The 142881-nt window shown below is 39.1% G+C and overlaps 10 protein-coding genes and 1 long non-coding RNA gene across 16 annotated transcripts in view; 7 read left to right on the plus strand and 4 right to left on the minus strand.

The window, feature by feature from the left end:
• Positions 1-2145, plus strand: part of LOC104449164 (cyclin-D4-1) — a 2817-nt gene extending 672 nt beyond the window's left edge. The window contains 6 exon segments of the mRNA XM_010063207.3: positions 1-48; positions 371-457; positions 585-683; positions 777-978; positions 1104-1228; positions 1402-2145. The exon segment at positions 1-48 is cut by the window's left edge and continues 170 nt beyond it. Coding sequence (XP_010061509.2) covers positions 1-48; positions 371-457; positions 585-683; positions 777-978; positions 1104-1228; positions 1402-1611 — 771 coding nt within the window. The 3' untranslated portion in view covers positions 1612-2145.
• A 21368-nt stretch (positions 2146-23513) lies between these two features.
• LOC104449163 (transcription factor bHLH143) lies at positions 23514-27268 on the plus strand. The gene is made up of 4 exons (XM_010063206.3): positions 23514-23705; positions 24112-24794; positions 24952-25102; positions 25206-27268. The coding sequence occupies exon 4, from the start codon at positions 25223-25225 to the stop codon at positions 26312-26314; it is 1092 nt and encodes a 363-aa protein (XP_010061508.1). The 5' UTR covers positions 23514-23705; positions 24112-24794; positions 24952-25102; positions 25206-25222; the 3' UTR covers positions 26315-27268.
• Positions 27269-32408: 5140 nt separating this feature from the next.
• LOC104449162 (WD and tetratricopeptide repeats protein 1) lies at positions 32409-49771 on the plus strand. 5 transcript variants are annotated; one of them, XM_010063203.3, is made up of 20 exons: positions 32409-32780; positions 33990-34058; positions 34692-34769; positions 38295-38429; positions 38516-38623; positions 38721-38849; positions 39682-39797; positions 39873-39990; positions 41701-41806; positions 42336-42454; positions 42543-42722; positions 42808-42918; positions 44204-44315; positions 44642-44994; positions 45908-45998; positions 47001-47096; positions 47179-47249; positions 47326-47453; positions 48644-48715; positions 49393-49771. In XM_010063203.3, exons 1-19 carry the CDS (start codon positions 32706-32708, stop codon positions 48702-48704), a joined length of 2256 nt encoding a protein of 751 aa, XP_010061505.1. In that variant the 5' UTR covers positions 32409-32705; the 3' UTR covers positions 48705-48715; positions 49393-49771. The 5 variants fall into 5 exon arrangements, with proteins under 5 accessions (XP_010061505.1, XP_039171426.1, XP_010061504.1 ...); XM_039315492.1 differs by having other exon boundaries at positions 42366-42454; XM_010063202.3 differs by having other exon boundaries at positions 32410-32780; positions 42333-42454.
• Positions 49772-52000: 2229 nt separating this feature from the next.
• Positions 52001-52896, plus strand: LOC104449160. The gene is made up of 2 exons (XM_010063201.3): positions 52001-52141; positions 52298-52896. The coding sequence occupies exons 1-2, from the start codon at positions 52020-52022 to the stop codon at positions 52770-52772; spliced, it is 597 nt and encodes a 198-aa protein (XP_010061503.3). The 5' UTR covers positions 52001-52019; the 3' UTR covers positions 52773-52896.
• Positions 52897-65315: 12419 nt separating this feature from the next.
• On the minus strand, positions 65316-68950 carry LOC104449159 (GEM-like protein 1). The gene is made up of 4 exons (XM_010063200.3): positions 68514-68950; positions 68287-68388; positions 67724-67995; positions 65316-65827 (listed from the first exon to the last, which is right to left on the minus strand). The coding sequence occupies exons 1-4, from the start codon at positions 68794-68796 to the stop codon at positions 65642-65644; spliced, it is 843 nt and encodes a 280-aa protein (XP_010061502.2). The 5' UTR covers positions 68797-68950; the 3' UTR covers positions 65316-65641.
• Positions 68951-69991: 1041 nt separating this feature from the next.
• On the minus strand, positions 69992-75804 carry LOC104449158 (pyridoxine/pyridoxamine 5'-phosphate oxidase 1, chloroplastic). Its single transcript, XM_010063199.3, has 14 exons — positions 75495-75804; positions 75187-75384; positions 75000-75038; positions 74318-74485; positions 74125-74230; positions 73085-73251; positions 72725-72967; positions 72475-72563; positions 72071-72121; positions 71877-71967; positions 71429-71533; positions 71278-71348; positions 70903-70998; positions 69992-70231 (listed from the first exon to the last, which is right to left on the minus strand). The coding sequence occupies exons 1-14, from the start codon at positions 75678-75680 to the stop codon at positions 70165-70167; spliced, it is 1677 nt and encodes a 558-aa protein (XP_010061501.2). The 5' UTR covers positions 75681-75804; the 3' UTR covers positions 69992-70164.
• Positions 75805-78490: 2686 nt separating this feature from the next.
• LOC108960499 (bet1-like protein At1g29060) lies at positions 78491-81113 on the plus strand. Its single transcript, XM_039315104.1, has 4 exons — positions 78491-78709; positions 78831-78963; positions 79426-79482; positions 80865-81113. Exons 1-4 carry the CDS (start codon positions 78648-78650, stop codon positions 81021-81023), a joined length of 411 nt encoding a protein of 136 aa, XP_039171038.1. The 5' UTR covers positions 78491-78647; the 3' UTR covers positions 81024-81113.
• A 15236-nt stretch (positions 81114-96349) lies between these two features.
• LOC104451806 (MDIS1-interacting receptor like kinase 2) lies at positions 96350-99956 on the minus strand. The gene is made up of 2 exons (XM_010066392.3): positions 96966-99956; positions 96350-96851 (listed from the first exon to the last, which is right to left on the minus strand). Exons 1-2 carry the CDS (start codon positions 99922-99924, stop codon positions 96463-96465), a joined length of 3348 nt encoding a protein of 1115 aa, XP_010064694.2. The 5' UTR covers positions 99925-99956; the 3' UTR covers positions 96350-96462.
• Positions 99957-107649: 7693 nt separating this feature from the next.
• LOC104449157 (chaperone protein dnaJ 1, mitochondrial-like) lies at positions 107650-110284 on the plus strand. Of its 2 annotated transcripts, XR_005551893.1 has the most exons (5): positions 107650-108235; positions 108392-108483; positions 109734-109817; positions 109940-109978; positions 110103-110284. XR_005551893.1 is itself a non-coding variant. In XM_018876585.2 (3 exons), exons 1-3 carry the CDS (start codon positions 109728-109730, stop codon positions 110262-110264), a joined length of 291 nt encoding a protein of 96 aa, XP_018732130.1. In that variant the 5' UTR covers positions 109607-109727; the 3' UTR covers positions 110265-110284. The 2 variants fall into 2 exon arrangements, 1 of the variants encoding a protein (XP_018732130.1); XM_018876585.2 differs by lacking the exons at positions 107650-108235; positions 108392-108483 and having other exon boundaries at positions 109607-109817.
• A 46-nt stretch (positions 110285-110330) lies between these two features.
• LOC120294668 lies at positions 110331-112383 on the plus strand. Its single transcript, XR_005551894.1, has 3 exons — positions 110331-110533; positions 111729-111793; positions 111946-112383. It is a non-coding gene; the product is annotated as an uncharacterized LOC120294668 (long non-coding RNA).
• An 11110-nt stretch (positions 112384-123493) lies between these two features.
• Positions 123494-126238, minus strand: LOC104451805 (MDIS1-interacting receptor like kinase 2). The gene is made up of 2 exons (XM_010066391.3): positions 124101-126238; positions 123494-123986 (listed from the first exon to the last, which is right to left on the minus strand). Exons 1-2 carry the CDS (start codon positions 126157-126159, stop codon positions 123598-123600), a joined length of 2448 nt encoding a protein of 815 aa, XP_010064693.3. The 5' UTR covers positions 126160-126238; the 3' UTR covers positions 123494-123597.
• Positions 126239-142881: the final 16643 nt, after the last annotated feature.

Consider the following 142881-nt stretch of genomic DNA (forward strand, 5'->3'; position numbering starts at 1 on the left):
GATTTGGACGTGGCGGTTAGAGCCGAGGCTATGGATTGGATGGGCAAGGTGGGCTTTTTTTTTTTTTTTTTGTTCTTTTTGTTTCTTCCATTTCCTCTTCGTGGTCGCGTGGATGGGATTGGACTTGGGTTTTCAGTGTTCATGTGGGTCGGTTGATTGTCCCAGCTATTGTCATTTTAGATGTCATTTTGATGGTAGAATTTGTGGTGTTGCTGTTGGTGGTAGAGCATTGAGAACCCGCTTTGGTTCATGACAATTTCAGTGTTTTTCTTACATATCATGGAAATGGTCTCGCATTTTGCCAGTTTGGTTGGTTCATAGATTGCTTGTTCAGTTGAAGATGATTGTGCTCACTCCATCAATTCAACAGGTTCATGCCCATTTCAGCTTTGGACCGCTCTCTGCATATCTATCAATCAACTACTTGGATAGGTTCCTCTCGACCTATGATTTGCCTGTAAGTTTTATAGATTGGAAGTCGAATTGTGTATGGGGTTGTTTAGCATTGATGTTTATTCGTTTATTGCATTGCATCGAATTGGATTTTCACTGTGTCTGAACAATTTATACTGTCCTAATCACAGAAAGGCAAACCTTGGATGACACAGTTATTGGCTGTGGCATGCTTATCTCTAGCAGCCAAAATGGAGGAAACTGAAGTGCCTCTTTCTCTAGATTTACAGGTTTGAATCTTTTCATTCATTGTGTCATTGATTCTCTGTATGTCGAATTTGATTTCGATCCCATTCATCTGATAAATATGATGCACGTCGCAGGCTGGTGAATCTAAGTTTGTGTTTGAAGCCAGAACAATTCAGAGAATGGAACTCCTAGTTTTGAGTACATTGAGCTGGAGAATGCAAGCCGTGACCCCTTTCTCCTATTTGGATCATTTCCTTCGCAAAATCAATGGTGGAAACTTGCCTCTCCGAACATTGATTTCACGATCGGTCCAACTTGTTTTGAGCATCGCCAAAGGTTATCCCTCTTTTTAAGTGTTGAAATTGCCCCAAGATTAAGAAAACTCCTCTTTCAGTTCAATGTGCCATAATGTTCGGCTGAGAGATGTTCCAATGGTCTGATGGAATGCTATATACGTGCAGGGATTGATTTCGTAGAGTTCAGGCCTTCCGAAGTTGCAGCAGCTGTTGCGATATCCATTGCGAGAGAGAACCAATTTATGGACATTGAGGAGGCAACTTCTTTTCTCCCTCAACCTGTGAGAAAGGTAAACACTGGTTGTCCAAAATGTGACATTGCGTGATTGAACATGTTCGTCCAAGAACATATGTAGCACGTTCAATTATACTCTGCTCTTATCATTTCATATCCAAATTCATGTAAGATTCTTCAGCAAAGATCACAGTGAACTTCTTTCTGATATGGCGTTGCATTTTCCAGGAGAGGGTCCTGAGGTGCATCGAGCTAATTTCAGACATGGCATTGAGTGTTGCATTCCCCAAAAGTGGTACTTCAGTTTCCTCTGTGCCTCAGAGTCCAATCGGGGTACTGGATGCTGCTTGCCTGAGCTATAAAACCGATGAAACCGCAATTGGGTCGTGTGCAAATTCCTCACATAGCAGCCCGGACCCTAAAAGGAGGAGGACATAGCAATCCCAAAAAAATTGCTGTTGACTGTTTGTTGGGTCGTGAAAGCAAGTTCTATTTCTCATTTACAAGGGCTGAACTTGATTTTTGTATGTAAAGGTGTGTATACTGAAATGCACCAACAAGACAATGTTAGAACACAACAGAAAAGAAAAAGGAAGAGGTGAGAGAAATTGGTTGAAAAGAACTGGGGAAGACAAATCTTTGGATTATGTGTAATGGCGGAGTTTTGAATAAGTTGGGTCATCAGTTGGAGGATGCAGGAATGGCATAACAGTGTGTGTTCATACTCTTGGTATGAGATGGGAGTTTTGACACCAGCTGTTAAATATTAGACTTCTTAGCAGCTTGGTAAGGACTCAAGGAGGAGATGAGCGAAAAAGATGAGAAAAGATTTGTGTTGGTTGTGAAATACAGTTTTATTAATTTTTTAGTCTTTTTTTCTTTTTCTCTTTTTGATTGGAGTTTGCAAATTTGCATTAGCTAAAGGGGAGGAGAAATATATAATAAATCCCCAAAAACATGGTTTTTATGAGAGTTTTGTTGAAACTGTTGAATCCATTTTCTCCTGCCTGGTTGTTCATTCTGAAGTTTATCCCATGTTGTCTAAGTAGTCATGAAGTGGTCAGGGCTCTGCGGAGACCAAACATGGCACGCTTGGAAAAAGATTCTTGAGGAGGTGCGTTCACTTCATGTTTTGGGAGTAAATTGCTCTTTGCTGAGCCACTGGATTTGCTTTCTCATGGGTCACTGTCAAACAATCCTTTGTTTGACTGAGCAGTCAAGACTATCGAGGGCACTGCCCTGATTAAAAAATTAGGAGGAGACAGAAGAGCCATATGAATGAAGTAGCAACATAAAGATTCGTGCGCATATTTATTGGTAGAGTAATGTAGCAAAGTATTAGAATTTGGGGATTCTACATGAATGAACTACACATTTCGATTCAAGTTTGGCATGGAAATTTGGGATTTTGTTCACGAGATCTCGAGTTTGATTTTAGAGTAATGCCTATTACGACCAGAGATTGATCGCATGCATAACAAAATCCTTGAACCAGAGATTGTTTGGTATCTTCACTTGCTCGCATTGAGTAATGGGGACTCTAATATGAAATTAAGCACCGCATCATTTTTTAGGAGATTAGATCAACCTAGAATTGTAAAGAGTCTAGGAACTTACATTCCGTTTGTTCCTAAAAAAATGTGAATTTTTAAAAAAAAAATCTATTAAATTATTTTCTAGGAAAATAATAATGTCGTCCATTGCTTGACTAAAATCTAAAAATGAACTGCAAAATATTTTCTATCATTTGATAAAAAAATCTTGATTTTCCTAAATAAATATATATTTTTAAGGCACTAGTGACTTGCATATAGGTAATTAGGGAATAGGGTATAGCCACTAGGGTGCTGAGTTTGACCTCAATGGGCTCAGGCGTTGAGGACGAGGCATGGGCTTTGGGGTCCCAATCTTGGTTTCGATGGACTTGGGCGAGCGTCTCAACGACTCAAGTTTGGGCATTGAAGCATGGACACAAGCCTAGCCTTGATGGACCTAGGTGAGAGTGCCGAGGTCTCAAGCCTAGCCTTGAAACATGGGTGGGCACTGATGTCCCAAACCCAACCTCAGTGAACCCAAGACCTAAGCCCAGGAGTTGAGGACTTAGGCATGGGCGCCAAGGACCCGAGTCCAAGCGTCAAAGTCCAAAGCATAATCTAAATAGACACAGGCCTAACCATTGCGGACTTAAGCACTAGCATCAAGGTCACACCTAAGTAGTACATACCTAAGCACAAGCATTAGGGTCTTGGGTCAGGCCTTTATGGACTCGAGCCAAGGTGCCAGAGCATTAGAGAGTCAGCGACAGTACTAGAGTTAAGTCTGACCATAGGCATTGGTGTTCCCAACCCAATCTCTATAGAACTAGGCTCGAGCATCGGGGTTCCAGGCTTGGCCTCAATGGACCCCAGCCTAGGGCTACTATCAAGGGCTCAAGAACAAGCATTGGGGTTCCTGTGTCCAAATGTAGGGTTTCCATTTCAAGCACTAATATATAGTTATATTTTAGAAATAATTTCCGATTTTTAGGTTCTATTTGTTTTACGGACAATATTTTCCAGAAGTCATTTTCAAGGAAAATGGTAATATTTTTTGGTGTTTGGTTAGAACCTAAAAAGAACTGAAAAATGTTTTCCATCGTTTCGAATGAAAAATGCGCTTAATCATTCCCGGAAAATACTATTCGAGCGCTAGTAATTTGTCCTCGAGCAACAGAAAACCAAGTATGGGCATCAAGATCCTTGGTCTAGTCCTAATGGTCCTCGACCTAGGCGTTGCAAACTTGGGCTCGAAACACTCAGGTCCAGAGTAAGAGCATAAGCATCAGTCCCAGGTTCATAGAGGTTGGCCGGAGACCCTGGTGTCCGTGCCCAAATCCCTAGCACTCGGCCTAATCCACAAAAGCTAAACATGGGACCTCAATGCCTGAGTTCAGGGAGGAGGCCAAGCTCGTGACCTAGTGTAGGGGCTTGGGATGGTAATGCCTATGCCCGAGTTCTTGACGATCGGGTCCATCAAGGCTAGGCCCGAAACTTTAGTGCTATGCTTAGGTTATAGGTGAATGGACTTAATTTTTTGCAACACAAATGGAGCCTTAAAGAGGAAATCATTTTCCTAAATTGAAGTGTAGATTTTTAGGCGATTCATTATCCTAAACGATCCAAATGTTGTAAAATGAAGAAAGTTTTTTTCCAAAAAAGGTTTTCCACGAAACAAATAGAGTCTAAGGATGTGTTTGTTTTGAGGAAAGCCTTATGATGAAAGAAAATATTTTTTGAGAAATCATTTTCTAAAAAATAGTTTACGCTTTGTAAGTTAGGGAATTCATTTTCCTAATTTTAAATATGCATATTTTTTTTTACCATAAATGATTTTTTATTATCAAACACATTGAAGTCTAAAAAACTAATTCTCGGCAATTTGTTCCCTTAAACAAACACACCCATTGAAAGAATCAACTAGCAACTTGGGTATGCCAAATTCAACAAGCCACACAATTAATTTGAGCTCCATAGTTCTTCCTTTTTCTTCCATAACAAAATTTTCACGAAAACCACACCCATTATATAAATCATGACCTTCGGAATGCCATGCTAATTTCATGGACTAAACCTTCTTTTTCAAATTTTTCTTATGGATTTTCATTAATATCAATAGACCCCTTTCTAGCCTACAAGTATGTTCAGTTTGGCTTTGGAAATGGACTTTAAGGCTCTAATGACCTTTGGGCAGTATTTGATAATTGTTTTTGAGTCCATCTGGGAATTGCTAGCATTTTCAAAGTCTCTTAACTCAATGCAAATCCTATCTAATTTTGGGTTATGAGTATTTTCAACATGCTACTTTAGGGATTCACGAATTTTTCTCTTCCAACTTTGTCCTCATCAAAGTTTTGAAATCCCACTTTTACCCTCAACCCATGTTTTGGGCACCAAAGTCTTGAGTTCGGACTCTATGGAGACGGGTCTGACCTTGATGGACTTGGGCACGAGTGTTGGGGACTCGAGCTTGACACGGGTAGGCGTCATGTCCTGAACCTTGCTTCGATGGAATCGGGACTAGGACCAGACCCAACCAAGGACCGGGGTATGGGTGTTAGGGTCTCGGGCAAGTGCATCTAGGTGTTGGGCTCGGCCTTGATGGACTTGGGCGCCAAGGACCCGGGCTTAGGTGTTGAGGTCCCAAGCCCAATTTCAATGGACATAGATGCAGCCTTGATTGATGCTATTGCAACCCTCTTTTTTCGTTGTGTGAAAAAGAAACAAGTTTAAAGATATTTCCTAATGGTAGGCCAACTATCCTCAATTAGACGTAAGTTTTTCAAAGCCCATACCTTGTGTAACATTGGATTTTGTCGTTACTTTGTGCCAATTGGATTTTAGAAGTTGCCATTAGCCATTTGGGGTTGACTAAAAACCAATTGAGACACGAGAATGTCATCTCAATTTCTACGTAACTAGAGATTTTCGTTTCAGGGACTTGATTATGCTAATGTTTCCATTAACATCTTTTCAGTACTACTGACTTGGAAGGTTGATAATCTAAGTGATCATGCAATCTTAATTACCAATTATGAACCTAAAGGTATCAAAACCACTAAGTTATCATGCAATGTTCTTGCAAGATTTATTATAACGCCAAACTTACCCTAACCATTTAAATAAATTAACAAGCAATTTATTTAAATGCAATGCAATAAAGAAGAAAAAAAAACTTAAATGGGAAGGGGGATGTGGGGAGTTTGATTCCCCCACCTTCTCAGGGAAAATTAGAGGTGGAGACATTTAGTTTCAAATGTAAGGTCCAATTCCTACACTTTGCAAAGAGGCAGAACAAAGCTAAGGGTATGGATGTTTAGTTTCAAGTATGGGATTTGACTCTCACATTTTGCAAGGAGATAAAGTAAAAGTCTAAGAGTTAGATGATAGTTGGAGTGGGACAGACAAAAAGAAAAGAAAAGAAAATGCGAAAAAGAAAACCCGATACAAATTGAGCAAAAAATACATACGCTTATCTTATAAGCCGCAAGATGAGACGCCTTATTAGGGGTGTGCAACCGAACCGGCCCACCCGGAAAGAGAGTCGTGAACCAGTTCCCAAAATTCTAAACTGGTTTAAATCGGTTCTGAGTAAGTACCTACTCGGGAATCAAATCGACCAAACTAGTTTGGGAACCTGTTTGGGAACCGGTTTTGTAAGCCCACCCAAAAGTCCAAACCCTAATTTTTTCCACTGATTTCCTATCTCATGTAGACTTCATACGACAATTTCTCCTTCATCGTTTGTGAGTTCCTCTCCTCTTCTCCACTTGCTTCCATCCATCGTCGGCTGGCTCACGGTTGCTCCATCACCGGCTCCCTATCGCTCTATTTCATCCATTGCCAGCTTCCTCATTTGTAGCTCACAAATTTCCTTGATTTTTCTAGAATTTCCTTTCGGATTAAAGCTGGGTTCTTCTCTTTTTCTTTAGGGTGCTTTCCCGAGCTAAATTTCTTGATAGATTGGTGGAAAATTTTGCATTTTTTTGTTCATATGGGAACTCATTGTGAATGGGTGGGGGTAAGGTGGGAGAGAGAGGGAAGAAGTCATGGAACTCGGAGAGCTTCGGCGTCAAGTGAATCACCGTCATGTCAAGACTTTGCAAGATAATGCAGACGAGCAGATCCGCTCGGCTCTCGCCCCCTCTAGCCTTCCCATCAGAGGGCGATGGTAGCGGCTCATGCGGTTGGTGGGCTCGGGCCTTCTTGGCACACCTATCAAGGGAAGACAAGGGCATCAATCTACTACACGTGTGAGACGGCCTAGGCTTCCTCCATGTAATCCTTTGTGTGAACCTTCGCTAGAGGATTATCACAGTCAAACTCTACAAAAGTCTAAGAGCTAACTTCACGAGCTCTTATGTCTTTGGAGATGGGAGCTTAGGATAGTCATCAAACTTAGGAATCTGTTATATTCAAAGCTTATTGCAATGTCACATTCACACAAAAGCTTAGCAGAACTATTAATAAGAATGAAAATCTATCGACAAAAGTGAATTAGTTTCAATCCATGTTATGTTATGATGCCTAGTTTCCTACAACTTATGGACTAATGATTCTCTTCATAGTTTAGCTCCATATCTAGCGGGACGAGACTATGAGCAAATCAAATGCCAGCAGCTGATGAATTTGGTCAATGCTATGTATGGTTTCTAGAAAACATGCTAGGGTATACCAAGTGCTAGTTGGTGTATAAATTCTAACTGAAATGTCCACACTCTAATTGGTCCTACGGTGGCTAGAGATTGTATGAAATTATATATGAGTAAAAGAATTTATTTGAAAACTTATTTTGGTAAGCTTAAATCTAGGATTGCACTCACAATGAATATGTGGAATTCCATTTAAAACTTCAACTATTCGTGTCTCACTACACATTTTATTGATAAAAACTAATAGTTCCAGAAAAGAATAATCAATTTTTTTGTGATGCATGGTCACAAGGATAGGGAGATTTGGAAAATGGCGGAAAAATGCATATGTGACTGGGGAATAGAAACAAAAATGTGTCCACAATAGCCGTGAAGATGCTAATTCAAAGAATAATTTTTTTATTTTGAATGACAATACTTTACATATGAGATGCACTGCTCATATACTTAACTTGATAGTAAGAGACAGATTGAATAAAGTTCTTGATTTTATTGTATATATCTGAAACGTAGTTAGGTATGTAGGGAGTTCTTTAACGAAAGTTAAGACATTCTAATCTTGTATTAAGAGTGAGAGGATTGCATATAAGGGTATAGTCTGTCTTGATATTGCCACTAGATGGAACTTTACTTGATATTAGACATTGCCATAAAATTCAAGAAAGCTTTTCGAAAAATGGAAGAAGATGATTTATCTTTTTGAAGGGAAATTGACAATGATTCTCCTCAATATGAAAATTAAGAAAATGCCATAATTCTTTCTAAATTTCTGAAACGGTTTTATGATGCAACTAGAAGAATCCCAAGAAGTTTATATGTTACTTCAAATGATTATTTTGAGGGGATGGTTATGTTGTATAAATATTTGAATAATACGGCGAATTCTGTAGACCCAAAGCTTCAAGTAATGGGAATAAAAATGAAAGAGAAGTTTGACATGTATTATGGGAGTCTGAATAAAGTAAATATAATAATATTGATTGCAATTGCATTGAATTCTACAAAAAAGTTGAATTATGTAAAGTTTTGTTTTGAACAAATTTATGATGATGAAGTGAAAATTGATAAGATGCATGATAAAGTGAAGGATGCCTTGGAGAATTTGTATAAATTTTATGATTAATCTTTTGTTGGCTCTTTTAATGAAGAAAAATTTGGTGGTTCAAGTGTGAGTAATAGTAGTAGTGCTTCTAATGCTGATATCGATGACAATGAGTGTGAAATCCATGCTTAGCATAAAAGCTTTCTCCACACGAAGAAAAAAGTATTGAATGAAAACAAATATAAGCTTGATCAGTATCTTGAAGTTGAAGGTGAAGATATCATTAATCTTGATCTTTTGATGTGATGGAAGAGTATTAGGTCAAAATATAAAATATTATCTTTGATAACTCGGGATGTTTCATCTGTTCCCGTGACTATCATTGTTTCAGAGTCGGCTTTTAGTACATCAAGATATGTACTTGATGGCTTTCGAAGTTCTTTAACTCCTAGAATGGTGGAAGGTTTGATTTATACTCAAGATTGGTAGAGAGTTGTTCACATGTCAATTAATGTCGAAGAGTGCATCGAAAATGCAAAAATGTTTAAGACGGATAAGTCGTATAAATTTCTTTCTATCTTATAATTCATTCGCATAACTATCTACTAAGTGAATGCTTTATTTAATCTCTTTTTTTTTTTTTTTCGTATTTAGATTTGGATTGTCTTACCGAAGACATTATCATTGGAAAATGAACTTCATTTTGTGAAAACTCTGATTTTGTGGTAAGTAAATAGACTTTATTAAATCATAACTTTTGCATGTCTCTAAAGCATGGTTTCTTGTTGATTTTTCTTTATGTATAAATTTTAGGTTTTTGTAAAAAAATTTGTACCACATGGATTGGCTCGTCTAATTTCACTTTTGGAGGAGTTACGCTTACATCAAATATTTGTTAACCATTTTAGATAAATGAACAACTTCATGTACTTTACCAAAAAAAAATGAACAACTTCATGTAATATTTTTGGAATGAGACTAAGAGTAGATCTATGTTTGTTGCTAATGTTTATGCAATGTTAGGATTTTTGTTTTGCCTTATAATTTTGTTTATAATAATTAGCCTTGTGGATCCTTAGTTTTTTTTTTAAATCAAAAAGTTTATTTATTTATTGATTACAAGTGCTTAATATTTTAATACAAATTAAGAGTATTACGTTATTTTCTTGCGTATCGATATAAAATTTGAAGTCATATAGGATGGGCGGTTGCAAAATAGGTTCCAATATAACCAGGGTTAACCTTGGAATCGGACCAAAAAAACAAGGTGATTTGGGTACAGGGTCTAGTGCAAACAGGGTTAGGTACAAGGTCCAAAAAAGAGAAATCGATTATAACAAGGTCAGGTATAGGGTCTAGGTTTGGAACCTACCCACCCTGAACCCGATCACTCCTATCCCTTATAAGCTAAATGCAAACCAATTTCCTACTTGAAAGATTGATCTACTAAGACAACTTATCTAAGGTAACCCTTAAAAAAAAAAGACTGAACTAAAGGTTGTGCTAACTAAATAAGACAATGCTAAATTTATTACTAAAGCCACACAACTTGGTCTAGACATTTAGTTTCAACTGTGGAATTTGATTCCTATATTTTGCAAAGAGGTAGAACAAAACTGAAAGTGGAGACGTTTAGTTTTAGGTATGAGATTTGATTCTCACGTTCTACAAGGAGACAAAATAAAAGTCTGAAAGTTAGAATAGAGCCAAAGTAGGACAGACAAAAAAAAAAAAGTAAATGCAAAAAAGAAAACCTGATACTTGAGCAAAAAATACATACGCTTATCTTATAAGTATGGGATAAGATCCCCTCTGGTTTAATTTCCTACTTAAAAGATTGATCTACTAAGACAACTTATCTAACTAAATAAAACGATGCTAAATTTATTGCTAAAGCCACGCAACTTGGTCTAGACCTATCTCTAAGCTATCTTCTAAATATTTGAAATTTCGATTTTTTAATTATTATTTTAATATTTTTAAAAAATTGTAATTCCGAAAATGGGGACTCCGACTAGGCCCTCGGGCCAGGTCCGAACATGGGCTGGAGCAGGCCTTTGGGTTTTGGGCAAGGGACGCGAATTGGGTCATTACTGGGCCCCATCTTCTAAAAAGGCCAATCCAGTGAGGAACAAATTAGACCTAACACCTAAGTAGTCAATTGGGCCCAAACTCCCTATGACCAAAACAAGTCCAAAATCAAATAGACCTAAGTCAAGCCTATTTTAGTGCCATAGCTGCACCAAGCCCATTTCCATTATCCTCCTTTAGGCCGATTCACTCGAACCATCCCCTCCTTACTGCAGGCAAAGCAAAAATATTTTTATCGTCCACAATAATGTATAGATATAAATTATTATTGATAATGCAATCATTTTTTATTGGCTAATTATTTCAAGTGATGACAATTGATTATTTTTAGAAAAATATTTTCCAAATTATTTATTTTTCACGAAACGAATGAAGCCTTAATTGTTTCTAAAAGCACGAGCAATATCGTTGAGCACATGTGTTATTCACTTAATTAATGTGCTAGTGGAAAGATATTGTAAAATCCAGGTAATGGTATAACTATGAAAACTTTTAATTTTATTATTGAGAGCCGATGAACTAGATTGGATCAATTGAAAATTTTAGAGACTGGACCAAACATTTAGGAACAGTTCAAGGACCATATTGGACGAATTAAAAGTTCAGTGATGGAATTGCATATTGGGCCTAGGTTTAAAGATCAGTGTGTTCTTCTCTCGATAATTAACCATGTAATTTGCCAACAGGCTCAAGGGTTGTCCCGCAGGACAGATTGGTCCGTTTTGGACATGGAGCTTTTCGGATTCAGCTCGTCCCATTGGACCGACTTGCCAACCCGAATTCTTAATTATGCCAGGCGTCGTCTCTCCACTCGAGTGGCTTGGGTTTAGCTGCATCCAATTTATTTTTTTCTCTCTTTTTCCTTTCCCTGAAATTTCTGTGTACTGATTACTGAATATGTTGAATCATATGTATATGGAGTAATGTTTCTAGAACTCTATGCTTATTTGTTGAAGCAAAGAGTCGACCTCGCTGGGTAAAGATCGGGCTTAGACTAGAGGGAGCGAATGTCCGCCGTTCAAAGCTACCGTGCCCATGACTTTGGCCCAAACCCGAGTAACCCTTGCTCAAATACGACCTACTCCATCCGTTTGTCTGGATTGTATATATCCAAGTAGTTTCGTTATGTTGTGATTAGGTAATGACTAAGTTTTTATACATTAGATCGTGTTTGATTTAGAGTTGCTTTATCTTTCTTTAAGGAAAATGATATTAGAAGTGTTAGACTTTTGCATGACATTCACTTTGATATTAAAACTTTTTGTTGGATTTCTTAAGTGTCAAATAGGGGGAAAGATCACGTAACTGTCTCCAACAATAATTTCCGACTAGAAGTCCTTTGTGACTATCTTAATAAAAATTTATTTTAACGTGTGGCTTTTCCTTTTAAAAAAAAAAAAATCAATGTGGCAATGACTTGGCCCTTCTTTAAAAAAAAAAAAAAACAGCGCCGTTTGTAAACGAAAAATTCCCACTCTCGCTCAGTCCTTCTCAAAAAAGGGAAGCAAGTTCACGTTTTAGACATTCAACGAAGAAATGATCACAATAAATTTAGGAGAGCGCATTCTTAAAGCCTGGAAAAAGCTAGCTGTTTCTTTAAACAGATAAAACCAAAACCAAAGCGCTCCTTTATTTTGTCAAGCAAAACCATCATGCGCATTGAAGACGGAATCGGTTTCAAACTCATATCAAATTGGGTTCCGATGCCGACACAAGCAAGACCCATTTCGCAATCGACGCCAACGTCATCCTCCTGAGCTTTTCTTTCCTTTTGCTCCTCCTCATCGTGGTCCTTGCCCAACCCAATTTGACGAAAAGACACCCACAAAATTAAAATAAATAAATAAAGGAAAAAAAAACTTTTTAAAAGAAATCATCGACCGGTAACGAGAAAATTGAATGTCGCGAGGAAAAAGGGGAAAAATCTGGATGTGGGTATGAAAGGTTGAGCTGGGAAGTGGGTATCCACAATTGAAGTTGTTGTCTATAATTGGGCTTCTGAGCCACATTCGCAGTGATATTGACCTTCATGTTCGCTTGGTTGACACGATCTTACGATCTTGAGCCACTTCTCCAGCTCCTGCTCTCCGTCGCAAGTTTCAAATGGTAATTTCGCCCCCACAATCATCGAATGCGACTTCGGGGTTTAATGAAGAGATTCGATTTTTCCCCAATTCATTAATATGGGGGCGACATTGTTTCGGTTAGATAATATTGGGTTAACTTTGTCAACGAACCACATCGTACTATTCATATTATAAAAAATCGATACATTAGATTTTTTGACGATTAAAATTGACGATGGTAGTAAAGTAACCGTTTTTATTTTTAAAAGTGGCATTCAAGTGTTTGAATGAAAAGTTTTGGTATGAAAAATAGTGCCATACCGAAGTTATAATACTTTTAATGTCATTTACCGCTTTTATTATAGTAGTTCACAGGTCACAATGTGATATAGTGGTGCATGGACCTAGACAATATTTTCTTGTACTTCCAGTGTATCTATTGATTGTCTTCTTTAACAATTGCATGGGAGAAAACGAAGGAAGTTTTCAATGAAATCGTACGTGAGAAGGTTAGATTAATGCTTATCATACCGAATTCCGTGGAATCACGACCAATTATTCCTTTCGCCTTGTCCCTTTCCAAGGTCCTACCTACCCTATTGGGCTTATGTTCTCCATGTCCCATTTACACGGCCACAATTGAGTCATCTTGTTGACCGATCGGTCTGTGTTTGGGACGAATCGAAAGGGATTTTTCCCCCACTTTGACTCTAATGTCTTCACCTCGACTTTTAATGCGATTGGCTTTCCAAGTCTTTGATGAGTAATGCCGCATGCCTTTATCGATTTTTATGGTAGGGAAATTATCATTCCTCTGCTTCAACATAAATCCGACACGGCCATGGGATTATGTGCGTGGGAAATCACGACTCCATCCGGCAAAAAAATCACTCCTCTATCCATCACCAAAGGCGGTGAATCAAGGCGACAATGAATGCCGACACTCGTTTCGAGAATCACACTTAATTTTTCCACAGAGGTCGAAACGAACGGTACATTAAGGTGCACCACTTGTTTGATGATACTGCTCTGTTTATTCTCATATTTTTATCGGTAAATTATGAGTGAAGAACAAACAAAGAAATTTTACTGTACTTGCAACAGTAAGCTGACATTGTCAAACCAACCACCGAGTTGCAAATAGAGGTAATGTCCATTACCGATCACTGTCGAATCGCATCCAATGCACCCAGCAATATCATATGGATGAAGCGACTTTGTACGCAATAATAGGCCATTGGACAGAGCAGTTGGGAGGAACGGATACTAAAATCTGCACGATTCCGAAAGAGTTGGATTCCTAATATCAAGTATCAACTAGTGTAACTTCATGAAAAAAATCATAAAACCTGTTCATCCTCACCCTGGCCCTGATGCCACTACAGGCAGATGCAATGGGCCAACAGGAGAACGATATCGTCCGCTCTGATTGGACTCATTCGAGTGGCTTTTCAGAAGGCATTCCATCAGGGCTAAGTTGCACGAGCGCAACGGACCGTATTTAGGCGAGGTGAAATGAGGAACATATCCAGAGCACGACGATCAAAACCTCGACGAATGAATGAAAAGTGCTTATGGAAAGCATTTCGAAAGCACCCATCATTTGCTAGTTTCTGTGGACGGGTAATGCTTCATAAAGCCCACCCAGGTCGATGGGCATGATTCCATGAACCCGCTCCCTCTGATTTGCTCGTCCTTTATTTTTCCCCAAAGCTGCAGTAAATAATTATGTCATGACGTTTTGAAAGTAGCAACGCCTTCTTTTCATTTTGGGAAAACAGAAGAGTTGGAGCACAGGGCGGTGGGCACGGCGGCCGGCCGGCTGGCGGGCTACACAAGTTCACAAAAGCCGCGGCTGATATGACAGTCCCCCATGGCCACGGGCTGCAGTACTCGGCGAGTTGGTGTTATTATGTGGGGCACCGGCATGCGGATCCACCAATCATCGAGGGGTGCTAATTATACCAATCAATTATCAGTTATGGAGTGATTAAATAGTTCTCTGTTACCATTTTCACAGGGAAAGACGAGCATGCTTTCCTGTAGACTAGTCAAATCTCGATTAATTTTACCGTCATCTAAATATTGGAAAATTGAAAAATCAATCTTGCAGAAATAATTTTTCTTTTCTAAACAAACAGGCCATTATTCAAAGCATATTTTTATAAAATAGATTTAAGACAATCCGGAAATATGGCCTTTGCCTTTCAATGTATTTTAGTGAAAAGGAAAAAAAAAAAAGAAAAAAATTGGGAAAATTGGGAAAATTAGTTGGTGTGTGCGAGCGAGCATTGACTTGCAGCGCGAGGAGAGAATGGTAAATACGCGCGTCTGACGAGCGTGGAAAGCAGTCTGCGGTGGTCAATCTCAGTGACAGAACGGAAACGGCGTGCCAAATTGGAAAAAAAAAAAAAAGGGGAAAAGGGAAAAAAAGAGAAAAGAAAAATTGAGTCCGCGTGGGGCGACTTTTATTTTTAATACCGAAGACCTGCTGCTTCTTACTGTACGGCAAGATTTGGTGGTCGGAATCTCTGGATTTTCTCTTCCCCCTATTTCTGCTCTTTTTTTTTTCTTCTTTTTATTTTCCCAATTATTTATCCTGGCGCGTGAAGTTATCCCTTTTTTAAATTCTCCTTTCGCTTTTTTTCTTTTTTTAATTCGATTTTGACTTCGCCGTTTTGCCCTCCGCCCTTTTAGCAACCTTTCTTTCAATTGAAAATATTTTGACTTGTTTTATTTTTATCTTTGATCTTTGGAATCGTATTTTCATCTTATGTTTAGGAATGGCCCCTTTTTTTTATATTTTCGCGTGTCTTGTCCTGTGTCGGGAGAATTTTAAATATAGAATTTCAGTGAGAGTCAAAATTCAAGAATTTGAGATGGAAAGAATAGGCAGGGCATTGAAAAATCAAAGGGACTCGGAGTATTTATAATTCCTAGATCTTCAAACAGACTAAGTCAATTGATGTAATATGGCCAGAAAAAATTGATAATGAAAATAGCCACACCAAACGAGGCTTTGGTGCTTGCTCCGTGCTCACCAGTCACCACCAAACTATGGAACAGGTTTACTTCTTGATTTTAATATGGTCACTAACATAATTTTGACGAAATTAGATGGGTTTTGTATTTATTTACTTGGAAATTAAATTTGACATTCCATAAATTAGCAAATATGCACCAAATTTGTGTGTGAACATATGTAAGGCCAAAAAATAATAATAATAAGATGAGTAAAGAAATAGATGATGATTATGTAGATTGCACAATTAAAATTATGCGCACGTTCCATGCTTATCATCTTAGACATGGGTAGTTGTATTTGTAGGAGGCAATTGACTATTTATATCGAGGACAGCAAATGTGAGATAGGTCACGTAAAATTGCATGGTCTATAGCTAACATTAATCCTTTTGATGCTTGTTTAGCACGACTCTTTCTTATGGAGCAAATTTTATACTCTTTAATTTCTTCTCGGTTCCTCGGTTAATTGCATTGACCTATTTCAAATCCACACAAGAATTTTTTGGCATTTTCTGTCATAAAGACTCGATTACGGATTTTTGTAAAAAGGAATTTGATTATACCTACAAAAAAAATTGAGAACTTCCAATTCACTTTTCCCTGTATCTTACACCAATACTGCTCTAAAAATCAGGATTCAGCTACTTGCACATAGATAGAAGTACAAAAAGCCATTCAAACCCTTGTTTACTAAAAGACCCGGCTCTTCAAAGTTGACTAAGGACTTTAAAATTCGGAGGAACAAAGCGCATCACGGTCCAACTTGCGCACCTAACTAGGGTTTGACACTATTAGCAAAGTTAACATCAAACCTTCCCCTTCGCTTTCCCTTTTCGTTTCGCGTCAAGCACGGCATGATTCTGCTGCCAAAGGGGAGTCATCCCACCCACTTCCCAAGCTCACTCATTTGAAGGGGAGAAAAAGAGAGGAAGACCGAAAATTATTATAAATTAAATGGGGAGGTTACATACACCCTCTCAACATCACATCTAACAAGATTTATGATGTGATAATTATTAAAAGATAAATAAAGGGTTTTCGTGTTTTCTTGCCACCAAAGGGACATGAACGTGCAACCACCAATTTCTAGGTGATGTTACCATCGCCATCAATGCCGCGGAAAAAGAAAGGAAAAAAGGGGGAAATGTGGCGAGAAAACCATGCGGAATTAGAAGTCAAAAACTACGTGATTAAAAAGGTCCTCACACGCGTACCCAGAAAACCCTAATTATACCCACCACCAACAGGAGGAGAAGACACGGCCCGCTTTTCACGTTTCGCTGCATCGGCCGACCCTCGATGCTCGCTCCCTCGCCCGCCCGCCCGCCCGCCCGCTCGATCTTTCGAAAAGCTTTCGATGGATACGGCGATGAGAAGGAATCATGAGCATCCCCTCTGCACGTGCTGATGATGGAAACTTCAGACCCAATGTACACCCGCATATATATGGCGTAGGGTATACGAAGTGCTGCGCGTGTAGACGATGCGTGATTCGGTGGCTCGTGGGCAAATCATGGCTATGGGATAGGAGAGAGCATTTGTGGGAATTCCTTGACGTATCATTCTAGCTTGACAGCGCTTCGTGTCGCCCCCACGCTTCAGTTGTCGCGCGATCGTTTAGTTTGAAGCCTTTGAAGGGTGGTCTAGGTTAAGGTTGTGATCATTTTGCTTGGAATTTGAATTCTGTTTCGACTGTTTTTCCTTAGCTGGAACTCTTCTTAGGATGATGTTGCTTTGTAGGTGTGGACTTGATGTTTCCGTGCTCGTGCTTTTAGCTTTAGAACGATAGGCGTCGACATAAAGGAAGGACGTTTGGTATAATATGATACTAAAGTTGATCTTTATTTGTTTCAAAAGAGTTGGGAGAAGGGTTTCATTTCAATCTATATCTACTCATCTTTTTAACTTCTGACGTAAGCGTTGAATCTGCTTACGATAACATAAAAGTAAAGTGAACGAGTGGAAGCTAAAAGCAAAAATGTAAGATTTATCAATCTCTCCATCTCAAAGAATTCTTCAGGACCGGAGGTTCAAACATGCGACACAGACACGTCAACATCGATTAATATGGTTTAATTTATATATATGAAATAGCCAATTCCATTTTGTTCGTTTGACCTCGAGCAATCTCCTTCAGAAATCATTCTTTTCTCCCTGACCAAACATCCATCCCCAAACCTCTTCAATCTCGAGCCACTAAAGTTGAATATACCTGCGAAAATACACTACTCGAATTGGCACTTTCCAAATGGTCCTCCTCCTTTTCGGCGATAGGACATACACAAGAAACATACGCACGAAGAGGAACGGGGGGAAAGGAGCCTAAAGAGTAAAGAGGGGAGAGAGAGAGAGAGAGAGAGGAGTGGGCGGTGGTGGTTTTCTAAGTACGCTTCGTGTGGAGGAGAGGGGGACATGGGTTCCTTTCCTTTTGCATCATCTCCCCCTTTGTATCGGTTTGCGAGTTCTCCTTTATCTTTTGGCAAATTATTTATATTTCCAAACCCTAAAGTCGCGAGCCCCCCCTCTCTCTCTCCTTTCTTTTCTCCCCCTTTATTGTATTTTCTTTTTAAGTGCGGCATGAGATGGGGGAGTGGGCATAGCTTAGCTTTCCAAGCGTGGGATGTTATTGTTGGAGAATCCACAATCAAATGGCTCCATGGTCTCTCATGTCCCACCCCCTCCCCCACCAAACTCTCTCTCTCTCTCTAACACGCTCATTATTATACTTGACTCGATTAACCTTAATCATGAATCGTGAATAAGCACGGGCAATGTCGGCGCGGCACGTGTCGCGTCTTGGTGCGTCCGATGGACTTCGATCGAGGCGTTCTTTGGCATACTTTGAAATGAGGACGACTATTACAATATTGTACCCGGCGGAAAACATGGAAATCAAAGTCTAGGTATGCCAAGACAATGGAGAAAAACATAATTAAAAAAGGAGGAAAGAGAGAGACCTTTGTCTTTGAATATTCTCTCGAGCACGTATGACTTTGTTTCCCCACCTTTTAGTATTTTACTGTCACACGTAATTAAAGTGCTCTTGGTTGTTATATATACAATTCTCTGTTAAAGCCTTGAGATTGTCCACACTCATTGATGGTGCAATTGACGTATTATAGCTCATGGGGCCGGGTGAAGTGCTTATTAATCACTCTCGCGATAAGCGTGTTAAAAGGTCAAGTTTGCCTTTCCAAGACAATTTGTTAGGAAATTATTTTTCCCAAAAAATTTAAGCTATCGGTCATCCAACATGTCATCGTTAATAATATCGATACATTGTTAATTTAGGAGTAAATTGGTATAATTGAGGTGCCATGTGAGTTGTGTCATATAACTTCCTTGTCAAAAAATTGGTGTGGTGCAAAACAATTAATATATTGTAATAAGCCTATTATTCATAGGTTCAAATTTTGGAATGAAGGTGAATCCAACTAAATCTGTTGATAGGCTTGAATTTGAGTTTTTTTTTTTTTTTTTTTTATTTGTTGACCTCACATACCAAAAGTATAGACTTTCATTGTGAATTTCAAAAAATAATATTAGAGCGATAGTGAATGATAGACCACCAATTTGTTCTCATAGTTGTTGAATATCTCTTCTCATTGACGAAAGCTCATGATCAACAAAGATTTCGAGTTGAAATTGTCATCACTATTGGTTTGCGTGAGAAGAGATATTGGGTAGTTAATTTGGCAATATGATATACAGACCACAGATGAAGGTAGGTGTGGGGCTATAGCAGCACGATCTCAAATTAGTAGTTGATGGTGATTGGAGTGCATAATTGTACATGCTTAGCCAAATTGAGATATGCTAATGGAAAAGAATACTTGGATTGAGAGGGAGCATGCCCATGATGGTGAGATTTTTGAGATGCAAGCCTGAGTTGTACTAGAGTAGTCTGAGTGGTTCAAGTATGAGATTATTTGGTGTGACACAAAACTATTGATATATTTTACCTAGGTGATTAATAACTCATCAGCTTGACCTTTTGAGTGAAGATTATTCTAATTAGATTTATTGACAGTTCCCTAATCTGGCGACAATAAAGCTAGTACCAAGGAAGTTTATGCACACGAATCATTCATCGGCTTCACAAAGACTTCCAAATACATCATCATCTAAGAAAATGACATTATTAGGTGTGCGAATCACACACACACACACATATATATTTTTGGTAAATACGAATCACATATTTTTCCTTTCTCTTTCAAACAAAATCACTCACCACATTGACACATAACACACTCACGTTCAGCTCCTCCTAATTTGTCAAAAAGGGTATCTACATATGTTGGACGACCATCAAAATAAAACCATGATCGATAGCGAATGTGGAGGCTCCACTATTATTGGAAGCGAGCATGGCTCTCCCTCTCCTCTCCCATAGTGATCCATATGGCCGGTCGAGAACGTACGTGCGCTTACACAGAATCATCCAATTCCTTCCTCCTAATTGCGAGAAGCTACCAAAGCAAAAGAGCTCGTGCAAGAAGATGAAGATCTTAGCCTTGTGCCCATTAGATTTGAAAAAAGATAAGGGTATTTTATCTTCTTCTTCTTCTTCTTCTTCTTCTCCTCTTCTCTCTCTCACTTCTCTCTCTCTCTCTCATAATTTTTTAATTAAAAAGCATGTGACTTTTAGTTAAGTGCTCAATCCACATCCATGATTCCCATGCCCACCCCCTCGAAGGCACATTGCCAAAATCCCAATTAAAGGGCACTAATTATTGCTCAAAAGAACGCTCGGATCATAGCATATGGTACCATATTGATTACTTTATTGATAGCTTTAGTGTAATTGGCGTTAATGATTAAATTACGAGGTTAGACGTGCGAGGGAATCCCAGCTTTACATCTCACTCGTATATGGGGGGAATGTGTTATTGCCACCAAAAGCGTAGACCCAATGGGATTAGGATAGGGAAAAATAGAAGGGAAAAAGGAAGAAAAAAAGCTCGACTTGGGTGTGTGCAGATTGTTCCCTCCTCTCCAAACAAAAGCTTGTGGACGTGCTCATGTAGTTGTTATCGGTTTATTTAATTCCAGGGTGCATACATGGGAGCAAATGCACCTCATCTTTGCACAGGAGATCTGTTTCAGGTGATAGGATCATGGTCTCCCTCTTAAGTTAATTGTGTTTTTGGCTAGGGTTTCTCTTTATTGATTTCGTCTGAGAACCATCTAATTTAGGGTTTTTAATACTTGATGGGAACAGAATGTTGATTGATGAGAACTAACTAAATGCAGCATGAGACATGAGTAGTCGTACCCCAATCAAGAAGCGCAAATTACTTGCGAATTGGAAAGTGCAAAAATATACATGAAAAACTGATCACATGGCATGAAAGAAATTAGTGAATACATTGCATGCAAAAGAAATAGAGTGGACGCACTCCATGTTAGTCCATCGTATTAGCTTTTCACAATTCCAATGCATAATTTTGGAAAGCCAACCATCTATTGTGGTTTATGCGATATGCCGCACCTATGTGAAAATGAGATGACTTACTCTAAACTTAGTCACATCTTCTATATTGAGTCTTGACATTATTCTTTCCAATTTGAAACTGTGAACTTTCTGAGTTTGTCTCTTAGACCCATTGCATGGATCTCATCCAAGGGAACAAATTACTTGAGAGGAGTGGTGCTAAATAACAATAAATTGCCATGCAATATTAATATATATTTAGTAATCTGGTACAGTCAATTTAATTCTTCAACATGATCGGTTGAGTTTGCTATACTCTTTAATAACAGATTTTATATATAATACAAAACCAATAATTAGTGTCTATCTTATCACCGAATATATAAATATTATTATTTCATTTTTGTATATTTAGCACTATTCTTTAATGTTGAAAAAGGTAAAATAAAAACACAAAAGCTGTGCAAAACGCATCGATCTAATAATAAATTTATGCATGTATTATACATCGAGAGCGAATTTGATAAAAATTGGCAAAAGAAAGGAAAAGAAAAGATGGGAAGAAAATGCCTCGGATGTAAAACTCTCCTTTCATTTTTCTCTCCACAAAAGTTTGAAAAGATATCGTATTTTCCCGGACCCATTTTCACTATTTTCAAAGCAATAAGAGCGACTGCTGTTCTCCACAAAAATTCTTGAAGAAAAGGGGGTCTAAATCAAATATACATTTCCAGACAAAAAGGCGAGTTCTTTTAATTCACACACATAAAACCACATAAAATTTCGAATACCCCAAATGGAGAGGTATTTCCAAGAACATCCCCATCTTCCATGATGACTCCTTTGATGGCCGTGACACATCCACACATCAAATCAAACCGAAAAGTACTTTTCTTGTAGGGGCAAAGTGCCTCAATGCCTACTAACCACGGCAGCCCCCTATTTTACCCCCGTCCCGCCCCGCCCCGCCCCGCCCCGATCTTGAAGATGATGATGCACAGTGAACGGAAAATTACAGAGAGAGAGAGACAGGGGCGAGATCGATTTTTGGCAGGAGTGCCGAATTCTTTGGCATGATGCACCCCCACAGTGACAGTGATCAAGAGCGGGCCCCCCTCCAACGCATCCTTTCCCATGATTCAACATGGTTTGAACGGTCAATCTCCGAATTATTGGTGTCCATGGCTAAACATCGGATGCTATTCTCGACCTTTCTGTAAAACATCTTTGATCCTAGGCCTTGCTTACGCCCATTGTCGTTGCTATTGTTGTTGAGTGGGCTTGGACGATTTTTCGTTAAAGTACATGGATCATTCGTACTCAGCAGTCCATTTTCATACCCGACAAGGAAGATATTTTATTCCCATCTCTACAATTCCCCGTCTTCCTCGCGGGGTTGCTTTGTTTCGAGATTTATTATGAGCAATGCCCTTTTGAATTTCTTGAATTGGGATGGAGGAGCTTAGTTTATAACAAAGTTGGTAAAGAATACGGTTTTCTAAGGCGATGTTAACTCTAAAGGTAGAACTCTGCAGTTGTGCACCTAAGGAGGCAAAAACGAATGACCAGAGGTAATGAATAGGAGGATGCGTGTCAATATCTAAAACTCGATGCGAAACGAATCAAAGTTAATGATATTTCGAGCGGATCAAGTAAAGGGTATTGTCTGACCCTCAACAAAAAGTAAGGGTTTTGCACTATGATATCATTTCAGAATAAATATCGCAATTTTTTTTTTTTTTTTTTTTGGGTCTGTGAGGACATATTACGATTCAATCACTAAATTCTCACACAAGCCAATATCCAAAGCTAGATGGAATTTGAGCCTCGATTTCAAAAGTGGAAATGCCCCGCAAAAATCCAAACACCTCTATAATGGCCGGCAAGACACGAAATGCTTCTTAAGGCCAAGTCAAGACAATCATGTAGTTGAGATGGAAGCACGTATCTAGATGCGGCACCGCGTAAAAATCATTCTACATGGTTCATGTTAAGTTGTTAATTTTAAGGAAAAGTAAATTCAATTTAGTGGGTCCAATAGAATTCACCGATAAAAGAAAAACGTGTCGAATGTAAGATGACGTTGCGTAAGCAATTTGGACGTATACAGAGAATATTCTCGAGTATATAGGTATAAATTAGATGCGGCGTGCGTATAATACGAATTAAAAATATGCGATACGAGAGCTCCCCTTCCCCTACCAAGGCGAAAAACTGGGGCAGGTTTTGGCCGTTCATCATGGTACACTCATACCTCGCGTGCGCTCCTCATGCCCCCCGCGCACGTATGCACTCGCCTCCCTCCTTTATTTTTTATTTTTTATTTATTTTTCCGCCTTTTTAAAAAAGAAAACACGAAAAAGAAATGAAAAAATGGGAAATCCCATTTTTATCCCCACCTCCGGGGTCCGGGGGCAATTGCGTCAATTCAGCCCTCTATATAACCTCCTCCTCCTTGCGTCCATCCAGTCCCTCTCTTTTTCTCCGTTCGCTCTGCATTTTGACTCTCTCTCTCTCTCTTTCGCTTTCTCTCTCTCTCTCTCTCTCTCTCTCTGCAAAGACGCCTTTTTGAGTGGTGCGAGCTCTCTCTCTCTCTCTCTCTCTCTCTCCATCTGGGTCGCACTCTCTCTCTCTTCTTTCTCTCTCTCCGGTGTGGATTCGGTTCGCGGCGCGGAACTTCTCCAGGTACTTACTGATCTCGTCTTCTGGGTCGTCGTCGTCGTCGTCGTTTGCTTTTTTCCCCTCGCCGGCGGCGAGCTGCGTAGCCGTCCGATTTCTCGTCTCCTCTTCCGGCGGGGGTTCCGGCGAGCGAGCCTCTGTTTTTGTTTCTGCGGTCGAGATTCGTCGTCTCCGGCGCTCGGATTGCGGCGAGAAGCCTCCCGGCTCCTTTCGCCGCCGCCCGGTAGATCGAGCTTCCGCTTCCTTCGGGACCGACTTTGCCTTTTCCCGATTCTGATTTTCCGATGTGTTCCCTCGTGGAGGGAGGATTCGAGCTTCGATTTTTCGCGGCGAAGATGGTCTTTTGTTGTTGCGTGACTGCGCGTGTGGGTGGGTGTGAATCGGTTCTGAAACGCGGAATTGGCTGTTGCAGGTTCATCAGCGGGAGCTATCGTGGCGATCTGTGTAGGAAGAACGGGAAGAAGCAGAGCAGCATGCGGTGGTGGAGCCTGTCGCTTGATGTATTCCGAAAAGCCATCTCTCTGAACCTGTTCTGTAGGGTTATTCTGTAACTTTCGCTTTGTGTAACACTCCCGAGATTGTGATTTTCTCTCGCCTGCCCCGTTTGTCAGTAAACATCGCTTTCCCCATGGGATCCACTTTCTTCGTCGTCGTCCCCTGCTACGTCCGTCAGATTAGCTGAAATTTACTCGTAGTCCCGTCTGTGAAATTACCCGCGTCTTCCCTTCGCCGCCAGTAATCGGACAAGTCTCTGTTTCTTGTTGTTAGTTCCCTGGTTCCTTGATCTTGCGCAAGTGCTCTGTGGGTATTCTTCAAGCTTTTTTCTGATCATCATCTACCGGCGTCCTCGTTGGTTCCTGGAGATCTTTGGTTTTGTTTCCTGTGTTTCTTGGGTGTTGATCTGTTGCTCTGCTGGAAGATAAAAGAAAGTGTTGAAAACTTCTTGAGTTGAGGGGGTTGGGAAGTGTAGTTATGGTGTGCCAAGCAGCAAGCCAAACGAGATTCCGGGCATTGAAACATGAAAACGGGATCGCTGGGAATGCAACCATCATTGTCAGAGTAATAGCGTGCTTTCAACCTCTTCAAGATTGCCAGGTTAGTAAGAAGATCATGGTGTGCTCTGTTTTCTCCACTAGCAGGATATTTGAAACTTTTCTACTGGTGATTTGTCGTATGCACTTGGGTTAAAGATTAGGTTTTGGCTATGCTGCTTACTAACATAGTTTTTGTTTCTGTGGGTTTCTTTTTTCAGGCTGAATACTTTCGTCATTTGCTTAAACCTGTCACGTAGATTGATTTTGCTCCTTCGTGTTCCTCTTAAGCTGGTGTTCTTAGTTTTTTCCTCTTGTTTCTCAATCAAATAGCAAGCAATCAGCCACTTCTAATATTTCAACGTCCATCAGGTATCGTTTCTATTGTTCATGCTGGAAACTTACCTACCTTAAATTTGGAATGTATAACATTTTGGGTTTATTAAGGTTGGGTGTCTTGCTTAATTTTTTGCAGGTGATTGTTTTTGTTGGATGGGAGAAGCCAGTGGGTTCCCGCAGCAGCCCGCACCTTGGCAATTGCCTAATTCGGAGTTGCCAAATCTCCAAATGAACTTGGGGTATCCAGGTCTCATCTCAGGCCAGAAAAGTGGTGGCCAGCAAATGTTTCCTCCTGGTCGAGTCTCACCACCGGATATGTTTTCTGGAGTACCTAATCCTCGGATAAGCCAATCTTATGAGCCTCAAGGGTGGTTTTATTGCTTACCGCGCTTCCGGCAAGCTTTGGCCCCTACTTCAGACAATTTGGTTTTAGAAGACAAGCTCCCTACTACCACTTTTGAGAAATGGAGGGATTTCAGCATGCCTAATACTGGCACTGTTGGCGCACAGAAGAAATTTGTTGTTTTTGATCGCTCGGGTGATCAGACTACTTTGATATACAGTTCTGGGAATGGAGTTCCTACCGAGCGCCTACCTCCATGGACTACAAAACAACTTTGTCCTAGAAGTGCTGTCAATGATATTGTAGGGAGCAACACTGATCATAATAATCATTTTGGGCCTCTATCGGTGGAGAGAATACATGAAAACCCAGAAACTGATGTGCAAAGCGAGATGCAGGAAGATACAGAAGAGCTCAATGCCTTGCTCTATTCGGATGATGATACTGACTATTCTGATGGCGATGACGATGATGACGAAGTTACTAGTACTGGCCATTCACCCAGTACGATGACAGATCACGAGCGACGTGGTTTGTCTGAAGAAAGTAACGAGGAGATAGCTAGTTCAATTTGGCCGGTTAAGAGGCGAAAGACTTCTGGCGGAGATAATAATCAGCTGCCATCTCTTATGGACACTGCAACGTCTTATCTGAACCAGTCTATTGGGTCTGAGGATGATGCTAAATCCAGTAGTGCTGATGGAAAAAAGTACGCTTATGGCTTGGCTTCTATATCTGGTGACAAGAAAATCAAAAGGGAGAGAATCCGTGAGACTGTCAACATTCTGCAAAGCATAGTTCCCGGCGGGAAGGAAAAGAACGCCATTGTGATTCTTGATGAAGCCATCAACTACTTGAAATCCTTGAAGCGCAAAGCCGAGGCACTTGGGCTAGCCCCATAAATCCGTATGTTTCTCTGCCAGTGGTCTGGCGCTATTACAAGTAGTCCTATGTTCCTGCTTCTGTTTAATTAATAGTGAATGTAATGTCTAGCGTGTGCAAAATAAGTTCGAAGACGGTGGTGTTCGAACGCACGGGCCCTTGTGCATATGGCAAAACCGGAAGGGGTCTCTCTATAGCGATCGGTGTGGAACACAAAAGTTGTCCTCAACTCTCTAAGGCTGGAGCATTTTGTCTGAGCAGAGCAGCACCCTTTGCAGTCCCAGCAAAAGGGTTGAATCATCATCATCAGTCTATATTTTAGGGTTTAGTGAAAGTAGGACTCAAAGTTTGGACTGAGCAAAGGAGTTGGATGTGTGAATGAGCAGACCAAGTGAAGAGGGGATTTGCACGCCTCTTATTGTCCTGGGTCCCGACCCTCACTTTCTCCCATCCCTTTTCCTGAACTTAGTGCTGTTTTATCCTTTTGTGGGTCACCCCCCTTTTCGTGTAAAAAAAGAGAGAGAGAGAGAGAGAGATCTCCCCTCCCCACTCGAACCTCCTTTTATCATGCTTGAAATCCCCCCCTTTGGGAGATGGGTTATTTCCATGCACAAGTCATAATCCCCCCCACCCAAGAGAAGAGGAGGAAGGCTCCCGTGTTCTTTCCGGTGGTGCTTTTGCTTTTTACTGTTGGTGGTTGCTGCGATTTGTGTGAAAAGTGGGATTGTAATTATAAAAAAAAGCTCCTGGTGGGTAGAGAAGGCATGTCTTTGCTATTATGTATGTTGGCGGTGCGCTTTGGTGTAAACTTTTGAATTTCTTTTTTCTGCTTTCGTGAAACTACTTTCTGTTGGTGTGAAATGTCAAATGGGCGTGCTCCGTGTGATTTTATGTTCTTCGTGGGTTTGGTTGTATTTTCCCTTTTTTGGCTCCCTTCTTTCTCGGCAGATGCCCATTGAATTCGGTTGGTGCTATCCTTGTCTTTATTCCCGTGTACTTACGTTGCATGCACGCATTTATGGCCCTTCGCGAAAGCGACGTGTTTGGGGTTTGTGATTCCCCCCTTCCTTCTTCTCTCCTTGCTTTAAAGTAAGAAAGAAAGAATTGATTTTCGTGGTCTTTTTCTTCGTGGAGATGATGGCGCTTCGGAGGAGGGAGGAGGGAGGGAGGGAAGGGGGACCACGTTGGACGGGGGGAAGGTTGAAATTATTTTTAGGACAGGATATAGCCCATCAGCCCACATGTGGATGAGCGTGCCCTAATGCATGATTCTCTCTTTTTGTTTCTTTAACTTAATTTAATCGGGAGCGAATGGATCTATCCGTGGCGGGCAAGATCTTCTCGAAAACAGGAGAAGGGAGATAAAGATGGCACTGTCGTCGTCCTCCGTTTTTATATCTTTTCCACCTGCTCGTGATCATAGCAAACCATGAGTCCCGTGTCAGACCCCATTTCCGCTCTTCCCCCTTGTAAATAGAAAGTGGCTTGGCGTGGGTCCAGATTGCATCTCTCCCTGTATCTAGCGGACGAGCACGGGCGTGTAGGTTTTGCAGTTTCCCCTGTCCCTTTTTTCTGGTTACGTACGGTTTCCCCATTTAGCTCGGGGGATCGACGGTGGTGGGTGAAGGTTTTGCAATCAACGGAGATGTCTGACCGCGAGGTGGAACGATCCTTGCTGTTGGAGGACGAGGATTGGGCAATCCTGGCGTGCAACGATCTAGGATAGCAATGACCCTCGTTTTGAAGGTTAGCCCCTCATCTTTTCACTCAAGCGACGAACACGAAACACCCTTGGTCTGAGGGCAAGAGATCAATGCTACACCCTTAAATTAAGGGCAAGAGATCAATGCTGTGTTCTACGCACGTCGAGCTGTGGAGTGCCGACTCGGATCAAGGAGGAGGGCAGTGCTTGAGGTTTGAGGATGGGAGCAGTGCACATGCTCGGTGCAATTGAGCGCCAAGTCGGGCAAAACCGGAAGGACCTGCTGACAATGATTTGATATATGCGATGGCACGGAGTGTTGAAACCTGAAGAGTATCCAAACTGAGCGAGAAACTCAAGCACCATTCTGGGCTCAAGTGTATGAAAGAGAAGGTATGGAGTGTAATTTCAGTAGCGCAAAGGGATTTCGATTGACACGATGATAAGAATTAGAGATCGCACAGAAAGGACGTTTGCGATATGATGTATCCATTTTTCAGAAGAATGGCAAAATGGAGAAATGACGACACATCATGCTGTTAGAAGTGTTCGCAGCATCGTAACATGGGTTCGCCAGCCCGTGGAATCAGTCTCGGATCACAGCGTCCGACATTGTACTGGAGAAGGGTCCGGTTCATCAGCCGGTTGTATTGAATTCGGGATGGTGACACCACAGAAGTTTTGCCATCTCTTTTGAATCACAAATCAATCACGGCTACCTCGCACACAACTCAATTAAATTTTCTCCGAGTTTCAAACTCTAACTCCAGTACAAAAGGGCACTCAGCTTCTTTTCCACGCGAATGTTATCTCTTTCTCTCTCTCTCTCTCTCTCTCTCTCGATTGAAAGGAGTGAGTCGAGTTGTCAAAACAATTGATACTGACATCATACCGACCCGGTAGCTCCCTTGCTCATAAAATCGCTTCTTTTCCTCGAGAGAGGCTAGGGGCTTAGTGGTTGCGGCTGTTGTTCGATGGATGGAGTCTTGTCCGAAAACCACGTTGCTCACCTATTGATAAATTCGAATGCGTCCGTGGCATGATCAAGTCGATAATTTGTTCTTACACTTACTACGTCAAGAAAACGAAAAAAGGAAAGCAAGAAAAAGGTGGGTGCGCGTGTGCGTTTGTGCAGAATATATTCCGCATCTCATCAGGTTGGGCAGGAAGATCCGAATTTCTTAGCACGCGTCCCCTCCTCCTTCGCTGGCTTGACGACAAAGAACTTTCATCTTCGCCGAGGGTTGTTGCCACAGAACCAGTAAAGTGAGCAATTGCTTGACATCGCATGATTTATAGCTGCGCGACATCGAAATCGAGTCATTAATTAGGCCATATGCTCATGTCCCTTCTTGGTGGTCCCCCTTAAAAAATCTCCAAAAAATAAAGCTGAAAAAATTGTCTAAAAAATCTTAGACCCAATTATACGGTGTCAATCCAGTGCTAAATTTATTCAATTTGCTAGTTTAGTCTTACACTTATTAATGATTTGCTAATGTAGCTATTTCGACCAAGTTTGACGACCAATAGCTGACGCAAATGTTGGCGATAGGTAGAGGAAGAAGTACAAAAAAGAGTTAAGAAAGAAGAGAAAATAGGAAGAAATTGTCTACATTAAAGCCGGTTATGTAATGTAAAATGGCAAGTACTAACTAGATTGTAACGTCAGCAATTTTGAGCCAAAATTGACAAAGGATCACATCGACTAGTCTTCAAAATGCTTATAACTAAATTGGCTTAATTGAAAAGTTTATAACTAAATCGGTCGTTGAATAGTGTGTTGAGGACTTATTTAGACAATTATCCCCATTGAATTACTCTAGATCGGGTATTATTACATCACATACGATTTTGTCTCTCTATCCATAACTACAACATAATGCTTGTCATAATTTGCGTGATCTCATGCCAATGTGACATAAATTTCATGTAATTGGATCGAAGTTGATTCTATTTGTGAAAGAGTTTGTTAATCTCCTTGGAGTGATATTCACTAGTATGATTTGGTGGTTTTAGTCATTTTTAACTCTTTATTTGACCGGGGAAACTATCCTGTTTGATTACATCAACCCAGTCAAGGGATAATTAATGAGATTGACTTGTTTAGTTGATTAACTTAGGAGCATATGGTTGGTAGGTAACGACAAAGTTAGGAAATGCGAGTGTCTAAGTAGAGAGCAGTCTCCCCCGGGGAAAAGGGAAATTTTCTGCCTCATAGTTTTTTGTCACTGCTAGTTTCACTTTTCACTTATATTCATGTTCATTGTACTCTTCAAAATTTTCATGTAAAATGTATATGAGTTTTATGGATTTTCATTTTGCCAAATTCCTCAGCTGGTGCCCATTTCTCGAAATTTTCCCAAACTCGGATTTTACTCCGAAAGAATTTGATCGCTTTGATCCAATAATTCCTTGAGCTCATTTGACGATGAAAATAATTATGGTTGATATTATGAAAAATCTCGAATTAGTACACTTATGACGAATTTACCCAAACTAATTTTTTGACCATCATACCTCCAAACTAGTATAGTCGTGATAAATTTACTTTAAATTGATTTTTTGACTATTAAAAATAAAAAACTAGCATACATGTAATAAATGCACCTTCGGTTAAATTTAAATGTTAAATTTGTTGACCTAGATGATACGTGGTGATGTAGTACAATGACTTAGCAAGTCAACGTGAAAGTCTATAGGGTAAATATCACGAAATATTCCAAACTAATATACCTTTGATAAATTTAATGGTACTCTTGTGGTAAATTTAATAATATACCTATGACAATTTTGGAATATTCCATGGCATTAATCCCATGGACTTTCACACGGACTTACGTTATCATAACATGTCATTATGTATTGTTCACATGAGCAAATTTTTCGGTACAATTCGACAGAAGTTAATAGATAGTAAATTTGTCATATGTATATCAATTTGGGGTTTCTGATGATAAAAAAATTAATTTAAGGTAAATTTGTCACAATTATATCAGTTTGAGATAAATTTGTCATAAATGTACTAGTTTAGGGTTCTTGATAGTCAAAAAATTAGTTTGAAGTAAATTTATCATAAGTGTACCGAGTTAGAGTTTTTCAGGGTATTAACCCAAATAATTACCTATAAGATGAGCACATGCTTGCTATGTAAGCATTTCGTGCCTTTCAAAGGGCATTTCGTCCTGAAAAAAAATCACCTCACATTAGAAGCCTCAAACAAGCACCAATTTTGTCCCAACACTAAGGATAAGAAAGAGAGGGCTCTTGAGCGCGAATTGAAAAATTGAAGATGGAGAATCATTGTAGAGATGTGAGGGGGAAAATATATTGGAATGAAACGAATCAAGTTAGGTGACTTCTTGCACGTGAGAAGTTATGAGTTTTTTAAATTTACTTTAGGATTTTTGGGGAACTAATAATATTTCACTCAATTCTAATGTTTTTCTGTTAAGTGCGAAGGAGCGAAACCTGTACATATTCATCAGCCGACGATTATCTTTATCAGCGATAAGTTCAGGGCCCGTTTGATCCGAGTGATCAAATTTCATGGTGCTTTTAGAACAAACCCGATTCACGTGAGAACTTTGGAGGAACGGGCCGAAGGGGTTATTGGAATTTTACCCCACCGTGCGCGGAAGGGCGGGTGAAGAGGTTTTATACTTCTGCAGCCGCATCCATTTCGAGAACACCCGACATACTTACCTATCAGATGTAACCATGTCGTGCCTTTCCAAGGGCATCTTTTCCCCAAAGAAAGCATATTTGCTCAGCTTGCACTCGCCTCACATCAGAAGCCTCAAAACAAGCACCAACTTTGTCCCAATATTAAGGATAAGAAAGAGAGGGCTCTTGAGCGTGAATTGAAAGATTGAAGATGGAGAATCATTGTAGAGATGTGAGAGAATATGTATATGAAGCGAATCAAGTTAGATGTCTTCTTACGTGCCAGAAGTTCTGAGAGTCTTTTATATTTACTTTAGGATTTTTGGGGAGCTAATAATATTTCACTCATTTCTAATATTTCCTTGTCAAGTGCGGTTCACTTAGTCAAGCTGGCTGCTGATTCTCCCATTGATTGTGACCAGTTTGGCCAGATCATTTTTTGGATTGAACCGCCCTTGGCGAAGGAGCGAAACGTGTACACATTCATCTGCCGACGATAATCTTTATCAGCGATTAGTTCAGGGCCCATCCGGAATCCGAGTGATCAAATTTCATGGTGATTTTAGAACAAACCCGATCCACGTGAGAACTTTGGAAAAACGGGCCGAAGGGGTTATTGGAATTTTACCCCACCGTGCACGGCAAGGGCGGGTGAAGAGGCTTTATCCTCTGCGGCCGCATCCATTTCGAGAACCACCGACCCGACCCGACCCGAGCGCACTCTCCATCCAGGCGGGCCTCGGATCACCGTCGTCGCGCGCGGGACCCCGAGAAACGGGCGGCGATCCGCACGTCGATCGCCCGTCGCTAAGCTGATCGCGCCCGCACCCGATTACGGGAAGGTGCACAAGGACAGACGATGAGGGGAGGCGCTGCCGAGGTTACGTTATAAAAAAACGCCTCTGAAATTTCGCGAACGTATTTTACTGCGATCGTCGCTGCGCCTCGGAGACGACGAAGAAGACGAAGCTGGTCGGCGACCGGACGCCGGAGAGAGGGAGGGAGGACATCGCGATCGAGGCCTAGGGTTTTCGCGCGGGGTTCCCATGGCCCGCTGCGGTGCCTTCCACGACGGCAACGTTCACGAGTTGCTCGAGCGCAGATACATCGACACTCGCCATGTAAAATATTATTTTTTTTATTCGCTGCTGCTGTTGCTGCTGCTGCTCGCTTTCGCGAGTTTTATTCTGTTTGCGATGGTCGAGGACCTGAGGTTGGGCTCTGTGATGGGGCGGGGAATGCGTGGCCGGCGTTCCGGTCGGCCGATTTCTTGTGAAGTGCGGGCTAGAGCTAGAGCGCTTCGGCGGCTGCTGGCCGTGGTGATCGGGGGGCGATCATTTGCCCGGGGTAGAATTTTGGCGATTTTTTCGTTTGCGTTCATTCGTGGGGATTCCGGTGAGAATTCCGGAGGCGTCGGACGGTGTGATGTGTCGACTCACGATTCTTCCCGATGGAAATGTGGCTCGGAGGGAGATTCTTGGACTTTTGCTAGGATGATCATTCTTTTTGGCCATGAAAGGCAAAGTTAGGGTGGGAATAGTGCTGATTAGCCAACGGTGTAATCTGTTGCGGGAAAATGATCATCGTTCATCAATGCATGACTTGTGGTATGATGATTTTAGGGCGCGGTTTTTTGATTGGATATGTAAAGAATTTTGGAAATGGAGAGTCTTGTGAGCCGGAGGGAAAGTTAAACGTGTAGATGGCGGAGAATGTTTGAAAGGTGTTGAGAATGGCTCCGACGTTATATTAGCTTCACACTGTATGTATTGTTCTCTATTTAGGCTGGAGTGGGGGTGGATTTTAGGGCGTTTGACGTATATTTAACAGATTTAATGTACCGCTACATTGTTGCCTGCGGTAAACAGGTGATTGACCTGATAAGGTGGACCTCTCTGGTGTTGCGATGGGTGACATTTCTTTTAGTGTATGGTACTTGGTTACCAAAAGTGGAGTTTGAGCAAGTGAAGTTCATTACATGTTTGATATATATATTATTTTTTCACTCTAAGCATCAACATGCCTATGTTTCTGCAACAGTCTTTTTTTGATGAACCTTTGTGTTATATGAAAAATGGAAGTTGGGATAATATTGGGAAAGTTGTTTCATGTTGGAGGAGGAACAAGAGTAATTGTTTTGTTTCTCACATAGAAGTGAAGGCATGACTTTCTTTTTCATGTTTGCTCTCTATCTTGTTTCTCACATTGAAGTGAAGGCACAGCTTTCTTTTTCATGTTTGCTCTCTATCTCGTTTCTCACATAGAAGTGAAGGCACAACTTTCTTTTTCATGTTTGCTCTCTATCTGAGTTCTCCCTGATACTTTGGTAGGATGCAAATCGTGGTCTGCAAATGCACTCGTCATTAGTTCAGAAGCTCTCCCATGAGAAAGAATTGGAGGTAGTTATAATCCATACTTTGGTAACTCTATTTAATGGTTCAATGTACTTGGACCTACATCTTTACAATTTTTGCTGAAGTGCTTTTGGTTCAGGATAAAATGTACTTTCTTTCTTGTTATGGGCATAAATTGAGGATCAGCAGCGAACACCATTTATTTTCACTTCTATTGGCATAAACATTCTTATGTAACTTTCTCTTACGTGAGTTTCATATGGATGCATCAATTGGATGGCTTTTTTTCCTGTGAACCTCTACTAGGCAGAAGTTGGTTATTATCTTATGACTGGCAAAGCTGTTTTAGTTGTATCCCTTTCATTTGGTTCCCTTTCTAGTAGAATTTTTTCATTGCCAGGACTGTCGGGTCATTTACCTTAAGTTTCATATCTCTGTGGAACAAGTAGATGAATTTGTTCATGAGCAAGGACCTCAACAATGATTTTGAATGAACTGAATTTGAGCAGCTTTCTAGTTTTCATTATTTCACTGGGACCATCTCTGAGGCCAGAATATGGATTAAATTTTGAGTTATGTTTGCATCTAATATGTAGAACTCATCTGCTTCATATTTTTTGTCTATATATTTTACAGACATAAGGTTTCGACTGTCACTAAGTTCATATTCTTTTTCAGGGACATCAAGGTTGTGTTAATGCTATTGCTTGGAATTCTAGTGGCTCACTTTTAATATCAGGATCAGATGACACTCGGGTACGACTTAATTCAATTTTTGAATTTGTTTGAACATGGGATATAGCTTAGAACTTGTCAATTTTAGAGGTGTATGGAGGCAATGGCACTAGAGATCTAATTAATGTTAGCAGCTTAATATTTGGGAGTGAATATGGATTTTCATGTGTGAATCGAAAGATGCAGTTGGTATGGGTTGTGTATTGAATGGTGGCATACTGCATTTAATGTGTAAGGTATGACTTACATGAATGCGGGAGTCTTAAAACTGCATTAGAGGTACATTCTGAATCGGTTTCCTAACATTTTTAAGCTTTTAGGATTGGTGACATCCCAAACATACCATGTCAAGTTGTTAAATTATCTTCTTTATTTGTCTAAGCAGCATGGTGAACCCAGTCCTAGTCCTGCATAGTGGATAGCTATGTATAGTAGTTGTAGCCCTTGGTATAGATCAGTCAAGACATGATGCAGACTACAAAATCTCACAGGATGATATTCATTCAAATATTGATGTTTCTATTGAGTCTTGAGGAAGATGGACTTTACAAATCAAATAAGAGTCTTGAGGGATTAGGATTCTTCTCATAGATAAATTAGCAGTCCTATGTCATTTGGGATTTGAATATTATTTTGAGTGTCCTTTTTAGCTTAAGTAGGATATTATGTTTTCCTATTCTATATTATTTTTCTTGTTTAGAGGTTTCCCGTTTCAACTAGGAGTTGAAATTTAGAGAGTCTGTAATTTTGTTCTAATTCTTCCTTGTAGATTTGATGATCATTTGGAATTGGCAATTCTTTGCTTTGGGATTGTGTGATGCAGTTCTTTTCTTGGGGACGATGCTTAAGAAACCCTAGGTATGATGCTTAGGAAGCTTTTGGTGTGAAGCCTAAAGATTTATTCTTTGTTTTGGGACTCATCGTCCTACAATCAATTTGGTATTAGAGCAAAGGGTCCTACACTTTCTCCTGCAATGGTGGACCGATGTTTAATTGGAATCCAAGGTTCGCGAGTTGGACACTGTAAAGATTCTGAACACTTGTTCAAGCAACAAAACAACAAGATGGATGAACTCTTTAAGTGAATTTAAAGAACTTGTTTATTGCCCTAGGAGCACAACCAATGTAAATAAGGATTGATCAAGTATCAGAAAAATCCAAAATAAGGAAGATCTTGAATCACATGGTGCTCTTGATTGCATGAAGGAGATAAAAAATAAAAACATATAGGATGGCTTGAAAGTTGCGTGCTTCAGGTGTGGAGATTTCTGTCATGTTACTTATCAACGTCTATGAATGAAAGTTGCGCAAATCAAGCAAGATTTAGGTCAAGATGGCTGTGAAGATCACACAAGCATAATTGAGAATATGGACTTCGTGATACTATCTAACTTTCATTATTGCAAACGGTTTGATCATGAATTTTTCTCAAAACATGCCCTAATTGAACTTCTTTCGGCTTGAGGGATAAAAATTATCATGTGCGGATGAAGCTGAAAAATTGTTTGACACTTCAAAATTCAAGGATGAGTTTTCTTCGTCAGAGGAGAATGGTGCAGCCAACAAAGTCTTGCAAGATGATGTTTGTTTAAATATTGATGTTTGTACCAAGTTTTGATGAAGATGGATTTCACAAATCAAGTAAGAGCCCTAAGAGATAAGGATTCTTCTCATAGATAACATTCTAATATCTTTTAGGATTTGATTCTTATTAGGATTTTATTTTAAGGAAGATATTGTGTTTTTCTATTATATATATCTTTCTTGTTTCGAGGTTTCCTATTTCAAGTAGGAGAGTCTACAGATGTCATTGTAATTCTTTCTTTTCAATAGAACTCTTGATTATTTGAATGTGGCAATTCTTTGTTTTGGGATTGTGTAATGCAATTCATCTCTCGTGTGATGTTTAAGAAACCCTAGGTGCGATGCTTAGGAAGCTTTGTTGTGAAGCCTAAAGAGTTATTCTTTGTTGTTGGACTAGTCATCCTAAGTTGACAAATACCAAAAGTAATGTTATTATGCTTGCTCTATACACGAAAGTAACGTTATTCAACTTGCTCAGAACATAAGATCGCATGACCTTATGGTCCAAATTTCTTTTGCTGGGTTAGAATTGTATAGTAGGTAAGATCATGCTCAAATTTGAGAGTTGGGCGAGTCAAAAAATATTTTTAGCGATTTTAATTTTTGGGCTATACCATTAGTTTTCTTGGGCCTGAGATTGTTTAGGTAAAGAGAGGAATGATTCTTTTGATGAAATGGTGCACATCATATTGAGACGGATTTAGATAGACGAAGGCCATTTGATCTCTCTCTTTCTCTCTCTCTAAATGGAGAAAACTTAAAGCTTTGGCTAAAGTCAGGGAAATTAGAAACTTAACAATCAATCTTATAATATCTAAATTAGTCCACATTGGACCAATCTTTCTGGCTGTCTTTTATGTTGTTTTAAAAATCCTTTAGAGAGAACTTGGTTTTGTCTTCTGTTTATGTCTAATGTATAAGAATAGTCTACACTCTATTTTAATGGTGCTTCCAGCGGTGGGCAGATTATCTTGACTCTTGATTGTGAGATTTGTGAGGGAAGTCTCACATTGCCCTGGGGGCGAGGCTGACTCCTAGCTGCCATCTGAGTTTTTCTGGACTTACATAGAAAATCATGCGTTCAACATGGCATAGTCTTGGTTGCGTTCAGAGAGGCAATAAAGGCTAGTTAATAGGTGCTCTCTTTGCAAAAAGATACTGTTGGGCATCTTCTAGTTCATTCTCCCTCGTTGAGTATACTTTGGGCAGCTTCTTAAGCATATAGTTGGGTTCTTCAGGAGGTTCTATTGAGCAAAAATTACGGGCAGGGGTCGTTTGCTATTGGGCAAGAAAAGAAGCATTACTTCAATTTCTCTTTATTTGTGTTTGCTGACTTGGAAAGAGTGAAGCAGAAAAGCTCTTGAAAAAGAGGTCTTTTGGTTTTGTGAGTTATCAAGACTGGCTCAAAATCTTGCATTTTCTTATAGTGAAAAATTGCTTGTAGATGTAAATGCATTGATTGTGGATGCTCTATCCGATATCTAAGCTCTTTCTGGTGCTTGAGCTCTTTTATGAATTAGGTTTGCACATCCTTGGTGCCCTAAAGTGAATAACTCTTTACCTATCAAATGAGCAAATGTCTCAGCAATGAACCATTGTACTTTTTGTGTGCTTTATGTTTCTAGAAATTTTTATATTGACTAGGCCTTCTTGAGATTCCCATTCCTCTCAGCTCCTTTCTGTAAACTTATTTTGGTGTAACGAATGAGAAATTAGCTACAGTGAGTTTACACTTGTGAAGGACACTTGGATTTTTATGCTAAATTTGAGAGTATGTGTTTCTTGTGCCCGTTTTCTAAAGGGGCTTTAAGCATTGGTGAGTACACTTAGCTTAATGTTGCAGACCAGATTAGCAGCAGAAAAGTTATCATACCTATGTCATGGCAGTGATTTCATTTTGCTGCAAACATATATAATGTAAGTTTCTCTGTGGGGAGCATCACAAAGTATTTCCTTGCACAGATCAATATGTGGAGCTATTCTGGTCGGAAGCTTTTGCATTCAATTGATAGTGGGCACTCTGCAAACATCTTTTGTACAAAATTTGTCCCTGAAACATCGGACGAGCTTGTAGTCTCAGGAGCTGGAGATGCAGAAGTACTGTTTCTACTTCTGATATTTACCATGATCATATCTGCTTCCAATAATTAATGCTTATAAACTTTGCATTGGTACTGCTACAGGTCAGGTTATTCAACTTGTCTCGATTAGATGGGAGAGGAACCGAAGAAAATGCTATTCTTCCATCAGCACTTTTCCAGTGCCACACAAGAAGAGTTAAAAAATTAGCTGTGGGTATATTATGGCAATTTTTAATTATTAATTGGTGAATATCCAGATTTTATGCAGCTTCTCCTGTGAATAAATGTCCTTTCCTGTTTCATGTAGGTTGAAGTTGGTAACCCTAATGTTGTCTGGAGTGCTAGTGAAGATGGAACTTTGAGGCAGCATGACTTTCGGGAAGGTAATTCTTGCCCTCCTGCTGGGTCTCCGCAACAGGAATGTCGAAGCGTTCTGGTGAGTCATAACTCTTGCGAATGCTTGTGTGCTATTACGATTTATCATTCTTGTGATGGTTGTACTTCAAAGTTTTTGAAAATCCAATGAAAATGTGGTCTAAAATGGAGGACTTATTCTTGTTATTTTCTGGCTGTAGCGTCCTGACAGTTGTTGGAGAATCTTGATATGAATATTTGCGCTTGATGCATTTCCTTCATGCGCTTATTACTGAGCTTATGTGCTTTTGCTTGCATATGTTGTCACCTCGCTTTCTCCATTTGCTTTTTGTTTTGTTTTCCTTGTATTATGTTGGAGCTGTCTTAGCCTGTATGAAGGGCATTGTGAATTAGGCGAAAGATGTATCTCAGTTTGCTCTTGGACACAGATGGTCCTGCATGTGCTGCATTTCTGCCATTCATTCGGCCAGTTAGGCTCTAGAATAGGAAAGTAGATCCATTTATTCAAATCTTGGAAAAGAGACATGAATACTGACATGAGTTGAGGAAGACATAGTGTTTTCATCTTAGGGTCATGGATGAAGTCCCTTGTTTCCCTCTAATTATTTCTGTTCCTTCAATCAGCGTGGCAATGCCCAGTTAATAATTTTTTGTCATATTTTGTTATATGCTAAGGAGGGATCAATTCGTTGAACAGGGGGAATGAAGATATGTTCAGACACATTTTTGTGCTTGTGAACAAATAATCTTTTGTTGGTTGTAGAGGCCAAGTAGATCATGCACTAGGAGTGACAGCATCTCAAAGATATCAACTGTGATGCCATCATCTTGAAATTATGGTTGTCTTTGTTATGACTTTTCAAAGTCATTCTTCTCTCTTTGAATTTTGGCAGCTTGACTTGCGTTCTGGGTACAAGAAATCACTAACTGATCCTCCAAAAGGAGTTCTTGCACTAAAATCTTGTGATATCAGTTCCACCAGGCCTCACTTGATCCTAGTTGGTGGGAGGTATTTTCTTGCAGCTGAAGCTTGTTCCTTAATCTAAATCGTAGCTTCAACTAATACTCCATTTTTATATGTCAGTGATGCATTTGCACGGTTATATGATAGAAGGATGCTGCCACCATTGACCTCCTGCAGAAAAAGGATGGCACCACCTCCTTGTGTCAACTATTTCTGCCCAATGCATCTCTCGGACCGTGTTAGTTCAGATTTTTGAATTATTGCATTTCTGTGCTGTTATGTTCAGATTTAGTGCCTATATTTACTGAACTTGTAGTTCTGTACCAGAAATATGGTCCGCACTGAACTTTCTCGTAAAGGCAGTGCTTTTATTGTACTTTCTAGTTGTGATTTTATCTATTATAAGAAGATGCAATATTTATTCTTAATGGCAACAGTTAGATATAAACGAGTCTATCATTGTCAAGTTCACTGCATTCTTAAGTTTGGAGTAGACTTTGTCGGCATATTCTTGTCATATGTACTAGAATGAATTTTGTTTGACACTTCCTTGCAAGTGTGGCTGATTATCTGGATCTTCTGACTCTAAAGTCTCTTCAGTAAAATTCAAGTACTTAAATTTTCCTTGAAGTCTCCATCTGCATATATATATTTCTTTTTTATGCCTTCTGCTGCTCCATTTAGCCTCTTTCTTTGCATCTCTTATGACACAGCATCTTCTCACTGAACTTTCTAAATGCTGTCATCAAGTTTTTAAACCATATTAGACAAAATTTTCCCATCTCATCCTTTATCAGAGGCCACTTCTTTCAATGTGGTCATTTTAAAGCCTTTGGTATTTTGAGTGCTCCAAGAAAGCATTCTTGTTGTTAATACACTTACTTTTAGAACATGTCAGTTATTCTTTGGATAGTGCTGCTACTAGACCACGCAACACTTGATTCAGTAAAGCACTACCAGCCCTATCATTGTCTTATAGGATTTATTTATGTCGCTTCTCTGGATTTTGCACTAGATACCAGACTCTCCTCTCTATTTCATCTATTCTGCTTATATCCTTTGATGTAAACTCAAATAATGTGTCCAGCTTCACCATTATGGATACGTGAGTAGAATCGCTTCCCTCTTTTCCATTTCTTGGTCTTCAATTTCACTCCTGGTCTGCGTAAACTGCCTGCTTTTTTTGAACTTGCAGTTAGTATGTTACTTTGATTGACTTGAAAATCTTAATATTTCCTTCCCATATTCAACTTTCAGGTCGTTTCTTCTTAATTTTTGTCTAAGAGCACTATATAGCCTATATCATTACTGGAAAGCATATGTTAATGAATATCATGCCAATACTCCCAGTGAACTTGTCTATGCACAAAGAGATAGTTTCCTGTTGTCATATAATTTGTTGGTCAAAACATCATCATTTTTCACACACTATATCTAAGTATTTCCCCTAGACAAAACTAAAAGGAGCATGAAAGCTTTGAGTTTATAATTCGATTTAATTCATTTTATAAATGATATGAATCGGTTGGATGAATCTGTAAAATGTGGGAACACAAGCTTATCTATTGGCCATCACTATGGCCGAGACTGTTTGTGTTAGTGTGATATTTGTCTGCAAAGAACCAGTTTCAGAAGTATATCGTAGATGTTCATTGATATTGTTTTCGGTACTACTGAATATTGCTTAGACATCTTATTTTGATACATCTACTTATCTTATCTGTATCTGAGTCTTTAGAAACTAAACTCAGATGTCTTGCTGAATCCATGATTTGGTTTCATTTGATATGTGAACCACAGAGAGTTCAATTGAATATCTCTATCTCAATTTAATGATTGTGCTCTTGGTTGATAAATGTACATGTTAAGGGTATTACTCAGTTTGCGAAAATAGCTTTTTCTACTACTATGGAAGAAGACTGAGTTTGTTACTTTCCACTTTTTGCAGGGACGCTCAAGCTTGCACCTGACTCATGTTACATTTAGTCCAAATGGAGAAGAGGTTTTACTCAGCTATAGTGGAGAGCATGTGTACCTAATGAATGTAAACCCTGGTATGCTTGATCTATTGGTGTGTCAGATTGTACAAATGCTATGAAGTGAGATGTTGGTGAAGCAAGGATGAAAGCAATGCTCCGTTTATGTAGTTCTTAGATGTCACTGCCTTAGCAGGGTCTTTAGTGAACTGGCGGGGTGGAAGCAGATTTGATCTTTAGTATTGATAAAGAGAAGGGAAAGTGAGAGGGCACTGTGAATATCTTTTCCTTCACTCTGTTACTGTTGGGAACTCTAGTCATCCACATGCACAGCCAAGTTGCTCTTCTTCGAGAGAATTTTATGATTGAGTTATTGTGCGCCTACTGAATGCCTTTTGGTGGTTGTATAGATGTTCATATTTGTGAAGTATGCATAGAATGATTATCTGGTTAAATAGTATAATCTGGTCTCGGATTGATAATTGTGATATGAGTAGGCATCCGTTTTTCTCGCTAAAGTGCGATGATGCTGAAATTGTGCTGTATTTGATTGAAGTATGAGAATTTGTTGTCTTATGTAGAATCATAATCTCATTTTCTGTAGTAGGAGGAAATGTGATGAAGTATACTGCAGCAGATGTCTCAAAGCTGACAACCTTGGCTCCTTGGCCAAATGGAGTGGGAATGCAACCAACTTTTTCCAAAGACCATCCACATTGTCTTGTGGTGCGATTTTATCTGAACCTAGTCTTGATACTTTTTTTAAAATGGAGCTGATGCTCTTTCCACTGTCATTTCTGTGTGTCTAATACAGGCTTCACAGCTCAAGAAGTGCGAGAGTTTAATGAAATATGCAGAAGCATGCTTGAGCGAGGGAACAAACTGTTATTATGGAATTGAGGCATGCAATGAAGTTTTGGATGGACACGGGCAAGTGATTGAACCTGCCTTGAGGCTTGAATGTCTCTGTACACGTGCAGCTTTGTTACTCAAGGTCTTTGGTGAACTATTGTGATTTGGTAGTTTGGTTGAGCCCTGTTGCTTCTTTATAATAAACTGATTTTATCTTCTCTCATCAGCGAAAATGGAAGAATGATGTGCATATGGCTATAAGAGATTGCCGGAGTGCTAGGATGATCGACACTTCTTCTGCCAGACCGCTTTACTATATGTCTGAAGCTTTATCTCAGGTGGCTATTAAGTTTCCCTGTCAATCTGATTTTCCAAAGTACCTGTTGCCTGAAATATATGTTGTTTATACACTGGTCGCAGGAGCCTCACTTATTGAATGTAGGATCAGATCAGAATTGGACAATAAGTATGAGCTAGTAAAGTTGTTTTATGTCTTCAGGAGTTGAAAATATGATTTATTTGAGATAGATGTAGCTTCATTCACCAGTTATGGGAGAATGGAGTCCTGAGGTACTTTACGTAGTCAGTTTTAGTGAGCTCTCTCATGCTCTTGTCTGGGTCTTTCTAATGGTCTTGGTAGCCTCTTCAGTGTGAGACGTAGACCATGACAATGGAGTAGGTCTTGGTCCAACTCAAATTGTCTCATATTTATGCAATAAAATTTAGCGAGATTACTTAAACACATCCATATTTAACTGTTCTTATGAAAACCCATACCACACATTTAAACTACTTGAAGCTCCTTATATGAATCTTGGATAGAATTCCATATCAAATTAAAAGTTAATTTACAATATAAAAAGATTTTTGTAAATAAAATAAAACACATAAAAAAACCGAACGATGGAAACACTGATAAAAAAAAAACTAAAATGCCTGCATGTGTTGTGAAGAGGCATACTCCAAATGCATACTTTATCGATCCAAGTTTGTTTAATCTTTTTCTTTTGTTGCCAAATCCAATTTATCTTAGTGGAAGATGCATAGCAACTTGTTATAATTTTTTTTGCCCAAGTGATTGACTTTTGTTTAAACGCTGTTTGGTATCTGTGTCCGTTTCCTGTGTTGATTTTACCTTGTCAAGATCATATAAAATTGGCTGATAAGAGGAAGAGTTTCTTTTCATGAATTGGAGGTTGAATTCCCAATTTCATGATCTTTTGCCTTCTAGCTGAGACGATGACCCTGAGGGCTTGATGATGCATCTGATTCATTAGTACTTGGCTGTCAACTGCTGTAAATTTCTCCTGGTTGGTGACTTTGGTCGGTAGCCACAGTTTTCTGAAATGGCAAGGGGGCTATAAGGCTTGATGAAGCGACTGTACAATGCCTAACAGAATAGATTAACTGCACCTGACCTGGTCCTGCATGTGGTTGCTTTATGATTGTTAGCAAAATTCAGATAAATAGTTATTTCTTAGGTTACAATGTCCTTTACATGCTGTTCTCATATATGTATATTAATAATATGAATTTTGTTCAAAGACTCGCTAAGTTTATTAGCATGGTTGGTTCCTTGGGGGGGGCTTGTGCACTCATTTCTCCATCCAAACTCTTTGGCAGTTGGGCAAACATAAAGAGGCTCTAGACTTTGCTATTGCAGCACAGTGCTTGTCTCCATCAGATCCTAAGCTAGAGGAAAGGGTGCAGGACATAAAGCAGCGTCTTGCTGCAGGTATATAGCTTATCTACAATGAGTCCTCCTTGCTTTCGCTGCTGTAGTTGATTAATCTGATCATCAGTTATCCTAGCACATGTATACCGGCTCTCAAACTGCATGGCATTTTGGACATATTTTCCTTCTTGTCCTGCTGTATATTGCTACAGGTTTTTTCTTATTCGAATTTTCCTCCTTTTGTGAATAATGACCATTGTTTCAGTTGATTTCCTGTTAATCAAACGAATTCATCCTTTGGGTATAGAGAAATACAATGAGTATTCACATCATATCCATTGTCCTACCTTTTGATTTGTCTATGCCTGTGTTATCTTATCATTTAGCCGAAGCAGAAAAAAATAACAAAGTAGCAAATGGAGCACCAAGATCCGAGCCTCGAGGAGCAAGAGTGCTATCATTAGGTGACATTCTATTTCGATCAGAGGCCAATAGTGATGCTTCACAAGATGGTCCTAGATCTGAAAGAGAGGAATCTGATTATGATGAGGAAATGGAAGTGGATTTTGAAACTTCAATTTCCGGCGACGAAGGGCGTGATGTTGAATCAAATGTTCTACATGGAAGTTTTAATTTGAGAATCCATCGAAGAGGTGATTCATCTAGAGAAACTGCCAGCACAAATGATTCATGTGGATCCCCTTCATCATCATCACAGAATGATAAAATCCCATATCAGGTTCATATCTGGAACTTCTCTATTTCAAGCTAAACTGCCCATGAACTGGTGGCGGGTATTAGTCTTACCACGTATATCAATAGAATCTTGTCCAGAAGTCGATTAATTATTTCCATTGTATCTAAAGAAAATTTTATGTGATCCTTTGAAATCCTCCATGTTAACAACTTAGTGACTTCTCTGCATTGGTGAGAAAAGCATAATTTTATGGGATTGGTAGGCATTATGTCTGATAATCGCCCGCTGTGGTGGTGTTAACTGTTGTTGGTAACAGCGGGTACGGCTGCTTTGTTACATCATAGTAGTTTTTGTTGTGCCACGTTGGCAATATTTTTGTGGTTACATAGATTTACGCTCTCTGATTGACAAGCAAGAGCAAGATCTTCATATCAGAACTGACGTATTGGTATCTCATGGCTCTTTTCTATGTGTGTAAAATATTAAGATTTCTGAAATGAAGTAAAAGGAAGAAAGATGGAGGAAGAAGATCTCTTTTGGCAAATTGTACATTACCAACCACAAGACTGTCAAGGAATAAACAAAGCAAAAGGGAAGTTGACGAGGGGGAGGGAGGGAGGGACATTACCATGCTTGGGTTAACGAAATTCATCCCAACCTGTATTGTAATTGTTATACTCTCTGTGAAAGTGGTTGTGACGTTACCATACTTGGGAGGGAGGGATGGATTCATCTCAACCTGTATTGTAATTGTTATACTTTCTGTGCAAGTAGTTGTGACATTACCATGCTTGGGTTAATGAAATTCATCCCAACCTGTATTGTAATTGTTATACTCTCTGTGAAAGTGGTTGTGACATTACCATGCTTGGGTTAACGAAATTGAGATGCTCTTATGAGTACTTCTTTTATTTGTCATCTTGTGCCATCAACTTATTATCTTCCTCTATTGCAGCCTGAGGCAGTCATAGATATGAAGCAGAGATATGTTGGACATTGCAATGTGGGAACTGATATAAAACAGGCCAGTTTTCTGGGGCAGAGAGGTACATTTTGATATGTTGATGCACTGCCTATTGCTTGAGGTCTTTCGAGAATATCTCCCTCGTAGTCTCAGCCTGATGACATGATGTTGGTATCATGTGCGAGTCCAGCATTTCCTTTTTATCATACAGGCTACATAAGTGGACTGGATTGGTTTTATACACAGAGTGATGTTCCCTTGATTTTTCTTAGGTTAATAATTATGCTACTGTTGGTTGATAGGCTTAACACTAAGAAGCCTCTAAATCTCAATATTCTTGTTCATGGTTTAGGCCATTAAGTGGCTGATTTTCCATTTGTGAGCTAATCCCGGCACCGGTTGGTTGGTTAAACATCAGAAAAAAATTTGAAGCTGCATACTTTCCTAAATGCATGTATTCTTTGTAAATTGGCCCGTACTGCTTAGTTGCAGTGCGCTCCTGGCAATCTCATGAGATACATTCCTTTTCGTTTTTTTCCCTGTTTGTCTTCATTTTAGAATCTTTCAATTATAGTTATTTGTGCAATTATCAATGGAGGTGAAGAAATTTTTTGCTTGGCGGGCTTGTGCTCATGGGCAAATGATTGTGAACTTAGCAAAACTATAGGTCTGCACTCTCGGCAATGTACTTTCTGATATACATTGGCGCCATATCTAGATGGCTCTCCATGAGTTTAAATTCAGTTAGAAACCACTTCGGCATTGGTATGGAGGTTTTTAAGCGAACATCTCCTTTTTGGTGCTTTGTTTGCCTCCATAACCTGAGCAACAAACGCATGGTGCTATGTCTGATGCTTTTTCCTTTTTCCAATCAACATATGGCTGATGTTATTACAAGCACTGAGAAGATTGGTAATTTCTTCCAAACAGACTATTAGGGCGTATATCTTCCAGATATGGGTATTCAAACTGCTTGCAGTCCACTGGCACCCAAAAAAAAAAAAAAAGAGAGAGAGAGAGAGAACACACTGCTGTTAGTGAAGTGATCAAGATTTATCATGAAATCCCTGTCCTTTATTTTCAGGTGAATATGTTGCAAGTGGAAGCGATGATGGCAGATGGTTTATCTGGGAAAAAAAGACGGGTAGACTGATTAAGATGCTTCTTGGAGATGAAGCAGGTATTTTGTAGCACTGATGCTTTGACTTCCATGGGATGCTTTTCCTATATTTTCTGAAGCCTGTTACTTGTGTTCCTTTCAGTTGTGAATTGCGTGCAGTGTCATCCCTTTGATTGTGTTGTGGCGACCAGTGGGATTGACAACACGATAAAGGTGAGTCTTGCGATGGATTTGTTCAAGGGCAGAAAAGTCATACTTGGGAAAGATATTGAGTGTTTTGTGATGCTAGATATGGACTCCAAGTGTGCCTGCCCCATCAATTGTTGCTAGTGTGGCAGCTGGACCAGAAACTGCCAATGTATTGGATGCTATGGAAAACAATGAACGTAGATTGATTCACAATCGTGAGATTATTTTGTAAGGCTCTCCTCTCTTGATTTTTCTGGTTGTCCAGTAAATAGGAACAGCAATTGATATCCTCTATATACCTAACCGATCTAGCATATAAGATGTGGCTTTTGCTGTTATCTTGTTTGAAATTCTATATGCCCTAACTTGAAAAAGGTACTTTGGTATTCGAATGCGATCTATTTGTCAATTTTATTGTAGGATTTTAGAGGCCCATGAGTGCTGCGCTGGCCCACCTTCCATAATTTGTTTGAATTGTATTAAATTTGTAGGGGATGTACAAACTACGGGAATAAGATGGAGGGTCCAGATTCTGGATCTGCCCCTTTCCCATATTCCTATTTTTTTACAAGGATGCTCAGTTGTGAAACGGCTATTGTACATTTTTAAATTTGTTTTGATAGCCCGGAATAATGTGACATTATGCATATTAGTGCCGCTACTGTCTTTTAGTCCAAGCAACATGGGACTGCTAATCTCACAACCCAGACTTACATCTTTATTAATTTCAATAAGCAATGATTGCATTTTCTTTGTCACATCTTTATCACAGCAGTGCCATGATTTCATTCTATTAAGTTAGATTTAACTGGAATTAATGGAATGCAAAAGCATATTGCTTTAACAAGAATTGATTAACTCCTACAAATAGTAAAAGTTTGTCGCACTGGTAGTCCATTCTTTTTGGGTTACACGCACGCGCACGCGCACACACATATTTTCTATGGGTAGTAATATGAATGTGGTATCATATGAAAAGAAAAATGCTGAATGGTCCTATTTTTTGTTCATTTTAGTAGCAAAATTTTTTAGGAAAAAGAAGAACACAACCAAGGTGGTTCAAGCCGGAGCCCTGCTCATTTCTGCCTATCTCTTTAACAAAGGAAATAATTTTTCCTCCTTTGCTGCCATCATCATCACCATTATCAATCTTCGTCTTTCTTTTAAAAATTGATGTCTTAAGTGTTTCCCTGGGTTCTCTTATATGATCAATTTATATTTCTGGCTAAAAGAGGTAAGCGTGTTTCAGAATGAGTGGTTATGGAACTCGACAGACTTAGAACTTTAGGATCCTTGGTATGATCTTTGCACCTGTTCATTGGCTAGATGCGGAGAGTCTAGCTTTTGTTTTGGCCAAATTACTTTTTACACTCTTCTTGATGAGATACATTTTTCATTCGTGTAATTCTTGCTTGCAGGCCCTTTGAAATCCTCGAGCGGTTTAGAATGCATGAGTCTGCTGAATGTGCCCAAAGTTAAGAGCGATTGAGGTATGCTAGCCACTACTCCTATGTTCTGAAGTTTGCTTATGTGCTGTAGCTGGCTTGATTGACAAATATGAAAATTAAGTGTTCAAAATTTAAGCACTAGACTTTAGCACTGAAAATAGAATTAAAAAATTGTTCTATAGTAGTTGAAACTTACATAATGCATGTGATTAATTTCTTATCAAACCTAGTTTTGTGGAAATTGTCAGTGGTTTTAACAATATAAGTAGTAAGATTTAATTCTCGTAACATCTTTTTCTATTGATTGAATTATGGCTACTTCTCTAAACACATTAAACTTGCTTTATTGTATGATGCTGAATGTCTTTATGTTAAGTGAAGTCTTGACTTGATGATTTTCTACATTAAAACTAGTTATGAGTATCAAACTTGCTTCATTGTATAATGCTGAATGTCTTCATTTTCAGTACTTAATTAGGTTTCTATAGGCATTGAGCCTATGCCTTGAAGTTGTTAGGACCTGGATGCATTATCTATTTTATGTGTGCCTGTCTGGTTCTGCATATATTACTCTATAGTGATGATTGATTGTTGCATGGTCTCCCTGTCCCACTTCTCTCACTTATCACGTGCCCTTGTTCTCCCGCTGCTGATGGATCCTATCTCATCCCAGTCTTTATCTCATTCTCATGCCTTATATATTTATCGGGGCTTCTCAGGGAGAAAGTATAGTTGGATGCATACTTCAGCTGTAGTTTTCAACAGACGGGATAGATTGGTTTCTGTAATAAAGCTTGAGGAGCAAAGCTTGAGGAAGGAGAAACACACAGCATGGATATAACAAATTGCATCATGTCGAGCTATACAGCAGAAGTTGAATAAAGTAGTTTGTTTCTCTCTTGAAACTCATTTACCACCAGTCTGGTTTCGTCCCATATTTTGTTTTCATTTTGTTTCCCTCCTAAATTATCTCCCTGTGTCTAGTTACTCTTAATGTACATCGCATGTATATTTGTATAGTTTACGCATCTCATATCATCATTAGTGATGGTTTTCTGATGATTAGCAAAGGTGTCATTTTCAGTGGGTTTTGGATAACGCGATCTTAAAGTGACGCCCCCAGTCTTAAGTACTTGTGATTGCTTATGTCCATGTCCGATCCATTTTAGTTGTCTGTCTGCATTAGTGTGGCGTATACGGTCCCTGACAATGAACAATGGCGTCGGCAGCGGACTCTTTACGGGACTAGATCTGGTGTCTTATGAGCTGAAATACGCATCAGCTATTTGTTCTGATGATGGGTTTTTGTTAAGAAATTCATGCGTCAATTTGTGCGTGCATGCGCATGTGTTAAATCCGTTGTTACAGTCGAACATAGCGACTTAAGTAGAGTGCTCATCAAGAGACTCGAAATGGGGCAAGCGAGACGTTTAGGTACTGGAAACGTTCTAAAAAGTGTTTCTAGAACACTTTTGTTTTTTTCTCTCGGGCCTAAGATTGCATTGCGGCAGTTAAAAGAACAAAAAAAGGCAAAAAAACTTATCTTTTGTTCCGGAAACAATTTTGAAGAAACGTTTCTTCTTCTCTCTCTTCTTCTTTTTTCTTCTTTTTTTCTTTACTTAAGCAGGCTAACGAATGTGCACGACGAAAGAAGTTTAATTTTCACCTAACTCCTGCGAGTGCAGTCTTCAGTCGCATCAACTAAAATGTTGGGGGCTCAATTGTGAAAAAAAGAAAAAAGAAAGGAAAAAATGAAAAATGAAATAAAAATATTTTGAAACAAAAAAAGAATAAAATTACCAAATGTGATGGATTTTTATTTGCGTGTCATTTTAACACGTGACAAGGACACTCGGCATTTAAAGCCAATCCGAAGTAAGCAACTCTAAAATATAAGCATCGTATAAGATGACGTCGGATAAGTCTATCATCGTTCTAAGATGATAGTTATCAAAAGAAAAAGAAAAAAAAGGATGACAATTGTATCACGCGAGCAATGTGACTGGTCGATCACTGCATATTGGCTGTTGAACAAGAAATTCTCTTCCCAATTGCGGACTTATCCTAACGTCGGTCGTAAAGCTAGCTGGTGGTTCAAACTGTGGTTTTGATTCTCTGTCACTTCAACTTCAAGTCAAAATTCAAATGCTTGAGTTTACCACCGTTCTAAGATGATGAGGCAAGCGTCCATTGGAGTATGCCGTTGATTGTTTGTCAACGAAAGAAGTTGACTGCAAGGTGCTCGCCCCTGTTTCCTGTGCATCCGAGAATTCTTTCCGCGTGATCTTGACTTCGCAGCCCATAAAGTCAATTTTCTGCAGTATGGGGTTGCATCGGAGGCTTTCACCCGTCGTCGACGATCCGGAAGTCCTCCATCTAGACCAAACACCAAGAAATAGACCACAATTCGGAAGTCCTTCGTCTAGGCCAAATGCCAAGACATAGACCTTGTCGCTACCAAAGTAATTTTGACAGTCAAATTGACTGGTTCGCCGCGTATTGATCTGGACCGAAACCAGTAGCGTATTGAAAGGGTCCGGACTTTTCACTTCCAAGAGCTTATGATTTCAATAATTGTCGCGTTATACTCAAGAAAGAGCGATCATCGAGCTCCAAGAAAAGCGAAGGAAAAAAAAGAAAGAACGAAAACCCACATCGGATCCATGTAAAAAGAGACCGAATTGCTTTCGCGCATCTTACGATTGGTCATCATCGAGACAACGTCAACGATGCGACGTAAAGTAGAAAGAGAACCCATTAAAAGTCAGTGATTGCTGATTGACCCTTTCGGCCGAAGACCTTCGCTTTCGCTAGGAATGGAGTCAACTCGACATGTATTGGTTCCTTCCTAAAGAAAAAAAATCATCCACAAATGTTTTAGAATTGCGAAATTTACGGTGCATAAAATTTCCTATTTCTGTCGGGCTGATCATAGCCTTACGAGTAAAGTCCGCGGGGGCGGATACTCAGGGAATTTGCATGACTTTTCATCGCGTTATACGAACATCGCGTGTGGAGAATGCGGGAGTTTTTATTTTCCAACTAAAAGATGGGAAATGGAGAGAATAAGAACTTTAAACTTGTGGGAGAAGAATAGAATGAATTGCTTCTTTATACGAGAACTTGCCAGGAAAGTATGGTCTTCTCTTCAGTCAATTATTAAACCTTTCTTGCGTGGCAAGACCAAGAATTTATTATGTTGCCGTTTCACACTCGATCGACATGGAAAACGATACCAATTTAAATACGCGCCACTGTAAAGAAACGCCATCAACCAAAACTTGTGGCCTCCCACCTTCTCTCTCTCTCTCTCTCTCTCTCCACGATGAAACATCAGGCAAAGGGAATGACAAGCGTTACCATGGCAACAGCAACGACGACGAGCAACGAGTGCTGCATGTGCGGGGATCATGGCTTGCCTGAGGAGCTCTTTCAGTGCAAGATTTGCCATTTCAGGTCTCAACACAGGTCTCTCTCTCTCTCTCTCTCTCTCTCTCTCATGCTCAAAAGGGTTTCAATTCTTGATCATTGATCATCGCCTCTCTCTCTTTCTTTTTTTTTTTGCATTTTATTGACTCTAATGCCAAAAGTTCAGCGGTCATTTGACACCCGAAAGCAATGCAGGTACTGTAGCAATCTCTACCCCAAGGCCAAGTCATACCGACTTTGCAATTGGTGTCTGGCTCAAAATCAGGATGGATCCTCCTCCAAGGAGAGGACGAATAAATCTTCAAATCATTTGTCGGCTCGCAAGAACGGCGCTTGTGAAGAGGAGACCAATGAGAAGAGCAAGAAGAGAAATAACAAAGGCAGAAAAATAGGCTACCGTGACGATCATGGCGACCCGAAAGGCGAAACGACTGATTCTTTGCAGTTTCCATGCGCAAAGAAACAGAAGAAGCCGCTACAGAGCTTGGCACCGACCATCCGGAAGAGGATCATCTCCAGTGGTGACTTGGAAGAGAAGCGCAGAAGGGAGAAGGAAGAGGAGCGGTCAAAGTCAGACAGCAATGTTGGCGTTGGCATGGGAAAGCGGGCGGTATTAAGGAGCAAAAGAGTCATCAGAAGGTATAAACTCCTGGATGAAGTATCGAGCTGATGAAGATGAATTGTACACAAGTCGGTGAAGCTTCAGTTACATTTGCAGTGTACCGTGATGTACATGAAAAGTGGTAATTTTTTCTGTTCCCATTTTTGTGGAGTTTGATTTCTCCCAGATGAGATTACCAGGTCATTTAGAATAATTAATGGTGTCATCATGCGATGCGAGAAATAAAGATTAGTGAGAGGAGAAAATAAGGGTCGGCGGCAGATTCTTCTTGACTTACTGTGCAATTGCATCCGTCGTTGCCGATGAAAACAACATAATTTGGAGCAGAATAGCGACGGGTAAGACTTACAAGTCAAGTCAATATACTACTAGCATTTCATAATAAACTCCACCTTAGATGATGGAGTTAAGACCCGTGAAAGTAGCTCAACACGACGCGATGACTTTTTAAAACTTTTAATTACGTCACAAGACTTCGGCAGTGCAATTTCATTCCGGTTCGGTCATCGACAATCTTGAAAAAGAAAGGGAATATTTGACGCGGTCATGTTTCTATCGAAAGAGTTACGAAGGGAGTGGCGGAAACTTCTCAGAATGAGTACAGAAAGACCCTACAAGTTCATTGTCATCGGTAGGTCTCATAGGTCGTTCCTATGAGCATGCGTCATCCTTAATTCATTTCTTTAATGTGCTGGTTGTGCTTCATATAATATGGTATTTGATATGAAAGTATTGATATTACTTTAGGTGGGTGTGATTGACAGTTTCAAAGCTCTGCCGGTCAGCCCTGGGGTCAATGTTGTAGGAAAAACTCCTATTTATGTCGCTCCTGGTTCACATTCTAACTGAAACAATGCTTTTGGGGCCAGAAGTTAGAATACAATTGATTGACTGAAACAAAGAAAGGCAAAGACAAAGCAGCAGCCGTGCTTAGACAAACCTTAAAAGACCTCGAACCTTGAGAAGTCACGGCGTAGGTGCTCTCATTACCTGTGTCGGGAGTATTTATACCCACTCAATCATGACCCTTCAATGATAAGGACCCCACATGATTGAGCAGTTGAAATTAAGTCGGTCAAACGGGGGGTCGGGTCAGGTTGGGTCAAAAATGGCAGGACCCAAATTGACCCATTTAACCCGTTTTGACCTACTTCTATGCGGTATAAATTTAGTACCCATATCTAACTCGATCCATATCTGACACGATCTATATTGCTAAAAAATTTCCATATTTCATCAAATTCAAGAAAATTTATATCCAAACTAAGATGAGAAGACGGAGTGAGTGAATGTAAGATCGAGTGAGAGTGAGAGAGAGTCTTAAAGGTGAATTGGGTTTATATAAATTATGGATCCATTTAACACATTATTTTGGGCTTTACTATTCAATACCCATTCATGACCCATTTATTAAAAATAAATATTTAATAGTAATCTAGTCAATCAAATATGAGTTAAGGAATGGGTCTATGACCTATTTTGACAAGTTTAATTGAAATTGATTGAGCTCATAAACTCCTATTGCATGCAAGATGGACTCTTAAACGGGTGAGTCTAAATGGGCATCGTATAATGGATTCAAGTTGCAAGATCTAGATGGGCATGGTCACCTTTTAGATCCAAAGCTTGGAAGTTTTTTTTTTTTTTCCTTTGCTAAAACAAACTTTCCATTCCAACAAAGCAGTCAAACATTTCAAGGAAAAATAGTACGTGCTTTAAAACGATAGAGTAAAGAAGACTCCACCAACCATAAATGTGCAATAGAAACTGCTCGAACTGGGAACCGCTAGGACCGGATCGGACTAGATCGGACTAGTCGATTTGGTCCAGTTCCTGAGAGTTTTGGTCTGATTCCCGGTTCCAAGAGAGGAACCAGACCGAATCGGATCGATTACTTTTTATTTATTTATTTATTTCTTAAAAGTAAACCTAACCTAAGCCAAACTAGCACTAAGCCTTATTGCCTAAAATTGTCTGAGAAAAGTAGTTATACTGTCCTCAAAAGGCATCCTTTAGCTAGTTCACCTCACCTGCCAACTATTTTCCCATTTGATTTCACTCATCATTTGGAGATTTGACCCCTTCTCTTCCCCACCCTTGAAATCTCCCCCCCTCTCTCTGTGTGCACCCCCGCTGCAGACAGTAGTAATGGTAGACTATGAGAGTAGCCACCACCACCACTAGCAAGTGAAGGAGACAGCCTTGAACATGATAATCTAGCTCCACTTCGAGAAGGCCTTTGAGAAGAAATACGCCATCAACCAATAGAAGAATGAGCTCCACCTCCTTTTCCTCCTCTTCTTCATCTTCCTTGCCCTCCTCTTCAATGCCTTCTCCTAGCCATCATCCCACCTCTAGTGTCGCCTGACTAGGCCTTGATCTCCCTCAGCCCCCTCGTCATCACCTAGACCCTCCACACCATTAACAGCTTCAAGTACCGGTGGTAGTGTTATAGGATTAGTTCCATAGGATCGTCCGTGAACCAGACTAGACCGGTTCCAGGCACCTTTGATTCGGTACCTGATTTTGAAAATCGAGATCCAATTCCTCCAGTTCAATTCCCCGTTCCTAGATGGAATCAGACTGGACCTGACCGGGAACCGATTACCCATACCACCAACATTACATTTTTAACACATGATGTGAGATTGTTAAAAATAAATGAAGACGCAGTTCCTATCTAATAAAAATCCATTTTGCAAGCTTATGAGCAACGGCATTGTTGGGTCTACGAGTCCATATCAAACTCCAACCGTGTTGTTGTGAAGTGAGAGTCCAAGATAAAAGGCTGAATACTCTAAGGGCAAGGGCCTTTTCGTTGAAGAACAACACTTAAGATCTTGTAGTCATTTTCAAACACCCCTTGGTGGATACGAAGGGATGGAAAAATTTGCAGGTGAGGAGAAATCTACATCTTCCACTTCCGTTGGTGAGTTCCATCTCTCGCGTCTTGTCCATGTTGGACAACTTGCAGGTGAGGACAATTTGGACAAAGGGCTTAATAATAAAATAGCAAGGACCCTTTTATTAAATGACATCAATTAAGATCTTGTAGTCATTTTCAAACACCGCTTGGTGGGTACCGAGAGATCGAACAAATTGGTAGGCTAGGAGAACTTGTTGCTTCCACTTCCATTGGTGAGTTCCATCTTTGGCGTCATGTCCATGCTTGGACAACTTGTAGGTGAGGACAACTTGGACAAAAGACTAAATACTCTAACCCCTTTTGTTAAATGGCATCAATTAGGACTTTGCAGTCATTTTCAAATACCGATACTGAGAGATCGAGCAAATTTGTAGGCTAGGAGAGAAGCTGCAACTTCCACTTCCATTGATAAGTTCCATCTCTCACGTCTTTGTCCATTCTATGCTTGGACAACTTGCAGGCAAGGACAATTTGGACAAAAGGCTTAATACTAAAAGGGCAACGACTCATTTGTTGAATGGCATTGACAATTATGTTTCGCAATTAAATAATCCAATTTTCAATTTTTAATTGACCCTTGGATACAAATCACAAGAATGTATATTTTTCCTTGAATCCTTCGTTGAGAGGTAAAGGATTACATCCTTTTAAGAAATAAAATTTTTCTTCGGAATATGAATTAAATCAAATCAAACCGAGAGATCCCTTAACTATAAGAGGGATTAATAAAACAAATCATACTTTTACCACTAAACTATACCCATTATAATGCAATTATTGTATATAAATGAAACTTTTGTTGAACAAGAAAAAAGGTAATTGAACGTAATCATCAAATAAGATCTTGTAGTCATTTTCAAAACATTGTTTGTTGGATACCGAAAGACCAAGCAAATTTGCAGGTTAGGAGAAAAGCTGTTGCTTCGACTTCCATTGGCGAGTTCCATCTTAGGTGTCTTGTCCATGCTTGGACAACTTGCGGGTGAGGATAACTTGGACAAAAGGCTAAATACTCTAAGGTTTGGGACATTTTTGTTTAATGGCATAAATTAAAATCTTGTAGTCATTTTCAAACACTACTTGGTGAATATAGTTAAATTGAGCCCATCTCTCGTGTCTTGTCCATGCTCGAACAACTTGCAAGCGAGGACAACTTGGAGAAAAGGTTGAAGACTCTAAGGGCAATGGCCTTTTTATTGAATGGCACCAATTAAAGACCTTGTAGTCATTTTCAAACACTGTTTGTTGAATACCAAGAGACTAAGCAAATTTGTTTACTAGGAGAAAAGCCACAACATCCACTTCCATTGGCGAGTTCCATCTCTCGTGTCTTGTCCATGCTTAGACAACTGAGCCTCTAGCCGATCATGCTTAAACTTCAATCCTTAATCTAGCGGGAGGAGCCATGGGTCTAACCTTTACCCAAGTGAATAAGCTTCTTTGCTTTTCATGACTTTGTTCCATTCCTTGAATGTGTTCGAAAATCTCGTGAAATCTTGTAATACCAGCTTGATTGCCCAGAAAGGATTTGGAATAGGCTAATCATGTAATGTTGCATTCCTATAACTCCACATTTTAGCACATAAAATTGCTACAAAAAGGGTGAAGAGATTGAAGTCCCTGCCTATTCTTTGTGCTATCTGTCCTAATTCAAGGAAGAGTTATACAATCTTCTCTAACGAGTTGAAGTTACAACTAGATTAGATGTACATAATCTTGGCCAATGGGCATGTTGTGACTAGATGGACTGAATATTCCTCTAAGTTCTCACATAATAGACAAGAATGGTTTGGGAGGTGAAATAATCTTCCTAAGTTAGTGTGACGAGGCAGAACATTAACTGCTGTCCTTTATAACATCATCTTGTGCTGCTCATGAATTTTAACTTTTCAGATTTCGTTCCAAATCTTAGAGTTCTTACTATCCTCTATACGAAACTTGAACTTGTAGGTGGATATAAGTGGATTTGTCATCAGTAGCTAGCTGCCAAATTGGTCTATCAACCCAAATGGAGATCGAGACATGAATATGAAGAATGGCTTGGACTAATGTTAGGCAAAACATTTGATTTAGACTATTTATATCCCAAGTTTTTATCCTTGGGATAACAAAGCCTCTCTATCCTCCTTTGCTTCAAAAGAGGGTTAGGATTAATAAAAGAAGGCAAATGATATGGGACGTGAGGAATCAAAGGATGATTGTTGACCTCAATCAACTTACCATCACCTACCCAATAAAGAGTTCTTAGTTTGACTATTTTTCTCAAATCCATAATTGCCTTCCATAATGGAGATGTTGATGCCTTATCATTGTGATTTCTAAAATTGGAGCTCCATAGACATTTCCTTTCAAGGACTCGAATCCTTAACTTGCCTCTAGTTTAGATCAATCCACGTCCAAAGCTTGGAGTTTTTTTTTTTTTTTTTTTTGGGGTCCAAAAAGCTTTTATAGTATTCTCATTCAAATAAAAGTTTGGGTAGTTGAAACACAGGCTTTAGAACATAACAAATCCAAAAGACAAGTTGGGGGATAAGAAACCCAATGAGCTGGTGGAGACTTGGTCCAATGGGCATTGGCGATCCAATCCACCACTTGATTGCACTCTCTTCGGTAATGGGCTCTTTTCAGGTTGGGAAAGTTTTTCACAAACGCCTAGGCTTCAATGATCAGCGTGCACATATGCTTCTCAGTTGACTTGTTGTCTCATTCAACAGTTTAGAGCTATTAGTCTCCATCTCTATTTTCAATTCGGCTTTCCCTTCAATGTACTTTAGGGTTTGTAGCACCGCCTCTGCCTCTGCTTGGATTGTTGAAGAAACTCGCACCGTGTGAGTGAATCCGTCTATGAGAACCCTCGGTTGCCTCGGCAAACATAGGCTATAGACCCTTCCCTTGTTTCTTCGACATAAGATCCATCTACGTTGAATTTGAGCACGTTTGGAGACGGAGGAGTTTAGATCTAAGATATGTCAATTCACATCTGCTCTTTTCCTACCTTTTTTCCCACCCATTTGTTGAAGCAATCCTCCATGGCCTTTGTTGAGCTGATTATATGCTAGGGATTCAAGGGTTTGGCTCTAAAAAACCAGTCGTTGTGAGATTTCTAGATTTGCCATAATAACAGGACTAGCTGCTCGAACGAGACTGAGGTATATTGAAAATTAGCCAGCCATTCCTCTATTCGAGTCACCTTATGACCATCTCTTTGTATTTACACCTCAGCACCATCCCAGATTTGGTTTGTCCATGGACACATAAAGAAGGGATGCTTGATAGATTCTGGGTACTTATTACAAATCGTGCAGGTGGCCTCAGATACAATATGTCTTTGACATAAGGTCTCATTGGTTGCTAGCACCTTTTGACAAATTTTCCTAAGGAAGAATATGATTTTGGGTTGTATTTTGGCATTCCATATTCTATTCCACAATTCTCTAAGGGTTTGAAAGGATGATGATGCTTGATTCTACTTTTAGATTTCTCCTTGTGCCCTGAGCTTGTTATATGCACTCTTGACTATGAATTGGCTTGTTTTGGTTGGTTTTCACACCTGTTTGTCTTCTAGAAATTGAGGGTTTAAATGGGTAGCTAGAATTTCCTTGGACATTTCATAGTGGAAAAGCTCTTGCACTTTGTTTTCCTTCCAAGTAGCATCCTCTCTATTTATCAGGTCTGAAACCCGTGATGGGTCATCTCTATTTGTAGATCCTTCGATTAAACCTCTCGGTAACCATTGATATTCCCTTATGTCGATTTTTCCCCATTTTCAACCACCTACTGTATTAATTGACTTATAACATTTTGTCCCATAATTAGACTTTGCCATCACCAGGAGAGTCTTGAGCCTTTCTCTACATGTAATATATCTGTGTACAAAAAATATAATCCTTTGAAAATCTGACTTCAAAGAGAATGATGATTCTGAATTAGCCTCCATGCTTGTTGACCAAACATCGCCTCATTGAATCTAAAGACTAATCCACCCTCATCCTTTCTCGATTTAAGTGTGTCTCAGTTTTTCCAATGCAAACCCGCTCTATCTTCATTATTTTTCCATCAGAAAGTTGCTATTTTTTTTTCAATGGCTTGGCAAATAGATATGGGAATTTTAAAGATAGGCATAGTGTATTGCGGTAGAGCTTGCACCACAATTTTAAGAAGAATTTCTTTCCGTGCATTTGATAATTTTTTTTCCAGCCCTCAAGTTTTATGTTGACTCTTGCAATGATCAAATTGAATATTTGCATTTTAGAACCACCCCACTCAGAAGGTATTCTGAGATACTTCCCTGTCTTTCCTAGTTCAGTACTCTCATTTCATATGTCAAATTTCTCCTCATCTCTCTTGGACAATCTTTGCTAAAGAACATGCCTGACTTGTTCAAATTTATGGCTTGTTCAAACACAGAGCAATATTGGTTTAGGATCGTAGCTACATTCTGACATTCGACTCATTTCCTTCCAAGAATAATATTAAATCATCCACTAAAAGTAGATGAGATAATGGACATAATTTGTTTAGATTAATTCCCTTTATACTGCCATTTTCTACTTTTCTTTTTAGCATCATAGATCATACATTAGCCACAATGATGAATAGGTAGGGAGAGAGGAGGTCACATTGTCTAATAGCATGAGTGGACTGAAAGGAGGCCATAGGTTCCCTGTTTATTTTAACACCGAATGATATTGTAGAGACATATCCCATAGCCCAAGAAACCAAGTATCACAAAAACCCATTTCAAGCATGCTTGCTTCGAGAAAATCCCATTCTGTATGGTCATAGGCTTTCTTCATATCTACCTTCAGCACTACATGAAATTTCTTTTTCTTTTTCGGGTACATAGTTGATGAAGCACCTCCTATACTGTCAAGATATTGTTTTGTATTTGTCTTTTGCTTACAAAAGCATTTTGCTCCGTTGCTATCAAGTTAGGCAGCCACTATGTTAATCTATTTGCCATGACATTTGAAATGATTTTATATCCAAAATTGCAAAGGTTGATAGGTTGAAATTGTTCCAACTCCGTGGATTGTGAATTTTCGGTACAAGGGTGATATATGTGTTGTTCAACTCAGGATTAAGAGTCCCTGAGTTGAAGAAAGAACTTACCTCTCCGAACACTTTCTCTTGGATATTCTTTTAGTGATATTGATAGAATTTTTCACACAAACCATTTGGTCCAAGAGCTTTGAGGGTACCCAACTAAAAAGTTGCTCCGGTAACCTCTTTTAGAGTTACTTCTCCAAACAAATCCCGATTCATCTCTTTTTTTACAATGCACTCGATTTGGTTGATAACTGGTTGGAAGTTTCTTGGCCTTGTGGAAGTGTAAAGCTCTTTGAAATACTCGACTATCATCTCCTTTAGTTTAGTGGGATCTCGGCACCATTCATTTTGCCCATTCTTCAGCATCACTATTCTATTTCTTTGCCACCTTTGCATTGTGGTCGCATGGAAATATTTGATATTTTTATCGTCCCATTTGAGCCAATTAATCCTAGAACTTATTTCCCAATTCACTTCTTCTTGTCTCCATAGCCTCTCTATTTCTAATTTCAACCAATTCCTGTCAAAGTGTGAATTTGAGTTGTTGGTAATTGCCTACAACTCTCTTCTCAACATCGAAATTTGTTTTTCTACATTTATGAATCTCCTCTTACTCCATTCAGCTAGCTTTTTTGCCACTTTTTTTTTTTTTTTTTTTTTTTTTTTTTTAAATTTTTTTTATTTTATAGTTTACTCTCTCCCCTCAAAAAGAATTCTAGGATTCCAATATGGACATATCTACCCAAAAAGCTTCAAATTTGAATTCCTTTTTGCGTCTGACATATTCAGGAAAGAGATTCAATAAAATTGGGATGTGATCCGACCCGATAATCAGTAAAGCAAACACTTCCACATTAGGGAAAGAAACCCTCCAATTCATACTACACATGGATTTACCCAACCTCTTCATAATCAACTCTTCCCCTTCTATGTTATTTGCATAGGTATAGGCATAGCCTTTACTTTCTAAATCCATGATAGCACAAGCATTCATAAAGTTTTGAAAAGCTTTACATCTATAATTTTCTATCACTCTTCTTTCTACTTTTTCCTATTGATATATTATTTCATTAAAATCCACAACACACAGCCAAGGGTCGCGGTTTAGCAAAAGTCATTTGATAATTTTCATCCCACAGTCATAGTCTTTCCTAAAAGTCGATCGAAGCATAAACAAATGTGATGTGCACTTTCTATTTTGTCTCTTCCAAATTGCATATTAAGTCAACAAAAAACATGGTGCTAGAAATAATGGAAATGGTGACCTCTTCATTCTAGAACACTGCTAATCCCCTAGTCAAACCTCTCGAATTTCCTATAAAGCACTTCTAAAATTTTAGTCTTTTTTGCATCCTTTTCACGACATCTTCTTTATTCTTGGTTTCCATCAAGCATAAGATAGTGTGCTTTTCTTGAGCTACTAAGGCTCGTAAAACTGAATTGTTAGGGAGAAGCCCAAACCTTGACAATCTAGCATATAATTTTCATGTGTAACCCGATGGCTTATTAGGACTAGTTACCAAAGCCCATCTTTGAGCTTCTTCCAAAGTTTGTATAGGACTGTCCATCAGTTGAGTCTCATTTAGCAATTCATTGTTGGATTGCTGCACATCATATAATGAGCATCTCTTTTGCTTTTTACTAACATGCGTCTTCATGTTTTTCCATTTTTTTAGGGTTTTGGCTTCAAAGGACCCTTGTTGGTTACATGCTAAAAAGACTTTTCTCCCACTTGTCAATTCTTGCAAAAGATTCAACACAAACCTATTTTCTTCCAAAATCATGGCTTTCGTCATCTTGACCTTTCTTTGATTAGTTCCCCTGTTGGTGCTAATGTGTTGAGTTGCCCTTGTACACCACTAATGGTCCTGTATCCACTAGTGTCTCAGGTATGATCTCTTCTTCCATCAAATCCTCAATCGATTTCCCATAAAATAGTTCCCAATAAAGGCTGACTTCATTGCCTTTCGCCTTCAACGAGGAGCCAAAAGGCAATTCCTTCATGTTCTTAAATAGGTTCTCAGCAAATTGAAATTCCTCATAATGTTAAGAATAGTGTCCCAATCTCCTACATGAATAACAATAGTGAGGCGGTCTTTCATATCTAAAATCCATCTATAATTTTTTTCCTCTATTACTGAAAATTGACCTTGAAATTAGGGGTGCCGAGATGTCCAACAAGACCCTCGCCTTTCCTATCTTGTAGGATGTATACCCTCTAGATTCAATCCTAACATTAGAGACACTACCTATTTCCCTAGCCACTTTTGTTACCACTCTCTCTGAGATACAGTCTATCGGCAATCCATGTATATGCGCCCAAAACTCACAGGTATTAAAATTGTAGCAAGCTGGAGGTGTATCGGGCTCCCACAATTTCAGCAAGAGTAGATAATTTGCAAATGACCAAGGGCCCTATTCAAGAACCTTATCTCTTTCTATTTCCAACCAAAATCGGAATTCAAAAATGCCTGGGGCTATTGGAAATATCTCCACATTTTCCATTTTCCAAAACCTACACATTGCACTTTGAGATGCTTGAAAATTTACCTTTGGATTTTGATAAAGTTGGCCGATTAAGGATAATTTGCACTCTTCTATCTTTTTGGCATGCAATTATCTCATCATCCACGGCTATTGTCTTTCTCTTGGGCCATAGCTTTCCTAGTCTCTTGCAGAGGGCAGCAAGGTGAATCTCAGACTCTTCCAACTCCTCCAACTCCTCCATGAAGTGGGCTTACAGTATATCTATCAATCAACTATAGTTTAAAGGTAATAGAAGAAAGTGATTTGGGTGAACTTGGTAATCTTGGAAATATAGCCAAGGATTAAGATGGGTAGGGTTTAGGGTTTTATGATGGAAAGATGGTAAAGGGTCTAAAGTGAGGACCATGATCTATGAGTTGCTGCCAAGTGGGTCAGCCATAGTCTCAAAGGAAGAAAATTGAAGACTGAGAGGGCTGCCGAAGATAGGTGGAGGAATGATTAGGGTTTTTTAGGGCTACCGAAGATAGGTATTGGAAGCTCTCCTATGAGAGAGGAATGTTTTCTGAAAGCTTGGAGTTGGAGACAACAAAAAGGTGATCATTATACTACAGGATGATTTGGGGAACAAATGGTTTTACTATAAACCTTGATCAAGACACAACCGAACCACTAGGCTCAACGGGTTGTTCAGCCTGCCTCAGCTCATCAAGACTTGAATCGCAATTTCAATAGATTTAGACAAGCATATTCTTCATTGAACCTGGTCCTACCAACTTAGTCCCAATCAATCTCATTTAAGTTCCATCATTTTATGTAGAAAATCTAGTACCTTTCATATCCTTCGGCATTGTACGTGCTCGTCTCATCGATCAAAATGTCTGGATTTCAATATCTAGCAATTTTGAGAAAGGTACTCATTGCTAGGAAGTGTTTATTATTATAAGCCTCATAAGTTGTATGTAGAATGTTTCCCGTCATGGGTGTATCGATTGACGCGCTAGCTGTTGACGATCAATAGTGACCTCCTCCCTCGATTGTTTCCATCCTTTTCTTAAAGCGATGATCGGCCGGATGGACCCAAGGATGCTGAAATCCGTGATTAGTGGCGTGACTTGTTGGCAAGACAGAAGAGTCTCGGAATTGTGCTATGCACGTCGCATCTGTAGACGCTAGACAGGACAGGAAGAAGTGAAATTGCGTGTCCTGCCGACGCTACTTCGAGATTCACCCTTTAGGTGCAGATTTTCATTATTAAACTTAACGGCGAAAATCACATAATTTGCCTTTTTTTTGTGAAAAAGAAAAATTGATTGTCATCTGATCATTCCTAAGTTTTATAGGCTATCATATGTACTCTCGCCACCCCCACCACCCCACCCCCCTCCCCCGGGTTTCTGGAATGCTCCTCTCTCATCTCCCACTTCCCCTTCCTATATCTTTCTCTGTGATGTACTATATTTTGGATATCGTCTTGTGACTCCGCTAACTAAAAAATGAATGAATGAATGAATGCTTCGTATCGTTTTCTGTTCCTTTTCTTCTGACAATTACAGACTCTGAACACGAATGATTCCGCTTTGGTAAGGTGCTTAACATACATTTCGTATCTTCATCTCTATAGTATTCAGACCAGAAATATTGCCGCTCTACAAACAATTTTCATATGCAATACATCCATCCGGAGATTTATTACAAACTAATAAAATCCTAAACAGGTATTCCATTGCCATTGCTGCTACGTTTATACCATCATGCAATAGCCATTTCATTCATGACTTATTCCGTCCGGAAACTAAATGCGCCATTCATATACCCTCGTTTTCACATAGCTCATTTGTCTTTCTAACCAGATTTGGCACTTATTATAGTTCAAGGTCCAATAAGTAAATTCACTTAAAATTAGCTTTGGCATATCCATATAACGTGTATATGTGGCATGAGAGGTTGCATGATTCACTTTCTTATGCTAATCATGTCTCGTATATGCAAAGATTGACCTTATGAATGCATAACCTCCAAAGACATTCTAGGTCAAGTTGTAACTGAGTATGCCACATCCAGAATTGCACAGAACTAGCAACATGAATAAATTACGAAGCTCTACAAAGTCATCACGTGAACTCTACACAAGTAAAACACTAGATAGCATTATTTGATATTTCAAAGGGATGGGAAAAAAAAAATCATTTTACAATCAAGGAACAAAAACAATAGCCTTCTTCTTAACAAGGACTTCCATCATCATCTACCAAGTTGAAATTCAAGTTTGCTCTCGGTTCATTACATCTATATTATAGGAAAATCTTACAATCTACATAAACATTACAATATTGAACCAATCAGAGCAGAGCACATCACGAGATGTATCTAATTTCGAGATGTCACATTGTGCAGAGTATAGTTTGCATGCAACTCTTGGAGCAAAGTGCGCCTCGGGCCACAATAAAGAGATAAGCTACACAGCATGCGAATTGGGCTGTACTGCTCCTTGAAGATTTTTCACCGCACTATCATACTGAACGAAGCCCATGAACCAAAATTCATGATTATCAATAGAAATAACCTGGATGTACTTTTCAGCTGTATTGACCCTGCTTGTTGATGGGTTGACTGCCTTCAGTTGATGCAACGGTATGACCACCTAAGTAAGGTGAAAAACATTAGGACATTCAGGAAAAAGCATCGCCAAATGTGATATATAACTAGAGATGACACAAAGAAAAGAGTTGCATTCAAAGCAAGCCAACACAGATCAGTCAATGACATGCCACACACAAGCCTCGAGCCTCATTAAACTAAAATTAACTACTCTTAGGGTTACAAGCTGATTAAAACTTCCACTTGCCAAGAGGCAAAAATGGCAGTGAGCAGGCGGGTTGGAACTTAGTTAACACACCATATGTTCCCTCCCCAACCTGTGCAACATGCGAGGCTTGACCTTCTTGCATGTACCAACAGTGTGGTATTGTGGTCTCGCCCCCAAACTGACTCACACTCACAAACCCCAATTCCCTAAGATACTTTTTTGTCCACAAAGCGGGAAAAACAATGATATGAGATTGTAAATCCAGCACCTTATTATCATCTACAACTCTTTAAGTTTCAAAATAGAAATTATTTACAACATGGATAAATTTCCATGACAACAAAACCTCAAATACGCAAAAGTAAGACAACAAATCAAGCGATTAACACAGAGGGAGAGAGATGCATTGGTAAACAGTGGACCAATCTCCAGCTCGAAGTTAGTTAAGAGCTTTCAAGTAACAGTCAAGTTCGACTTGTAAAATAGGTAGACTCAACTTGTCGCAATTACACAATTGATCTGAATCTTACAAAAGGAGCAGCCTTTTTTTGGGCCCATCCCTACACCGTATTAGTAGCCCATCCATCCCACTTAGTGTAGGCCAATGCTGGTCCCTCTTGTATTATAAGCTTACATGTGATATTTTTAGCATGCAGGTCCCCTTGAGGCTAAGCAAATTGTCATTCTTAGAATAAAAGGTTTATACAGTAGGAGGTACTCCCTAGGCCTCCTCTGTAAAAGGAATCGAGCTGACCAAAATGCCAAAATATAGGTTTGAAACAACAGAGAGCGAATTGGAATGATAAGATAATGTCATTTATTTGTCTCCTTTCCCCCAAACAGCAAGATCATTATTCTTCTCTGTAAGCTATTGCACACAAAAGTATCGAGATGAATTTTAAAACAACCATGACTTCACAAACATCAAACAAGAATACATGACTAAAAACTTGAGTCAGTTCATCATTTTGTGATATTGTAGCAGCGACTGAATTTGAACATTATAAAGTTCGACCTTTAATTTTCTAGCAGCTTCTTCGAAACCAAAACTTAAAAACTACAACCTTTTCTCTAATATCACCACATATTTGTGACAAATGTTGAAAGCAGGGGACTCGTTTATTATCTTTTAGTGAAAGAGAATTGGCATAAACTGTTTGTGATTCTTCTGCCTTTAGTTGGTCAGAATTGTAATACAAAGAAATCAGTCAAAAAGGTAGGTTCAACTTCACAGCTTAACAAAGAAAACTTTAAAGGCTGTCCATCACAACATCAAATGGAATATATCACTTGAAAGTTAAAAAAGAGAAGCTTTAACAGGGAGATCCACTTTTTCCAAAGAGAAACAAACAATCTCTTTCACTTGTCCCTGATCTCATAAGATTTTCTTTGTTTAGAATATATGCCACTCTGACTTTAACTTTTCCTTCTACACTTCCTGTATACTAGAGTGGGACAAAATTAGTTATTTACATAGAAAAAGGACCCAAAGCTTGCCCCCTCTCCTCTCACCAAAATGCCAAAGTAGCATGAGATCTCCAAAATATACCCCAGCAGCAAGTGATTGTGAGTGCGTGTCATGTATATAAGCAAAAACTGTGCAAACCTCACAAGTTTCAAAAAGCAACCTCATTGGAAGCACATATAATGAATTTACTTCCTCATCATGGAATTCAACCAACACCACCTTCATTTTCAAAATGAGGCTAATGCTTTTATTAGGAAGCACACCTTATAGTAACTCCATTCAGTCTCATCACCAGTTTTGTAGGAAAGAGGATTGTCGCTGCAAAATGCAAGCTTCGCTGTAGACAAGTATAAAGTGCCCATCACCGGACCAGCAGACGTGGACAAATAACATGCAAATGACTTCAGAAGCTGCTCCTCAGGAACGGTTTCAAAAGTAGCCCGGAAAATCTTCTCGTATCCGCCTTCTGCCAGAACTTTTGTTCCCTGAGCAATTCTGCTGACAGCAGCATCAGCAAAGCTGGGGCCCGTTTTCACTGTTCAAGAAACAATTTTTGAGATGATACGCAATCAAATGATCGTTCTTTTGTCTTTCGCTAGGTGCATCAGGTGACTTAGGAGGCAAACTTCCGCATAAAATTACTCACTCCGACTTCAAGTATTAGAAACAAGGCTTTTCCAAGAGAATCGTGAATTTACGATGGGACGAGGTCATATCAAATGGCATAGCCAAACAAACCATCAAATCCCTCGCGAGTCCAGAAATTCTCTCGTCACTGAAGTTAAGCAACAATTCTAAGGAACTAAGAAGAGGCGAGGGGGCTCACGGTGCTGCCACATGTTCCCAGCGAGATCCTCGGCCTTCTTAGTCGCCTCGGCCGCCTTCTTTCCCCATCTCCCGAGCACATCCTTCACCGACTCCATCGTATCTGCGCAACAATCGCGAGATTCGCGAATCGATCAACAAACAAAACAAAACAAAACAAAAGGGAAACCGAAAAACAGCCTCCTCAATTTCGAATCCAATCGCTGAATCGGCGGGCACACAACTCACTCTTGACAGACGATTGCGGAGCGGGGGCGGGGGCCGGGGCGACGTAGGGATTCGACTCCGAGGGCATGGAGGTAGCGGCGACGCCGGAGATTGGAGCACGGGGGACCTCGGGAGCAGGGGCGACGTCGTTGGGGTCGAGCGTGGGGTAGGGCGCGTAATCGGCGGAGTGGGGGGCGGCGGCGGCGGCGGTGGCGGTGGCGGCGGCGGTGGCGGCGTCGCGCTTGGGATCGGGGTCGGGCGAGGTTTTCGGCGGGTGAGCCGGATCGGATTCGGGGTGGCTCATGGCTTCCGGCGGGAGGTTCCGGCGGGGATCGGCCGGAGATCGGCCGGCGGGCGATGAGACGGTTCGAGAAGAAAGGAGGGGGGTCGTTCTCGGGTTTGAACGGGTGTGGATGCGACCGTCAAATATCAATCGATCTCAGATTCTTAACGTATCAGGAATAGCGACTTGCAACGTTTCTCTTCTCTCTCTCTCTTTCTCTCCCTCTTTCCTTTTTTAAATTTTTTTAAATTTTTTTTTAAATTTTTTTTTGGGACTTTTCGTGTTACTTGTAACTGCGGGCTTGATTTGCATGGGAGGGCCCACAACTTTTAAGAGTTTTTTTATTTTCCAACCTGGGATTGTCCGATTCGTCTAAAAAAACAAAAAAAAACCTGGGATTGTCCGATCTCGACCAAAAAAGAAAAGAAAACTGGGATTGTCCGAATTCCGAAACGCGTAACACGCTACTTACGAATCATCATCAGCGGCGATTTTGATTTGAGCATCTAGTGCATTTATTTTGGGAAAATAATAAATAATTCATAATTTTTTTTGGGGATTGATAAATATATTTTGCTATAAATTATTATCTTGAGTCATATCAACAATCATTTTTGAAAAAAAAAAAGCATTTTTTGACTCATTTATCCTTAAGAAAGGCCCGTAAGTCTTAACTTAAAGCATTCTCCCGTTGAAAGGAGTTCGGTGATGCCTGAGAATGTGAAGGGAATCATTCAACCTTTGGGCACTCATCTCTATGCACTGTTTATATCGCTTAAGATCTCTTGGCATTGTTTTTAATTCTTTTTCATAACATATAAAAAAGCACGCGTCGTAAGCGAAAAAAGAAAATAGAAAAGAGAGGAAAAGAACAGGTGAACTAAAATTTGGAGAGAGAGATAAAAAAATAAATTGGTTTCTATCACACAGCATATAGTGAGTGAATTAATTTCTTCTTTCTAGTGGGGTACTTATTTCAACTATAGGGTGAGAAGGCTGATAAAAAAATCACGAGAAAATAAATAAGCTACAATTCAAACAGTATTTGTCATTAAATTTTAATTCAAAAAATTTGATTAGTTAGCTTGTGTGGTTTTTATATCGCAGGTATAGTGTATTTCTTTTTATAAAAAATAAATTGCAACTCAAGTTTGTGGATTTCAAACGAACATTGGAAAATCTTCCCATGTTCATAAAAATGATTTCTTCAAAAATCTTTTCCCAAATTGTTAAATTTCACGAAATAAGGAGCGTAAGTTTTGACAAAAAGAACTAAGTATCACTTATGATTTCAAGTCACAAACCCCATAATGTAAAAGGGAGTGTAATACTTATTTTTCACAATACCATGATTGATGAATATCACAGCGAGGAAGCTAAAGAAGCTAGTCAGGGAGCCAGTCGAACGATTTTCCAGACTAGTCTTCCGTCAATCTCTTGTGGACGATACTGCAACCTGCAAGAAGACCATACAGAGTCAACCAAAGGCTTTGCGTGAACCGAGATCAGGCGCGCCTTACTTACTTGGCATCATTCCACATGCTACGTCTATCTTTCAAGAATGCTAGTTTGAACATGTACTTGTGCACATCGTCAATTCTCTTCTGTGGAAAAAAGATCCTGTACCACAGGGACTTCTAATGCTTCCACACAGGTTCTTTTATGTTTCATTAATAAAATTTGCTTACATCAGAACTCACGCAATATTTTCTGGATCACTCTTATTCACAAGAATCCCCATTTGCATGTGCCTTTGGGCCAGCCCAGCATCGGGCCTTATTACAGACAACATCTAATTTTCAATCGTTCACATGGGATAAAGTACAGAGCCATAGTGCCATACCAACATGGCACCAAGCTCAATATTGCTCCCCAACTAAACGTGATGCAGCAAGATGTCTCCTACTATGACACTGTTAATATTAACCATGAAAAGGTAAAATAACTCCAGAAAGAAAAAGCCATGTATCACAGCCAAACATTTTGAAACAATTGATACAAAGATGACAATATCCACGCAGATTCCTCTGAACACATATTATTTAGCAATTGGCAATCGCCAAAATCCTTCCATTAGTTTCGTTAGAGTCATTAGAAAATCTTCGGTCAGATAGAAAGAAACTATACCTGTCGTGCAGGCGAGACTGCTGGCCTTGCCAAAATTCAATAAGTTCTGGCTTAAGTCTGTATCCTCCCCAGTTTTCGGGCTTTGGAATCAAATTCCTGCATCTCATACAACAGAAAGGAAATTTCAACCCACATTTGTGGCATACGCATGTACAACAGGATTTAAAAAAAAATTCACTCCAAATCGTCACAGGGTATCATTGTCAAGTAGCATGGACCAGATCATCTTTAAAATAAAAGATATTAAAATATGATCAGGTTCATACAGGTAACTGCAGTTCTGAGCACTCATACAATATGGAAATCTAAGAGGAAAGGTTATGGAGCTAATCGTATATGATGAAGGTATAAACTAGAATAATCATCCTAACTTACACATTAGAAAACTTTTCCTCCAACTCTCTGTACTGTTGGTGGAGCACCTGCCTTCCAGGAACTATAGAACTCTGAAGGAAAAAAAAAAGTCTCATAAATGGATGCTTAATTTTATTAAGTGACTTATGCCATTGAATTAAACCAAAGATACCTGTTTGCTGACTATTGCTCCAATCTGACTTCCATGAGGACGGCTGTGGAAGTACTTCTCAGATTCTTCATTGGAAACTTTCTCGACAGATCCTTCCACTCTTACCTAGATTCAAAATTTCAAAATTCTCAATGAAGCTTCTTGATAGCTGATTTTGGTTTGTATAACTTGTAGAAAGATTTGATAATAATCATTTATGATTGCTCTGGCATGCTTAAAACACAAAGAAGTTCACCTCATTTTAAATGAACAACCTGTCATCATCTAATATTGTGTTAAAACTATTCCAGATTCCATGCCTCTCGGAGAATTAAATTGATCTGTGATATATCAAGCGACTGTTTTACATCAATTCACTTCCACCAGAAGATGTAGAGTCCTCTGGAATAATTGACTCATCACTAGATCAGACAATTTGGAACACAGTCCTCAGATTTGCATGATTTACCTGACGGTTGAGGCTTTCCCAGTAGAAAAGCAGCGATGCCCAAGGATTTTCAGATAATTGACATCCCTTTTGACTTTCATAATTGGTGTACCTAATGGAGGGAGCAATATATATTAAATATTTGGCCATCAAAAAGTCCATATTCAGCACCTGGACAACATTGCAATGGCCAAAAAAAAAAAAATAGCACTGACCAGACAAAGCCATCTTCATCAACTCCTTTCAGCAAAACCATGCGTGATGAGCTGTGACAAAACAACAACCTTTTGAATCAGACTAATTCCTCCATGTTTGTTGACATGTCATTGTTACAAGACATACTACACAAAATTGACATGCTGATGTTGACAACCCACTATAAGCTCTTAACCATGAAAGAGCTGTCACTGCAGCAAGACTAAGGAATTTTCTGCACCTTTCATCTAATTAGGAAGTTCTTAAACAATATTTGGGCATGTCAAACTCTTATAAAAATAGGCAAATGGAGTTAAGACTTTCATAGATACAATTGAGTCAGTATCTGGACGATAGTCGACTCAACTAGAGAATTCCACGATGTGATAATTAGAAGACGGAGTGGAAGGAAGCACAAACTTACGGTTTCCCATCCTTGCCAGCAGTTGACAATGCCATGGCATTTGCTTCCCGCAACCCAGCAGCCACTGCTTCTTCAAACCATTTGCAAAACTACAGGAAGTTGTCACTCGTTGGGGTTAAAGGGGAAGGAATCGTGGGTCAATAAGTAAAACTATTTTGTACAAGTTGAATAAATGTGTGCTGGACATAAAAAATTACAGTAGATGATAAACTCATTGAAAGAGTTGATATCGTTTATCCTTTACAATTACCTGCTTGATGGGGTCAGCGTTGACTTCTTCCTCATGAAACTCTGGTGAAATGTAGTTCTCCCTCATAGCTGATATATCAACTTGAGGGGCCTTGCCAATATGGACACACATTGATGCTCCGGGATATGGAGGAAGCCGGAGGTTATATTTTTCTGCTATAGGTGGTGGGACAAATCTACCCCCTAAAAAATGATGTGGACCATGAAATTGCTTTGCGCACAACTTTGGAGCAGTTAGAGAAACCTAAACAAATGAAAACGTACAGGAAAAACGTTGATTTTTTAGTAGCTTGTAAAGAGCAACCACCTTATTGGTATGATGCATTTATTGAACACTTTAGAAGTCGCACAAGAAATATACCAACATATCAGGCTTGATGCCTTCACCACTGATGTCCCCTTCTTCAACATGCCATCCAGAAGGGATATCTATGGAGACAATTACAGGAGATTTCTTATTTGTTTGGTCACTCTTCCGCATTCCAACCAATCTTCTTAATATATCATCAAAAGGTGGTCTTGCGGCACCTGAGGAATTTAAAAATAAGTTGATACCTCAGAGAAAATGAAAAAGGAAAAAATCATACAAAGAAAATTAAGCCAGAAGTGCTGGAACATAAGAAATGAACAGAGGAGTATGAGTACAGTGAAGGAGATACCTTCTCCTTGCATGCGCACAGAGAATATGACTCTATCAGAGAGACCATCAAGAATGCAGGACAGTGATATATCCCAGTTTTCATTACAAGGGGAAAATATTTTATCATCATTATCCTAAAGACAATTTCCGTCAGTGAGAAAATAGTTTATCTTTAAAAGTCCAACAATCATATTTTTCCTAAACATTGTACTCTTGTGTGTTTGGTTTGGAATTTTCACTTGTTTAAGCCCTTATGGAAATTTAGTGGAATTAAATAATTGTTAGAGAAGAAGCACCACACACACACACACACACACACACACACACACACATCCCACAAAATCAAGTAGGGTTAATATCCTCCAACTCCACAAAGTGTAGCTTCGTCCATAAAGAAGAAGAGAGTCTATTCAAGTTATGAGACAGGCATCAAGTGAGCCTGCGATGAGTACGTGAAGTCTGTTTATACTCCACAAGAATCGAAATGCTAAAGCACAAAGTTATAAATTAAGAGGCTTTGCCACACATATTGACATTCTCCTGCCATTTAAACATGACGTAGTATGTCAAGCCTTTGCTATTCAAGTCAAATAACAGTATCAACATGTAAGGAGAGTAGCGGGTTGGTATCCTTATATCATTACAAATTGAAGGAACTCGGCGAAACTTACATTCCAGAAATAAAACAGAGATAATTTTTAATCAACAAGGAATGAGAAGATTTAACCTTATCCTTAAACTTTGGGTGTTAAAGTAATTACCATGGAATGAGAACCCAAATACTGCATCCAACAAGATATCGTACTCTGTTGACAAGTCTGGAGGAAGATCTTCTACTGACAAGAAAGGAACTCTCAGAGATTCGAGCTGCAGGCAGGAAGATACCAGTAAGAAAATGTAAAAGCTGGCACTAAATAACTGTTTTGGCATATTGGATACGAAATCGTGTCCAACCTGAGTAACCAGACCAGTATAAAGAGGCTTTGGAGTACGCTTAGGATAACAAATGTATGGCTTGTACCCAAAATGAAACAAATGGCGAGCAGCTACCAGGCCATCACCACCATTATTCCCAGGTCCACATATTGCAAGAACACGCTTATACTCGCTGGCTTTGTAGACCTGCCAACACATCACATTCACATTTAGCCAGCATTGCACCTACCCAAATTCTAAATGCTAAGAAACCCGAGTAGATTTCAGCCAGCAAAAAGTTGGAGCAGTAACCCCATAATTCCACTGCAAAGTTCTGGAAACAATGTCATGGCAAGTAGCAATATACTTCTCTTGGCCAATAGAAAGAATTGAAAAAAAAAATTGGCAATGTCTTGCCAGACCGATCAGGACATTCAAGTCTACAGTTACATTATCTCTAAAGAAAAAAATCAGACAGAATCAAAGTACAGACCCATTCTACATACTTTATATGCTTATAATCCAGCGATGCATAAAACAGAGAGCACAAACACGAAAAATTAACAAATCACATGGCCAAGCCATCTGCTGACCACTTATTTCTTATCCCGCATCCTCATCTTAATTGTTAACGAATCCTATTGCTCCCTGTCCATGCCATTGCGAATAAATCAAACGGTAGCCATATAACGCAATCGAAGAGAGGCAAGCAAGGCAGTACCTCGGCAATTGAAGTCGCCACGCTCAGGCCAGCCAACTCCTGCAGAAAACAAAGCCCAAAAAAAAAAAAAGAATTAATTCGAGCTAGCTGCAAAGGAAGACTCCACGCCCCAAAAACACGACAATCACAGACAAGGCGACCGCGGCGCAATCGCAGCCAATGATAATTCGAACACTCGGGCACTGACCATCAGCTGATCGACGCTGAAGCCGAGGGGGCCCATGAGTTCCTCGTCGATCTCGGCGGCCTCTCTCTGCGTGAGGTACGACACGGAGCTCGGATCGCTCGAGCAGCTCTCCAGCCGTCCCGCCATCGCGCGACGCTCGCAGCCCGACGTGGAGCAGAAGGAACGAATCGCGGGGCTCCAACCGCCGCCAGAAAACCCCTGGGCAAAGAAGACGTACGAAGAAGAAAGAAGGGGGGAAGTGAAAATGAATTCGAGCCGTCGACAAAATGGCGAGCCACAGAGAGAGTGAGTAGAGAGAGAAGACTCACGGAGGAGAGAGGAGGGGGCAGGTGGCGGTGGCGGTGGCGGTGGTGGTTGGGAGAGGGAGGAGGGGAGGGTTTAAAAAGGGCGGAGCGGAAGGGAGGGAGGGAATGGGATTGGGATTGGGCGAGGAAGGAGCATGGCATCGTCGTGGTGGTTCTGGTGGTGATTCTGTTGCGTAGGATCGTCCACATGCTTGCTACGCACGAGCATCATCGTATCGTCGTATGGGAATTTTAGTGAGGCGATGGTTCTCTCGCCCGAGCATCGGGTCGTTTCTCGAGCCCCGTTGGAGGTGGTCTTTAAAGCTTTTTTTGTGGATGAGTTTGGGACAGCAAAGTTGCGATTGGCTTACTCGTTCGCTAGTACTTGCTGGGAATTACGGTGCGGCGGGGTACAATCCCGATTGTACGGCCTGGCCCGGCGCGCTTCTGTGGATGCTTGCACCGCCTATTTGGAACATTTGTTCTTGGATCGTACCTATTTTACTATGTAGATGCGTTGAGAGGTGTTGTAACTATTTTCTTTATCGCTTGTCATGATCGTGAAAGTACTACAATTGGAGATGAATCTTTTGCCTAATACCAAGCATGGATATATTTAACTAGGAAGACAACTGGATTTGAAAAATTTAAATTTAGAACTTCCAACTTTAATACATATGTTGGATGGTCTTGAACTTCTCTTAGTCCAAAAGTTATCTTAAGGAGTGAGTTTTTTCTCACATTTATAAACAAACTTGGGCTCTGATACCGTCTAAAAATTTAATAGGACCACTGCCGACCATTCTGATAATTTAAATTATGAAATGAAAGTGTGATTTAATATTTAATTATTCTAATATAATGAAGAGGATATGAGCATTGCCTGTACCGAACGACATAACATGATGAATAATTACATTTAGTTAAGGATATGCACAATAAAACGTTGATATGAAGAGTCTTCTCAAAATATATATGCACAATTATTAAATAAATAAAACTAAGGGAAATATCATAATTAACTTTGACAATATCATTTTCATTTCTCGTGCAGCATTATAAGCAAGTAAGAATATTCATAACTTTGATTGCACGGAGAGACAAAACACTCGAGGTAATCTTCTTTTTCACCACTAAACGAATCCTCCTTTTTTAATAGAAAGTATGAAATGGACACTTTGCTTCTATCCATAACAGAACACAATCATTTGTTTAGAATTCAGAAAATTCAAGAAAATTATAGAGAACCATTCCAAATTTCTCACATGAAGTGCAAAGATGAGGTTGATTATTGCACAATAAGGACAGTCAGGTAATTTTTACCAAGTGCACTTTCTTAACATAAAATAGGTAGTAATTTCTTTGTTCTACCTTTCTATCATTTTCTTTTGTTCAACTTTATCTCTCTCTTTTTTTTTTTTTCCTTTTGCTTTATAATAAGAAAGATAAGTTTATAAGGGCTAACCGTTAAATATAAAGTCAGACAAAAGTGTGTTTTGGCTTAAATATAAAGATGGATAGATTATACAATTAAGTCATGGTTCTGTTATGTGTTCGACATGAGAAAATCCACTTCTAAAAAGGTTGATAGATTTAAGGAGTTGTCTTTTAACCAAACTTTAATTCAAACGAATATCAAATTTATTTTAAATTTAATATGAATAAATGCCAATTGATTAGTGTCCCCGTTCTAATTTAACTGTCAGCTCATGAATATATACCCTAATTTGACTAAACAACTACACTCACGAGTAGGGATTGCCAAGTAGTAGCACCAAAGTATTTATGCATACCTGTTGAGCTGCCTCAAAATTTTCGCTGTTCACGTATAATCTCAAGAAACTAAATTTAATAATTTTCTAATCCGTTCAAAATTTTGCTATTTAATTCATTTAAAGAAACTTTAAAAAATAAGACGGGTTAATGAGGATTGAAGAGTCCAATTTAAAAAACTCTTGTCTAATTTATATTTTTTTATCAGATATATATTTATGGTTCGAAATTTTAAATGATCGTTATTTGACAAAATAAAAAGAAAGAGGACGAAATCATACAGCTTATCACGGACGTGAAAAACACTTTGGGTGCGCACGATTTGTTTATTTTTCTATTCCTTGGAACAGGTTTAGAACATAAAACGTTTGGAAACGTAATTTCAGTTTTCTATTTCTGGAAATGTAAACTGCATTCCCGAAATAAATTTGGAGCGAGAAATAAGAAATTAAAAGTTTTAGCTTTTTATTTTTGGAAATGTAAATGAGAAATCAAAATTTTCTCATCGTTCACTCTCATCACCGCTCGTTACCCACTTGCCGCTCGTGGGATGGCGGATGCTTGCCGTCGGTTGCTGGTCGCTCGCCACTGACCTCGGCCATTAGTCGTTGACCGCCGGCAAGCGAACTTCGAGCGCTTGTCGCCAACCCTTGGTCGCTAGATGTTAGATGCCCATGTTTCGTTGGCCGCTTATCGCCAATTGTTGGATGTCGGAGGCTCACCACCAACTACCGGATGTCCACCATCGACCGTTCGCTGCTCGCCACTGGCCGCCTGCTGCCGAACTCCAACCATTGGCCACCTACGTCGGCCTCCGGTCGGCGGACTCCTGATGTTGAACATTGGACGTCAAACTCTGGACGTTGGATGCTAGTTGTCAATTGCCGGACTCCGAACTTCGGCCGCCCGTTGTCAGTCACCGAACTCCGGACTTCGGTTGCCCGCCGTTGGTCACCGGACATCAAATGTCGATCACCAGATGTTGGACACTAGCGACCGGTCATTATTGCTCCTAGAAATAGTAATTTTATTCTGTTATCAAACGAATTTTTATTTTAGAAATATAAATTTTGAATCGTTATTAAACGCATTTCTTTGTTCAAAAACTTGTGAATGGAATATAAATTGATTTCTATTCCAGAAATTTTGTGAATGGGCGCCTTTTGTCTCTCCGCCAGCTCACCCGTCTTCTGCCACGTCACTTTGCCGCACGAAGTTGAAACGTTCGAAAACAGAAAAGAGGCTCCAGCGTCCGCACCAAAAAATCTTCACCGGAATTCCAAATCCCCTCTGCGAGCCTCACCGAAATCGCGTGAATCCTGAAACATCAGCAGCCGCTCGTTCCATCCTAGTTTTTTTTTTCCTTATCCTCGCCCCGTGTCAGCTTCAAGTTTTCGGGCTTTGATGGCGGGAAGTTCCGGCCATGGCGGTCCGCTCCATGGCAGAGCTGTTCCCTTCCGATCGCAGTGAGTGATGCTCTCTCGGTTCTTCTCCGGTGCTTGCAGTCTCTGCAAACATGTTCGAGCAGTCTCTTGGTTGATTCAGGATTGGATTCTGATTCTGGTCTGGTTTTTGCGCTCTCGATAGCCAGGGCCTAATGCGGAGAGCGGCAGTGGCGGCTCGGCCAGATGAAATCCTGCTGCAGATCGATCCGGTGGATGGTGGATTGGATCACGAGGTCGTCGGTGGTCTCGGCAGGCAAGTCCACCAATTGAGAGACGTAAGTTTTGATAGATGAGCTCAGTTTTCCCCTCCCTTTTGAGCCAAGGAATGTGCTCTTTTTTTTTGGGTAACTATTCGACTACTAGCGGGCCGGATGCATTGCGATTTGCAGTATCTGTGTTACTTACTATGATCGAATTCTTGATTTCTGGCTATGGCGCTCGCAGTTTCGTTGGAAAGACATGGTGCGATCTCGATATTCTTTGGGCAATCAAGCATAGCTTGAGCATATCAGCAAGTTCTACGCACTCATTGGGTGGTAAAAAATGTGGAAAAGATTGCTTAGAGTTGAGCACCAGAGGTTACCAGGGAATAGAATCTGCACTTTTGTCGCTTGTCTGTTCTCTCATCCCCTTGGGGGAGAGATCAATCATAATCACTTTTTTCTTAAAAAGCTGAGATTGTAGTTTTTAAGAAGTGTCTAGAGTTAACTATGGAAGCTGCCATTGCTTTTGTGCAGGTAGCCCAGGAGATAGACAGAGAGGGGAAGTTCCAGAATAACATGCTCAATCAGCTGGTATATATTTTACTTTGGACAGATAGCCATCACTTACTGTTCCTTCCTTGAAACCTTTAGGTTGGGCTATTTTTTTTTTTTTATGTTTGTTGTTAAATCATAATTAGTAGGAGAATGGCTGAATGATGCTCTGTTCACTGTGCTAAAGTTCTTATATATTGTGGGAAATGAAACAGGTGGAGGATACTTTTTTTCATAATCGTGTAATTGCCCTGTGGTATGCGGCAACCATGCTGTGCAATCAGGCTATCAGCAGCCTGGAAGCAGCATTAATGACAAACAAGATTTGGGAAAACTATGAGATTGATGTGAAAAGAGTGGGCAAATCATTCAAACACCTTGTGTTTTGAAAGATTATCGACTCCCCTTGTTAGAATCTCTTTGATCCACCCAATTAAGAAAGTACAATCATGTTTACCATGCTTTTTATTTAATAAAGAATTCAAATATATAGAAGCTAACTAGGAATGTATCAGTTTGTGTATTTGGCAGAACCGGGTGACTGCCATTCGACTAATCTGTCACAACAAATTGAGTGACTGCCAAAACACGATGGTGTGAGATTAAGTTTCCTGATGAAAATCTGCGGGCCTTCTAATTCAAGCTGCTTGTTGCCTGTATGTTTATTCTTCATGTGACTGTGTGAAACATTATGAGCTGCATTTGGTGACCTGCATATGCAGCTGAATAATATAAAAGTTATCCTCCCCGATGTTTTAGGGCATTGCAAGTATTGGATAAGATAACCTTGAAGACCAACCTCAAAAGGATAGTTAGGGTAACCCTTACTTATCCAATAAATTAAAAAATAAAAACCAGTTCGCCTTCTCATTATTCAACAAGTGAAAAGTCCTGATGCAACTTCAATTGATGGTGAATTCCGTGTACAGTGAGGTGGCTGCTGAAGGTCATTGTCTTCATCGTTAATAGTTTTCTGTTGTTGAAGGTCATAATTTTTTTGATTAATATATGCTCTCTTTCCCTCCCTCTGCTGATGTCATTTATCTGTTCACTGCTTCTGCTTCGAGAAACTTGTTATCTGGACAATACATGCCAATGCCTAAAATCCCTACTACCTTTGGCTCGACAACGCAACCCCTTCAAAGAATGAACAACTAAAGAAATAAGAAAATAGTATTTGAGGTAGCATCATGAATCTTGATTTGCTTTCCGCTTGAGGTACCGGCAGTTGCCTGGCTATCAAGCCATTTCCAGCTGTTCTCAATGATTGTTATTGCGTGGAGCTTCATTGTCAGCTGTAGCCTCTAGCAGCTCTTATATGTTATCCTGTCAGAATGCAGAGTCGTAGATTATTAACATTTACTGGTTTGGAGACACTAAAATGGCCCGACATTTTCTGAAGTTATTTGATGTCTCGACAGCAATTGATTCTGATCAAAGCTCGAGCAGGTGTGAAGAACAATGGCAGGAGACTGAACGAGAGCATTGTCCAGCATGGCTCAAACAATGTCATCCACATCATCGTCTTTGCAATGATTTGTTTCTTCCTGGTCTACCTCTGGTACAAAATATCTGGATGATGAGGAGTTGGCACTTTGCTTCAACGCTACGTTAGACGTATTCCCTAGATTCAGATTGCTCTAGATGTAATTGTACAGACATACATAGGACATCCCTTTTTTTCCTGTTGAAACCATGGAATTTCTGATTGCTTTCTTTGAGCCGTGGCTGCTTTACCTACCATCGGACATTTTTTACACTCTTGCGGCTAAGTCAGGTTGTTCTTTTTTTTTTCCCCGCTTTTCGTTTCATCACATCAAGTAGCTCTCGGTAAGCATTGATTCGAAAACATCGGCTCTTCAGACTTGTGCGAAGGGTTGTGTGAACTGGAGACTAACAAAAGGTCCCACCTCCACCAGCACGATGGATTCATTAAAGAGGAAATAACATACTTCCTTTCTTTGCCATTGCGTACCACCGTTGTAGCTGGATTTTTCCTAGAATGCTGTGTAGGAACCTTGTATTTGGGTAGAGGATAACACAGTACACCTCTCGGATGAAGATGGGGTATCAGAGCCTACCAGAACTAAAAAAGTTTGCATTTCTTCCATTGTTATGGCATTTAAAAGGAAAAAAAAGGCCTGCTGGCCATTGAGTATTACTAGTTCATGGATGGACTTGCTTATACTTCAGCACGTTAGAGAAAAGGTGATAATGTTTTATGCAATAATAGTTATCTTCTTTCACGATTTTTACAGTTCTGTTTTTTACGGTAATGACAACTTTTTCAACATCCATTTCACAACGTAATATAATTATCATAACGCTTGTGAAAGAAGCTGTCGTGGAAAAATCATTGGGAAAAAAATGAAAAGATTAAATAGGTCCACTCTTCTTTAAGTATTGATTAGCTCCAACCCAGCATATATTAGAGTAGGAGGAAGTAAGAGAAACCGATATTGGTTAATGACTAGGAATTTCAGTAAAGCCACGTAAATTAAGATTGAGTTATAAAAATTGATCTATTAATACTCTGTTTCCTTTGTGGAAATTGAATTATTGGGAAAATATTTTTACTAAAGTAACAATTTGTATTATTTGAAATAATTAGTTAATAAAAATAGTACATATCATCAACAACAATTTATGTTTCCGCTAATTCAATTTTATAAACGATACGAGCAATCATTCATAATAAAAATATCTTTCAATTCATCGATTTTCTGCAAAATAAGTAAAGGTTAAAAATTGTTGGTAAATTATATGTGGCTTCTAGAGAAGAACGTGGCATGTCCGATATATAATTAGACTATTATATGTTGATGCTTTGAAGGCACTTATAAAAGAGAGACCGGGTAAAAAGATAAAAATAAGAGTGTTTATTTTGGGAAAAATTTCATGACAAGAAAAAATTTCTAAGAAATTAATTTTTGGGAAAATATTTTGCCCTTTCTAAATTAGATAATTCATTTTCCTATTTAACACTCAGCAAACCAAACGTGAATAATTCTTTTACTCAAATAAATACATCCTAAGGGAAGATAAAATAAGAAGCAGAAAAATTCCAGAACTGAGACAGTTTTAAATCGACCGTTGCGTGATAAACCCGAGATAAACCTCGTTTTGTTTGCCTTGACGTTCAAGCCAAACATCCGAATCTTGCTCGCTACTCTTTTGCCAAAATATTTCGTTTCTTATGGGCAGATTCAGCTGGTTACAATTGGTGAGCTAATTCGATCGAGCATTTCAGGAGGGCCCGATCGTTCGTGTCTTTCGTTGGTCTGTGTTCGCTAATTCCGGTTGTTGAATGGTGCCGGTGGCGGTTGCTGTCTTCGGCTACCGGCCTGAAGAATTCGATTGCGAATGGTTTGGTTTCGGATTCGCAGAGGGCGGTATTGCTCGCCCAAAGAAAGCTCTTTTGGTTCTCTCTTTTTCTTCCCCTGCGACAATGTCGTTATTGCTTAGCTCATGAGTGGAAGTAACTGAAGCTTTTCATCCATCAGCTTCGTACCGTCGCAGGTTTTTAAGTGGGAAGAATTCTGTTGATTGCGAGACCTTGAGGTCGCCATCGAGGTGTCGGCGTCTTCATGCAACAGGTGCGTTTCTGTCATTTGCTACCTGTGGAGCAGTCTTTCTTACTTTCCGTTAATTTTTTTTGGGAGGGGGTTTTAGCGGCTAATTCATTTGATTGAAGTGATTCATGAAATTCAGGTGTTGGTCTGCTCTTATAATTTCTGGTTCTCGTTGCTACTCCAAAAGAAGCTACTATGATATTCTTGGTGTTTCAGAGGATGCCAGCTGGGATGAGATTAAGAAGGCTTTTCATGTGGTCGAGGGAAACTAATGGGAACCACAGTGGTTTTTAACCAATTCATATTATGAGAATTTATGGGTAGGCTGGATCTTGGCTTTAACTTGAAATGTGGAAATATTCGATTGAGGAGGCAAATAGGGGACTGAAAATTCGAACTCAAGATCTCCTAGCTTTGGTATCATGTGAGAATATATGGACCACTGCTAACTATTCTAAAAGCTTAAGCTTTTAAATGGAAGCTTGATTTATTATTAAATATTCTAACATATACCATTGCATTGAGGATGCATGTTCTTTGGTACACTGGTTTAAGTTATGATGAACGCCATTTTAGCAAATGATCCGCTCACAAAGTGACAAAAAAAGATGGGTTTCCATGGTGCTACATTTCCTTGTTATGTGTGGAGCTAGTTCTTCTTCCGCTTCTATGCACATAAGATGCCTTGGAATTGAAATTTATTCCACTGAGTTATGGCCAATCATTGCATAAATAGTGTTACAACATAGGTCCGCTAATGCTATAATTTGATTAGTCGAGCTTAAGATTATTTTTTTTGTTGAGAAATTGATTTTGGGCTTGTCAATGTTGCCGGTGACTATAAATAGTTACAATTACAGCTTGTGACATAGAGTACTTTCGTGAAGTTTGAAGAAGTTCTTTAATGCTCAAACTCTTTCAGGCGATTTTCCTAAAAATGAATTTTAAGAGCTCTAAATTTCAGTATTCTGCAAGAATTATGTAATATCAATTTTGAAAGAGTTCATGAAAAGAACAAACGAGTTGTCGTGAAGAATGATTTGAGATCTACTAGAAAGGTTTAACTATTATCCTTTCTTCCAAAAGTTAACGTGACGATGGTATGATAATAAGCGGTTCTTTGTTACTTTTGCTTTGCGGAGTTCAGGCTGATGTTAATAAGTAGATCACATATTCTTGTTGATCATACATGTTTCAACCAGAAAGAAAAATAAGAGAAGTACAACAAGAGTCTCCTGCGGCTTCTCAGTCAACTCCTTCCCTTGTTATGTGAATCCTATATCTGATTCTGTTTCTTGGCTTGTATGCCATGCAGCTTGCAGAGAAGTACCATCTTGATGCAAATAATAATGATCCTTCAGCAAAGAGGAAATTTCAAAAGACAAGATGCTTATGAGGTTTGGCTAATTGATTAGATGCTGGTGGATGAAAACTTTTTTCGCAGATTTTCATATGTTGTTTGGATGTCTGATACGTTGGGGGTGACAATTTTTCTTTCTTGCCTTTTCAACCAATCTCAGACTTTGCAAAGTCCTGGAAAAAGAGCAGAGTATGACAGGGTCAAATCTCACTCTTTCTGCTTTGAACTGAATGACATAGTGAACTTAGCATCCGAAGGCCAGCTGCATTCATAAGAGCGTGTTTTGCTCAGTGTGCCTCTTACATTAATTTAATGAAGAAATGCTGTGGAAGTACAGAAAATGTTGAATATGGTTAAGGAGATGCTGAGGGGTTTCCACGTTATTATAAAGGCATTTCTCTAGTTCATTCCACAAGATCTTTTCTGAGGTAATTCCAAGTGTGCTGCATATCATGATCTTCCAATCTTCTGATCCACAATATTTAGCTAAAGAAATATTTGGCGTCATATCAGAATTTTCAGGACAAGATGGATTGATTTGCATCTGATGTTCAGGTTCACAGTTATACTCCTGGTCTTCTTTGTTTATGAGATAATATTACTAGGATTTCCGCCCTTGATCTTGTTTACTATATGAGATAATATTGTAGGATTTCTAACCAATTAAGGCCCACATCATGTTGGAAATTTATAGGTGGAACTGATACTTTCTTTCCTCGAAGCTGTGGAAGGGTGCACAAAGATGTTTCTTTTGACGCCTTTCTTCCTTGTGACACTTGTGGTTAGTAGATTTTAGTATTTTTGATCAAACTGGTTACAGTACATGTGGCAGTACATCCTTCTTCCTCTTCTTTCTGCAATGTCTCTTGAAGATCAAATTAATTACATATCTAGCTTTAGATGCTAAAAGGGTGATCAATTTATGCTCATTGGTACTCTGCTCTAGTCCCATTTGCTTGCTACAGGTTTGTCAACCAATGTTTATTAGTTTTTTCACTTTTTGGAGGTTTTGTCATGTACACGTAGAACTTAAAAGTATGATGAAAAGCAGAAATAATTATTACATATGAGAAGCAAGACTCACGATTGGTTGAGGTAACTTCTAAGAATTGGCAAAAATTGAGGTGCCTGGAAAGTGTAGGGCAAATATGCCTCTAATGAGAGTGAACTTTACTGTCATTTTCTTGTCATTGGCTGTACATAGCCATATGAAAATCCCAGTTACTGATCTTTGATTTTGCTCATGATATCCTTTGATTTTTTATGAGTTATATTACAGGTTTTCCTTTTAGTACATTTCCTGTAGCAAATTCATGACGATCGTGTCTACGTGGTAATGCAGATGGGTGGGGTAATTTACCTGCCGTCGAGGTGAGAGTTTGTCCAACTCGCCGAGGCATTGGGAGGGTAAGAGCTTCCATGGGCTCTGCAATTACACTGATTAGTTGTTGAGTTCTTCTGAACTGATTGCTCCCCAGGATAATCGTGTGATTCATCGGAAGTTTGACGGACTGTCACATAGTATACATGACATGTACTTTGGTCTTCCTTGCTATTAGGTCAATACTTCCCCATTTACTACGATGACATGCACTACCTGTAAAGGCTCGATGACATCACTTCTTCAGTACCAGCTTTAATTTCAGTTTTCTTTGTGAAGATTCTAATACTTTACGGGTAGGATTCCATGTGGAGGATCAGGAGTTCTTGAAGACACTAAGGAAATTAAAGTTACAATTCCTTCAGGTAGGTCAGAGTTGTTGGTCTCTGACAGAGTTCTGTGGTTTTTGTGTTCGATGCATCCTTCGATGCATCCTTTCTGTGAAGATGTAAAATGAGCATGAGATCTGGGAGAGTGAACAGGTTGTGCAAGCTCATTTTACAGCTTCATGGCCTCAGTTATTTTTGTTACATGCATGTGGCTTCTGTGATTAATGTTATTACTGTCAAAACATGCTTCTGTAGGATTCTCTGTTTTAATATTCTGGTTCGAGTGTAAATTACATCTATATGGGTTCAGGTTGTGTTGTTAAACCTATATTTATCAATCTACCAAACTTGAGTCTTCTCCGATGATTGCAACATTTGTGGGGATGTTACTCAAGTTCTGAAACTCCCATTTTCTTCCTACAATGTTATACACTTCTCATGGTTGATTCTCTGATGATCTTGAAGCATTTCCCATTTGTAAGGAAATAATTTCTTGTTGACACTGCAAGGCTTTTACTGCTCCACGTGATGGCTACATGCTCCACGTGATGGCTACAGGAGAAATAACACCAGTAAATTGCAATGGGTGTGTGTCTGAAATATGAACCATGTCCCGCACGAGATGTCTGGTCAGGGCAAAAGACAGCTTAAGCATTAAGGATCTTTTTTGTCCGCATCATCTGGCCTCAGTAGCATCATGATACTAATCTGTATGATTTAGTGCTAGTGAACGTGCAAAGTTTATAATCACAGGAGTTTGCTTTATCTCAAGCTTCATGATGTTTTTTCCCAAAATGAGAGCATGACTAGCTTTATCCTTTTCTATATTTATTATTCGTGTGGATATCTTCATCTTATGCATTATTAACCCGAATACTGTAGAAATTCTGTCTGTCTGTCTGTCCGTCCGTCTCTCTCTCTCTCTCTCTCTCTCTCTCTCTCTCTCACACACACACACACACACACACACACACACACAAACACACACACAGGCACACGCGCACGCACACACACACACACACAGGCACCCACCCCCACATGCACACCCACACGCACCAGCACTGCACATGCATGCGGGTGTTCTGAAAGTTAGGGTGTCAGAACATTTAATATCAAACAATGTGTTAATGTAAGTTATGCTTTTATATAAGTCGACTATGATCCCTTATTACGGCATGGTGAACAGAAGGTCCTGCGTTATTTTCCAGGCCTTTTATTAGCCTCCCTCGGCTGACTCTTAACCTATTGTGAGAGGAAGTGTAAGAATATTTGAATATTAAAAAGGGCCACAGGGGAATATCTTAAGTTTTTCAGATAAGTAGCCATTTCCACATTTTGCGAGTTCTGAAGAGCTGACTTGTAAATTCATTTATCGTGCATTAATGAAACTGTGCAACATGACCAACTCCACCCGTCATAATGTGTTTTCTTGATTTGCTAACATAGCCATTATCTTTTCTATTGGGATATGGCCTGTTTCGAGGACATATTCATTTATGACCAATGTTTGTAAAACAAATGTGTCTAGGACGCATACTGTCTCAGGTTCAAATGGCTGACAGTGTAAATCAATGCATTTGGGACATATGACAGATCCTCATGTCATGAACGTGGATTACATTTATCAAAGAACAAAACTGTATCTGATGTATCTTCTGTGGATAACCTGATATCTTCTGTTCCTGAGTAGGCATGGATTCGGGACATACGATTCGTTTGCCAAAAGCTGGTAATGCTGGAGCTCATGGGAGTCAACCTGGCAACTTATTCATCAAATTAAAGGCATGATCCCCTCTTCTTTTCTGGTTGTATGGTAACAATGATGTTAAGGATAACTTTGATCTCACTCAATGGTATCTGTCCAGGTGCAGGTAGTCCGCATCTTCACAGACATGTCTATTTCACGTTTATCCTGCTGTTGTTGGAGCTTTCCTGTGTAGCTTTATTACACTACATGGTTTCTCCATTTGAAGTCTGTCATATGATTTATCTGGAAATTGTCCTAGAAACTGTTACTACCAGCAAAGAATTTTGGTTGTGATGGTGGAACATTTTGAAGTCTTGCATTACATAATCGGTCACCTGTATCAGTGTCAGATGGCCAACCGAATGTGCACGTAACTAGTAACTGTGCTCACGCAGGTGGCTGAAGATCGTACCTTTCCAGATGCAGTGAAGATGTATATGTGGTCTCAGAAATTAGCTTCATACAAGTGAGAACAAAACTATTAAGCATATTATGTTTTTGCTTCTTGTTCCACTTCTGAGAAAGTTCCCCCACCTAGCTTTAACTCATGCCATGTCTGAAATCCTGTTTGTGTTTAGGTGAGTAATTCCTCTCATCTATCTTGATGGTGGTGAAATCTTTAAAACTTTAATTGATATTAGCTTTTACTATAATTGGCGTAGACTGAAATTGATACTTCATTGTTGTGGCATGTGTTGATAGTTTGTTTGTAAAACAAACTGAAAGTGCTTTGTCCCACATAGAAAAGATGGGAGTGTGCGGGCCGATATGTAAGTGTGGAAGTCTTCTAACGTTACAATTGAAGATGATGGACTAAGTGGGCTTGACCCTACCCTACTAGCGTGCAGGTGCACTTTTATAGTGGCAATTATTTTTGCTAATGGTTATTAGGTGTCTTACGACCTTTGAAAGGTTGAATTGCAATTTTTCTTTGAAATAATATATCTGTTCAAAAAAGGAAACGGGTTTTCATGTTATAAATGCGTCGTTTCTAGTTCAATAAGTTAACTTTCGATTTTCTTCACTTTTTTAATATACAACAATTATTCTCCGATTGTTTCCTTTCAACAGTTCTTGGAGAAACACTGCAATTTGCACTTTTATAGTGGCAATTATTTTTCTAATGGTTATTAGGTGTCTTACGACCTTTGAAAGGTTGAATTGCAATTTGTCTTTGAAACAATATATTTGTTCAGAAAAGGAAACGGGTTTTCATGTTATAAATGCATTGTTTCTAGTTCAATAAGTTAACTTTCGATTTTCTTCACTTTCTTAATATACAACCATTATTCTCCGATTGTTTCCTTTCAACAGTTCTTGGAGAAACACTGGAATTGCTATTATTCAAGGATTGTTGTTTAGGTGTCTTACGACCTTTGAAAGGTTGAATTGCAATTTTCTTTGAAACAATATATCTGTTCGGAAAAGGAAACGGGTTTTCATGTTATAAATGCGTCGTTTCTAGTTCAATAAGTTAACTTTCGATTTTCTTCACTTTCTTAATATACAACCATTATTCTCCGATTGTTTCCTTTCAACGAGTTCTTGGAGATCGACCCAAAAAAAAAAAAAAAAAACAGTTCTTGGAGGAACACCGGAATTGCTATTATTCAAAGATTGTTGTTTAGGTGTCTTACGACCTTTGAAAGGTTGAACTGCAATTTTTCTTTAAAATAATATATCGGTTCAGAAAAGGAAACGGGTTTTCATGTTATAAATGTGTCGTTTCTAGTTCAATAAGTTAACTTTCGATTTTCTTCACTTTCTTAATATACAACCATTATTATCCGATTGTTTCCTTTCAACAGTTCTTGGAGAAACACTGCAATTTGCACTTTTATAGTGGCAATTATTTTTGCTAATGGTTATTAGGTGTCTTACGACCTTTGAAATGTTGAATTGCAATTTTTCTTTGAAACAATATATCATTCAGAAAAGGAAACGGGTTTTCATGTTATAAATGCGTCGTTTCTAGTTCAATAAGTTAACTTTCGATTTTCTTCACTTTCTTAATATACAACCATCATTCTCCAATTGTTTCCTTTCAACAGTTCTTGGAGATCTGACCCAAAAAAAAAAAAAAAAAAAAACAGTTCTTGGAGAAACACTGGAATTGCTATTATTCAAGGATTGTTGTTTAGGTGTCTTACGACCTTTGAAAGGTTGAATTGCAATTTTTCTTTGAAACAATATATCTGTTCAGAAAAGGAAACGGGTTTTCATGTTATAAATGCGTTGTTTCTAGTTCAATAAGTTAACTTTCGATTTTCTTCACTTTCTTAATATACAACCATTATTCTCCGATTGTTTCCTTTCAACAGTTCTTGGAGAAACACTGGAATTGCTATTATTCAAGAATTGTTGTTTAGGTGTCTTACGACCTTTGAAAGGTTGAATTGCAATTTTTCTTTAAAACAATATATCTGTTCAGAAAAGGAAGCGGGTTTTCATGTTATAAATGCGTTGTTTCTAGTTCAATAAGTTAACTTTCGATTTTCTTCACTTTCTTAATGTACAACCATTATTCTCCGATTGTTTCATTTCAACAGTTTTTGGAGAAACACTGGAATTGCTATTCGATATTCTTATTCAAGGATTGTTGTATTGTGGAGGATTTTTGCCAGTGACCATTGGCAACCGTGTGGGGCAATTAATTCCTTAAAGACAGTGTCTTTTCACACCTCAAAGTCTGATTTCATTCTTCCTAATCGCTTATTTCCCAACAGCATGTTCAACTCACTTTCAACTTTATGACTAGTACTGAGCTATTCCTTGCTTGTGCATTGCTATCTGTCATGACTTTCCTGTTCATGTCATCATTACTGTGTGTGTGTGTTTTTTTTTTTTTTTTAATGACAGCATCAGTTCCCTGTTATTCCAATAGATATCTGTAACTTGGTTCCTTGACCTTTAGGGTTTACTTCTGATACAGGCAATTCTTGGTGGTAAAGTTGAGGTCCTAACTTTATCGGGGAAAATACATGTTAATGTAAGAACTGTCTGTGCCACATGGTGACATATCTGTGCTTGCAGATTTAACTGGAGAGTGTTCTTAACGATTAATGACATGAATGTCGGGTGATCTTTGACCTTTTGAGTGGAGTGGAAGGGTTAAAATTAGTATTAGTATTAGTATTAGTAGTAGTAAAACCTGTATCTGAAAGCAGCAATAATGTAGCAAATCAGTGTTCCAAGCGTTTTACTGTTTTAACCCCTGGTTTTATCGTGTAGTTCGGTGTAAAATTAACCACTCTTGTTATGCATTTTGGGGGGTCCTTGTCTCGTGCTATGGAAAATCAATAAAATGTAGATCAGTAGTCACCAAGAATGAGAGGGTCTATCACATGTCTTGAAAGGGGTTCTTTGGGGTAGATTGAGTCGGTACACATGTAATTATGAAGGAAAACAGTTCACTATCTTATATGAGAATGTACTAATTCTTTTTACTTGGTTTTATTTCAAACTATAAATGATGTGCAATATTGACTACCTTTCCATTAAGTAAAGTACTGTTGTGAATGGAAGTTGTTTTCTGTATGGCACTGAAATTGTGATGTTTTGTGAGTCCATAATGTATGGCACTGAAATTGAATTCTGTCTCCAGCTTTCATTGTGATTGGATGGACTTCTCTTCCTTGTTTACGCTAATGATACGTCTGTTTGCACATACCTTCTCAGATACCAAAGGGGGTGCAGGCTAGACAGCTTATGGTTCTAAGACAAAAAGGTTTCAAGAAATAATCAACTATTTTGCATTAACTGTGGTGCATTTTTGTTGCCAAATATTATTTTTAGACGCAGCATTGCTGCAGGAGTCCATATTCATGTTGATCCTGGAGATCTATATGTGCAAATTCAGATTACATTCCCCAGGTATGTTATTTATTAGTTTTTTGTCTGTTTTCATAGTCATCAGAGTTTGATTGAGTTTCCTACTCCTCCTCCTTTCCTGGTTCTTGCTTATTGGTCTGGTCAATACGCATTTGTGGCTAGTATCCATTTGAGTTGCATTTATGGATGATTTGGAAATGGAGTTACTACTTCTCATGGAGGCACATTGCACATGTAATAGTATTACATTATGTTCATTTCTGAAAAATGAATGAATCTAAATCTTGTCACTGGACTACAGCAATCTTCCCTTTGAAGTCAGGGTCCATCTTGGTACATGTCAACAAGTATCATATTCACACTAGGAGTTCCTTCCTTGTGCAATATTTGATTGTTTCCAGAAAGGAAACAGATAGGCCACTTCATCTATGTTAGCCATTTGTTAGCTTGGACAGAGACAATTTTATTAGCAAGATAGTGAGAGAGTTTATTAGGAGTACTTACTTCCGGTTTTTTTTTTTTTTAAATTGTTAATCGATACCTTAGTTGTTGGTTGTTTGGCTGTCAAAATTTGATGCAATGTGTTTACTTTCTATGACTGGTTACTTTTCAGCGAGATAAATGAAAGACAACTTGCAGTTTTAGAAGAATTTGATGAAGAGTGAAATTGGTATGTCCTCTTCTTCTTTTCATGATGGCGTCTAGTTTGCATGAATTCGTTTGTCCTTTATGTTTCTTTTTTTTTTTTTATCTGATTCTTGTACTGGTCATACCAACAGTTTTATGCTTAAGGACATTTATAGGTTCTTGTCACTAAGGGGTGATTTTGAAACCAAATTATATGTTGTTGCGATCAGAATCGATCATTATTCTTTTAGTTTCATGTTTGGATTCTTTCCTTTTGTTTGGGTTTTACTTTACTTCTCAGCGGATCATTCTCTGAGGAGTGGTAGTTATGTTGTTTTCTAAATGGACGTAGAAATATGATTTTTTGCGCCACTGCTAGGCGCAGTGCCATCTGAGCATTGCTATCGGTGGTGATGGCGGCACTTGCCTCTCATGCTTTTGCATTTGGGACACCTCTGGATTAATAGGGTGAAGCAACTACCAAGAATGCAAATCATGCTGTTTCTGAAATTGATGGGAGGATGTAGCAGGAACTATCTAGAATGCATCTGATGGTTACTCTAAGGTGTTCTCCACTTAGACTATTTAAAAAAGGTGTCTCAAACTTGGACAATATCGAAAAATATATTAAAATTTTACCACGTCTGCCTGATGCTTTCTGTGGTAGAAAGAGGGGAGAAAAATATAGGCTGGGTGGTGAAAATTATAAATTTTGCCTCCAAAACCTTCTCACAGAAGATTCAAATTCTTCCAAGATTCCATATACCCGCATTTCATTTTCTAGGGGTGTGCAACGGAAATCGCCCGAACCGGACCAGACCGGTCGGTTTTGGGCGGTTCCCATGGTCGGCGGTCCGGTTCCCGGTTCCAAGGTGGGAACCGGACCGACGGACCAAATTTTTTTATATATAATTTATATTCATATAATATATAAATACATATAATATATTAATATTATATATGAAACTTATTGCAATCGGAATTGCAATTTAGGTAACAACCTCTTATGTGGCCAAGAGACCACCAAAACTCTTGTTGTCACTCTTTATTTATAGAAAAAACTCTCCTCATGCTCACACTCTCTCTCTTGCTCCCCTTACTTGCAAACGACAAGGCACTTCAAGTCTTAAAAAGTCTCATATCGACTAAACATTCAAAGTATAGAAGAGAGATTGTCTATAAAACCTAAGCTAAGCACAACCTTTAATCACGTTGTTAATGGGTTTTATGCTTAAAATTAAGCATGAAACACATAAACTATGATTGATATTCACACAAGTGAAGTTTGAATATTTTGCACATGAAAACATGTGTGAGTAGTTTTATTAGATTGCTCGGAAACCGAATTTGATTAATCGGTCCGGAGCATAATTATTCTTTAGTGAATGGTCATTCTTTAGTGAAAAAATAAAGTGTCAATTCTTTTGGACGGATTGGACCGAACGGAACCGATGGTTCGGTCCAGTTCTCGGTACTAAGATCAACGGTCCGGTCCACGGTTCCCAAAATTGGGAACCGATTCTCCCAGTCCGGTTCGGTTCCACCTTGGAACCGGACCCGAACCGGGAACCGATCACCCCTATCATTTTCTTCTACTGCCTTCTCTCCCAAACAAAGCCTGTCATTTTCTTAATTAATGGTTGTGATGATATTTGTACATGTTATATACTGTCTAATGACTTTCCTGACATAGGCATGACTGTTTTGGTTTTTCAGAGTCTGTTATTTAGCGTTTGTGTTTCTAGAAGGTGCTATTGTTACATTGATACCTCAAGTGGCTTGGACTTCGGTGCATTTGGATTGCACTTGTATACTATCCATGCTTCTTGTTTATAATTGTCTACCAGAAAAAAAAGGGACTGTTCATTTAATCCAACTTTTTGAATAGTTAATTGTTGCTACTTCCTTGATTATGATGGAGATCCTGAAACGGATAACAGTCTTTATCAGCAACTATGTACTGCTTGAAATTTCAGGCGGGCACAATTTCTTGTGTTTATGCTCAAGATGCCTCCAGTCCTGTGGATCCTTATGCTCCTGCACATATATGGAATTTGCAGTCAGACTGGATCCGAGACTAGTTGTGTTGGAGGATTCCCCCAGATTATGCTCTTAGGTCGAGTTACTTTTATAGAAGAAATCATTTTTTTTTTAATGGAGGTGATCCCTGTTGCTCAATTACAAATTCAAAGCCATTCTTTTGCCCCCTGAATTCCCTTATTTTTTCAAGGTATATTAATGTACAGGAATTACTTATCCTTAATAAAGCTGATATTCTTTTGCACTTAAGGTGTGCATGCAAAAATTTCTATTTCTCTATTTCTTTGTTTTTCTATTTTACGAAACAGGTTTGGAATATAAATTTATTTGGTAATGCAATTTCATCTTTTTATTTCTAGAACGGATTTTTATTCCGAAATAAATTTGGAGCGAAATCGAAGCTAAAATTTTAATTTTTCGATTTTGAAATAAAAATGAGAAATGAAATTTTTTTTCATTGTTCACTTTCGTTGTTGCCCACCACTCACCCACTGCCCATGCGACACTAGACGCCCATTGCCAACCATTGGATGCCCATCGCCAGTCGCCCATGCCGGTCATCCAATGTTGGATGCCTACTAGTCGTTGGATGCTGGTTTTGCCGACTGCCGGATGCCGAACGCCGGACGCTACCCACTAGAAATAGAAATTTTATTTTGCTATCAAACGAATTTTTATTCCAGAAACAAAAATCTTGAACTGTTATCAAATGCGTTACTTTACTTAGAAATTTGTTCATGAAATAGAAATTCAGGTCAGAAATTGATTTCTATTTCAGAAATTTTGTTATGCGTGCCCTTAATGTTCCTTGCTTGAAAACTTCCCATTGGGCTATTTTTATTTTTCTGAGAAATCTTAATCAGCAGGATAAATTGCAGAATAATGTTCTCTTCTGTGTACTTAAGTTCTTATATAGCGGGGAAAGGAAACAGATGGAGGATACTGTTAATTACAGTCGTGTAATCGCCCTGGAGTATAAAGCAACTACGCTGTGTAATCGGCAGCCCAGAAAAGGTTATGTTGGGCTATTGTGAATAGCATCATGAATCCTGATCCAAGTTTCCGCCTGAGGTACCAGCAGTCGCTTAGCTATTGTGCCATCGCCATATGTTCTCAATGATTGGTGTTGTCAATGAAGCTTCATTGTTAGCTGTACCCTGTGGCCGTTCCTATAAGTTATCTCGTCAGAATGCCCATTCATAGATGATTTACAGTTGCTGGTTTGGAGATCCTAAAATAGGCCCAATCGTTTCCTTTCTGAAGTTATTTGATGTCTTGACAGCAATTGACTCTGATCAAAGCTAAAGCAGGGGGGAAGAACAATGTCAGGAGGCAGAACAAGAGGCATAATAGTCCAGTATAGCTCAAACAATGTCATCCACATAATTGTATTCGCATTGATTTGTATCTTCTTGGTGTACATCTAATGAAAAATCTCTGGACAACGAGGAGTCGGCAATTTGCTTCAACACTTTGTTAGACGTCTTCCCTTGGTTTCAGTAAACATCACTCTAGATGGAATCGTACAGGCACAGGACATCCCCTTCTTTTTTTCCTTGCTGAAACCGTGGTACTTCTGGTTTCTGGTTTGAGCACTGTCTGCTGTACATGCCAGATGTCATTTTTAGCACTCTTAAGGGTATGTTAGGTAATGCGTGCTTATGCCTCGTCACATCGAAGTACCTCTCAGGAAGCACTGACTTGAAGTTGTCTCTTTGAACTTGTGCGAAGGGTCGCATGAACACGAGTCTGACGATCGAAACGTCCTTGTAATGATCGCTTTGGATCTGGCATGAGCATAAATTACTACTGAAAGCTTGCAGATCCACGAAATCCATTGCAGAAACATCATAGGTTTAGAAATTTAGTCAATCACATGCCGAATCGATTCAGAATACTATAATAGTTTGACATACTATATCGTGACCTTGTCATCTCTTAGGCCGATCTTAAGGGTTGGATGAAGCTGTGACGATCCATTTTATCTGGGTTAAAATTACAAAATGCAATTACGCAATTGTTTTCAAGTAATTCATAAATCATTGGGAAAATAAGTGATGCGATGCGTATCATCCTTGTAAGAGAAATAAAAGAGAACTAGTTACGCAAGCTGCTACAGAAAGACCAAAATGTCAATAAGAAAGGCATATGGGATCAACTAGTTCTTCCAATTTTATGTCCTCCAATGCCCCTATCACGATCGACCTACGTGCTGATATCTCTTGAGACACTTGTTGCATGCTTGGACGATGCTCCGGTTTTGCACTCAGGCATGTAAATGCCATCTTTACAATGAAAGCCACCTGACCTAGCGTATCACCATCTGGGTATGGGATTCTTTGATCTAGAGCTTGTTTTAGGGGCCAACATGAAGCTGTTGAATTGCTTGATGATGAAGAAGCTGAGGATGCGAGAGACGATATGAGATCGCCCGGGTATCTACCTATGATTACCTCCAATGTCACCATTCCAAAGCTATAAACATCACATTTCTCCGTCACTTTCATTGTGTATGCGAGCTCTGCAGAGGGAAAACAACATTTTTTTTTCAATTTCTTATTAATGCTATCCTTTTTTGGCCAAAATCTTAGTAAGGCTATTTAATGAACTGTCTTTATAAAAGAAACCAATTTACCTGGAGCTGCATATCCAAAAGTGCTCGCAAAGGAAGTCCAATTGGATGAGTAAGGTTGCAAAACCTTAGCCGCGCCAAAATCAGAGACGTGAGCTTCGTATTGTTCATCCATTAAAATGTTCTTGCTCGATACGTCTCGATGAACTATAGGAGGAGAGCATTCATGGTGCATGTAGGACAAAGCACACGCCACACCTTTAATAACATTCACTCTCTTATTCCAATTAAATGCTGTCATCCTCTCTTCATCGTTCAATACATCCTTTAAGCTGCCTGATTCCAAGAACTCGTAAACCAAAAATGAATGTCGAGAACTTGAGCAAAAGCCATAGAGCTTGATAATATTCCGATGCCGAGCTTCAATCAGAGCGTGAATCTCCCTTTCAAATGCTTTTTCACTAGCGATTTTGACTTCCACTGCTTCCTTAAATTTCTTTACCGCAACAATTTCGCCTGTTCGCAACTGGGCCTTATAAACACTCCCCTGTCCTCCCACACCGATGCAATATTTGGCATCAAACTCCCCCGTGGCTTCAATAATGCTCTCATAGACCATATTCCCGTTAAAGGTCAACACTGCCCACAAGTTTTCATTGCTTCCATTGTTCGAACTAGGTTCTGTTTTCCTTAATCTTTGGCATACTATTCTTAAAATTCCCACAATAAGAAGCAATGAAAGTAGGCAACTTAAAGTAGGAATCAAAATTAGCAGCAACTTTTTGTTTTTGTTCTTGCCTTTTGATGTTGTTGTTGTGCATGGTTTGAGACTAGCGATAACTCCACACAAACCTCTGTTCCCTCTCACAACTTCAATTGTAGCATTTTGAAAGGCTGGAACATTTGGTAAAGGACCTTCTAACTCATTATATGATATGTCGATGGATGTCAAGCTTACCATATCACCAAAGGCCAATTCAATTGAACCCGAAAGCTGATTATGTGAGAGATTGAGTATTTCCAATCTATGCAATTGTGCAAATCGTCTAGGTATTTCTCTTGTGAGCAAATTTTGACTCAGATCGAGAACTTGAAGAGACCGGAGGTTGTCAATCTCCACAGGAATACTCTTATCAAGATTATTCCCGCTTAAATTTAAGAACAAAAGGTTGGAGCACCCCCCAAGTTCTGTAGGAATGGAGCCACTCAAGTTGTTTCTTGCAATTTTGAGTTTCTGCAGACTGGACAATGCTCCAAGTTCTTGAAGGATGTGGCCTTCAAGACGGTTGTAGTCCAGTGAAAGCTCTACCAGCAACTTCAATTTTCCTAGCTCTTTAGGAATTTCCCCAACTATATCATTTGAAGAGAGGTCCAGTCTACGCAATTGATTCATGTCTCCAACCTGAGGTGGTATGGTGCCGGAAATTCTATTGTTGGAGATTATCAAGCTCGTCAAATTTCTACATTCTCCCAATGTTGGTGGTAACTCCCCGTAAAGGTCATTGTTACTTAACTCAAGATAATCCAAGTAAGGGTACACACCAAGAGCATCGGTTATATTTCCCTTGAGCGCGTTGTTATTAAGCCTAACTCGATACAGATTGGAACAATTTCTCAAGCTTTTTGGGATGGGTCCAGTGAAGTGATTGTTCATTGCAATAAAACGTACAAGAGCTTGGCCGCTACAGATCTCTTGTGGCAATTGGCCAACAAAGTTATTATAAGATAGATCAAGGCGAGTGAGGGATGTGAGATTATTCATCTCGATGGGAAGAAAGCCTTCTAGATTATTCATATCTAGACGTAATATACTAAGGAGTCCTAGTTTTCCAATCTCTTTCGAAACAAAGCCCGACAAACTATTGTTGAAAAGGGAAAGAGTTTTTAGATAGCTCAAGTTGCCTATGGACCATGGGATAGGCCCAAAAAGGTTATTGTAGTCAAGGCGAAGAATATTCAAATTGCTCAAGTTACCTATGGATGATGGGATAGGACCCGACAACTTATTCTTGCGAAGGGAAATGTATTTTAAATTGCTCAAGTTACCTATGGATGATGGGATAGGACCTATTAAATCATTAAATTGCAATTGGAAAATTTCGAGGGATCTCATTCCTCCAACTTCCAAAGGTATGGGACCGAAAAGTTGGTTTTGATATAAGTATAGAAATGCTAAATTACTCAAATTTCCTAGAGTTTTAGGGATGTAACCATCGAGACAATTGCAAGATAAATCAAGTATACTGAGAGACCCCAACATTCCTATTTCCTCTGGAATGGCCCCAACAAGTTGATTATCCCAAAGCCACACCTCTATCAAGCTGCTCATGTTTCCTATGGAAGAAGGAATAGGACCGGTGATGCGATTGTTCTGTAAGTCGAGATAATTGAGAGACTGGAGCCTTCCTATTTCTCCAGGGATACGACCGGAAAGATTATTTGCAGAAAGAAATAGGCCGGTCAAGTTGCTCAAGCTACCTATCTCATTGGGAATTGGGCCATTGAAATTGTTATTCGATAGATTGAGAACTTGGAGAGATCGCAAGGACACTAGTTGAGTCAGAATGTTTCCCGAAAGGTTATTTCGAGACAAGTCTAGATGAGTAAGCTTGGCAAGAAGAGCCATGCTCGGAGGGATGTTTCCGAAAAGTGAGTTGTTGGCAAGCTTAAGAGCAATCAAGTTGGGCAATAGGGAGAAATTGAGATGATGAAGCGTACCATGTATGGCAGAATCCGAGAGGTTCAGGCTCACAATGCTTCCAAAAGAATCGCAATCGACTCCGCGCCATGAACAAGGGTTGCTCCCATTCCACGAAGACAAAGTATAGCGAGTCTGGCTGTCCAGCTCAAACTTCCATGTTAGGAGTGCCTCCAGTTCCTCATTAGCGGTTTGGTTACTAGGACCAGCAAGGGCCACCGGAGAAGGGCTTCGAGATGAAGCAAGACAAGGCATTTCTTGCGTGAGCATGAGGAGGACACAAGCGACGAACAACATGGAGGGTTGTTTTTGAGATAATGCCATGACAGGTTGTCAAGGTTATTTTGGGGTGGGCGTTTCTTTGTTTCTTGCATAGCCATGAGAAGCGCAGCCGAGACGTACTTATAGAAGTAAATCGGGGCCACCCAGTCAACAACCAAGTCAATAATCTTGGTAGCCCGAAAAATTCTTATACGTGGTATACAGCAATCATGTTGTGCAATCGGCAGCCCGAAAAATTATGAGATTGATATGAAAAGAGTGGGCCAATCATTCAAACACCTTGCGTGTTGAAATTGACTCCCATTGTTCGAATCTCTTTGATCCACCCAAGTTTTATTAAAATAATATAAAAAAAAAAAGAACAGATATGCAGAAGCTATCTAGGAATGCATCAGTATCGTGTATTTGGCATAACCAAGTGACTGACTGCCGCGTTACGCTAATCTATCCCAACAAATGCAAGGTCCGCGTGATTCTACTGCCAAAACATGGTGAGGCAAGATTAAGTTTCCTGATGTTATTCTGTAAGACTTTTGATTTAAGCTGCTTGGTGCCTATTTGTTTATTCTGCTTGTGACTAAGCAAAACATTTTAAGCTGCATTCGGCAACCTGCATATGCAGCTGAATAGTATAAAAGGTATCCTTCCCGGCATTTGAGGGCATTGCGAGTCTTGGATAAGATGGCCTCAAGGACCGACCTCAAAAGGATGGTTAGGGTAACGCTTATCTATCAAGAAACTAAAAAAAAATTGAAAACCGGTTCATCTCCTCACTTTTTCAACAAGTGAAATTTCTTGATGCAATTTTCATTCAGGGTGAATCCATGTTTAGTGCGGTGGCTGCTGGAGGTCATCGTCTTTCTTGTCAATAGTTTTCGGAAGCGGAATGTCATAATTTTGTCATTGTTAAATTAATGTCTCGAGTTTGAATTTGGATAACGATTTGTTAAATCGAATCTATTGATAAAGATTTCTCAAGTAGATTTCAAATTGAATCAAGAAGACCTTATTTTCTTGGACTCCTTATAGCTGCATAAATGAGGAAATAAAATAAAATAAGCAAAAGTTTCCTCATTGCTTTGGAGGAGCCGAATCTCTCTGCAAGTTATCCATGGTTTTTGACTTTGGGCACACAATATTCCAAGGCTGCTGCGTTGCTACTTCTTTTTAGCCGATGGAGACAGAGAATAGAGCCCCTGCACGTAGAGCCAAAAGGAGGTGGGCAACTTTTGACCTTTGGGCCCACTTCCTTTTGGCTCAACCTTTGGGCACACAAAAAAAGACGTGCCGCCAAGTTTGACCTGGTCCCACATATAAAAGACGTACAGCCCTACGAGATAAGGTAGGTGCCGCAGAAGCCCTACGAAAGCATAAAAAAAAATAAAAAAGAGCTGCAAGCTGCACACAAGTTGAAGAGAGCCGCGCGTTTTTGTTTCAACGCGCGTTAATTTTATATAGTAAATTTATGTCCAAGTAAGTTATTTATTTATAAAAACTTTAGGTTTGTGATTAAATTTAGGTATGTAAAATACTCGAGCGTGTGGGTGATTATAAATTCTGATTCTCCGATTATAGTGGATAATTTACTGCTAGCTCTCCCTGTGGACGTATGTACCGATACTCGGACCGAACCACGTAAATTTCTGGTGTCCTTATTATATTTTGTTTATTTTTCTGGCGACTTCGTGTTGACGTAATTGTAAGATTTTGTCATTTCCGCGTATTATATTCCAACAATTACTATTAGTCTCTGCCATCTTTCCCTCCCTCTGCTAACGTCATGTATCTGCTCACTACTTCTGCTTTGAGAAACTTGTTAACAGGACCATTGAATTGAGTAAACTCTATTGAGGTCACCTCTTGGGAAGCATTGATTCGAAGATGTCGGCTCTTCAAAGTTGTGCAAAGGATATGGTGTCAGAGATCCTATTGTTGGAGATTATCAAGCTCCTCAATTTCTACATTCAAATAATGTTGGTGGTGACATACCGTAAATTTCATTATTGCTCAACTCAAGATAATCTAAGTAGGGGAATACACGAAGAGCATCGGTTATGTTTCCCTTGAGCAAGTTGTTCTGGAGCCTAACTTTATACGAACTTGAACGATTTTTCAGGCTCCTTGGGATAAGTCCAGTGAAGTGATCGTTAAAAGCACCGAATTATGCAAGAGCTTGGCTACTGTGTATTTCTTATGGCAATTGGCTGACAAAGTCATTCTCAGATAGCTATGCTGCTATAGGTTTATGAGAAATGTGAGATACTTTATCTTAATGGGAAGAAATCGCCCCCCCTCTCCCCAAAGATTGTTCATACGTAGAGCCAATCGAGTAAGCTTGCTTTAGTTTCCAATCGGACAAAATACGTTGCAAGTGCCAAAACTTGGCATGAATATATACTTAAGTGCCAAAAGTTTTAATATTTTTTTGAAATTTGAGATACTTAAGTGCTAATTTTGGCAAAATAGCTAGTGTCCGACATGGCATTATTTTAAGAATAAAATTGGTCTATGTGGCTCGGTGGAGTTGCCTACTAAGCAATGAATGTACAAAATGACATCATTTTGTCCCAAAATCGATTTTAATATAAATATTAATTAAATCAATTTTATTAAAAAAAGAAAGAGGAGCAAGTAGTAAAGCAGCGAGGGCTGTATGGCCCTCGCCACTATTGCTGCCTCACTGTTGCTAGCCCTTTCTAGCAATGGTGGGATGGCAATGGCGAGAGCTATGGAGGCCCTCACCAAAGTTGTGGTTGCCTCTTTTTTTTAATTAATATTTACATTACAAATTAATTTTGGGGGCTTATAGTGCCAGGTGGACAATTTTTTTTTTTAAATTGCCATGTGATAAATTTTTAAAAAAATTGCCACATTAATAAAAAAATGCCGTTGGAAAATGGCACATCAGTAATTTGACCTAAATTTCTCGATGTTATTAGTTAAGTGTTTTATTTTTTTTTTTCGATTTTGATACTTAAATGTATCTTTTGAATTTGAGAATTGAAAGGTAAAGCCTGAAATTAGGGAAGAAGAAAACTCTTGTCGGTTTTGGCGTGGAGGATAATACCTACCTCAAAATAATTCAATCTTTCTTCCCTTCCGTCCTCGTCAGTCGTCACGTAATAGGACTTATCGAATTAAGTGTCAACAACTAAAAAAATATACTTAGCAACCCAGACAAGTCACATCATACTTCTTTTGTGAATTTTCAATGACTTGTTGGTCATTTTTGACTTGACGACGATGCAGGAAAAGTCGAGCAGGTATACCTTTACGAAGAAGTCGCAAGTTGTAATTCATTAGAAAAGATTCTTTTTGGACTTATCGAATTAAGAGTCAACAACTAAAGAAATATACTTAGCAGCCCAGACAAGTCACATCATACTTCTTTTTGCGAATTTTTAATGACTTGTTGGTCATTTGTGACTCGACGTCGATGCAGGAAAAGTCGAGCAGCTATACCTTTACGAAGAAGTCGCAAGTTGTAATTCATTAGAAAAGATTCTTTTTGGACTTATTGAATTAAGGTTCAACAACTAAAAAAATATACTTAGCAGCCCAGACGAGTCACTTCATTTGCGAATTTTTAATGATTTGTTGGTCATTTTTGACTTGACGACGATGCAGGAAAAGTCGAGTAGGTATACCTTTACGAAGAAGTCGCAAGTTGTAATTCATTAGAAAAGATTCTTTTTGGACTTATCGAATTAAGAGTCAACAACTAAAGAAATATACTTAGCAGCCCAGACAAGTCACATCATACTTCTTTTTGCGAATTTTTAATGACTTGTTGGTCATTTGTGACTCGACGTCGATGAAAGAAAAGTCGAGCAGCTATACCTTTACGAAGAAGTCGCAAGTTGTAATTCATTAGAAAAGATTCTTTTTGGACTTATTGAATTAAGGTTCAACAACTAAAAAAATATACTTAACAGCCCAGACGAGTCACTTCATTTGCGAATTTTTAATGATTTGTTGGTCATTTTTGACTTGACGTCGATGCAGGAAAAGTCGAGCACGTATATCTTTACGAAGAAGTCGAAAGTTGTAATTCATTAGAAAAGATTCTTTTCATTCGTGAAACACGGCACACAAGAGAAGCTTTGGAGTTTAGTCAAGATGGTTTACCTCTAGGATAGTGCTGGAACTTTGAAAGGGATATAAAGTAGGTAAAAAAATGCACACACTCACACACAAAAATTATAAAATATGTGACTTGCTTATCAATCGGAAATTCAATTCAGTGCTTTTTTTTCCCTCTGAAACTCTACATAGAGATGAAATTCTTTTTGACCAAACTGCTTTAATTTATCTCACTTTTTGGTATGCGAATGTTGTGTAATTGACAGTCCGGAAAACTATGAGATTGACATGAAAAGAGTGAGCAAATCATTTAGACACATTGTGTTTTGTATTGTTATGAACTCCCCATATTAGAATCTCTTCGATCCACCCAATAAGTACATAAGCTAATGAGGAAAGCATCATTATTGTGTATTTGGCAAGACCAAGTGACTGACTGTCATGGGTGTTAGACTAATTTGCCCAGCAATTGCATTCTCCTCGTGATTGTACTACCAAATTAGAGAACCATTCCAAATTTCTCACATGGAGTTCAAGGATGAGGTTGATTATTGCACAACGATCAGGTAACTTTACCAAGTGCACTTTCTTGACATAATGTAGGCAGTAATTTCTTCGTTTTACCTTTCTATCATTTTTCTAATTTTACCTTTTTTTCCTCTTTGTTTATAATAATAAAAATTAAATAATAAGGGCCAGCTGAGAAATATAAAAGTCAAACAAAAGAGTAATGTGGCTTATATATAAAGATACATAGATTACACAATTAAATCGTGGTTCTGTTGTGTGTTTGAGTTGAAAAAATCTCACTTCGAAAAATGTTGACCAAACTTTGGTTCGAAAGAATATCAAATATATTTTGAATTCAATATGGATAAATGCCAATAGATTAGCACCCCAGTTCTAGTTTAATTGTCCTACTCATGAACATATACCCTAATTTGATCGGACAACTACACTTGCAAAGAAGGATTGCCAAGCACTAAAAATATTTACGCATAACTTTTGAGTCGCCATAAATTTTTCGCTATTCACATGTACTTTCAAGAAACTAAATTTAATGACTGCGTAATGCTTTCAAAATTTTCGCTGTTTAATTCATTTATAGAAAGTTAGAAACTACTTTAAAAAAATAAGACTGGTCAATGAAGAGAGCAATTTAAAAAAAAAAAACTCTATCTAATTTATCTCTGTTTTTTTAATTTTAAATTTTTATTTATCAGATATCATCTGTCTTCCCCATGTAACTTTGCCGCGTAAAGTTCAACGTTGGAAAACAGAAAGAGGCTCAGCATCTGCAACGAAAATCTTCACCGGAATCCCCAATCCCCTCTGCGAGCCTCACCGAAATCCACGTGAATTCTGAAACATCAGCAGCCGCTTGGTCCGTTCTAGGGTTTTTTCTTTCTCCTTATTCTCGCCCGGAGCTAGCTTCAAGTTTTCAGGCTCCGATGGCGGGAAGTTCCGGGGAAGGCCGCCCGCTCCACGGCGGAGTTGTTCCCTTCCGATCGCAGTGAGTGATGCTCTCGGTTTTCTCTTAGTAGATTCGGGCTTAGCGTCTTCTGAGGTTGATATGTCGGTTGGATTCTGATTCTGGTCTGGTTTTGCGGTCTTGATAGCCAGGGGCTAATGCCGAGCGGCGGTGGCGGTGGTGGCGGCGGCGGCTCGGCCAGATGAAATCCTGCTGCAGATTGATCCGGTGGACGGTGGCTTGGATCATGAGGTCGTGGGCGGTCTCTGCAGGCAAGTCCACCGATTGAGAGAGGTGAGTTTCAATCGATGAACTCGGTTTTCCCCCACTTTTAAGCTGAGATATGTGCTCTGTTTTTAGTAACTATTCGACTGCTAGCTGGCCGGATGCACTGAGATTGCAGTATCTGTGTTACTATGATCGAATTCGTGATCTTTGGCTACGGTTTTGTTGGAAAAACATGGTGCGACATCGATATGCTTTGGGTGATCAAGCATAGCTTAAGCATATAACTGAGTTCTTCGCAGTCTAATTGGCGGGTAAAAACCGTGGAAAAGATTGCTCAGATTCGAGCACCAGAGGTTACCAGGGAGTAGAATCTGCCCTTTCGTTCGTCTGTTCTGTCATCCCCTCGGGGGAGAGATCAATCATAATCACTTTTTCTTAAAATGCTGAGACTGAACAAGAGCATTTTCCAAGTATGGCTCAAACAATGTCATCCACATCATCGCATTTGTGTTGATTTGTTTCTTCTTGGTCTACCTTTGGTACAAATCTCTGGGTGATGAGGAGTTGGCGCTTTGCTTCAACGCTTCGTTAGACATATTCTCTAGATTTCAATAAAGATCGCTCTAAATGGAATTGTCCAAGCATACGTAGGACATTCCTTTTTTCCCTGTCGAAACCTTGGAATTTTCGATTGTTTTCTTTAAGCAGTGTCTGCTATACCGACCAGATGACATTTTTAACACTCTTGCGGCTAATTCAGGTTGTTGTTCCTTTTTTATCTTTTTGTCTCATCGCATCAAGTACCTCTTGGTAAGCATTGATCCGAAAATATCGGCTCTCCCAAGTTGTGCGAAGGGTCGCGCGAAGAGGAGACTAACAAAGTTCCCAACTGCACCAGCAAGATGGATTCATTTAAGAGGGGGTCAACATGCTTCCTTTCTTTATTTCGCCATTGCATATTATCGTGTAGCTGGATTTTTTCCCAGAGTGCTGCGTAGAAACCTTGTACTTGGGTAGAGGATGCCAGATGGTACACACCTCTGGTTCGCATTTCTTCCTGGGCGGACCAAAATGGTGCTATGCACTAGTTCATGGATGGACTCGCTTACACTTGGGCATGTCATAGAAAAGGTGATAATGTTTTATGCAACAATAGTCTTCTTCTTTCACGATTTTTACAATTCTGTCTTTTACAGTAATGACAACTTTTTCAACAGCCATTTCACAACGCAATATAATTATCATAATACTTGTGAAGGAAGCTGTCGTGGAAAAAATCATTGGAAAAAAAAAAAGAAAACGAAAAGATGAAATAGGCCCACGATTCTTGAAGTATTGATTAGCTCCAAGCCAGAGAAACCAATATTGATTAATTACTCGGAATTTCAGTAAAGCCATGTAAATTAAGATTGAATTATAAGAATTGAACTTTTAAATCTCCGTTTGCTTCGTAGAAAAATGAATAATTGAAAAGACATTTTCTTAAATAAATAATAATTTTGTATTATTTGAAATATTTAGTTAATAAAAACCGTACGTATTGTTAAAAACAATTCCTGTCTCCGCTCATTCAATTTTTATGAGACACGGACAATCGCTTTTAATGAAATAATTTTTAAATCATTAATTTTTGGAGAAACAAATGGACCTTTAAAATAGTTTGGCAAATTATAGGAAACTTCTGGAAAACATGGGCATGTCCAAATTATAATCAGAAGTTGAGGTCTTGAGGGCACTAATAAAAGAGAGGCCATGTGAATAGGAAAAAAAGTAAGAATACATTTGATTCAAGGAAAACTTCACAATAAAGAAAATACTTTTCTAAAAATTATTTTAAGGAAAATATTTTTTTATTTTCAAATTAAGAAATTCATTTTCTTAATTCTAAACACAGCGAACCAATAGCGAAAAACTCTTTTATTCAAATAAGTACGCCACAAGGGGAAAATGAAAAGAGGTACAAAAATTGTGATGAACTCAGACAGTATTAAATCGACCGTTGGGTGCTAAACCCGAGATAAACCTTCCGTTGTTTGCCTTGACGTTCAAGCCAAACCTCCGAATCGCGCTCCCTACTCTATCTTTCGATGGTACTCCTTTCAGTCTTCGATCGCCACAGTTATGGGGGGTTGAATTTTCCGCCTTTTCCCCAATCTCTTCTTGCCAAAAGATTTCGTTTCTTACGGGCAGATTCAGCTGGTTACAATGGGTGAGCGGATTCGATCGAGCATTTCAGGAGGGTCCAGTCGTTCTTCTTTTTTGGTTGGTCTGTGTTCGCTAATTCCGGTTGTTGTACAGTGCCGGACGAATTCGATTGCGAATGGTTTGGTTTCGGATTCGCAGAGGGCGGTTTTGCTCGCCCGGAGTAAGCTTTTCTTTCTTTCTCTTTTTCTTCCCCTGCGATGATGTAGTTATTGCTTAGCTCATGAACGGAAGTAGCTGAAGCTTTTCATCGATCAGCTTCATACCGTCGCAGGTTTGTTTTTTTTTTTTTTTCTCTAACTGGGAAGAATCCTGTTGATTGTGAGACCTTGAGGTCGCCATGGAGGTATCAGCTTCCTCATGCAACAGGTGTGCTTCTGTCATTTGCTACCTATGGAGCAGTCTTTCTTACTTCCCTCGTTGTTTTTTTTTTTTTTTCTGTCTTTCGTTTTGGTTTAAGCGGCTAATTCATTTGATTGAAGTGATTCATGAAATTCAGGTGTTGGTCTGTTCGTATAATTTCAGGTTCTCATCGCTACCCCAAAAGAAGCTACTACGATGTTCTCGGTGTTTCGGAGGATGCCAGACGCGATGAGATTAAGAAGGCTTTTCATGTGGTGGGTAGATCTTTTGTACTAAATGTAGTCGAGGGAAACTAATGGGAATCACAGTGGTTTTTAACCAATTCATATTATGAGATTGTGGGTAGGTTGGACTTTGGCCTTAGCTTAAAGCATGGAAATATTCGATTGAGGAGGCAAATAGGGGCCTCGAAAATTCAACCTCAAGATCTCCTAGTTCTAGTATCATATGAGAATTTGTGAGACCACCTGCTAACTGTTCTAAAACTTAAGCTTTTAAATGAAAGCTTGATTTGTTATTTAAATATTCTAACACATACCATTGCATTGAGAATGCTTGTTCTTTGGTACACTAGTTTAAGTTATGATGAACGCCATTTTAACAAATGATGCGCTCACAAAATGACGAAAAGAGATGGGTTTCCTGGGTATTACATTTCCTTGTTATGTGTGGAGCTAGTTCTTCATCTGCTTCTATGCACATAAGATGCCTTAGAATTGAAATTTATTCCACTGAGTTATGGCCAATCATTGCAAATATAATGTTAGAACATAGGTCTGCTAATGCTATAATTTGATTAGTCGAGCTTAAGAATATTTTTTTGTTGAGAAATTGATTTTGGGCTTGCCGGTGACTATAAATAGTTACCATTACAGCTTGTGACATGGAGTACTTTCGTGAAGTTTGAAGAAGTTCTTTAATGCTGAAACTCTTTCAGGCAATTTTCTGGAAAATGAATTTTAAGAGCTCTGAATTTCAGTATTCTTCAAGAATTATGTAATATAAATTTTGAAAGAGTTCATGGAAAGAACAAATGAGTTGTCTGGATGAATGATTTGAGATCTACTACAAAGGTTCAACCATTATTCTTACTTCCAAAAGTCAATGTGACAATGGTATGATAATAAGCAGTTCTTTGTTAACGTGCCTGAACTGAACACCGACATCTTAACATATAATGAGCAGTAAGCGGTTCTTTCTTACTTTTTCTCTGTGGAGGTCAGGCTGATGTTAATAAGTAGATCACATATTCTTGTTGATCATACATGTTTCAACCAGAAAGAAAATAAGAGAAGTACATCAACAGTCTCTTGCTGCTTCTCAGTCAACTCCTTCCCTTTATGCTTACAGAGTACAGTGGATATTCCTAATATCCAAGTGCCACATCCACTTTGATTAATATAATTGACCGAACTTCTTTGATAAATTGTTTGTGCCATGGCACCTCTTTAGTTGTTACGTGCATCCTATATTTGATTTGTTTCTTGGCTTGTATGCCATGCAGCTTGCAAAGAAGTACCATCCTGATGCAAATAATAATGATCGTTTCGCAAAGAGGAAATTACAAAAGATAAGAGATGCTTATGAGGTTTGGCTAATTGATTAGATGCCAGTGGAGGAAAACTTTTTCCACAGATTTTCACATGTTGTTTGGATGTCTGATTCGTTAGGGTGACAATTTTTCTTTCTTGCCTTCCCAACTAATCTCAGACTTTGCAAAGTCCTGGAAAAAGAACAGAGTACGACAGGGTAAAATCTCTCACTCTTTCTACTTTTAACTGAATGACATATAGTGAACTTAGCATCTTAAAGCACAGCTGCATTCATAAGAGCGTGTTTTGCTCATTGTGCCTTTTACATTAATTTAATGAAGAAATGCCGCGGAAGTTCAGAAAATGTTGAATATGGTGAAGGAGATGCTGAGGGGTTTCCACGTTATTATGAAAGGCATTTCTCTAGTTCATTCCGCAAGATCTTTTCTGAGGTAATTCCAAGTGTGCTGCATGTCATTATCTTCCAATCTTCTGATCCATGATATTTGGTGTCATATCAGAATTTTCAGGACAACGATTTGCATCTGAAGTTGAGGTTCACAGTTATACTCTTGGTCTTCTTTGTTTATGAGATAATATTACTTGGATTTCCGCCCTTTATCTTGTTTGCTTAATGAGATACTATTGTAGGATTAATGCCCACCTTATGTTGAAAATTTATAGGTGGAACTGATATTTTCTTTCCTCGAAGCTGTGGAAGGGTGCACAAAGATGTTTCCTTTGTCAAATGTCTTCCTTGTGATACTTGTTGGTTAGCGAGTTTAGTATTTTTTTTTTATCATACTGGTTACAGTTTATGTAGTACAGACACTCTCCGGAAGTTTTCGTGTTATGTTTGACACTTCGACATGTGTTCAACACGCTCCGACATGTCCCGATATGTTCCGACACGCGGTCAATGAGTGTCGAAAAATTCGACACGTAGTCAACTCTTTCCGACACGCTCCGACACGCAAGTCCGAGAATTCCAACATGCGATTCCGACACTCGTGGGGTCAATTTTTTTTATTTTCAGTTTTGTATTTTTAGAATTGTTTTATTTTTTTTTTTTTAAAGTCTTTTACTATGAAAGAAGTAATAAAAAATGCTATATATGATAAATAAATAAATTTAAAAATATCATTTCAGCATTTTTCTTTAAACAATATTTTTTTCCTCTAAGTTTTGTGTATTATTGTAACAAATTAAAATAATGAATGATATTACTTAATATTTTTCGTGTAAATTAATTCTAGGCTATTATTATTATTATTATTATTATTATTATTATTATTATTATTATTATTATTATTATTTATGTATTTATATATAAAAATATATTTAATAAATAATGTCGAACATGTCGAAATTCTCTATTTTTAAGAAATGACATGTCGGTGTGTCATGTCGTGTCCTGTCGCGTGTTCGTGTCGTTGCTACATAGGTTACAGTGACAGTACATCCTTCAACCTCTTGTTTCTGCAATGTCTCTTGGAGATCAAATTGATTATATATGTAGCTTTATATGCTAAAAATGTGATCAATTTATGCTCACTGGTACTCTGTTGCTCTGGTCCCGTTTGCTTGCTAAAGGTTTTTCAACCAATGTGTGATTAGTTTTTGCACTTTTTGAAGGTTTTGGCTTGTCTATGTAGAACCTAAAAGTATGATGAAAAGCATGGATAATTTATTATATATGAGAAGCAAGATTTACGATTAGTTGAGGTGAGAATTGGCAAAAATTGAGGTGCCTGGAAAGTGTAGGGCAATTATGCTTCTAATGAGAGTTAAATTTACTGTGATTTTTTTTATCATTGGCTGTACATAACCATATGAAAATCCCAGATACTGATCTTTGATTTTGCTTATGATATCCTTTGATTTTTCATTAGTTACTTTGCAGGGTTTTTCTTTTAGTACATTTCCTGTAGCAAAATCATGACGATATGTCTACATGGTAATTGCAGATGGGTGGGCTTATTCACCTGCTGTCGAGGTGAGAGTATGTCCAACTTGCAGTGGAATTGGGAGGGTAAGAGCTTCCATGAGCTCTGCAATTATGCTGATTAATTGTTGAGTTCTTCTGAACCGTTTGCTCACCAGGATAATTGTGTGATTCGTCAGAAGTTTGATGGACCATCACATTCCTATATATGACATGTACTTTGTCTTCCTTGCTATTAGGTAAAAATTTCCCCATTTACTCCAATGACATGCACTACCTGTAAAGGCTCGAAGTCAGTTGTCAAGGTTTAACATCATTTCTCCAGTTCCAGCTTTAATTTCAGTTTTCTTGGTGAAGCTTCCAATACTTAGTAACTTTGGGTAGGAGCAATGCATTTCATGTGGAGGATCAGGAGTTCTTGAAGGCACTAAAAAAAATTAAAGTTACAATTCTTTCAGGTAGGTCAGAGTTATTGATCTCTGACAGAGTTTTGTGGTTTTTGTGTTCGATGCATCCTTTCTGTGAAGATGTAAAATGATGAATAAGGCTAACTGGGTTGAGACTTGAGATCTGGGAGAGTGAACAGGTTGTGCATGCTCATTTTACAGCTTTATGGCCTCAGTTCTTTATGTTGTATGCACGTGACATCTGTGAATATTGTTATCAAAAAATGCTTCTGTAGGATTCACTGCTTTAATATTCTGGTTTGAGTGTAAATTACATGCACATGGGTTCCGGCTGTGTTGTTAAACCTATATTTTTCAAACTACCTTTCTCGGATGATTGCAACCTTCAGGGAGCCAAGTTCTGTTACTCCCATTTTCTTCCTACAGTGTTATACACTGCTCATGGTTGATTCTCTGATGATCTTGAAGCATTTCCCCTCTAAGGAAATAATTTCTTGTTGACACTGCTAGGCTTTTACTGCTCCATGTGATGGCTGCAGGAGAAATAACACTAGTAAAATGCAATGGGATGTGTGTCTGAAATATGAACCATGTCCCGCACAAGTTGTCTGGTCAGGGCAAAAAACAGCTTAAGCATTAAGGATCTTTTTTGTCACCATCATGCGGCTTCAGTAGCATCATGATACTTGTCTGTATCATTCAGTGTTAGTGAACATGCAAAGTTTATTGTCGCAGGAGTTTGCTTTATCTCAAGCATCATGATGCTTTTTCCCAAAATGAGAGCATGACTAGCTTTATGCTTTTCAATATTTATTATTTGTTTGGATATCTTCATCTTATGCATTATTAACCTGAATACTGTAAAAATTCTCTCTCTCTCTCTCTCTCTCTCTCCGCACCACACACTTGTGCTGGTGTTCTGAAAGTTAGGATGTCAGAACATTTAATATCAAACAATACGTTAATATAATAGTTTATGCTTTTAAATAAGTTGACTAGGATCCCTTATTACGACATTGTGAGGAGAATGTCCTGCGTTATTTTCCAGGTCTCTTATTAGCCTCACTTGGCTGACTCTTAACCTACCGTGAGAGGAAGTGTAAGAATATTTGAATGTTAAAAAGTGCCACCATAGAAAAGCTTTTCTGATATCTTAAGTTTTTCAGATAAGTTGCCATTTCTGCATTTTGCCCATCTAAAGAGCTGACTCGTAAATTTATTTATTGTGCATGCGTGAAATGGTGCAACATGACCATCTTCATATGTCATAATGTGTTTTCCTAATTTGCTAACATAGCCATTATCTTTTCTCTTGGGATATGGCCTGTTTTAAGGACATCTTCATTTATGACCAATGTTCGTAAAACAAATATGTGTACGACACATATGGTCTCAGGAGACTTCAAATGGCTGACGGGGTAAATCAGTGCAGTTGGGACATTTGACATAGATCCTCATGTCATGAGCATGGATTGCCTTTATTAAAGAACAAAACTATCTTCAGTGGGTAACCTGATATCTTCCATTCCTGAATGGAGTAGGTCTGGATTCGGCACATTCAATTTGCATGCCAGAAGCTGGTAATGCTGGACCTCATGGGAGTCTACCTGGCAACTTATTTATCAAATTAAAGGCATGATCCCCTCTTCTTTTCTGGTTGTATAGTAATAATGATGTTAAGGACAACTTTGATCTCACTCAATGGTAGAAGCTTTATCCTGCTGTCGTTGGAGCTGTCCTGTGTAGCTTTACAGCATCGTTTTTCCATTGGAAGTCTGTCATATGATTTATCTGGAATTTGTCCCAGAAACTGTGACTACCATCAAAGAATTTTGGTTGTGATAGTGGAACATTTCGAAGTCTTGCATTACATAACCGGTCACCTGCATCACTGTCAGATTGCCAACCGAATGTGCACGTAATTAGTAACTGTGCTCATGCAGGCGGCTGAAAATCGTACCTTTACCAGATGCGGTGAAGATGTATATGTGGTCTCAGAAATTAGCCATACAAGTGAGAACAAAACTATTGAGCATATTATGTTTTTGCCTCTTGTTCCACTTATAAGAAAGTTCCCCTCCCTAGCTTTAGCTCATGCCATATCTGAAATCCTGTTTGTGTTTAGGTTAGTAATTCCTCTCATCTAACTTGATGGTTGTAAAATCTTAAAACTTTAATTGATATTAGCTTTAATTATTATTGGTGTACACTGAAATTAATACCTCATTGTCTTGGCATGTGTTGATAATTTGTTTGTAAAACAAAGTAAAAGTGCGTTGTCCCACATAGAAAAGATGGGAGTTTGGGCTGATATTTAAGTGTGAAAATCTTCTAACATTACAATTGAAGACAATGGGCTAAGTGGACTGGACCCTATGATACTCGCGTGCAAGTGCGTGATTATTAGGTGCACTTGTATATGGGCAGTTATTTTTGCTAATGGTTATTAGGCATCTTACAACCTTTGAAAGGTTGAATTACAATGTCTTTGAAACAATATGTCTGTTCAGAGAAGTAAAAGGGTTTCATGTTATAGTGCATCGTTTCTAGTTCAATAAGAATAACTGTTCGATTTTCTTGACTTTGTCAATATACAACTATTATTCTCCAATTCTTTCCTTTTGAAAGTTCTAGGAGAAATATTAGAATTGCTATCTGGTATTCTCATTCAAGATTTTGTTGTATCTTGGAGGATTTTTGCCAATAACCATTGGCAAACCATGAGGGGCAATTAATTCCTTCAAGACAGTGTCTTTTCATGCCTCTGATTTCATTCTTCCCGATTGCTTATTTCCCAATAGCATGTTAAACTTACTTTCAACTTTATGATTATAGTACTGAACTATTATTTACTTGTGCATTACTATCTGTCATGACTTTTCTATTCATGTCATCATTACTGTGTTTTTTTTTTTTTTTTTTTTTTTTTGCTGGCATCAGTTCCCCGTTATTCCAATAAATATCTGTAACCTGGTTCCTTGACCTTTGGGGTTTACTTCTGTTACAGGCAATTCTTGGTGGTAAAGTAGAGGTCCCAACTTTATCAGGGAAAATACACATTTATGTAAGAACTGTCCATGCCTCATGGTGACATATTTGTGCTTGCAGGTTTAACTGGAGAGTGTTCAATTAATAATTCACAATTAAGGACATGAATTTCGGACAGCCTTTGACCTTTTGAGTGGAGTGAAGGGTTTAGATTAGTATTAGTATTAGTAAAACCTGTATCTGAAAGCAGCAATAATGTAGCAAATCAGTGTTCCAAGCGTTTAACTGTTTTAACCTCTGGTTTCATTGTGTAGTTCAGTGTAGCAATCTACCCCTCTTGTTATTCATTTTGGGGTCCTTGTCTCGTGTTATGGAAAATCGATAAAATATAGATCAGTAGTCACCAAGAACAAGAGGGTCTGTCACTTGTCTTGTAAGGTGTTCTTTGGGGTAGATTGAGTTGCTACACATCTAATTATGAAGGAAAACAGTTCACTATCTTATATGAGAATGTATTAATTCTTTTTAGTTGGTTTTATTTCAAGACTATATATCATGTGCAATATTGACTACCTTTCCATTAAGTAAAGTACTGTTGTGAATGAAAGTTATTGTCTGTAACTATAGAAGCATTGGGAAATGTTAGAATGAAAATGTCTAAAGAATGTACAAATACTACAAAAATGATTCTTTAGTATGCTATCACCATTAGATTTGTGTTCGCACATTTTCATTGCACATATAGAAAATAGTGACGTTTTTTGAGTCAATAATGTATGTCACTGAAAATGAATTCTGTCTCCTGCTTTCACTGTGATTGGATGGACTTCTCTTCCTTGCTTACAAAAATCATACGTCTGTTTGCACATACCTTCTCAGATACCAAAGGGGGTGCAGCCTGGACAGCTTGTGGTTCTAAGACAAAAAGGTTTCAAGAAATAATAAACTATTTTGCATTAAGCGTGGAGCTTTTTTGCTGCCAAAAATTATTCTTAGACACATCATTGCTGCAGGATTCCAAATTCATGTCGATCCTGGAGATCTCTATGTGCGATTTTGGATTAAATTCCCCAGCTGTGTTATTTATTGGTTTTTTGTCTGTTTTCAAAATCATCAGAGTTTGATTGAGTTTCCTTCTCCTCCTCCTCCTCTTCCTGGTTCTTGCTTATGCATAATTGTTCTGGTCAATATGCATTTGTTGCTAGTATCCATTTGAGTTGCATTTATGGATGATTTGTAGATGGAGTTACTACTTCTCATGGAGGCACATTACACATGTAATGGTATTACATTAACTTCAATTCTAATAAATGAATGAATCTAAATCCTTTGTCACTGGACTACAGCAAGCTTCCCTTTGAAGTCGGGGTCCATCTTGGTAAATGTCAACAAGTATCACATTCTTAGTAGGAGTTCCTTTCTTGTTATGCAATATTTGATTGTTTCCAGAAAAGGAACAGTTAGGCCTCTTCATCTCCGTTAGCCATTTGTTAGCTTGGACAGAGACAATTTTATTAGCCAAGAGAATGAGAGAATTGATCAGGAATACTTACTTCCAGTATTGTTTTTTGATCGTTCGTTGGTTGTTTGGCTGTCAAAATTTGATGCAATGTATTTACTTTCTATAGCTGGTTACTTTTCAGCAAGATAAATGAAATACAACGGGCAGTTTTAGAAGAATTTGATAAAGAAGGAAATTGTTATGTCCTCTTCTTCTTTTTATGATGGCATCTAGTTTGCATGTATCCATTTGTCCTTTATGTTTATTTTTATTATCTGATTCTTGTGATGGTTATATCAACAGTTTATGCTTAATAATATTTATGGGTTCTTGTCATTAATGGGTGGATCAATCACCTTTGAAACCAAATTATATGTTGTCATGATCAGAATTGATCATTATTCTTTTAGTTTCATGTTTGATTCTTTCCTTTTGTTTGGGTTTTACTTTGCTTCTCAGCAGATCATTCTCTGAGGAGCCGTGGTTATGATGTTTTCCTAAATGGACATAGAAATATGATTTTTTGTGCCACTGCCAGGTGCAGTGCCATCTGACCATTGCAGTCACGGGTGATGGCAGCACTTGGCTCTGATCCTCTTGCATTTGGGACACCTCTGGATTAATAGGGAGAAGCAACCACCAAGAATATCATGCTGTTTCTGAAATTGATGGCAGGGTGTAGCGGGAACTATCTAGAATGCATCTGATGGTTACTTTAACGTGTTTTCCACTTAGACCAATCAAAAAAGGTTTCTTACACTTGGACAATATCGAAAAATATCTTAAAATTCTAGCAGGTCTACCTGATGCTTCCTGTGGTAGAGAGGGGAGGACAATATAGGGTGGGTGGTGAACATCATAAATTTGCCTCCGAAACCTTCTCACAGAAGATTCAAATTCTTCCAGGATTTGATATACCCACCTTCATTTTCTTCCCCCATCTTCTCTCCCAAACAAAGCCTGAGTGTCTGACGTCATCATATATCTAGACCGCGTAGACCAAATCCATCTAAATCATTGATCTGGTGGTTCCAATATTGAGACCTACATCATTAATGGTTGAGATGATGTTGGTACATGGTGTAGACTGTCTAATGACTTTCCTGACATAGGCAGACCTGTTTCGGTTTTTCACAGTCGCAGTCTGTTATTTAGCGTTTGTGTTTCTAGAAGGTAATATTGTTACATTGACACCTCATGTGGTTTGGACTTGTGCATTTGGATTGTACATGTATGCTATCCATTCTTCGTGTTTATAATTTTCTATAAGAAAAAGGTAATGTTCATTTAATACAACTTTTTAAATAGTTAATTGTTGCTACTCCTGATTATGATGGAGATCCTGAAATGGATAACAGTCTTTATCAGCAGCTATGTGCTGGTTGAAAATACAGCTGGGCACAATTTCTTGTGTTTATGCTAAAGATGCCTCTGGTCCTCTGGATCTCATGCTCCTGCTCATATATGGAATTTGCAGTCAGATTGGCTCAGATGATAGCTCAGATTGAAACTAGTTTTGTTGGAGGATTCCCCCGGATTATGCTCTTAGGTTGAGTTACTTTAATAGAGGAGATCATCTTTTTTCTTGGGAGGTGATCACAGTTGCTCAATTACGAGTTCATCAAAGCCATTCTTTTGCCCCCTGAACTCCCTTTTTTTTTAGGGTATATTAGTGTACAGAAATTACTTAGCCTTAATAAAGTTCATATTCTTTTGCACTTACCGTTCCTTGCTTGAAAACTTTCTGTTGGGCTATTTTTATTTTTTTGAGAAATCTTAATTAGCAGGACAAATTGCAGAATAATGTTCTCTTCTGTGTACTTAAGTTCTTATATAGTCAGGAAAGGAAACAGGTGGGGGATACTGTTAATTATAATGGTGTAACCTCCTGGGAGTACAGAGCAACTATACTGTGTAATTGGCAGCCCAGAAAAGGTTATGTTGGCATTAAACAAATAAGAATTGGGAAAGTTAAGAGATTGATATGAAAGATGGGCATGTCATTCAGACACCTTGTGTTTTGACAGATGATCTACTCCCCATCTCAGAATCTCTTAGATACACCCTATTAAGAAAGTACAATCGTGTTTACCGTGCATTTTTTTTTTCCATAAAAGAATTCAAATATACAGAAGCTAACTAGGAATGCATCAATATGTTGGCAGAAGTGAGTGACTATCACCAGCGTTAGACTAATCTGTCGCAATCAGTGGAGTGTCCACATCATTCTACTACCAAAACACGGTGGTGTGGGATTGAGTTTCCTATGGAAAAACTGTGGGACTTCTAATTTAAGCTGCTTGTTGCCTAATTGTTTTTTCTTCTTGCGATGTGTAAACCATTTTGAGTTGCATTTGGTAACCTGCATAAGCAGCTGATTAGTATAAAAGTCATCCTCCCCGGCATTTGAGGCCATCGCAAGTCCTGGATAAGATAACCTTGAAGACCGACCTCAAAAGGATGGTTAGGCTAACTATAACCTATCCAATAAATTAAAAAAAATTGAAAACCAGGTCATCTTCTCACTTTTCAACAAGTGAAATTTTCTGATGTGATTTCAGTTGACGGTGAATTCCATGTCTAGTGAGGTGGCTGCTGAAGCTCATTGTCTTCATTGTCAATAGTTTTCTGACGTTGAAGGTCATAATTTTGTCATTAAGATCTGCTCTTTCCCTTCAGCTGCTGTTGTCATATATCCGTTCAATTCTTCTGCATCGAGAAACTTGTTGATGCAGCCCACATTGAAGACCGGCTCTCTCGACCAAGAAGATCGGCCCGCATTAAAGCTCGACCAAAACCGAGAAGCCATAACGACATCTTGAGTCCATCCCGGAAGTTGGAAAGACACCTTGCCACGAAGACGTTATGCTTTTACTATTTCTGCTAATTTTAATGTCCTGTCTTTATTTCTCTTAGTTTTAATGTTCTGTCTTTATTTCTCCTAGTTTCAATGCTCCGTCTTTATTTCTTTGATGATATAAGCCCAATTTCTTGTAGAAGACGAACAGCTTTTGATGAATGAAAAAACTTTGCTTGAAGCAAGTATCGTGAACCTTGAAGAGTTCATCCCTTTGAAAACCTAGAAGAGTTTTCACTCCGTCCTTGAAGAGTCGGAGCTTTCGAAATCTGCATCCTTGAAGAGTTGCAGTCATCGATCTAGAAGAATCGGTGCCCTCTCAACTTCCTTGGAGGCCTAGAAGAGCAACCAACGGAGTTTCTATCTTTTCCTATTCTGTTCGTTATTTCCAACCCAATTTCGACTATCCTACAGTGCTTATTTCAGAAAACCCAAAACAAAGAAATTGTAGATCCAGAAGTCTTTGTTCATTTGGCTTTGGAATCAGGTCGATCAGATCTGTATCGACAAAGATACGATTGTTCTCCTAAGCTCGCGCAGTGCTGAAATTCTTGTTTGTCCTGTTTCTGTGTGCGAGTCACTCTCCCGATCCTATTGTTTGATAAGGCCTCCCTAGGCTTGCATCATTTGGTATCGAGCTTTGGAGGAGAGGACAATGCCTCCAAGACAAGCTAGGCGTCGTGGCGGCAGAACCCTTCCCCTCAATGAATTGCACACACTCGGCGAGAATATGCAACAACAAATTGACGAATTGATGCAAGAAGTTCAGCGATTGAGGGCTGAAGCAAATAATTCTCCACCCCGTTCCAGGACTGAAGATTCCCATGGTGACTCTTCCTCTTCGGAGAGTGTTCAATCTATTCACGGTTGGAGAAATGTTCGACATCGTTTACAACATATTCGTGAGCCAGATTGGGAAAAGGAAATCAAGAAAGATGTTCCAGAATTTACAGGTAATGAGTCTCCTGATGAAATTGTTGATTGGCTAACACTTGTGAATGAGGTGTTTGAGCATCGAAATGTTCCGGAGAATCGTCGTGTTGGGATCATTGCTATGCGATTCCGAGGCAAGGCAATTGCTTGGTGGAGACGTGAAAAACAAACTCGCCAAGCCGTTGGCAAAGCACAAGTCACTTCGTGGAGAAAGATGGAGGGCAAGATTCAAAAATATTTTCTTCCCAAAGGATATAAGAGAGAGCTCTACCAATGGTACCAAAATCTAAAACAAGGTACGCGAACGGTGGACCAATACACCAATGAATTCAATGAGTTGGTGATTCGTAACAATATCTAGGACCCAGAGGATGTGCTTGTGAACAAATACTTGAACGGTCTTCAATTTTACATTCAAGACGCCTTGGAAGTCCTCGACATTTGGGACTTAGGAGATGCACACCAACGGGCACTCAAAATGGAGCGCTCTCATTCTCGGAGACAACAATCTACTAGTAAGCCTTCTACTCAGCCCCATGTTTCGAAGCAACCTGCTACATCCGAAATACGTTGCTATTCTTGTGGGGAGTTGGGTCATCGTGCTAGCAATTGTCAAATCAATAAGAATCGACCAGCTGGTAAAGCCTTTTTGGTGGATGATGATTCTGATGAGAATGCTGAGAATCCACTTGAAGAGTTGAAAAATGATGAAGAAGCTGCGGATGATGAACAAATAGTGCATGCTGACACTGGCGAATTTCTTATGGTGAGGAAAATTTTTCCTACTCCTCGAGATGACACTGGAGATAGGTGGTTACATACTAATATTTTCCATTCTACTTGCACAATCATGGGAAAGGTATGTCAATTAATTATTGACTCTGGTTGTTGTGAGAATATAATTTCTGAAGTAGCGGCTAACAAGCTGAAGTTGGAATTAAAAGCGCACCCTAGGCCTTATAAAATGTTGTGGTTGAAGATAGGTGCTGAGGTAACTATTTCAAAACGATGCCTTGTTAATCTATCCATTGGTTCTGTTTATAGTGACAAAATATGGTGTGATGTTCTGCCGATGGATGCTAGTCACATTATTCTTGGTCGACCATGGCAATTCGATAAGAGGACTATGCATTATGGTTATTGAAATACATATTCTTTTTTTTTTGAATTTGGAGGCAAGAAGATTACGTTGGCACCTAGTAGGGTGGGAGATTCTTTTGATGATGATGGCAAGAATTGAGGACGAATTCTTTTAAAGATGGGGAGGATGATGCAGCCCACATTGAAGACCGGCTCTCTCGACCAAGAAGATTGGCCCGCATTAAAGCTCGACGAAACCGAGAAGCCATAACGACATCTTGAGTCCATCCCGGAAGTTGGAAAGACACCTTGCCACGAAGACGTTATGCTTTTACTATTTCTGCTAATTTTAATGTCCTGTCTTTATTTCTCCTAGTTTCAATGCTCCGTCTTTATTTCTTTGATGATATAAGCCCAATTTCTTGTAGAAGACGAACAGCTTTTGATGAATGAAAAACTTTGCTTGAAGCAAGTATCGTGAACCTTGAAGAGTTCATCCCTTTGAAAACCTAGAAGAGTTTTCACTCCATCCTTGAAGAGTCGGAGCTTTCGAAATCTGCATCCTTGAAGAGTTGCAGTCATCGATCTAGAAGAATCGGTGCCCTCTCAACTTCCTTGGAGGCCTAGAAGAGCAACCAACGGAGTTTCTATCTTTTCCTATTCTGTTCGTTATTTCCAACCCAATTTCGACTATCCTACAGTGCTTATTTCAGAAAACCCAAAACAAAGAAATTGTAGATCCAGAAGTCTTTGTTCATTTGGCTTTGGAATCAGGTCGATCCGATCTGTATCGACAAAGATACGACTGTTCTCCTAAGCTCGCGCAGTGCTGAAATTCCTGTTTGTCCTGTTTCTGTGTGCGAGTCACTCTCCCGATCCTATTGTTTGATAAAGCCTCCCCTAGGCTTGCATCACTTGTTAACTGGACAATGGAATGGAGTAAACTATATGCACCCTGTAATACATGCTATTGCCTGAGAACCCCTCACCCTGGGCTTGACAACGCAACCTGTTAAATAATGAACAACTAAAGAAGTAAGAAAAGGATTTTGGAGAATAGCGTCATGAGTCTTGATTCGAGCTTCCGCTTAAGGTACCAGCAGTCGCCTAGCTATTATGCCAGTGTCATCTGTTCTCACTGATTGGTGTTATCGATGAAGCTTCATTGTCAGCTGTGTAGCCTGTAGCCGTTCTTATAAATTATCATGTCAGAATGCAGTGTCATACTTGATTGATAGTTACTGGTTTAGAGATATTAAAAAAGGCTTTTCGTTTCCTTGCTCGAGTTATTTGATGTCGGTAATCGACTCTGATCAAAGATTGAGCAGGGGGAAGAACAATGCCCGGAGACTGAACAAGAGCATCGTCCACTGTGGCTCCAACAATGTCATCCACGTCATCGTATTTGCATTGATTTGTATCTTCTTGGTTTACATCTAATACAAAATCTCTGGACAACGAGGAGTTGGCGGTCAACACCTTGTTAGATGTATTCTCCAGAGATCACTCTAGACGGAATTGTACGGGAGATCCTTTTGTTTAACCTTGCTGAAATCATGGAACTTCTGATTGCTGATTTGAGCTTTGTCTAGTGTATAGGCCAGATGTCATTTTTAACACTCTTACGGCTATGTTAGGTTATGCGTTTTTATGCCTCGTCCCGTCAAGTAGCTCATGGGAAGCACTGATTTGGAGATATCGGCTCTTCGAAGTTGTGCAAAGGGTCGCGTGAACACGAGTCTAATGATCGAAACATCCTTGTAATGATCGCTTTGAATCTGGCATGAGCATACATTACTACTGAAAGCTTGCAGATCCCCGAATCCATTGAAGAAACATCATAGGTATTGAACTCTAGTCAATCACATGCCAAATGATTCGGAATATACTATAATAGTTTGACATGCCATATCATGACCTTGTCATCTCTTAAGCCAATCTTAAGGGTCGGGTGAAGCTGCAACGATCCATTTTATCTGTTTTAAAATTACAAAATGCAAATATGCAGTTGTTTTCAGGTAGTTAATTAATCATTGGGAAAGTAAGTGATACAGTGCATATCATCTTTGGAAGAGAAATAAGAGAGAGAACTACCTACACAAGCTGCTATAGAAAGACCAAACTGTCAATAAGGGAAGCATCGGGGATCAACTAGCTCTTTCAATTTTATGTCCTCCCATGGGCCTATCATGATTGACCTACATGCCGATATCTCTTGAGACACTCGTTGCATGCTTGGACGATGCTCCGGTTTTGCACTCAAGCATGTAAATGCCATCATTACAATGAAAGCCACTTGACCTAGTGTGTCACCATCTGGGCATGGAATTCTTTGATCTAGAGCTTGTTTCAGGAGCCAATATGAACTTGTTGAATTGCTTGATGATGAAGAAGCTGAGGAAGCAAGAGACGATATGAGATCGCCTGGATGTCTGCCCATGATTACTTCCAATGTCACCACTCCAAAACTATAAACATCACATTTCTCCTTCACCTCCATTGTGTATGCAAGCTCTGTAGAGGGAAAACAACATTTTTTTTACTATTTCTTATTAATTCGATCTTTTTTGGGCCAAAATCTTAGTAAGGCAATTTAATTGAATGTTTTTATTGAAGAAACCAACTTACCTGGAGCTGCATATCCAAAAGTGCCTCCAAAGGAAGTCCAATTGGATGAGTAGGGATGTAGAACCTTAGCCGTGCCAAAATCAGAGACGTGAGCTTCATATTCTTCATCCATTAAAATGTTCTTGCTCGACACGTCTCGATGAACTATAGGAGGAGAGCATTCATGGTGCATGTAAGACAGAGCATAAGCTACACCTTTAATGACATTCACTCTCTTGTTCCAATCAAATGTTGTTATCCTCTTTTCGTCGTTCAATACATCCTTCAAGTTGCCTGATTCCAAGAACTCATACACCAAAAATGAATGTTGAGAGCTCGAGCAAAAGCCATAGAGCTTGATAATATTCCGATGCCGAGCTTCAATCAGAGCATGAATCTCCCTTTCAAATGCTTTTTGACTAGCGATTTTGACTTCCGCTGCTTCCTTAAATTTCTTTACTGCAAAAGTCTCACCTGTTTGCAATTGGGCCTTGTAAACACTCCCATGTCCTCCCACACCAATGCAATATTTGGCATCAAACTCCTCTGTGGCTTCAATAATGCTCTTATAGACTGCATTTCCATCGAAGCTTAATATTGCCCACAAGTTTCCATTGCGTCCATTGTTCCAACTAGTCTCTATTTTCCTTGATCTTCGGCATACTATATTTGAAATTCCCGCAACAAGAAGCAACGAAAGTAGGCAACCTAAAGTAGGAATCAAAATTAGCAGCAACTTTTTGTTTTTGTTCTTGCCCTTGGACGTTGTTGCTGTACAAGGGTTGAGACTAGCAATAACTCCACACAAGCCTTTGTTTCCTCTCACAACTTCAATTGTAGCATTACGAAAGGCAAGAATGTTTGGTAAAGGACCTTCTAACTCATTATATGATATGTCGATGGATGTCAAACTTACCATATCACTAAAGGTCGACTCAATTAAACCTGAAAGTTGATTGTGTGAGAGATTGAGTATTTCCAATCTATACAGTTGTTGAAGTTGTCCAGGTATTACTCCTGTAAGCAAATTTTGACTTAAATCGAGAATTTGAAGAGACCGAAGTTCGCCGATCTCCATAGGAATGCTGTTTTCAAGATTATTCCCGCTTAAATTCAAGAACTGAAGGTTGGAGCACTCCCCAAGTTCTGTACGAATTGAGCCACTCAAGTTATTTCTTGCAATTTCAAGTTTCTGTAGACTAGGCAACCCTCCAAGTTCTTGAGGGATGTGGCCTTCAAGATGGTTGCAGCCCAATGAAAGATCTAGTAGCAACTTCAACTTTCCTAGGTCTTTAGGAATTTCCCCAACAATATCATTCGAAGAGAGGACAAGTTTGTGCAATTGATTCATATTTCCGAGTTGAGGCGGTATGGTTCCGGAGATTTTATTGTTGGAGATTATCAAGCTCTTTAAATTTCTACATTCAACCAATGTTGGTGGGAGCACACCGTAAAATTCATTGTTGCTCAACTCAAGATAATCCAAGTTAGGGTACACACCTAGAGCATCAGTTAGGTTTCCCTTGAGCAAGTTGTTTTGGAGCCTAAGTCTACATAAACTTGAACAATTTTTCAAGGTTCTTGGCATAGCTCCAGTGAAGTGATTGTTAGAAGCAGTAAAATTTACAAGGGTTTGGCTACCGCATATCTGTTGTGGCAATTGGCCAACAAAGTCGTTATCAGATAACCGTAGGAGTGCGAGGAATGTGAGATTATTTATCCCAATGGGAAGAAAGCCCACCAGATTATTCACACGTAGACTTAGCTGAGTGAGCTTGCTTAAGTTTCCTATACTGGAAGGAATAGAGCCAGAGATATTATTCTCATCGAGGAGTAAGATAGCCAAATTTCCCAACTTTCCTATTGAATCAGGTATAGAGCCACTGAAGTTATTCTCGGAGAGAGTGAGCGTCAAGAGAGATGTAAGGTTTCCAATTTCTTGAGGGATAGGACCAGAAAGCTTATTACGCGAAAACTCAAGAACTTGTAAAGATCGCAATGACCCGAGTAGAGTTGGAATGTTTCCCGAGAGGTTATTTAAAGACAAGTCCAGATGAGCAAGCTTGGCAAGATTAGCCATGCTTGGAGGGATGTTTCCAGAGAACGAGTTGTTGGCAAGCTTTAGAGCGACTAAGTTGGGTAACCGGGAGAAATTGAGATGACGAAGCGTACCCGTATGGCAGAATTCGAAAGGTTCAAGCTTGTGATGCTGCCGAGAGGATCGCAATTGATTCCATGCCACGAACAAGGGTTGCTACCATTCCAGGAAGACAGTGCATAGCGACCTTGGCTGTCTAGCGTAGCCTTCCATGTTAGGAGTGCCTCCACTTCCTCATTTACCGTTTGGTTACTAGCATCGGCAAGGGCCACCAAAGAAGAGCTTCGAGACGAAGCAAGACAAGGCATTTCTTGCGTGAGCATGAGGAGGGCACAAGCGAGGAGCAACATGAGGGGTTGTTTCTGAGATTTAGCCATGACAGGTTGTTTAGGTTATTTGGGATAGGCTTTTCTTTGTTTCTTGCATGAGCATGATTACAACCGACAAGTACTTAAAGAAGGAAATTGGGATCATCAAGTCAGCAATGCCCCGTGTCGAATTGACTTAAAAGGTAACACTCGCATCTATAAATGGTCACCACCTGGTTTGGTCATTCGAAATACCCCCACGTGGATTGGGCTAAGGCTTACGTGCCTGGCTAGTGATTGAGAGAAAATTTCAAATTTCTGTTTTCTCAAGGTTGCAGAATTTGAGTTTGGACAGTTGGACTTTAACGTGGGAATTGAAAGGTGAAGCGTAAAATTAGGAAGAAGAAACTAGAGGTTTTCTTATTGGTTTTCGCGTGGAGGTTAATCTAATCTCCCCTCAAAATATCTCAGTGTTCCTTCCCTCTCGTTTACGTAATTGGACTTAGCAAACCCACGGTCCACGGCGAATGAGAATACGCTTAATAGTCCAGAGTAGTCACATCACGACTTGTTTTGCGAACTTGCATAGACTTGTTGGTCGTTTGCAACTTGACGTCAATGGAGGAAATGTCTGGTATTGGGGCAGTGCATGAACTTTGAAGGGAAAGAAATATAGGAAGTAGGAAAAAAATGCGAAGGACAAAATTTTATCTATTCAACTTACTTATCTACACGGAACTTAAATTTACGGCCCTTCTTTCCGCAATCTCTAATGAAGAGAAAATTCCCTTTGACCAATCTCCGGATGGTGTTGTGTACATGTAGGCAATATCTAATTAAACTCAAGTTCTTCGAACATACAAGAAAATGTAATCGAAACGATGGTAGCCTACCCGCGTCCCCTAAAGAAAGGTAGAGCTTGAAATTAGGGAAGAAGCAAACACTTGTCGGTTTTGGCGTGGAGGATAATCAAGTCGACCTCAAAATAACTCAGTCTTACTTCCCTCTCGTTCTCAGCACGTAATTGTACTTATCGAATTAAGAGTCGACAACTAAGGAAAATATACTTAGCAGTCCAGACAAGTCACATCATGACTTCTTTTGCGAATTTTCCATGACTTGTTGGTCATTTGTAACTTGACGTCGATGGAGGAAAAGTCGAGCACGTATACCTCTGGGAAGAAGTGGGATGCCGTAATTTATCAGAGAAGATTCTTTTCATTCGTGAAACACGGCACGCTAAAGAGGTTTGGAGCTAGTCAAGATGGTTTATCTCTGGGAGAGTGCTGGAACTTTGAAAGGGAAATAAAGCAAGAAAATAAATGCACGCGCACACACACACAAGTTATAAAATATGTGACTTACTTATTAATAGGAAATTCAATTCAGTGCTTTTTTTCCCCGGAAACTCTAAATAGACAGGAAATTCTCTTTGATCAAATTGCTTTAATCTATCCCACTTTCTGATACACTAAGTTCTTATACCTTGTATATAGCAATCATGTTGTGCAATCGGCAGCCAGGAAAACTATAAGATTGATATGAAAAGAATGGGCAAATCATTTAGACACCTTGTGTTTTGTACCATTATAAACTCCCCTTGTCAGAATCTCTCTTCGATCCACCCCATTATATATATATATACACACGAGATATACATAAGCTAACTAGGAATGCATCAGTATCGTCCGCGCAATTGCAGAACCAAGAGATTGACTGCCATGGGTGTTAGACTAATCTGCGCAACAATTGCATTGTCCGCGTGATTGTACTGCCAAATCATGGTGGTGTGAGATTGAGTTTCCTGATGATATTCTGTGGGACTTCTGATTTAGGCTACGTGGTGCCGACTGTTTTTTTTTAGTTCTTCATGAAACTGTGTAAAGCATTTTAAGCCGCATTTGGTATCCTGCATATGCAGCTGAATAGTATGAAAGTTATCTACCCTGGCTTTTAGGAGTGCCTCCAGTCCCTCATCTCTGATTTGGCTACTAGCACAAGCAAGGGCCACTTGGGAAGGGCTTCCAGATGAAGCAAGACAAGGCATTTCTTGCATGAGCATGAGAAGGACATAAGCGAGGAACAACAACGAGGGTTGTTTTTGAGATGAGGCCATGGCAGGTTGTTTAGGTTATTTGGGAGAGCCATCCTTTGGTTCTTTCTAGGCATATGCGTTGAAATGGACCAAGTACAACTCGCGCATTAATAGTAAAAACTGGACCATCAAGTCAACAACCAAGTCAATAATCACTTCTTCTCGGGGAAGGCGAAATTACACAAACTCTTCACAATTTGGAGGATAGTATATGTTGGTTCCTAAACTTTCAGCTGTCACGCAATTACCTCATAAACTTTCGTTTTGTTAAGGCTATTGACCCTCCGTTATATTTTCCGCGGCAATTCTGTGGAACAACAACATGTACGTAAGATTAAAAAAAAAAAAAAAACTTACTGAGGCACTGGTGTTTTAAAAAGTTGCGTATAAACATCCATTGTCAGTGCAAGGTGACACATCCAGTGATTATTTGGGAGAGAAGTACACCAGAAGTACCTTAACTTACGGCGTTTACTTTAGTATCACAACTTTTCATTGGCTCACTTAATTGTCACTTAAAAAAAAATCACTTAAGTACTAACTCAAGTCACTAGAAATATGATGTAGCAATATTTTAATAATTTCTCAATCCTACATGGCTTGCCGGTGTGCACATAATCTCTAAACGACATCATATAGCAAGTTAAAAAGTGATCACTTTAGTGTTAGTGTTGAAAAAAATGATCACTTCAGTGTCAATTATTGTTAAAAGTGATCACTTTAGTACTAATATTAATGAAAAGTAATTGCTCCAAAGTGCCAAAAAAACCCTAAACGACGTTAGTAGCAAGTTCATAAGTGATCATTTCAATGCCAGTCATTGTAAAAAAAATTATCATTTTAGTGCCAATTGTTATTAAAAAGTAATCATTTTAGTACTAATCTGAATGAAAAAGTGATCACTTTAATGTTAAAAAATGTCACATCATATGGCATTTTTTGTTATAAAAGCCACATAATTTCTTTAACCGGAATCTTTTACCGAAGACACTTAAGTAATCGTTTTTCTCCGATTTTGACACTTAGTGAACCAGCGAAAAGTTGTGGCATTAAGATGAGCATCGTACATAAGTTAAGGCATTTCTGGTGTAGTTCCCTCGATTTTTTGGTATTAGTATATTTTCAATTAACATTGTCACCCAAAAAAAAGAAAGTTTGGTAAAATCATCAACTATAAAATCCAAAATCCATATTTCCCCTTGTTTGAATGATATGATCTTTAATGTTTCAGAATTTAACTATTAGAGAAATGATTTGAAGGCAAAGGTCAGAGTCAACACGCCAATTCAATTATTGAAAGGCCCTATCTCACCTGGAAGGCACATGCCATGTTCAAGCTCTTCTTTTGGACCCATGTTGCCTTTCTTCACGTGTCTTTACGTAGCATAGAATATAACGTGTTAGATCCGACTCTTGCAAACCATTTTCTTTTTGGACCTTTTCTACATTTCTTACTTTTCCGGCGTAATTAGTCGGCCGTTTGAAGGAAATATCAATCTCAATCGCTGTTCCATGACCTCGTCGTTTGGACATGTGATCAGGAATTTGTGGATCGTGTCATTTATATTGTGTGATCCAACATTTTCGGAACCACATTTTCTTTTTAAAGTGGCGGTTATTCCACATGTAATTTTTCCATGTTTCATACTTTTTGGTGACAACTGCTCATTTGGTAACCGTCTTGATGGCAGACGATATATAAAAGGAATGATCATTCATTTCTAATGGGTAATCATAAGGTCTAATGCAAACCCTCTCAGTTTTGGAATACACCATCAGTACGTGAGGGAATTGGGTTAGTAGAGTGTGCCCGATATTTCGCTGAATTTTCGAGATTTTTTGATGAATGTGAATATGAACAATAGCTAGAGGACCCAACCGTGGGCAGCTGCGCTGGATTAGAGTCTCTCCTTCATCGCCGAGATCGAGGGTTCGAAACTCGCAGTTGCTAAAGCGTTGTAAATGGGGGGCCATGGTGTTGGGGTCTTGTGTTAGTCTCCCCCAAGGTATAGGAATCATGTTCGATGGCGCCATCGGGCGCGGTGGGTCAAGGCGGAGTCCTTGGTTATCAAAAAAAAAAGAAAAAGAAAAAACAATAGTTGGAGGTTTGTCTATAATCAATCATGTTTTCTACATTTGATTTTTACTTCTAACATTTGGTATCAGAGCATGTTTAGTGCCTTCGCCTTGTTTTTGTCGATTTTTTGGTGTATTTTTCAGGCCTTTTGAAGATGAACAGTAAATTGGAATTTTGAGGTGAAGAGAGTAACTCACTGATTCCGGGCAAATTTTGACGACCTACCGCTCGACTTCGGACCGGTACAGTCGCACCGCCATGAGGAAGAATAGCCATGAGTTATTTTGACATATCGATGTTCGCTGGAGGCTAATTGGGCAACGAAAGTCATAGTGGTTAAGGGTTTGCATTAAAGGGAATTTTGTCTTATTCAAGGCCAATTTCTTGGCCATTTTCGCCAAAACTTGGATCTATGTGGTTGCACCGGCATGTTCTCCAAAATCCATTACTTATTTCTGTCTTTGATGGGTTGTCGGAATAAGAAACAGGCAGCGAAATCATGGCGGAACGACGAAAAATGGTGAAAGAAAAGGTTCTGTGTGCGAGAAGGAAGAAGACGTGTGGCCCCATGAATGCGCAATGGCTAGCACATAGGCGCCACGTGCCTGCAACTCGCAGGGGAGCTCACAACTGCAGGCGCATGTGATGCACGTGCTAGGGCAATTGCGGGCACATGCGGGCCATGTGCCAGCTACTGTTGCAAGCGAGTGCTCGACATGCTCCCGCACTGATGCAGGTGCGTGCTCGACACTCTCACGCGCCTGACATGCCCACGGCACCTTTTTACCCTTTTGCCCCTCTCTTTTCATGTTATTACGATTCTATCCTTGGTCGAATTATTTTATTGTTCTACCCCTTGGTGCATTTATTTACTATTTTGTCATTTCATGCATTTTTATGAATATTTTGTGCATGAAATTAAATGTCTAATGATCCATATATTTAATTAATTAGAGAATAACCACAGCATCTTTAATTAATTAAATTATATATTAAGAGCCTCCAAATCATATTTAGAAATGGACATTGATTGTAGTTAATTATATTAATATGATGAATTTTATCCCACATGAATTTTCATTATATTAATATGATTACTTAGGATGAAATATCATATTATTTTTCTTAATTTACCCATAAGGATTAAGAAAATATATATAATATGATAGTTTCTTCATGATGTAATTATGAATCTATTTAAATTAAAAACTTAATCCACAATCAGTTTTTATGTTATGTGATTCATATTTGTGACATGTTTACATTGGTAAAACATGATTTATGTATATTTTGCCTTAAATTTTGTGACATAAGCATGATTGTTTGATATGTAGTTTTGCACCTTGTAAATTTCTCTGAATTTAAGTGTGATATTTTCATACTGAATGGTGAGAACTATAAAGTTTGGAATGAGTTAGTTTTTCTTCAATTGGGGTGGATGGACATTGACTATGCTATAAGGAAAGACGAACCACTTGCTCCTACTAATTTGAGCACGGCAGTTGAGATAACCCTTTATAATCAATGAGAGCGGTCTAACTGCATTAGTGCAATATTTATTAGGTCTAAAATATCTCATAATATTTGTGGTTCGGTTGCTCAGCATAACAATGCTAAGGCTTTGTTGGAGGCCATTGATGTGCAGTTTGATACTTCAAAGAAAGTGCATGCATGACCCTAATTATGAAGTTTTCATCGTTGAAACTCACTAGTGTTAGAGGTGTGCGTGAGGACATCATGTAAATGAGGGACATTGCGTCTCAGCTTAAGAACCATGAGATTGAGATATTTGAATCTTTTCTTGTGTATCATATTTTGAATACTCTCCCGCAATAGTATGCACCTTTTAAGATCTCTTACAACACACATAAGAATAAGTGGTCAATTAATGAACTCGTGACCATGTGTGTTCAAGAGGAAGAAAGACTGATTATGGAAATGGGAGAAAGTGCTCATTTGGCAACATAATAAAAGAATAAGGGCCATGGCAAGCATAATGGAAAAAAAAAATGTAAGATACCTCCTCAAGCTGACATTAAGAAAGAATTCAAATGTTTCTTCTGTAAAAAGAAGGGGCATATAAGGAAGGGATGCGATAAATTTAAGGTCTGGTTCGAGAAGAAATGTAAGCCAATTTCTTGTGTTTGTTATGAATTTAATACGGTTGATGTGAGTCACAATACTTAATGGATTGATTCTGGATCTACAATCCACATTTCGAATTTCTTGCAAGGTTTTCAAAACTACATGAAGCCAATGGGAAATGAATAAAGCATCTATTTAGCAAACAAGATACGTTCGCATATGGAAGCTATTGGGATATATAAACTAGTTCTCAATAGTGACTTTATTTTGAATTTGAAAATGACCTTTCATGTTCCTAGTTTATCTAGAAAGTTAATTCTAGTTTCAAGACTTGTACCTTTGGGTTACTCTTTTAACTTTTCAGATTCAACTTTTGTTTATCATTTAAATATGAAATTGTTGGGAGTGGTACTTTATTTGATGGTCTTTTTCGAATTAATTTACAAGACAATGTCTATTATAATATGATGCATGTTCATGATAACAACGGTATAAAACGACGTGTTGTGAAAGAAGATTTCTCTGTGTTGTGACACCGGATATTGTGACATATCTCCATAAATTGAATTAAGCGATTGGTTCATGATGGAGTACTCAGTACTTTAGATTTTACGGGTTGTGATATTTGTGTGGACTATATAAAGGGAAAGCAGACCAACAAGACGAAGAAATGTGCCAAAAGGAGTACATAAATATTAGAAATCATATATATGGATATTTGTAGTCTGAATATGGACTCATGTGGTAAAAAATGCTTCATCTTTTTCATAGGGGATTACTGTTGTTACATGTATCTCTACTTGATTCATAATAAGCACGAAGCATTAGATGCATTTAAGGTATTTAAGGCGGAAGTAGAAAAACAATACGGCAAACAAATTAATATTGTGAGATCAACTAGATGTGGAGAATTCTATGGTGGATACACTGAAAATGAACAAGCACTTGGTCCATTTGCAAAGTTTTTTCAAGAGCATGGGATAGTTGCCCAATATATAGTGCCCGGTTCTTTAGACCAAAATGATGTAGCGGAAAAAAGAAACCAAACCTTATTGGACATGGTGCGGATTATGCTTAGCGGCTCCAAACTTCCTAAGTTTTTGTGGACTGAAGCACTTAAGACGGTATAGTACATATTAAACCGAGTTTCAACCAAAACTGTCCCAAAGACACCTTTTGAGTTATTTAAAGGTCGGAAATCAAGTTTGCAACATATACGTGTTTGGGGATATCCATCTGAAATGAGAGTTTACAATTCACAAGAAAATAAGTTGGACCTAAGGACTATAAGTGGGTATTTTATTGGATATGCCGAAAGGTCCATGGGATACAAGTTTTATTATCTATATCACACCACTAAGATCATGAAATCAAGAAATGCTAAATTTCTTGAAAATGACTTGATTAGTGGGAGTGATCGATCGAAGGATCTTGTTTATAAGAAATATTATTTAGACACTCAATCTTCCACCTCAAGTACTAGGTTGGTTGTTACTCATAATGCCCCCTTAGCTTAGTCGGTCATTGAACAACTAATCGTTGAAGTTCTACAACCTGCTGATATTGATCTAGTAGATCCAGTTGTTCAGCAATTATTAAAAACTATTGAGCAACCGGTTGAGCAACATGCTCCTCAAGAGAATGTTGATGCAACATTGAGAAAATTTACTAGAATAAGGAAATCGGCAATTTCTATTGATTATATTGTGTATTTACAATAATCTGACTACAATATTTGAGCTGAAAATGATCCTGAAACGTTTTCATAAACCATAGACAGTGATAAATCCAATTTGTGATACAATGCCATGAAGGGAGAGATGAGTTCTATGACATCTAATGAAGTTTGAGATTTGGTTGAGTTGCCTGATGGTGCGAAGGCCATTAGTTGTAAATGGGTCTTCAAAACTAAAAACGAGTCATTAGGTAACATTGAAAGATATAAAACTAGGCTCGTTGTCAAAGAATTCGCTCGAAAGGAAGTAATCGATTATTCGTAGAATTTTTTTCTTGTATCTAAGAAAGATTCTCTTCGTATTATTTTGGCATTGGTTATCCATTTTGATATGGAATTATATCAGATGGATGTAAAAATGGCGTTCCTTAATGGAGAACTAGAGGAGAAGGTTTACATGAAATAACCTGAAGGATTTTCCTCTAGTAAAAGTGAGCATTTGGTATGCAAGCTTAAGAAATCTATATATGGCTTGAAACCTCTGAAATTATTTCAATATTGGACCTTGGACATATAATAGTTCCGAAATAAGCATCCCGCCAATGGTATTTAAGGTTTCATGATGTTATCTCTTCATTCGGTTTTATAGAGAATATCATGGATCAATATATATCAGAAGGTTAGTAGGAGTAATATTTGTTTCCTTGTGCTATATGTGGATGATATTCTACTTGCAACCAATGATAAATGGGTTGCTACATAAAATGAAACAATTTCTCTTTAAGAATTTTGAGATGAATGATATTGGTGAGGTATCCTATGTCATTGGCATTAAGATCTATAAAGATAGACCTCAAAGAATTTTAAGACTATTGTCACGCCCCGATCCTCGGACGCGCGTACATCCTTCTACTTGGTCGATTTTAGAATGCGATATCCCAGGACTATGTATCGCCGACCCTTTCTTTTTATTAAGCACATGCGGAAGCAGTTATAAATCCCCAGACAATAAAACAATGGGATAGAAAAGCAGGTCATATTTTTCATATTGAAATTCATAACCACACTTTCATTAACAGCACAACTCATAGTATATTTACAATACTATTCACAACATACTTGTCTCACACCTATCTACACGAAGACAGGGTGCACAAAAGGGATGGGATCTCAATCCACATCTGGGTTGTACTCAAGATCCCTCTCTGGATCATCTTCTACTTCAAAATACTTTCTCCCCTTCAGGTTCTTCCTCCTCAGCTTTTCCTCAGGGTCCTGAAATGGTTATTCAATAACCAATGAGACCACGTCTCAGCGAGTCCTACCCCCTACGACTCGATTAGTAAACTAATACACCATACGGTTGCTTAAGCATAACACGAGTCAGAGGACTTACCTTTGCCTTGGTTCCAACCTGCAATTCAAGGTTAAACACAGATATTCAAACAATTCACGACATCCGATCAAGTATTGATCAATCGACTTAGTCGATTACATGTCAGTCAGACCATCTCTAGGTCATTCCCACTCATACCATGATCTCTTAGTGGTGTACTCATTCACCAAATCACATGTGTTTCTCGGGCGTCGTTTTCGCCAATGACATACCGATCACCGACACCGTGCGTTCTTTAAGGCGCCGTTTTCACCAGTGATATCCTCGATCACCGAACCACGTGTCCTTTCAAGGGCGCCGTTTTCGCCAAGGTGACATCGGCTATAGACAAAATCGTGAGTTCTTTAAGGCGTCGTTTTCACCAGTGATATTTCCATAATCACCGAACCACGTTTGTCTATAAGTCATTTACGTGCGTTCTTTAAGGCGCCGTTTTTGCCAGTGATACTTCCAATCACCGAACCACGTATGTCCAATAATATCGTACCTAATTGGTCTCAACCAATAATGTTCTCAGTTAGCTCTCACCATTTTCCCTACTATATAGCCCATCAACGTACTGGCGCTATATACCCATGCTTGGCCATTACCAATCAAATATTCAATAACAAACAATTTAGGACAATTCCTAAAATTCCACAATAAATTCAATTCCACACAATGTAGAGCTCAAATAAATAAACGGACTACACCATGACAATCAGCACGAAATTCCGGTCACCGGCCATCCCGGTTGAATTTCCGGAAAAATAAATAATTAATTAATTAATTTCGAAAATAAATAAATAAATATTAAAAATCCAATTTAGGCCCATATTGCCTTATTGGAGCCCGAAACGGGTCGGGAAAAATCCCGAGATGCATTCAATAAATAACCAAACATTTGTACTTGCTAATAGCTAGGTCTAACCACCTAACATGCATCATTAAGTCACTAAATTAATTGTTCTAACCTAATCTAACCACCTAAGTGCATGTAATTAAATCTAACCAACCCTAAGACATAATTAGCAAACTAATAAAGCATTAGTGAGTAAAACTCACTTGATTAAAAACAGGGACCGAATCACCGCAATGGCGACGCGACGGCGGCCAAAATCGGACTTTCGACAACACCGGCGGACTTGGACCGGGCCTCGACCTTGGCTCAACAAATCTCAGCCCAAATGAGATTTGTTCTTGCGCTAGACTGGGCTTCCTTTAGACTGGGCTGAACTTGCTGGGCCTCGTTGAAACTAAACTGAACTGGGCTTCAAGATGTGGACTGGGCTTCAATTGCTTTGCTGGAAGATTGGGCCTTAAACTTTCAGTTGATGGGCTGCTGGAGATTTGGGCCAAGCAAGTTACAAAATGGAAGCTGGGCTGATCAGTGGACTGTACCAAAAGGCCCGAATTGTTGCTGAAGATGGGCCCTGCCGAACTGGGCCTGTCTTCGCTGGGTTGCACTCTGCAAACCGAAGCTGAATCAAAGGAGCTGGCGTCGACGAAGGCTTGCTGGGATCTTCGACGGTTGACCTGGGGAAACAGAATCGTGGACAGCTGGCCGCGGATGGAGAGAAGATGGCGCTCGGTGGCTTCGCTGGCAGAGACGTGCGGACGATGGAGTAGCTTCGTGGACGTTTGGCGGTCAACAACCGAGAGGATGGAGCTGCTTCGTTGACCCGTGAAGTGAGCTGGCGTTGGGCTTCGTGGGCATGTGTTGGACGAGGCAACGGCGTGGCACGTGAAGCTGCTGGAGATGATGCAGCGATCAACAAACCGACTGGTTTGACTGGGGAACAAAAGATGGTGGAGGCGTGCTGGTAGAAACCGGGAGAGATCTTCGGACGTGGCAGCTGTAGTTCCGGTGGCCACGAGCTGGAGAAGACCACACGGATGCTTGCTCGAGTCTTCAGCGGTGAGGAGTTTGACCGAGAGAGGGCAGCAAAGGAGAACTTGGTGGATGTTGAGCTAAAATCGTGAGGATTGGGAGGTCAAAAGAAGTGGCTTCTTGTGTTGATGAAGTCGACCGAACAGCTTGTTGGCGTGAGAGTTCGAGGGGGTGAAGGGAAAGAAATCGAGAGAGAGAGATGGAGTTGCGGAGGGGAGTCGGTAAGTGATGAAGAAGACCGAGGATGGAGCTCACGAAAATGGAGAAGTTTTGGACGGCAGCTTAGTGAGAGGGAAGAGAGAGATGGATAGAGATGAGGTTGAGGAGCCCACAAGCCTTTATTTTCCACATGATTATCCCTTTGAACCCTTCCAAGAAGTCTTCTTGGCTCACCTTGAAGCCAACAATACACTCCCCATAACATCTCAATTGGTCAAAAAAAATCTTGGGGAAGGCGGCATGAATTTTAAAATCGTGGCTTCAAATGGACACTCATCCCATCTCAATTTCATCTCAAATGGCCTCCACAAAATCAATTAACCTCTCAAGGCTTCAATCTCATCCTCTATGTCTCCCTCCTCATTTTCAAGCATAAATTCCACCATTAAACCAATTTAAGGTCCAAAATAATGCTGTCCTCCCTTAGTTCCGAATTTCACATTTTGAGCTTCCGATTTCTTCGACGAATTCCCAAATTGAGATCCAATCTCGATGAAGAAAAATCCCGAACAATTTTCTATAAATCCCCAACACTCATTGGCTTGGTTTGAAAGTCCAAACTCCCTTAAATTCGGTCCATATGAATTTCTGTTAATTTTCCGCGACGTCCGAACGATTTTCCGTAAAAATCTCGGAATCTCGAAAAACCTTTTGAGGCGAGTCAACGTTCCTAGAATTGATCGTGACACCACGTAACTTTCCATTTCTGAAATCGGACTCGAATTCACGGTTAATTTTCATTCGACGCGTTTTTAGCGTGACCTAAACTATCGGGTAACTTTCAGAAATTTTTAGTGCAAATGACCCGTGGTCGATTTTCTTCGAGCCACAATGAACCCACTCGACTCATTGACGACTCTTGATTGTTGTGAAAATCTCGAGGATTCAAATACGGACACAGGGTACCAAAACAATAAGAAATCGGTCTAGTGTCGGTCAACAAGAATTTTCTAATTTAGTGGTGTCACCCACGATTAGCCACACATCTCAGTCGAACCGACCTATCTCTGATCTCTAATCGATTTTATACTGCGCCGCAATGGCCTCTAAAGATAGACACGGTCAAGAAGCCGATCTCTAGTCGAATTCTCAAGTCTATTTGCCTTAAAATCCTTATTGGTTTCCCCAAATAATCTAGTTATCTCTAGGATGATCAGTTCTGAGAATAGCCCTATAGACGCGTCAATGAAATGCCCAATTTATTCGATTGAAAACATGACTGAAAATCTGGGATGTCACAACTATCTTAAGAAACCTATATCAATAAGGCTTTATAGAGATTTCTGATGAAATATTATCAAGTATAGCACCCATTGTGAAGGGTGACAGGTTCAATTTGAAAAAATGCCCGAAAAACGATCTAGAAATGGAACAAATGAATAACATTCCATATACTTTTGCTGTCAAAAGCTTGATGTATGCTCAGGTTTGCACTCGACTTGACATCGCTTTTGCTATGGGAATGTTGGGAAGATATTAGAGTAATCTAGGTATGGACCATTGGAGAGTTGCAAAGAAAGTGATGAGATATCTTCAAGGTACCAAAAGGTACATACTTATGTATAGACGGACTGACAACCTAAAAGTAGTCGGTTATTTGGATGTGGATTTCGCAAGTTACGTTGATTCACGAAAATCAGCATCTGAATACATTTTTATATTAGCTGGCGGAGTCGTGTCATGGAGAAGTGCGAAGTAGACTTTAACTGATATTTCCACTATGGAAGCTAAGTTTGTTTTGAGGCTACCTTGCATAGTGTATGGTTAAAGAGTTTCATTACTGTGCTTAGAATTGTTGATTTTATTTCTAGGCCACTAAGAATATATTGTGACAATTCAGCTGCGATTTTTATGGCTAAAAATGGCAAAAGTGGCAGTCGAAGTAAACATATTGACATCGAGTATTTAGCCATAAGTGAACGTGTTAAGGATAATAAAATGGTCATAGAACACGTTAGCATTAAATTGATGATAACTGATCTTTTAACTAAAGGTATGCCACCGATGAAATATAAGGATCATGTAACTAGTATATGAATAGGTCCCATCATGTGATTTATCGTCACATGGATGATTTTTTTGTTGTATGAAATTCTTATTTTGTTGTAATGTTGATTCTAATTTTTTTGTATACATAATTTGTTGTTTATTTATGAGAATAACATTTATTCTTGGTTTTGGAATAAACATAGGATTTATTCATTAAGATGTGTTGTTACATATAGGCTGACATTAAAGAAATAAAATGTATTGTAATACATGGAAGAAATTACTCACTCTCAGAGGACATATCGCTATGATCCATGTGTTTTGTTTCTTTTCTTTAAGTATAAATTTTTTCGTGGATTTGGTTGGATAATCCGTATGATGAAAATGATAGGATCAAATGGGAGAATGTTATTTATGTTATGTGATCCCACATTTTCGGACCCATATTTTCTCTTTAAAGGGGCGGTTATTCCATATGTAATTTTTCCACATTTTTTACCTTTTGATGACAATTGCCCATTTGGTAATCGTCTTGATGGGAGACGGTATATAAAATGAATGATCATTCATTTCTAATGGGTAATCACAAGATCTAATGCAAACCTTCTAAATTTTGAAATACACCATCAATATGCTAGGGAATTGGGTTAGTAGAGTGTACCTGATATTTCGCTGAATTTTTTAGATTTTCTGATGAACGTAAATACAAACGATGGTTGGAGGTTTGTCTATAATCGATCTTGTTTTTCGCATTTGATTTTTACTTCTAACATGATCGATGCTAGCAATCTCCCTTTTTAAGCATCTTTTGATGTGTGCTTTTGCAAAGTTAAATGGATCTGATGAATAAAGGCAAAAAGCATCATCGAATTATTGATCATCTGACACTTGATAGAGACCAAGTTGTACGTGTAAAGAACTAAATTTGGCAACCTTCTCGAGAGCATGTAAATTCTTCATACAACTAGCGTACAAATGTCATAAAATCCAAGTCGAATTATTACTCTTTGATAATTTAAAGTTTGAGTTTACATACTTGGTTGCACAATTTTAGGAGAGAGTGAGAGAGGGATATCACTATAGTCCTAGTGAAGGAGAGAAACTTTCCAAATTCTTTCCCTCTGAATTTTGTGGATAGTATGTGTTTATCTCTAAACTTTGAAGCGTTATGTAATTACCTACTAATCTTTCATTTTTGTCAAGGCCATTACCGCCCGTTGCATTTTCCGCTAACATGAGTAATGGACATCGTATATCTAATCCGCGTGGCCCTTTATTTGCAAAGACTTGTTAATCTTCTTCAGAGCTAGGACCGATGGAAGTCAGCTACTCAAAAACATAATATTGCCAAAATACAATCAACCTTTACTAGAAATGACGAACTCGCCGGCCAAAAAAAGCACGGAATTCAAGAAATGCACAAGAAAGACCTATCTTCGATTTTCTTTTTCTTTTAAAAAATGCTGATGTTGTTTTGAGCTATATTTCCTCTTTGGTATTTGGTAGAAATCATTATATTAAATGCGTAAGCCATTGTCAAGAAAGTGGTGGTGATTTTGGAGAATTTTCTTCCACTTGGTGAAACACGACAAAGAAAAAAGGACAAGTTCCCCCGTACCTACCTATAGCATGAAACACAGGTTCAATGCTATTAGAAAATGGTTGAACTTTGTTAGAATTTGGTCAACAGGTGGTGGTCCAATTATTACAGGTGGCTGCATGCCATGACAAGTGGCTACTTCATAACATGTGGTTGTCAAATGGCCCTCCCTGGTCTATGAACTCCGGAGTGAGTAGTTTCACTATTGCCTCTTCCAATGAGATAGTTTTCAAGTTGAGTTCTTTTCAATATACCCTTGTCTAGTATCCGCGACTCATCACTATTGAATTGTCTCTCCTTACTCTTTAATCATATCCGTCGGGAAGCACACGTGATCAAAGGTGCAGACGAGCTTGGCACACTATGTAAGACATCGAGGGGAGAATCTATTCAAGCCATTGTGGATTACTTCATTAGAAAGTGGGATCAATTAAAGTGGTCCACTCTTATCTAGTACCGCGCAAGCATAAGGAAAGTCCATTGGTAATGCTCTTGACTTCTACATCCAATAAGTCTATCAAGTAAATACGAGGTCTCTAATGATGATTATTTTTTTTTTTATCTAGTGTGTACTTATATTTATAGAATTGATCGAGCAATTTGTAATTCATATTTCAGAATAATGTCGTCTGTGTATGGAATAAAGGTACATCGCCATGAATCGATCAATGAAAACAAGGGACCCCTGAGAAAGACCCAACAATAATAAAAAAAAAACGGTGACACGCTTCTTATAAAAAGAATAATTCATGCTAAATACTAAGTAAACAATTTAGGCAGGCTTGTTCTTCCTCGTTTTTTTTTTTTTTTTTTTTTTTTTGCGCTTTTTGTTGAAGTTCTTCCTCATTCAATACTTTCCCATATGCACTTTTGTTGCTGCCTTTTTCGATGAAAACCACAAAGGAAAAGCTAATAGATTATTAAGCATGGCGCTAAGCACGGACTCTCCCAAACCTCACTGATCGTATTTTGGTATGTGATTAATCTTATCTTTTGGAGCCGCCACTAATTGATTGGGGTTGATTAGATACACAAATAATATTGCGGAAGTACATTTTACTTCTGCGAATTGGAGATTCAATGGATACAATTACATAATTACTCTGGATTAAGCTAACAGTCTTCTGATACCTTTTCTCTTTATTTTGAAAATATTTTTGCAAGTAGTCTTGGCCAATTTTAATCCTAAGCCATGATGAGAGTGTGCAAACAAGAAAGTAACATCCAATAATCAAAGCATATAAATTGATTGCAAAAAATCTAAACAATCTAGACGCACTAAGCAAAAGCAAAGCATATCATTATCCATCGCCATGAAGATTTTTTGCAAACTATTATTTAGAAAAAGATGAAGACAAAATGCATGGATGCTATGCATGATTGTGCATAA

This window comes from Eucalyptus grandis, chromosome 6, assembly GCF_016545825.1.
Source record: "Eucalyptus grandis isolate ANBG69807.140 chromosome 6, ASM1654582v1, whole genome shotgun sequence".
NCBI classification, from domain to species: domain Eukaryota; kingdom Viridiplantae; phylum Streptophyta; class Magnoliopsida; order Myrtales; family Myrtaceae; genus Eucalyptus; species Eucalyptus grandis.

What these genes read in the sequence shown, in the direction of transcription:
- LOC104449163 (XM_010063206.3), top strand. Translation starts at nt 25,223, where the DNA reads ATGGGAGAAGCCAGTGGGTTCCCGCAGCAGCCCGCACCTTGGCAATTG.
- LOC104449162 (XM_010063202.3), top strand. Translation starts at nt 32,706, where the DNA reads ATGGCCCGCTGCGGTGCCTTCCACGACGGCAACGTTCACGAGTTGCTC. An exon ending in CAATGCATCTCTCGGACCGT is followed by an intron (nt 39,991 to 41,700) that starts GTTAGTTCAGAT and finishes CACTTTTTGCAG; the next exon opens with GGACGCTCAAGCTTGCACCT. An exon ending in GCTTCTTGGAGATGAAGCAG is followed by an intron (nt 47,097 to 47,178) that starts GTATTTTGTAGC and finishes TGTTCCTTTCAG; the next exon opens with TTGTGAATTGCGTGCAGTGT.
- LOC104449160 (XM_010063201.3), top strand. Translation starts at nt 52,020, where the DNA reads ATGACAAGCGTTACCATGGCAACAGCAACGACGACGAGCAACGAGTGC. An exon ending in CATTTCAGGTCTCAACACAG is followed by an intron (nt 52,142 to 52,297) that starts GTCTCTCTCTCT and finishes AAAGCAATGCAG; the next exon opens with GTACTGTAGCAATCTCTACC.
- LOC104449159 (XM_010063200.3), bottom strand. Translation starts at nt 68,796, where the DNA reads ATGAGCCACCCCGAATCCGATCCGGCTCACCCGCCGAAAACCTCGCCC. An exon ending in TGGGAACATGTGGCAGCACC is followed by an intron (nt 67,996 to 68,286) that starts GTGAGCCCCCTC and finishes TTTCTTGAACAG; the next exon opens with TGAAAACGGGCCCCAGCTTT. An exon ending in CTGAATGGAGTTACTATAAG is followed by an intron (nt 65,828 to 67,723) that starts GTGTGCTTCCTA and finishes CACCTTACTTAG; the next exon opens with GTGGTCATACCGTTGCATCA.
- LOC104449158 (XM_010063199.3), bottom strand. Translation starts at nt 75,680, where the DNA reads ATGTGGACGATCCTACGCAACAGAATCACCACCAGAACCACCACGACG. An exon ending in ACGCTGACCCCATCAAGCAG is followed by an intron (nt 72,564 to 72,724) that starts GTAATTGTAAAG and finishes AACTTCCTGTAG; the next exon opens with TTTTGCAAATGGTTTGAAGA. An exon ending in GAGCAATAGTCAGCAAACAG is followed by an intron (nt 71,349 to 71,428) that starts GTATCTTTGGTT and finishes TTTTTCCTTCAG; the next exon opens with AGTTCTATAGTTCCTGGAAG.
- LOC108960499 (XM_039315104.1), top strand. Translation starts at nt 78,648, where the DNA reads ATGGCGGGAAGTTCCGGCCATGGCGGTCCGCTCCATGGCAGAGCTGTT. An exon ending in GCTGTTCCCTTCCGATCGCA is followed by an intron (nt 78,710 to 78,830) that starts GTGAGTGATGCT and finishes CGCTCTCGATAG; the next exon opens with CCAGGGCCTAATGCGGAGAG. An exon ending in ATAACATGCTCAATCAGCTG is followed by an intron (nt 79,483 to 80,864) that starts GTATATATTTTA and finishes ATGTCTCGACAG; the next exon opens with CAATTGATTCTGATCAAAGC.
- LOC104451806 (XM_010066392.3), bottom strand. Translation starts at nt 99,924, where the DNA reads ATGGCATTATCTCAAAAACAACCCTCCATGTTGTTCGTCGCTTGTGTC. An exon ending in TTTTGGATATGCAGCTCCAG is followed by an intron (nt 96,852 to 96,965) that starts GTAAATTGGTTT and finishes TTCCCTCTGCAG; the next exon opens with AGCTCGCATACACAATGAAA.
- LOC104449157 (XM_018876585.2), top strand. Translation starts at nt 109,728, where the DNA reads ATGCAGCTTGCAAAGAAGTACCATCCTGATGCAAATAATAATGATCGT. An exon ending in AGATAAGAGATGCTTATGAG is followed by an intron (nt 109,818 to 109,939) that starts GTTTGGCTAATT and finishes AACTAATCTCAG; the next exon opens with ACTTTGCAAAGTCCTGGAAA. An exon ending in AAAGAACAGAGTACGACAGG is followed by an intron (nt 109,979 to 110,102) that starts GTAAAATCTCTC and finishes AATTTAATGAAG; the next exon opens with AAATGCCGCGGAAGTTCAGA.
- LOC104451805 (XM_010066391.3), bottom strand. Translation starts at nt 126,159, where the DNA reads ATGGCTAATCTTGCCAAGCTTGCTCATCTGGACTTGTCTTTAAATAAC. An exon ending in TTTTGGATATGCAGCTCCAG is followed by an intron (nt 123,987 to 124,100) that starts GTAAGTTGGTTT and finishes TTCCCTCTACAG; the next exon opens with AGCTTGCATACACAATGGAG.